Consider the following 144,179-nt stretch of genomic DNA (forward strand, 5'->3'; position numbering starts at 1 on the left):
TGTAACATCACCTAGAATAAAGTTTTGAGTTGAAAACTGTTTGATTTCAGTTTCTAACAACCTGCTAATGCTTATAATTTCAAAAATGACCATTTTTTTGGTCTTTATTAAAATGAAAAGGTTGATCGAAAAGTTTGGGGGATCTAAGAGTGTGGCAACCCAGTAGTCATGATTACTTCGAATTCTGACAATATGAGGGTCATGCTGCAGGTAGTGCAGCAAGAAGGCACTTATGTGTCTTGCGCATCTCGGAGCCCCAAAATTATTTTCCGGGCTAGATGCAGCTAAAAATTATTTTTAATTTTAAATCTGGTGAAGCTTATTATAGATGGCCTAATAGGATCAGTGCTGCACACTGCTACAAAGCCCAAATTATTTTCCAGTCAAGATACAGATAAACATGATTAGTAATTTGAAAGCTTAAAACGGTTGGTAGGGTGATTTTAACCAATCATCAAGCTTTTACTCTCCCCAGGATGACACAGGGGTAGAAAAGTCGTTTCGGATCCATGATTTGTTCATCTTTATGAACGTGAGTCTGTCTACATTATCAGTGGAGAGCCGCGTGCGCTTATCTGTCAGCACACCACCAGCAGCGCTGAACACACGTTCAGACAGAACGCTGGCTGCGGGGCATGACAAGATCTCCAAGGCGTAAGTGGCTAGCTCCGGCCATTTATCCAGATTGGAAGCCCAAAAAGAGCAAGGGTCCAGTGACACAGTCGTGGCTTCAATGTTTACTTGGAGATACTCCTGTACCATCGTCTCTAGGCGTTGACTATGTGTCAGACTTCTTGTCTCCTGTGGCCTTGCAAAGGATGGGCTAAAAAAGTGGTGAAATGATTCCGCAAAATTGATGTTACCAGCAGATACTGTGGTTCTGTTACGGTTTGAGTGCTGAACACTTGACGGTCCCACGGTTGGCAAGTTGCAACTGTGAGATTCACTACGTGCACCACTGGTATTTTGTGGAAAAGCACATGTAAGATTCTGCAACAGTCTCTGCTGATACTCCTGCATGCGTGCATCCCTTTCTATGGCAGGAATAATTTCTGCAAATTTACTTTTGTACCGGGGATCTAACAGTGTGGCAACCCAGTAGTCAGGATTATTTCTAATTCTCACAATTCGAGGGTCATGTTGCAGGTAGTGCAGCAAGAAGGCACTCATGTGTGTTGCGCATCCAGGAGCACCAAGTCCCTGTTGTGTTGGTGGCGAGGTAGCAATCATGCTTCCTTCCTCTGTCCTCTCCCCCCAACCTCGCACAACAGAAATGTGATCAAGGTCTCCCTCATCTGATGAGTCTTCCATCAGTTCGTCCTCCACTTCTTCCTGGGCTCCTGCACCTTCCTCACTAGTTTGGCTGCTACCATGCGCCCTGGTAAAATCATCTCCCCCACCCTCACATGCCTGCCGCCTTGGTGCTGCCGACCGTCTGGACCTTGCAGATGTTAGCCCTTCCGCATACAACTCCTCCTCCTCTACTTCCTCCACCTCCTCTTGTGCCACCACCTGACTCCGAATTCTGTTTAACATGTGCTCCAGCATGTAAATCACCGGAATAGTCATGCTGATAATGGCATCGTCAGCACTAAACATCTTCGTCGCCATTTCAAAACTGTGCAGAAGGGTGCATAGGTCCCTGATCTGAGACCACTCCTCCAGCGTGATTTGCCCCACCTCTGAATCTCGTTGGCCCAGGCTATACGTCAGAACGTATTGCACCAGGGCTTGTCGGTGCTGCCACAGTCGCTGCAACATGTGCAGAGTTGAATTCCACCGGGTAGGCACATCGCATTTTAGCCGGTGAAGTGGCAGGCCCAACGACTTCTGTAGAGATGTAAGTCGCTGAGCTGCGGGATGCGAACGGCGGAAGTGAGCACACAGCGACCGTGCCCTCTGCAGAAGGCCATCTAGTCTGGGATAGTGGGCTAAAAATTGCTGGACAACCAGGTTCAACACGTGAGCCATACAAGGCACGTGTGTGACATTGCCCCGGCGAAGGGCCGCACCCAGGTTTGCAGCATTGTCGCACACGGCCTTCCCTGGTTTCAGGTCCAGTGGAGACAACCATTCATGAAATTGGTTCTCCAGAGCTGACCACAACTGCTCAGCTGTGTGACTCACATTTCCCAGACATTTCAATGTAAAAACCGCCTGATGACGTTGAGCCCTACTGCCAGCATAGTAAGGAGGTGTGCAGGATCCCTTCTGCGCAGTTAGAAAGCTTGTGGCATGACCAGACAGCCTTTGGGTGCAGGTGGAAGACCGAGAGGAGGTTGAGGAGGCAGAAGCAGTGGAGGAAAAATGACATAAAGAGGATTGACGCACAACTCGTGGGGACGGCAAGACTTGGACAGCAGCCCCTTGTCCTGCTGTCACCATAGTTACCCAGTGCCCAGTCAGCGACATGTAACGCCCCTGTCCATGCCTACTCGTCCAAGTGTCTGTGGTGAAATGCACCCTGTCACACACAGAGTTTCTCAAAGAAGCGGTGATGTTGTGTGCGACATGCTGGTGGAGCGCAGGCACACCTTTCTTTGAGAAGTAGTGCCGACTGGGCATCTGGTACTGGGGCACTGCGACGGACATAAGGTCTCGAAAATCCTCTGTGTCCACCAGGCGGAAAGGCAGCATTTCTGTAGCCAAGAGCTTGCAGATGGTGAAATTCAACCTCTTAGCTTTCTCATGGCTAGGAGGAAATGGTCTTTTACTTGTCCACATCTGAGGGACCGAGGGCTGGCTATTGTGCTTAGACGGGGTTGATAAGGGTGTCCCCGGCAAACTGCCGGTCTGTGAGGAAGATGCAGGCGGACATGTTAGGTTGCCTTGATCCAAAGGTGGTGCTATCGATGTCGGACAGCGCTCAAGACCAGCTGGTGTTACCACCTCCAAAGAAAATGATGACCTGCCAATCACGCTGGCTGTTGCGGGTAAAGAGGTGGCAGGTCTGCGCCCCAAAACAGGTGTGACTGCTGTCCCCCCAGTCACAGAGGATGAAGAGGCCGCGGATGCACAAGATATGGCAGACGGTGGTTGGCCCGGCCGGCTAGACCGCATTGTAGCACACTGAGCTTCCCACTGCAACTTATGCTTCATGTCCATGTGCCGGTTCATGCATGAAGTACTCAAACTATGTATTTTTTGGCCTCTACTTAGCTTTTGCTGACAAATGTTACAGATAACACGAGTTGGGTCATCTTTATCGATCTGAAAAAATTCCCAGGCTATGCAAGGCTTAGCACCCATGCGACCTGAAGAGCCACCACGACTTGTGGTGAGAGGCAGAGTTGTGTTTGAGGATGCAGTTGTTGACGTGCTTCCAGTACTACGTCTCTGTCCAGGAAGGCGCAACCTGACCTCGTCGTCACTAGCATCTTCCTCCACCTCCTCTGCTGACCTCATCTCTTGGCTGACTGTGGGTTGACAGTAAGTGGGATCTCCGACCTCATCATCATCACCCTGTGCGTTATCACACCCGTCGTCCTCAGAGCCAACCTGTTCCTGCCCTGACAAAAAACTAAAGTTGTCGCTCCAATCAGGTATTTGAGTCTTATCATCGTCTTCCTCATTGTCTCCACCAACAGGAGTTACAGTTTGGGAATGAGGGTCTACATTATGGTCAGAACCTTCTGCGTCTGGTCCTGGATCCGACTCATAAAGATTCTGGGCATCAGTGCAGATCATTTCCTCGTCTGGATTCACAGAAGCGCTGGAGTCGACCTCTGATTCCCAGGCTATAGTATGAGTAAACAGCTCTGCAGACTCAACCATCTGTTCTACCTCATACTCAGACGGGCAGCTGGAGATTTGGGAGCTGTGAGGAAGCAAGTGCGATTTGGGTGACACCTTTGAGGACTGGAGTATTTGTGATGTTGAAGTTGATGTGGAGGAGAGCCCACTTAAAGGAGCACTTGATATCCGTTGAAGCACCTGCTGTTTTTGTGCCTCATCTGGAATTTGTAGCGATTGGCGTGGCCGTAAGAAAGGGATCTTAACACATTGTCCGCTAAAAGAAGTAGACATTTTAGTTTGGCTGGAAGATGGTCTTTCTTCTGCACCTACCCCACGGACACAACCTTTTTTCCCCTTCCCAACACGCCTATTCCCCTTTCCACCAGCAGCAGGCCTTTTTCCACTCATTTTGGTGGTTAACTAATTCACAACTCTGGAGTTGTTTGCACAAAAAAACAATGGATGGTAACCGAGCAGAGCTGAGTGGCCAAACTGTGGTATTAGGCCAAAACTATTGGCTGGGTTAGATGCAGAAAAAAATTATTTTTAATTTGCAACCTGATGGAGGTCAGTATAGATGGACTAATAGACCAAGTCCCACACACCGCTAGAAGCCCAAATATTTTTTCAGAGCTAGATGCAGAAATTTTTTTTATTCAATTTGCAACCTGATGGAGGTCAGTATAGATGGACTAATAGACCAAGTCCCACACACTGCTAGAAGCCCAAATATTTTTTCAGAGCTAGATGCAGAAAAAAATTATTTTTAATTTGCAACCTGATGGAGGTCAGTATAGATGGACTAATAGACCAAGTCCCACACACCGCTAGAAGCCCAAATATTTTTTCAGAGCTAGATGCAGAAAAAAATTATTTTTAATTTGCAACCTGATGGAGGTCAGTATAGATGGACTAATAGACCAAGTCCCACACACCGCTAGAAGCCCAAATATTTTTTCAGAGCTAGATGCAGAAAATTTTTTTATTCAATTTGCAACCTGATGGAGGTCAGTATAGATGGACTAATAGACCAAGTCCCACACACTGCTAGAAGCCCAAATATTTTTTCAGAGCTAGATGCAGAAAAAAATTATTTTTAATTTGCAACCTGATGGAGGTCAGTATAGATGGACTAATAGACCAAGTCCCACACACCGCTAGAAGCCCAAATATTTTTTCAGAGCTAGATGCAGAAAAAAAATATTTTTAATTTGCAACCTGATGGAGGTCAGTATAGATGGACTAATAGACCAAGTCCCACACACCGCTAGAAGCCCAAATATTTTTTCAGAGCTAGATGCAGAAAAAAATTATATTCAATTTGCAACCTGCTGGAGGTCAGTATAGAAGGACTAATAGAACAAGTCCCAAACACTGCTAGAAGCCCAAATATTTTTTCAGAGCTAAATGAAGAAAAAAATTATTTTTAATTTGCAACCTGATGGAGGTCAGTATAGATGGACTAATAGACCAAGTCCCACACACTGCTAGAAGCCCAAATATTTTTTCAGAGCTAGATGCAGAAAAAAATTATTTTTAATTTGCAACCTGATGGAGGTCAGTATAGATGGACTAATAGACCAAGTCCCACACACTGCTAGAAGCCCAAATATTTTTTCAGAGCTAGATGCAGAAAAAAATTATTTTTAATTTGCAACCTGATGGAGGTTAGTATAGATGGACTAATAGACCAAGTCCCACACACCGCTAGAAGCCCAAATATTTTTTCAGAGCTAGATGCAGAAAAAAATTATATTCAATTTGCAACCTGCTGGACGTCAGTATAGAAGGACTAATAGAACAAGTCCCACACACTGCTAGAAGCCCAAATATTTTTTCAGAGCTAGATGCAGATAAAAATTATATTCAATTTGCAACCTGATGGAGGTCAGTATAGATGGACTAATAGAGAAAGTCCCACACACTGCTAGAAGCCCAAATATTTTTTCAGAGCTAGATGCAGAAAAAAATTATTTTTAATTTGCAACCTGATGGAGGTCAGTATAGATGGGCTAATAGACCAAGTCCCACACACCGCTAGAAGCCCAAATATTTTTTCAGAGCTAGATGCAGAAAATTTTTTTATTCAATTTGCAACCTGATGAAGGTCAGTATAGATGGACTAATAGACCAAGTCCCACACACCGCTAGAAGCCCAAATATTTTTTCAGAGCTAGATGCAGAAAAAAATTATTTTTAATTTGCAACCTGATGGAGGTCAGTATAGATGGACTAATAGACCAAGTCCCACACACCGCTAGAAGCCCAAATATTTTTTCAGAGCTAGATGCAGAAAATTTTTTTATTCAATTTGCAACCTGATGGAGGTCAGTATAGATGGACTAATAGACCAAGTCCCACACACTGCTAGAAGCCCAAATATTTTTTCAGAGCTAGATGCAGAAAAAAATTATTTTTAATTTGCAACCTGATGGAGGTCAGTATAGATGGACTAATAGACCAAGTCCCACACACCGCTAGAAGCCCAAATATTTTTTCAGAGCTAGATGCAGAAAAAAAATATTTTTAATTTGCAACCTGATGGAGGTCAGTATAGATGGACTAATAGACCAAGTCCCACACACCGCTAGAAGCCCAAATATTTTTTCAGAGCTAGATGCAGAAAAAAATTATATTCAATTTGCAACCTGCTGGAGGTCAGTATAGAAGGACTAATAGAACAAGTCCCAAACACTGCTAGAAGCCCAAATATTTTTTCAGAGCTAAATGAAGAAAAAAATTATTTTTAATTTGCAACCTGATGGAGGTCAGTATAGATGGACTAATAGACCAAGTCCCACACACTGCTAGAAGCCCAAATATTTTTTCAGAGCTAGATGCAGAAAAAAATTATTTTTAATTTGCAACCTGATGGAGGTCAGTATAGATGGACTAATAGACCAAGTCCCACACACTGCTAGAAGCCCAAATATTTTTTCAGAGCTAGATGCAGAAAAAAATTATTTTTAATTTGCAACCTGATGGAGGTTAGTATAGATGGACTAATAGACCAAGTCCCACACACCGCTAGAAGCCCAAATATTTTTTCAGAGCTAGATGCAGAAAAAAATTATATTCAATTTGCAACCTGCTGGACGTCAGTATAGAAGGACTAATAGAACAAGTCCCACACACTGCTAGAAGCCCAAATATTTTTTCAGAGCTAGATGCAGATAAAAATTATATTCAATTTGCAACCTGATGGAGGTCAGTATAGATGGACTAATAGAGAAAGTCCCACACACTGCTAGAAGCCCAAATATTTTTTCAGAGCTAGATGCAGAAAAAAATTATTTTTAATTTGCAACCTGATGGAGGTCAGTATAGATGGGCTAATAGACCAAGTCCCACACACCGCTAGAAGCCCAAATATTTTTTCAGAGCTAGATGCAGAAAATTTTTTTATTCAATTTGCAACCTGATGAAGGTCAGTATAGATGGACTAATAGACCAAGTCCCACACACTGCTAGAAGCCCAAATATTTTTTCAGAGCTAGATGCAGAAAAAAATTATTTTTAATTTGCAACCTGATGGAGGTCAGTATAGATGGACTAATAGACCAAGTCCCACACACTGCTAGAAGCCCAAATATTTTTTCAGAGCTAGATGCAGAAAAAAATTATATTCAGTTTGCAACCTGATGGAGGTCAGTATAGATGGACTAATAGAATGATGCTATGCCCAAAAGATTTTACTTCACTAGGTGCAGTAAAAAAATTGGTATTCTATACACAGGTGGTATATCTTGCAACACAGATAGGCTACTCCACTGACTAACACACTCTGCAATAGGCCAAAAAGGATTAGCTTTGCTAGATTCAGCCAAATGCTGTGAAAAAAACTTCCACTGCACTGGCACAGACCTGCCTGGCAAAAACTGATAGGAACTGATGTAACCTAGTCCTGAAAAGGACTGCAATTACAATTAGTCTTTACTCCCACAATCTATCTATTTAAGAGCACAGACCTGCCTGATAAAAGTCGTAGGAAATGCTGTAACCTAGTCCTTAAAAGGACTGCAATCACAACTATTCCCTACTCCCAAGCTATCTGTATATTTGTGCGAAAATTGGCTTGAAATTAACAAGGTATAGCGCACACAGCAACAGCGGTGCCGTCTAACACGCAGCTGCAGCAGTGAGAAAATGGTGGCGATGGGGAAAATGGCTTGGTCTTATAGGGCAAGGACATGTGACATACACTGCCAATCACACATGCCCTTGCTTGTGTGAAAAAAAGCACTTCGCTCCGTGTGTGCGCTGCTGATAGGCTGACAGATTGCACCTCCCCACTGCAAATGCGGGAAAGAGAAAAAAAAATGGAGATCTTCATTGTTCCTGCAGAGATCCATCCCCTGCCCCTCCCCTCGCCCCGCTGTACACTCAAACTGCGTATTAACATTAATTTTCATCATTACTGAGAAAAAATCCAGTTATGATTTTGGTGCACGAACAGTTATCGAACATAACCTCGAACAGCCGAATTTTTCTCAAATTGTTCTTGTTCGCCGACCGGCTCGAACACCGCCCAAAACAGCTCGAATTTGAGATTGGCGAACAGTTGGAGTAGAACAACGCTCATCTCTAATTCCTAGCTGACTTTATGTTACGCTGCCTTAACCGTGACCCTCGCGTTGTGAAAATGTTGGGTGACAGTCATTACTGGTTGGTGACACTTTTAGACCCCCACTACAAGGAGAACTTTCGCTCTCTTATTCCTGAGGTGGAAAGGTCTACAAAAAAGTGGCAGTACCAGAAGGCCCTTGCTGCAGAACTGTTAAAAAAATTCCCATATGAACACGCTAGCAGCAGAGGTCACAGTTCGTTGACCAACCAAGGCGTACAGGCGAGAGAGACGCAACTCCAATCCAGCAGAGGCAGGGGAACACTGTCAACATTCTGGAATTGTTTTCTGAGACCCGCCCAGCTTACAGGCCCTGAGGCACGGGGTAATCTCACAAGGAGTGGAAAGTTTCAAAAGCTGGTGAGGGAGTACTTTGCCGACCGTACCAGCTTCCTCCGTGATTCCTCTGTGCCTTTTAATTATTGGGTATCCAAGCTGGACACTTGGAATGAACTCGCTCTGTACGCCTTGGAGGACCTGGCCTGCCCTGCCACTAGCGTGTTATCGGAGCGTGTTTTTAGTGCCGCAGGGGAAATTATAACTGACAATGCTGACAAGCTGACCCTTATCAAAATGAACTAGGGCTGGATTGGGCCAGACTTCTCATCATCACCAAAAGACAGCAGAGTAACATAAAGTTAAATCCACTGTGATATTTCGGGAGGTGTATTCCCATGCACCGCTTCACACCCACACATGGGTATACGCTTCCTCATTTCGGCTGTATTTTGCTCTTCTCCTTATCCTCAGCCTCCACCACCACTATACCACCAGGGTGACCGCGGTCCGTGTTGCCAGCATTGCAAGTTCCTCCGTCCTAATTTTTGGCAGCTTTTGCTTGGAAGGCGTAGGCAAAGACTATGGGAGACCCACTCCCCAATAACGGTAATAATGTTTTGAATATGTGTACTGCATGGCTCTTGTTTGCCAGCATTGCAAGTTCCTCCGTCCTAATTTTGGGCAGCTTTTGCTTTGAAGGCATAGGCAACGACTATGGGAGACCCACTCCCCAATAATGGGAATAATGTTTTGAATATGCTGTACTGCATGGCTCTTGTTTGCCAGCATTGCAAGTTCCTCCGTCCTAATTTTTGGCAGCTTTTGCTTGGAAGGCACAGGCAAAGAGTATGGGAGACCCACTCCTCAATAATGGGAATAATGTTTTGAATATGCTGTACTGCATGGCTCTTGTAAGGGGCATTAAAATAGTCTTGTTAAGCTACAGCGACCTCCACCACTCTTCCAAGGGGCATTGATATTGTCTTTTTATTCCACTGTGACCTCCACGTCTTTTCCAAGGGGCATTAAAACCGTCTTGTTAAGCTACTCTGACCTCCACGTCTCTTCCAAGGGGCATTAAAACCGTCTTGTTAAGCTACTGCGACCTCCACCCCTTTACCAAGGGGCATTAAAACTGTCTCATTAAGCTACTGCGACCTCCACAACTCTTCCAAGGGGCATTAAAACCGTCTCGTTAAGCTACTGCGACCTCCACCACTCTTCCAAGGGGCATTAAAACCATCTCGTTAAGCAACTGCGACCTACACCACTCATCCAAGGGGCATTAAAACCATCTTGTTAAGCTACTGCAACATCCACTACTCTTCCAAGGGGCATTAAAACCGTCTTGTTAAGCTACTGCGACCTCCACTAATCTTCCAAGTGGCATTAAAACCATCTTGTTAAGCTACTGCGACCACCACCACTCCTCCAAGGGGCATTGATATTGTCCTTATATTACACTGTGACCTCCACGTCTCATCCAAGGGACATTAAAACCGTCTTGTTAAGCTACTGCGACCTCCACCACTCTTCCAAGGGCCATTAAAACCGTCTTGTTAAGCTACTGTGACCTCCACGTCTCTTCCAAGGGGCATTAAAACCGTCTTGTTAAACCACTCTGACCTCCACGTCTATTCCAAGGGGCATTAAAACCGTCTTGTCAAACCACTCTGACCTCCACGTCTCTTCCAAGGGGCATTAAAACCGTCTTGTTAAGCTGCTGCGACCTCCACAACTCTTCCAAGGGGCATTGATATTGTCTTTTTATTACACTGTGACCTCCACGTCTTTTCCAAAGGGCATTAAACATTAAAACCGTCTTGTTAAACCACTCTGACCTCCACATTTCTTCCAAGTGGCATTAAAACACTCTTGTTAAGCTACTGCGACCTCCACCTCTCTTACAAGGGGCATTGAAATTGTCTTTTTATTCCATTGTGACCTCCACGTCTCTTCCAACGGGCATTAAAACCGTCTTGTTAAGCTACTGCGACCTCCACCACTCTTACAAGGGGCATTAAAACCATCTTTTTAAACTACTGTGACATCCATGTCTCTTCCAATGGGCATTAAAACCGTCTTGTTAAACCACTCTTAACTCTACGTCTCTTCCAAGGGGCATTAAAACAGTATTGTTAAGCTACAGTGACTTCCACGTCTCTTCCAAGGGGCATTAAAACCGTCTTGTTATACCACTCTGACCTCCACATCCTTACCAAGGGGCATTAAACCGTCTTGTTAAACCACTCTGACCTCCACGTCTCTTCCAAGGTGCATTAAAACCGTCTTGTTAAGCTCCTGTGATCTCCACGTCTCTTCCAAGGGGCATTAAAACCGTTTTGTTAAGCTACTGCGACCTACTCCACTATTCCAAGGGGCATTAAAACAGTCTTGTTAAGCTACTGCGACCTCCACCACTCTTCCAAGGGGCATTGATATTGTCTTTTTATTCCACTGTGACCTCCATGTCTCTTACAAGGGGCATTAAAACCATCTTGTTAAACCACTCTGAACTCCACGTCTCTTCCAAGGGGCAGTAAAACCGTCTTGTTAAGCTACTGCAACCTCCACCACTCTTTCAAGAGTCATGAAAACCATCTTGTTAAGCAGAGGCGACCTCCACCACTCTTCCAAGGGGCATTAAAACCGTCTTGTTAAGCTACTGCGACCTCCACCACTCTTCCAAGGGGCAATAAAACTGTCTTGCTAAGCTTCTGCGACCTCCACCACTTTTCCAAGGGGCATTGATATTGTCTTTTACTACACTGTGGCCTCCACGTCTCTGCCAAGGTGCATTAAAACTGTCTTGTTATGCTACTGCGACCTCCACCACTCTTCCAAGAGGCATTAAAACCATCTTGTTAAGCTACTGCGACCTCCACCACTCTTCCAAGGGGCAATAAAACCGTCTTATTAAGCTACTGCGACCTCCAACACTCTTCCAAGAGGCATTAAAACCGTCTTGTTAAACTACTGCGACCTCCACAACTCTTCCAAGAGGCATTAAAACCATCTTGTTAAGCTACTGCGACCTTCACCACTTTTCCAAGGGGCATTGATATTGTCATTTTATTACACTGTGACCTTCACGTCTCTTCCAATGGGCATTAAAACCGTCTTGATAAGCTACTGCGACCTCCAACACTCTTACAAGGGGCATTAAAACTGTCTTGTTAAGCTATTGTGACCTCCACGTCTCTTCCAAGTGGCATTAAAACCGTCTTGTTAAACCACTCTGCTCTCCACGTCTCTTCCAAGGGGCATTAAATCCGTATTGTTAAGCTACTGTGACCTCCACATCTCTTCCAAGGGGCATTAAAACCGTCTTGTTAAACCACTCTGACCTCCACGTCCTTACCAAGGGGCATTAAAACCATCTTGTTAAACCACTCTGACCTCCACTTCTCTTCCAAGTGGCATTAAAACCGTCTTGTTAAGCTACTGTGACCTCCACGTCTTTTCCAAGGGGCATTAAAACCGTCTTGTTAAGCTACTGCGACCTCCACCACTCTTCCAAGGGGCATTAAAACCATCTTGTTAAGCTTCTGTGACCTCCACCACTCTTCCAAGTGGCATTGATATTGTCTTTTTATTCCACTGTGACCTCCACCACTCTTCCAAGGGGCACGAAAACCGTCTTGTTAAGCTACTGTGACCTCCACCACTCTTCCAAGGGGCATTAAAACTGTCTTGTTAAGCTACTGTGACCTCCACCACTCTTCCAAGGGGCATTAAAACCGTCTTGTTAAACTACTGTGACCTCCACCACTCTTACAAGGGGCATTAACAGCATCTTGTTAAACCACTCTGAACTCCACAGCTCTTCCAAGGGGCATTGAAATGTTGTTTTTAATTAACTCTAACCTCCATGACTCTGACAATGGGCATTGCATTTCCTCCTAATTTTAGTCAGCTTTTGCTTTTCAATGCGTAGGCGAACACTAAGGGAGACCCACTCACCAATAATGGGTAGAAGGTTTTTAGTATGCTGTAATCCACGTCTGTTTCAAGGGGCATTGCAGTTCCTCATAATTTTAGGAAAGCCTTCCATTCACTGCTTAGGCCAACAGTGTACGGGAGACCCAGTTACTATAAATGGAAAAAAAACGGTTTAGTTAAGGCCCTCTGACCTCCATGTCACTTCCAAGGGGCATTGGAGTGCCTCAAAATTTTTGGTAGGCATTGCACTCACTGTATGCCCTATAACTGTGTAGCCGAACAGCTCCTTTTGGTACAGAAACATATCCTACAAGACATGTGTGGTTGACTGGCCTGATATTGATGTGAATGGTCCCTGTTCCTCCTGCTTTTTCTCCTTTGCCACCACCTCATCCATCACTCATCACCTGAAGCTTTGTTTTAACGGGAGTCATAGAACTGGGATAGTAGCAGAAAAACATCCAGCAATCCTCGGAGGAGGTAGGATATGTGCCAAAACGCTGATCACCTCAGGCCTAGCCGCTACTACTTACATGCGCTTGTATTCCAAGTAACAGAAAGCTAAGGAGATGGATGGCCTCATGATCATGAATAATTTACTCATTGTGTAGGAGGCCGACCACTGCTGCTGTCTACCTTCTGAACTTTGTGTTGAAGCCTGATTGACCCAGGACCCGCAATCCTCTATGTCTGGAGGACGTGTTGCATCCCAGTGTCCAACTGTGTCCCGGCTTAAACAATATTAACCCAGTGTGACGACGTCAGTCAGATGGACCATCCCTGGCCACATTCACTTGTCCACGTGTTTGTGGTTAGGCTGTCCTTTAAATAGGGGCAGCTGGGGACCGTTTATGGACACCCGGCTGCCCCCAGGTGGCTGGGGACCGTGTATGGGCACCTGGCCGCGGGGCGGCTTGGGACAGAGTATGGACACCCGGCCGCCACCTGGTGGCTGGGGACCAAGCGTGGACACCCGGCCGCCGGGCGGCTGGGGACTGAGTATGGATACCAGGGCGCCAACGCAGCCATGACGTGGTGGCCAGATTCCGCCTCCACATGCCTAAAAGGCCCAATTTCAAGTGCAAGCAAGCAGTATGGTATTGCAGCCTGGGGGTGGGTGGCAGGCTGCATACTTGCGCTTGCATTGCAAGGAATGGGGGAGGTAAAATTGAACACTGCCCTGGGAAAAGGACTTGCACAGGGGGATAGTTGCAAGTCTGCGTCTTCTGATGCGGCAAGGATCACTTCTGATGGGCACACTTTTTGGAAGTGACCTGGGTGTCAGAGATGCTTCCAGGGGTCTTCCCCATGCTCTTCCCATGTCTTTTCAGCACTGTATGCATGTGTCACACAGCACATGGCCAGATAAGGTTGTAAAATGTTAAAATTACATTTCCCAGTGAATGCATTTGTCATGGTTGAAAACAATAAAAAAGTGCAAAAACGCATAAAAAATGCTACTTGTGAACATAGCCCAAGGTGTGGAGGAGTATTTTTGTTTTTGATTAATTATTTTACTTAATACAGAAGTCTTTACCATGGAAAGGATGTTTCTTAACGTATTTCACAGGAAAGCAGATTCAGTTTCGTTTTTGAACGTTTTATTGTGAGCCCGTAAAAAAGTGGCTTAATACCTCTGACCACGTTGTTGACAGCAGTGACCTGGAGGTCAGAAATGCTTCTTGGGGTGATCCCCATGCTGTCCCTATGTCATTTGAGCACTGTCACTATCGTTTTGGGCACTTTTTAGGCTTTCAACAGACTGCCGGGGGTGCCGCCGCAAAAATTCTCGGGTCTCCCATAGACTAACATTGGGCTCATTGCTCGGTTAGAGCACCCGAGTATCACGGTGAGCACGGCCCGAGCTAAGAGCATCAGAGCATTTTAGTGCTCGATCAACACTAATCAAATGTAATCCAAAAGGAACACGAAAAATCGGGAAATACTCGTCGATAATAACCAACTTCTTTCATCAGCAGATGTAATCTAAAGGGAAAACAAAAAAGCGGAAAATGCTCGTCGATTAAAAACCATCTTCTTTCTTCATCAGTTGTAATCCAAAGGGAACATGAAAAAGTTATGAATATTCATCGATAAAACCCATCTTCTTTCTTCGTCAGATGTAATCCCAAGGGAACATGAAAAAGCTGAAAATACTCGTCGATAAAAACCATCTTCTTTCTTCATCAGATGTAATCCAAATGCAAAACGAAAAAGAGGAAAATAGTCTTCGATAAAAACCATCTTCTTTCTTCATCAGATGTAATCCAAAGGGAACACGAAAAATCTGAAAATACTCATCAATAAAAACCATGTTCTTTCTTCATCAGATGTAATCAAAAGGGAAAACGAAAAAGCGGAAAATACTCGTCAATAAAAACCATCTTCTTTCTTCATCAGATGCAATCCAAAGGGAAAACGAAAAAGCGGAAAATACTCGTCGATAAAAACCATCTTTTTTCTTCATCAGATGTAATCCAAAGGGAAAACGAAAAAGCGGACAATTCTCATCGATTAAAAACCTTCTTTTCTTTTCAACAGTTGTAATCCAAAGGGAACATTAAAAAGTGATGAATATCCATCGATACAACCCATCTTCTTCTTCATCAGATGTAATCCAAATGGAACACGAAAAAGCTGAAAATACTCATCGATAAAAAACATCTTCTTTCTTCATCAGATGTAATCCAAAGGGAACACAAAAAAGCGGAAAATACTCGTCGATACAAGCCATCTTCTTTCTTCATCAGATGCAATCCAAAGGAAAACGAAAAAGCGGAAAATAATCGTAGATAAAAAACATCTTCTTTCTTCATCAAATGTAATCCAAAGGGAACACGAAAAAGCAGAAAATACTCGTCGATAAAAACCAACTTATTTCTTCATCACATGTAATCCAAAGGAAAAACGAAAAAGCGGAAAATAATCATCGATAAAAACCATCTTCTTTCTTCATTCGATGTAATCCAAAGGGAAAACGAAAAAGCGGAAATTGCTCATCGATAAAAACCATCTTCTTTCTTCATCAGATGTAATCCAAAGGGAAAACAAAAAAGCGGAAAATAGTCGTCGATAAAAACCATCTTCTTTCTTCATCAGATGTAATCCAAATGGAACACGAAAAAGCAGAAAATACTCGTCGATAAAAACCATCTTCTTTCTTCATCAGATGTAATCCAAAGAGAACATGAAAAAGAGGAAAATACTGGTCGATAAAAAACATCTTCTTTCTTCATCAGTTGTAATCCAAAGGGAACATGAAAAAGTGATGAATATCCATCGATAAAACCCATCTTCTTTCTTCATCAGATGTAATCCAAAGGGAACAGGAAAAAGCTGAAAATACTCATCGATAAAAACCATCTTCTTTTTTCATCAGATGTAATCCAAAGGGAAATCGAAAAAGCGGAAAATAGTCGTCGATAAAAACCATCTTCTTTCTTCATCATATATAATCCAAAGGGAAAATGAAAAAGCGATAAATACTCATTGATAAAAGCCATCTTCTTTCTTCATCAGAAGTAATCCAAAGGGAACATGAAAAAGCGGAAAATACTCGTCGATAAAAACCATCTATTTTCATCATCAGATGTAATTGAAAAGGGAAAACAAAAAGGTGGAAAATACTCATTCATTAAAAACTATCTTCTTTCATCATCAGTTGTAATCCAAAGGGAACATGAAAAAGTGATAAATATCCATCGAGAAAAACCCATCTTTTTTCTTCATCAGATGTAATCCAAAGGGAACACGAAAAAGCTGAAAATGCTTATCGATAAAAACCATCTTCTTTCTTCATCAGACGTAATCCAAAAGGAAAACGGAAAAGCGGAAAATACTCGTCGATAAAATCCATCTTCTTTCTTCATCAGATGTAATCCAAAGGGAAAACGAAAAAGCAGAAAATACTTGTCGATAAAAACCATCTTCTTTCTTCATCAGATGTAATCCAAATGGAAAACAAAAAAGCGGAAATCTCATCGATTTAAAACCATCTTCTCTCTTCATCAGTTGTAATCCAAAGCGAACATGAAAAAGTGATGAATATCCATAGATACAACCCATCTTCTTTCTTCATCAGATGTAAACCAAATGGAACATGAAAAAGCTGCAAATACTCATCGATAAAAACCATCTTCTTTCTTCATCAGATGTAATCCAAAGGGAAAACAAAAAAGCGTAAAATACTCGTCGATTCAAACCATCTTCTTTCTTCATCAGATGTAATCCAAAGGGACAACGAAAAAGCGGAAAGTAATCGTAGATAAAAACCATATTCTTTCTTCATCAGATGTAATCCAAAGGGAAAATGAAAAAGCGGAAAATGCTCGTCGATAAAAACCATCTTCTTTCTTCATCAGATATAATCCAAATGTAAACAAAAAAGCGGAAAATACTCGTAAATTAAAAACCATCTTCTTTCTTCATCAGATGTAATCCAAAGGGAACACGAAAAAGAGGAAAATACTTGTCGATAAAAAACATCTTCTTTCTTCATCAGTTGTAATCCAAAGGGAACATGAAAAAGTGATGAATATCCATCGATAAAACCCATCTTCTTTCTTCATCAGATGTAATCCAAAGGGAACAGGAAAAAGATGAAAATACTCATCGATAAAAACCATCTTCTTTCTTCATCAGATGTAATCCAAAGGGAAAATGAAAAAGCAGAAAATGCTCGTCGATAAAAACCAACTTCTTTCTTCATCAGATGTAATCCAAAGTGAAAACGAAAAAGCGGAAAATAGTCGTTGATAAAAACCATCTTCTTTCTCCATCATATGTAATCCAAAGGGAACATGAAAAAGCGATAAATACTCGTTGATAAAAGCCATCTTCTTTCTTCATCACAAGTAATCCAAAGGGAACATGAAAAAGCGGAAAATACTCGTCGATAAAAATCATCTACTTTCTTCATCAGATGTAACCCAAAGGGAACACGAAAAAGCGGAAAATCCTCGTCGATAAAAACCATCTACTTTCATCATCAGATGTAATCCAAAGGGAAAACAAAAAAGTGGAAAATACTCATTGATTAAAAACCATCTTCTTTCTTCATCAGTTGTAATCCAAAGGGACCATGAAAAAGTGATGAATATCCATCGATAAAACCCATCTTTTTTCTTCATCAGATGTAATCCAAAGGGAACACGAAAAAGCTGAAAATACTCATCGATTAAAACCTGTAGCGCTGGCGTCCCTGCCCTCTGCTAGGCAGGGACGCTGCTCCCCTCACCGCTCTGCTCCGTGCCCGGCGTCCTCTCCCCGCTCTGCTGTCAGCGCGCGCTCCTTCTCGGCGTCCTCCTCCCGCTCTGCTCTCAGCGCGCGCTCCTTCCCGGCCCTTGTGCTTAGGGCGCGCGCGCGCGCGCTCCCCTCCTCTTAAAGGGGCCGCGCGCACCGTCCTAAGGAGTCCCCGGCCAATGGCCGGAGGACTTCATCATATATAAGGCACCTCCTCCAAAATGGAGGTGCCCGAGCAATGTTGTTTGCACCTGTGTCTCACCTGTGCTTCAGCCCTCAGGTCCCGTTGCCAGTTTCCTGTCAGTTACCTGCCAGTTTCCTGCCAGTTACCTGCCTGATTCCTGCCTGAATACTTGTTACCTGTCTGCCAGTCTGAGGTCCGACGGTCTGCCTTACTACTCCTGTCAGTCTGTCTAAAGGACCAGCCTGCCCGCTCACCTGGGAGCGCACATCAGCTACCTGCCTACTTTCCTGAGGTCCGACGGTCTGCCTTACAACTCCGGTCAGTCTGTCTATGGACCAGCTTGCCCGCTCACCTGGGAGCGCTTCTCCGTTACCTGCCTGCTTGCCAGCCCGGAGGCTCCGTTGTCACGTGCTGTGACCATCAGCTACTTCAGACTCTTGTCCGCTCACCTGGGAGCGCTTCTCCGTTACCTGCCTGCTTGCCAGCCCGGAGGCTCCGTTGTCACGTGCTGTGACCATCAGCTACTTCAGAGACTCTCGCTTGCTCACCTGGGAGCACACATCTATCATCTGCCTGCTAGCCTACCCGGAGGCTCTGCCATCACAGGTCGTACCTACCCTTTACCCAGAGACTGCCCTGATCACTTGCCGTATCTCCCTGTCCGTTCATCCAGAGACTGCCACCCGCTCCCTTACAAGGGCTGCCCCCTTGTATAGTAGCTCAGAGGTTCCGCCTCCCAGACCCGTTACAGTTTGCTCGGGCCATGGAACCCGGTGGCACCCAAGCTCCCTCGCTCTCGGACCTCTGTCTTGAACTGTCCCGTCAGAGGTCCCAACAGGAGGCCATCCTGGGTCACCTGCGGAATGTTAATACTCGCCTGAATACTCTGTCTGATCCACCAACAACCTCCGCCAGTGCCATATCTTGCAATCCGGCAGCTCCGCTGCCCACTAATACCATGGTATCCTACCCCGGACCCCGGCTTTCTGCACCTCCTCGCTTCGGAGGCGACTCCGTCCAGGCTCGGGGCTTCTTAAATCAGTGCACCCTGCATTTTGAACTTTTGTCCTACCAGTTTAACTCCGACCGGGCCAAAATTGCCTTCATCATGTCCCATCTCACCGGGGAGGCCCTGGCCTGGCTAAATCCTCTATGGGAGAGAGGAGACCCCCTGGTGTCCAACTTGCCTGCTTTTCTCACGGCTTTCCGGAAAGTCTTCGACGAACCCGGACGGAAGACCTCATCTGCATCATCGTTGCTACGCCTCCGTCAGGGGAGTCTCACCGTGGGCCAATATGCCATACGGTTCCGTACCCTTGCCTCGGAGCTGACCTGGGATAACGACGCTCTGGTTTCCGTCTTCTGGGAGGGTCTGTCCGGCCGTATTAAAGATGAACTTACCGGTCGGGACACTCCTACCACTCTCGATGACTTAATAACTCTTGCCACCCGGATTGACCTACGGTTCCAGGAGCGTGCCAGAGAGGTCACCCGTGAGAGGAGGTTACCACGTCTAGCTCCTACTTTTCAGAAACCCGTCACTCCTTCTGTCTCTAACCAGGTACACCCTCCTGAGCCTATGCAGGTCGACCAGACCAAGATGGTCAAGACCCGTCAGGACTTACGCCGTGCCGAGGGGACCTGCTTCTACTGTGGCAGTAAGGAGCACCAGATCCGTGCCTGCCCGGAAAGGTCGGGAAACGCCTGTGTCTAGGTTCGCTCAGAGAGGTCCACCTAGACAAGAATAAATCCTCTCCATCCCTGCTGTTGTCAGTTTCAATCATCTACGGGGAGAACCGTTATTTCGAACTAGCCCAACTGGACTCTGGAGCAGCCGGGAATCTTATTTCACAGTCCCTGGTAGAGAAATACCGCATCCCCACCAAACCTCTGGCTGTACCCTTGTCTGTGGCTGCCGTGGATGGGGGGCTCTTACCACGCCCCATCCAACTCATCACCGAATCCATTACTCTGCAGGTGGGAATGCTGCATTCTGAGAGTATCTCCTTTCATGTTCTGCCTGGACTCTCTCACGCCCTCTTGCTAGGTCTGCCTTGGCTCCAGAGACATGCACCCGTGCTTGACTGGCAAACCGGAGAAGTCCTTCGCTGGGGACAAGACTGTCATAAGACCTGCCTGGTTCCCGTCCATCCCGTCCGTCCCTCTCCTACCCCAGCTAATCTACCTGGACTTCCAATTCCTTATTGGTCTTATGCTGATGTCTTTAATAAAAAGGAGGCAGAGACATTACCCCCTCATAGACCATACGACTGTCCCATCGACCTGTTACCCGGTACTACTCCTCCCCGTGGGCGTATTTATCCTTTATCCGCTGCTGAGACCCGGTCGATGTCCGAATATATTGAGGAGAATCTGGCCAGGGGATTCATCCGGAAATCTACCTCCCCGGCGGGAGCAGGCTTCTTTTTCGTTAAAAAGAAGGACGGCTCTCTCCGTCCCTGTATAGACTATAGAGGCCTAAACCAGATCACGGTGAAGAATAAGTACCCCCTTCCGCTCATTCCAGAATTATTTGATCGTCTGAGGGGGGCTAGAATCTTCACCAAACTAGACCTCCGTGGGGCGTACAACCTGGTTCGTATCCGTCAAGGGGATGAATGGAAGACGGCATTCAACACCCGGGACGGCCACTATGAATACCTGGTAATGCCCTTTGGTCTCTGTAACGCTCCTGCCGTTTTTCAAGAGTTGGTCAATGACATCTTCCGGGACCTTCTCTACTCCTGCGTAGTGGTGTACCTGGACGACATCTTGGTCTTCTCTCCGGATCTCCAGACTCACCGGAGGGACGTTCGTCAGGTCCTGCTCAGGCTCAGGCAGAATCACCTCTTCGCTAAATACGAGAAGTGCCTCTTTGAGCAGACCTCGCTTCCGTTTTTGGGCTACATTATTTCTCAGACCGGCCTACGAATGGATCCAGAGAAACTGTCTGCCATCGAGAAATGGCCTCGACCGGAGGGGCTGAAGGCCATTCAGCGGTTCCTGGGCTTCGCCAACTACTACCGCCTCTTCATACCACACTTCTCTTCCCGGACTGCCCCAATTTCCGCGCTCACCCGTAAGGGTACTAATCCCAAAGAGTGGCCGCCCGAAGCAGAAGAAGCCTTTCTTTCCTTAAAACAGGCCTTCTCTTCCGCCCCGGTGCTGCATCGCCCGGACGGCAACAAGCAGTTCTTCCTGGAAGTGGACGCCTCCTCCACTGGAGCTGGAGCGGTACTTACTCAAAAATCTTCTTCCGGGAGGATGGTAACTTGCGGCTTCTTCTCTAAACTCTTCTCCTCCTCAGAGCGCAATTATTCCATAGGAGATCGAGAGTTATTGGCCATCAAACTGGCATTGGAGGAGTGGCGTTACCTGCTTGAGGGGGCTCTTCACCCGGTAATAATTTACACTGACCACAAGAACTTGGCTTATCTCCAGCATGCCCAGAGACTTAACCCGCGCCAAGCCCGGTGGTCCTTGTTTTTTGCTCGTTTTGATTTTGTCCTTCATTTTCGCCCGGCTGACAAAAACGTCAAGGCGGACGCCTTGTCTCGATCCTTTCTGGTATCTGATCTCGAGGAAGATCCGAAACACATCATCGATCCCGCCAGAGTAATGCAGGTGGCTCCCGTGAGTCTAAATCGTCTTCCTCCCGGAAAGACGTTCGTATCAGTACCTGATCGGGAGAAGATCCTTCACTGGGGTCACTCGTCTAAACTGGCTGGCCACGCTGGTCAGAAGAAGACCCTCCAGCTTATTTCCCGGCACTACTGGTGGCCTACCCTGCACAAGGATGTAATAGACTTTGTTTCTGCCTGTGTGTCCTGCGCCCGCAACAAGGTTCCGAGACATTTGCCAGCCGGTCGCCTCCTTCCGCTCCCAGTACCTGCTGCCCCCTGGCAGCATATTGCAATGGACTTCATAACTGACCTCCCACTCTCTGCCGGTTGTACGGTCATTTGGGTGGTCGCTGACCGCTTCTCCAAGATGGCTCATTTCGTTCCCCTGCCAGGCCTCCCGTCTGCACCCGAGCTAGCTAGAGACTTTATTCGTCACATCTTCCGTTTTCATGGCCTGCCCCTCCACATAGTGTCGGATCGTGGGGTACAGTTCACCTCACGCTTCTGGAGAGCCACTTGTAAACTACTAGACGTCTCCCTGGACTTCTCTTCCGCTTACCACCCACAGTCCAATGGTCAAGTGGAGCGGATCAATCAGAACCTGACCAGTTACCTCCGGCACTTCGTTAATGCCCACCATTCTGACTGGGTGGATCTCCTACCATGGGCCGAGTTCTCTTACAATAATCACGAGAGCGAATCCTCCTCCAAATCCCCGTTTTTTGTAGTCTTTGGTCAGCATCCTCGGATTCCTTTTCCTGTCTCCACCTCGGTGGACAACCCGGCTGCGGAATCTCTCGTTAGCAAATTTTCCTCCATTTGGGAGAGTACCCGATCCGCACTCCTTCAGTCTTCCGAGCGTATGAAAAGACACGCTGACAAAAAACGTCTGGACCCTCCTCAATTCCGTCCTGGGGATAAAGTCTGGCTCTCGTCCAAATATGTCCGGCTCAAAATCCCTTCCTATAAGTTAGGGCCTCGGTTCATCGGCCCACTGGAGGTCATCAGTCAGATCAACCCGGTGGCCTATAAATTGAAACTCCCGGCCAACTTACGGATCCCTAACTCCTTCCATGTATCTCTCCTCAAACCTGTGGTACTTAACTCTTTTTCCAAGTCTACAGGTACGCCTCCTGCTCCGGTTTCTGCTGTGGACGAGTTTGAGGTAGAGAACATTCTTGCCACCAAAAGGGTAAGAGGAAAGACCTTTTTTCTGGTAGATTGGAAGGGGTTTGGTCCTGAGGAGAGAACGTGGGAGCCCCGGGAGAACATCCATGCCCCTCTCATCCTAGCTAAATTTCTGTCTGGCCTAAAAAAAGGGGGGGCCTAAAGGGGGGAGGTACTGTAGCGCTGGCGTCCCTGCCCTCTGCTAGGCAGGGACGCTGCTCCCCTCACCGCTCTGCTCCGTGCCCGGCGTCCTCTCCCCGCTCTGCTGTCAGCGCGCGCTCCTTCCCGGCGTCCTCCTCCCGCTCTGCTCTCAGCGCGCACTCCTTCCCGGCCCCTGTGCTTAGGGCGCGCGCGCGCGCGCTCCCCTCCTCTTAAAGGGGCCGCGCGCACCGTCCTAAGGAGTCCCCGGCCAATGGCCGGAGGACTTCATCATATATAAGGCACCTCCTCCAAAATGGAGGTGCCCGAGCAATGTTGTTTGCACCTGTGTCTCACCTGTGCTTCAGCCCTCAGGTCCCGTTGCCAGTTTCCTGTCAGTTACCTGCCAGTTTCCTGCCAGTTACCTGCCTGATTCCTGCCTGAATACTTGTTACCTGTCTGCCAGTCTGAGGTCCGACGGTCTGCCTTACTACTCCTGTCAGTCTGTCTAAAGGACCAGCCTGCCCGCTCACCTGGGAGCGCACATCAGCTACCTGCCTACTTTCCTGAGGTCCGACGGTCTGCCTTACAACTCCGGTCAGTCTGTCTATGGACCAGCTTGCCCGCTCACCTGGGAGCGCTTCTCCGTTACCTGCCTGCTTGCCAGCCCGGAGGCTCCGTTGTCACGTGCTGTGACCATCAGCTACTTCAGACTCTTGTCCGCTCACCTGGGAGCGCTTCTCCGTTACCTGCCTGCTTGCCAGCCCGGAGGCTCCGTTGTCACGTGCTGTGACCATCAGCTACTTCAGAGACTCTCGCTTGCTCACCTGGGAGCACACATCTACCATCTGCTTGCTAGCCTACCCGGAGGCTCTGCCATCACAGGTCGTACCTACCCTTTACCCAGAGACTGCCCTGATCACTTGCCGTATCTCCCTGTCCGTTCATCCAGAGACTGCCACCCGCTCCCTTACAAGGGCTGCCCCCTTGTATAGTAGCTCAGAGGTTCCGCCTCCCAGACCCGTTACAAAACCATCTTCTTTCTTCATCAGATGTAATCCAAAAGGAAAATGAAAAAGCGGAAAATACTCGTTAATAAAAACCATCTTCTTTCTTCATCAGATGTAATCCAAAGGGAATACAAAAATGCGGAAAATACTCGTCGATACAAACCATCTTCTTTCTTCATCAGATGTAATCCAAAGGGAAATCGAAAAAGCGGAAAATACTCGTCGATAAAAACCATCTACTTTCATCATCAGATGTAATTGAAAAGGGAAAACAAAAAGGTGGAAAATACTCATTCATTAAAAACCATCTTCTTTCTTCATCAGTTGTAATCCAAAGGGAACATGAAAAAGTGATGAATATCCATCGATAAAACCCATCTTTTTTCTTCATCAGATGTAATCCAAAGGGAACACGAAAAAGCTGAAAATACTCATCGATAAAAACCAACTTCCAAAGGGAACATGAAAAAGTGATGAATATCCATCGATAAAACCCATCTTCTTTCTTCATCAGATGTAATCCAAATGGAACACGAAAAAGCGGAAAATAATCGTCGATAAAAACCATCTTCTTTCTTCATCACATGTAATTCAAACGGAGCAAGAAAAAGCAGAAAATTCTCGTCGATAAAAACCATCTTCTTTCTTCATCAGATGTAATCCAAAGGGAAAACGAATAAGCAGAAAATACTCGTCGATAAAAACCATCTTCTTTCTTCATCAGATGTAATCCAAAGGGAAAACGAAAAAGCAGAAAATACTCATCGAATAAAAACATCTTCTTTCTTCATCAGATGTAATCCAAAGGGAACATGAAAAAGCGGAAAATACTCGTCGAAAAAAAACATCTTCTTTCTTCATCAGATGTAATCCAAAGGGAAAACGAAAAAGCGGAAAATACTCGTCGATAAAAACCATCTTCTTTCTTCATCACATGTAATATAAAAGGAATACGAAAAAGCGGAAAATACTCATCGATAAAAACCATCTTCTTTCTTCATCAGTTGTAATCCAAAGGTAACATGAAAAAGTGATGAATATCCATCGATAAAAACCCATCTTCTTTCTTCATCAGATGTAATCCAAAGGGAAAACGAAAAAGCGGAAAATAATCGTCGATAAAAACCATCTTCTTTCTTCATCACATGTAATATAAAAGGAATACGAAAAAGTGGAAAATACTCATCGATAAAAATCATCTTCTTTCTTCATCAGATGTAATCCAAAGGGAACACGAAAAAGGAAAAAATACTCGTCGTTAAAAACCATCTTCTTTCTTCATCAGATGTAGTCCAAAGGGAAAACAAAAAATCGGAAAATACTCATCGATTAAAAACCATCTTCTTTCTTCATCAGATGTAATCCAAAGGGAACATGAAAAAGTGATGAATATCCATTGATAAAACCCATCTTCTTTCTTCATCAGATGTAATCCAAATGGAACGCGAAAAAGCGGAAAATAATCGTCGATAAAAACAATCTTCTTTCTTCATCACATGTAATCCAAAGGGAGCAAGAAAAAGCAGAAAATTCTCGTCGATAAAAACCATCTTCTTTCTTCATCAGATGTAATCCAAAGGGAAAATGAAAACTCGGAAAATACTCGTCGATAAAAACCATCTTCTTTCTTCATCACATGTAATATAAAAGAGATACGAAAAAGCGGAAAATATTCATCGATAAATACCATCTTCCTTCTTCATCAGTTGTAATCCAAAGAGAATATGAAAAAGTTATGAATATCCATCGATAAAACCCATCTTCTTTCTTCATCAGATGCAATCCAAAGGGAACAGGAAAAAGCGGAAAATACTCATCGATAAAAACCATCTTCTTTCTTCATCAGATGTAATCCAAAGGGAAAACAAAAAATCGGAAAATACTCATCGATTAAAAACCATCTTCTTTCTTCATCAGTTGTAATCCAAAGGGAACATGAAAAAGTGATGAATATCCATCGATAAAACCCATCTTCTTTCTTCATCAGATGTAATCCAAATGGAACGCGAAAAAGAGGAAAATAATCGTCGATAAAAACCATCTTCTTTCTTCATCACATGTAATCCAAAGGGAGCAAGAAAAAGCGGTAAATACTCGTCGATAAAAACCATCTTCTTTCTTCATCAGATGTAATCCAAAGGGAAAACGAAAAAGTGGAAAATACTCGTCGATAAAAACCATCTTCTTTCTTCATCAGATGTAATCCAAAGGGAAAACGAAAAAGTGGAAAATACTCGTCAATAAAAACCATCTTCTTTCTTCATCAGATGTAATCCAAAGGGAACATGAAAAAGCGGAAAATACTCCTCGGAAAAAAACATCTTCTTTCTTCATCAGATGTAATCCAAAGGGAAAACGAAAAAGCGGAAAATACTCGTCGATAAAAACCATCTTCTTTCTTCATCACATGTAATATAAAAGAGATACGAAAAAGCGGAAAATACTCATCGATAAAAACCATCTTCTTTCTTCATCACATGTAATATAAAAGGAATACGAAAAAGTGGAAAATACTCATCGATAAAAATCATCTTCTTTCTTCATCAGATGTAATCCAAAGGGAACACGAAAAAGCAGAAAATTGTCATAGTTTATCATATACTAGTCATATATTATTCTGTACACTGGAGGTAGTATATTGTGTGCACAGATATCTGATATATACAGGATAATATGCAGCTGCTATAATATCTGATGTCTGTAGTCATAGTATAATATATACCATGACATATTTCCTGTATATGACATTTCATGTCTGTAGTCACTGTATATCATATGTTAGAACCTTGCTGTTAGGTTTTTTTTCCTTTGCTGGTCACATGACCTTGTTGGCCTATTTAATCCTGCTCCGCCCTTCTGGCTTTGCTGGACTTCATTGTATATCTACTTTCTAGCTAGCCTGTGCTCTGTATCTTACTCTGTTAGTTTGCTTGGTCTACGGACCTCTATGTTCTATCTATTTTGTTTGTTCGTCTGTCTGCTACTATTTCTGTTAGGAGGTGTCCCATATTCCTCCCAGTCCTTAGTACTTGTAGGGATTCCCTCCTCACATCTATAGGTCTCCGTACAGACTAGATTAGGACTTTAGCAGGTCTGATCGCAGGATCAGGTTCCCTGTTACATCGTAGGGATTCAGCTGAGTCTTATAGTAGGGACAGATCTCCTCTCTTTCCTTAGCTTTGGTAGCAGAACATAACAGTAAGTCCAGCCTGCAAATTCTCTAAGGAAAGATTTTTTTTTTTTTTTTTTTTTTGTTCCATCATGGTGTCGGTTCAGGATTTGGCTAAACACCTGCAGGGACTCTCTCTGGAAGTGGCCGAGCTCCGTCAGCACGTGAGTAACTGTCCTGGAGCACATTTCTTGGAGCCTAAGGTATGTTTGCCGGATTTATTTTTTGGTGAACATCGAGAATTTTTTTCATTTAAAAATGCTTGCTTATTGTATTTTCGTTTGAGACCCAAGTCCTCTGGGGATGAATCCCAGCGCGTAGGGTTCATAATGTCACTTTTGCGCAAAGAGCCTCAGGAGTGGGCCTTTTCTTTGCAACCTAGTGATACATGCTTCAGATCAGTGGATAGTTTTTTTTCTGCTTTAGGACTATTATATGATGATCCTGACCGTGTGGCATCAGCTGAGACTGAGTTGAGACGTTTAAAACAAGGATCAGGTAATGTCGAAAAATATTGTACTCATTTTCGTCGTTGGTCCACTCAAACAGGGTGGAACGATTCTGCTCTGAAAAGTCTATTTCTTGCTGGGCTCAGTGAAAGGGTTAAAGACCTGCTAATTGCTTATCCTACACCTGAGGATTTGCAACAGGCTATGCAATTAGCTATACGGGTGGATAGAAGAATGCGTGCTAGGGTTAATGAGAGCAAATCCTCTGCTATGTCAGTTTCTGGTTATGATAATGTGTGTACTAACAGTGGTGAACCGATGGAGATTGGATCGGTGGCACCTCGCTCTCAAGAAAAAGACCGTCGTTTTTCAGAAGGCTTGTGTTTCTATTGCGGAAAATCTGGTCATTTGATTAAAGGCTGTGAGCTTCGTATGAAGAAAGAAAAAAAAATGGTCAGTCACGCCCGTATTGCCTGTTTAAATTCCAAGGGTATATTTTTAGCTGCTTCCACGATTGCTCAGGAAAAATTAATGGAATTTCGGGTGTTTGTTGATTGCGGGTCTACACTGAATGTAATTGATGGGGGATTCGTGGAAAAACTCAATTTAAAACCTGAACCTTTATCATCCCCCATTGCTGTGGTTTCTGTGGATGGCTCCCCTTTGAAGAATATTACTCTCAAGGTCTGTGAATTTCCTCTCACTATTAATGGTGTTCACCATGAGAAATTGGATTTGGTAGTGTTGAATAACTTGCCTTCTCCAGTAATATTGGGTTTGCCCTGGTTAAAATTTCACAATCCTGTACTGGATTGGTCTACCAGTGAAATTAAATCCTGGAGCCATAAATGTTATGACAAGTGTTGTAACGGGCGTATTGCAGCTTTGGATAGGGGAGAATTGCCTGTTCCTATTCAGGATTTTTGGAGAGTTTTTTCTGAGAAGGAATCGCAGGTTTTGCCTCCCCATAGAGACTATGATTGTTCTATTGAATTTGTCCCTGGAGCGACTCTTCCTAAAAGTCGTTTATTTAACCTTACTATTCCTGAGAGGAAGGCTTTGGAGGAATACATACAGACAAGTTTGGCCGCCGGTCACATTAGGCCCTCTAAGTCTCCTGTGGCGGTTGGATTTTTTTTTGTAAAAAAAATGGACGGCGGTTTACGTCCTTGTCTGGATTTTCGTGAGATTAACAAAATTACGGTACGCAATCCTTACCCACTGCCATTGATTCCTGATCTGTTTAACCAGTTATTGGGGGCCAAGTGGTTCTCTAAAATTGACCTTAAGGGGGCATACAATCTGTTGCGCATGAAGGAGGGTGATGAATGGAAGACTGCTTTTAACACTCCTGTGGGTCATTTTGAGAATCTGGTTATGCCTTTTGGTCTTACTAATGCTCCTGCATTTTTTCAGAATCTGATTAATGACATCCTTAGACCTTTGATCGGTAAAAATGTGGTTGTGTATTTGGATGACATTTTGATTTATTCGCCAGATCTGGAGTCTCATTGGCGGAGCGTGCGTGAGGTATTACAGTTATTAATGGACAATTCACTTTTTGCTAAGCTGGAGAAATGTGAGTTCGCTGTACAGAGAATTAGTTTTTTGGGCTACATTATCTCCAGCAAAGGTTTTGAGATGGATCCGGTTAAGGTTCAGGCTGTGCAGGAATGGCCTAGGCCTATTGGTTTGAAATCGATACAGAGGTTTTTGGGTTTCGCCAATTACTACAGAAAATTCATAAAAAATTTTTCTAGTATTGTCAAACCTCTGACTGATCTCACCAGGAAAGGTGCTGATGCGGTTCAGTGGTCTTCTGAGGCCATTGAAGCTTTTGTGTATCTCAAGGAGAGGTTCACCTCTGCTCCCATCCTTATGCAGCCTGATGTTACTAGGCCGTTTTTGGTTGAGGTTAATGCTTCCTCTGTGGGGGTTGGCGCAGTATTGTCTCAGGATAACGGGGATGGATTACATCCCTGTGCCTTTTTTTCAAAAAAATTTTCGGAGACTGAACTGAATTACGATATTGGTAATCGGGAATTATTGGCTATTAAACTCGCATTTGAACACTGGCGCCACTTCTTGGAAGGTGCGGAATTTCCCGTTCAGGTTCTTACGGATCATAAAAATCTGATATATCTTGATGCTGCCAAGCGCCTGAATGCCCGTCAGGCTAGGTGGGCACTGTTTTTCTCGCGGTTTAATTTCTCCGTTACTTACATCCCTGGTACTAAGAATGTTAAGGCGGATGCCTTGTCTCGCAGTTTTTCTCCCATAGTCGGTGCTGAGAAAGAGGAAAACATTTTACAAGAAGGTGTTGTGATAGCTGCTTTAGACTCCGTTTTGGAAGATGAGATTCTTAAAGCACAGGAGAATGCCCCATCTAACACTCCTCATGGGAGGTTGTTTGTGCCTGGGACCTTTAGGAGAGATTTGTTTGTTGAGTGTCACGAATCTCGGTTGGCAGGTCATCCCGGAATCTCTGAGACCAAGAGACTGGTGGGTCGCAGTTTTTGGTGGCCTGGATGGCAGAAGGAAGTCATTAAGTGGGTGCGCCAATGTACTATATGTGCTAGATCTAAGTCCTCACATACTCCTGCTGCGGGGTTGCTTTGTCCTTTGGAGGTCCCCAGTGCTCCTTGGACACATTTGGCTATGGACTTTATAACTGACCTTCCCTCCTCTGAGGGTTTTACTGTCATCTGGGTGGTCGTGGACCGTTTTAGCAAGATGTGTCACTTGGTTCCCTTCGTCAAACTGCCCTGCGCTAAAACTCTCGCTAAGGCCTTTGTCAAGGAAATTGTCAGACTTCATGGCGTTCCTACTGACATTGTTTCTGATAGGGGTCCTCAGTTCGTGGCTCGTTTTTGGCGTGCCTTTTGTGACAGGTTGGGAATTCATTTGTCGTTTTCGTCCGGATATCATCCTGAATCTAATGGCCAGACAGAAAGGAAAAACCAGGATGTTGAGCAGTTCTTGCGTTGTTTTCTGGCAGACAATCAAGAGGGGTGGTCTGAGTTTCTGCCACTTGCCGAATTTGCTCTGAACAATCATACATCTTCTTCTGCTGGTTGTTCGCCTTTTTTTTGTTGTTCTGGGAGACATCCGTCGTTTGGGTCGTTCTCCAAGTTGGGATCTGCCGTGCCTGAGGAGGAGAATTTTTCCGGTGATTTGGAAAGAGTTTGGACGGATGTGCGTGGTAATCTTCAGGAGGCCAACAGAAAATCTAAAGACTACTTTGATAGGAAACGACAGGAGGTTTTGTTCGCTGTTGGTGACATGGTTTGGTTGTCCTCTAGGAATCTGCGGTTGAGGATTCCTTCTAAGAAATTGGGTCCCAAGTTTGTAGGGCCCTTTAAGGTGCTTCAGGTTGTCAACCAATCTGCTGTTAGGTTGGAGGTTCCTACCTCCTGGAGAATTAATCCGGTCTTTCATGTCTCTCTGTTAAAAAAAGCTGTTGTGTCGGATGGTGACGCCTCTGCCTCTGTTCCTCCGGTGGTGGAGGACGGGGAATATGAAATTTCTCGCATCCTTGACTCTAGACGGTATAGAGGTAGTTTGCAGTATCTTGTGGCCTGGAAAGGTTTCGGACCCGAGGATAACTCTTGGGTGAGGTCAGATGATGTTTCCGCGTCCAGACTTATCAGAGCGTTTCACAGGAGATTTCCTGATAAGCCTGGTCCTAGGGGATCCGGAGGATCCTCTTAGAAGGGGGGGTACTGTTAGAACCTTGCTGTTAGGTTTTTTTTCCTTTGCTGGTCACATGACCTTGTTGGCCTATTTAATCCTGCTCCGCCCTTCTGGCTTTGCTGGACTTCATTGTATATCTACTTTCTAGCTAGCCTGTGCTCTGTATCTTACTCTGTTAGTTTGCTTGGTCTATGGACCTCTATGTTCTATCTATTTTGTTTGTTCGTCTGTCTGCTACTATTTCTGTTAGGAGGTGTCCCATATTCCTCCCAGTCCTTAGTACTTGTAGGGATTCCCTCCTCACATCTATAGGTCTCCGTACAGACTAGATTAGGACTTTAGCAGGTCTGATCGCAGGATCAGGTTCCCTGTTACATCGTAGGGATTCAGCTGAGTCTTATAGTAGGGACAGATCTCCTCTCTTTCCTTAGCTTTGGTAGCAGAACATAACATCATATAGTAATCCATATACTATATGTGGTGTACCGTATACACAGACATCATATACAGGATAATATGTGACATTATAAATTATACTATGACTATAGATATCAGATTTTATACCAGTCATATATTATCTTGTATATAACATCAGATGTCTGTGTATATAATATATACAGTATTCAGGATAATATCTGGCTGGTATATGATAAAGAGTGACTACAGACTCTAGATATTATATAGAGGATAATATATGAAGGTATAATAAATGATGCAGTATAGTATAAATAATATACCTGTATATGACATCTGATGGCTGTGCACAATATACCACATCCAGTATACAGGATAATATATGACTGGTGTATGATATACTGTGGCTACAGACATCAGATGACATACATCGGTCATATATTATCCTGAATACTGAATGTGATATAATGTGTGTACAGACATCAGATGTTACATAGATGAAAATATGTGGCTGGTGTAATATCTGCTGTGTCTGTACTCATAGTATAATATATACCAGACACATATTCTTCTGTATATAACACATCTGATGTCTGTAGTTACAGAATATTATATATAAATCTGTACACTGGATATAGCATACTATGTACATAGACATCCAATGTTACATACAGGATAATATGCAGCTGATACTATCAGTACAGACATCAGATATTGTATAATACATACCATCACATATTATCTGACTGTATACTTGATGTAATATACTGTACTATGTTGTGCACAGACATCCACTGTTATATACAGGATAATACTCGACTGGTATAATATCTGATGTCTGTAGTCACAGTGTATCATATACCAGGCATATGTTCTCCTGTATAGTGGTAATGTGGGGCAGGGAGATAGCCGTGGGCAAGCTACTTGTGTTTCACACCCCGGCAAGCTACATGAAAATGGAGGTCCTGGCAGGTTGTGTGGACTTAACCTACAGGGACGCTTCGTCTTTGCAGGCAGCATGGTGCCGGGGACTTAGGCTGGCCACGACTGGATGTTATATACTTCAATGAGGGAGACCACCACCTCAAAATAAACTCTGTTTTACTGAACCATAACGTGAGGCGGCGTATGTACAGTGGATAGCGGGTGCAAATCTTCAAGGACGTTTCTGTTCACATAAGGAACATCTTTATACACATTCTCTCTTTACTTCCTAAACTCACACGGTTCTGCCTCAGTTAGTTCCTCTGCCTTCACTACAACTCAGAACAGTGTTTCGGGAGCTTCCCTTGTCCCCAATAATGGCACTACAGTTCAGTAAGCAAGAGTCTGCATCCTTTTCCCTTTAGAGGAGCTACTTCTGCCACTATGGCTTTAGGCTGTGTGCCCACGATGCGTTTTTAATGCATTTCTGCAGCGTTTTTGCAGCTGCGGAAACGCATTAAAAACGCATGGTAGAAGGGCGGCAATGTTCCCTAATGATAATCCGCATGTGCTGTGCACATGCTGCGGAAATTTCCGCTGTGGATTATCATTGCGGAAAAAAACGCAGCATTACCAATTATTTTGCGGAAGTGCTGCGTCTTCGCCGCCATTGACTTGCATTAGACCGCATGGATTACGCATCACTGTATATGTAGATACGTAATCCAAGCATTCTAATGTGCGGATGGTACCCGGGTGTAGAGGAGAGGAGAGTCTCATCCACACCCAGGTACCATTAAAAAATCTGTTAAAAAAAAGGATAAAATAAAAAATAAATGTATATTTACCTTTCGGCGACCCGCGCTGCGCTCCTCCTTGCTTCCCAGCACTTTGCAGTGGATTGAAGGACCTGCGCTGACGTCAGAGTCATGTGACGGGTCACGTGACGCTGACGTCGGCAGGTCTTTCAATCCACCGCTGTCGTCAAGGGAGAACGGAGTGTAAAGCAGGACACCGGGGGCCATCGGAGGGTAAGTATACATTTATTTTTTATTTTTAACCATTCTCTCGGGTCACACTATATAAATCCATGCCGTTTGCATGGATTTATATAGTGTGACCTAGTTGTCACAAGCACTTTCCAAGTGATGCTAATCGCTTGGAAAGCGCTTGTCAATCCGCATGCGGAAATCTCAGTGAATAACGCTCTATGTCCGCATGTCCCTGGCAGGAAAACGAATGTACAATCAGCATGTACAGTCCGCATGCGTTTTTTTCTGCCAGGGAGATGCAGAAACGCTCAGGAAAAAATTCTGAGCATTTCTGCATCGTGGGCACATAGCCTTGTTTAGCTTCTCTGTTTGCCGATGCCTCCGAACTACCACTCGGGGCATTCTCTTCATCTCGTTTCCTCTTTGGCTTAAGAAATAGGAACAGTTCCGCTAGGCTTCCTGCCCCAGATCCCGTCTTCGGAGAATCACTCACTCCTTCTATCGCTTTTCCTTGTCTCTACCCTGGATCACGATTCATTGCCTCGGTCTTCACTCACTTCAGGGACACCCACTTCATGTGGTTCTGCTCGCTAGTCAAACAATAGGTCTGTTTTTACTGCATTCTGGGTTCTATCTGACTTCCTAACAAGAAACCCACTCTGTCCCTTCACTTTTATCCCCTCACACTCTGGGCTAGTCCCGACTATTAACCCTGACTTCCCCTGTTAATGCCCTGCTTCTGGGCAGAACACAATCAATCACTAATAACGTAGATTACTAAACACATTACGCATCAAAATACACTGCAATAATACACGTCTTCAAGGGGAAACTTCCATACTGTATGAGCTATAATATGTGCACAGACTTTTGATGGTATATGTGGTACAGCATAATACAATAATAATAATGTTTATTTTTATATAGCGCCAACATATTCCGCAGCGCTTTGCATACATAATATGTCACTGATATATAATTTACCAGTCACATATTCTCCTGTATTCATATTCCTAAATATAACCACGTCCACTACAAAAAAAGGATATAACTGTATGTCACTAATATTTTGCTTTAAAAAAGCACTTTAATCAACCTTTTTCTCCTAACACCTAATCCTGTGTAACTGTTAGCGTAGTGTCAGTGTGTTAATATACTCACTGATCACCGTATTCTCCAGTATCCAGCAGGGTTCTCCTTCTCTTCTGAGTGACGTCACCGCTCTGCAGACTGGGGTCACACTGCTCTGTATGTGACCTGGAAGTCTATATTACAATGTAAGCCTATGGAGCCTCGCTCTGAGCCTCGTTCTGATGCTCCATAGACTTACATTGTAAGGCCACGGCCCCAATATCAGTATTTGGCCAGTATTTGGTCAGTATTTTTTCTCAGTAGTGGGAGTCAAAACCAGGAGTGGGTGATAAATGCAGAATTGGTGACTTTTTTCTATTATACCTTTTCTCTGATTGTTCCTCTCCTGGTTTTGGCTCCCACTTCTGAGAAAAAATACTAACCGAATACTGACCAAATACTGATAGTGGGGCCGTGGCCATAAAGTCACTTCTGGATCACACAGAGCACAGTGTGACCCAGATAGTCTGAATAGCCATCCGGTGACTCGGAAGAGGAGCACATCGGCCCTGGATGCCTGAGAAGACGGCGATCGGTGAGTATATTAACACACTGACACTACAGTACACTAATATTTACACAGGTTTGGAGAAAAACGTTAATGTCAGCACTTCTTTAGGAGGACTGTTTTGTCTATTTTACAAATGGAGGCGAGTATATATGAATCAATTCTATGAGGACAACATGCAATTTCCAAGCCACACACTTTTATTTGCAACACTGAGTTCTAGACAAATTTCTTGAGTCACTCTTTGTGATTGCAGACTGCTGAATCGTGACAGAGTGCTATGCACACATGGTCACAATGACCAAAAGAAAAAATACTGGCACTATCACCAGACCCGGTTACAAGGAAAAATAGGATTAACCAAAATAGGAGGAGCAGCACTCACCACTGGCAATTTCAGTAAAATGCACTTTATTTCAGTCACAGGGTTAGCTGTTTGGCATGAGTACACGCTTCTTCCCTTCTCACACCTGTGACAGTTCCAAGACTCAGATGGCTACAATCATAATGTGATGGAATATCATTGCAATATGCTTTCACCTAATAAGGTGGGAATTATCCTTTAATGCCATAAAATATATCTATAGGTGTTCAGAGAGAAATCATAGTGCCCCATAGCAAACTTTAGTATGGACCCTTATGATGGCATAATATGGGTTGCCAGTGTCTGGAAAAGTATTTTGAGCACCCTCACCCGTGGACTATTAGCATTCCTTAAGTCCTTTCCACCAGTCCATTATTGAACCACTTATCCCCAAAGCACATGTATTGTATTTAAAAAAAATAATGTTATTATAGTCTGCTTAATGGCCGTCTAATTTTTTCTGCTTTGTGATGAAATTTGACATAAAATAAAAAGTTATACATATTATTTTTTTTTACTTGTTATTACATTTTTGGTGTTTTTATGTGTATATATTAATTCCTTAATTCTAACCCTAACTTTAATTAGGGAAAGAAAAAGCAGGCACCTTTAGCACAAGCTGCTCTAGTGGTCTCTGTCAGGACAAAGTATTCTTCAGTGTGCGCTAAGATTGGCTGCAGATATCAGGTGATAGGAACAGTAAATCATACCTTCCTGTCCCGCCAGAGACCACTATAGCACCTTGCACTGAAGCCATGGGTGTTGGAGAGGGTAAGTATACAATCTTTTATTTTGTTTTTATCCCTTCCTTTTGTATATTTTTCATATGTTCAAGAAAACCTTGAAGGGTATGTGCACACAGCGTTTTTAGACACTGGTGTAACCGCATCATTTTTGAAGCAGGAGATTCTTCAGGAAAAAAACAGCCTTATTTTTTCTGTGTGTATATATATATTGTCAATATGCCTGTTACATGGTAATGTGTTAAATGCAAGATGTCTGTGAGTTATGTGTACATATGTATACTGTGTATATATATAATAAAAGTCTGGATGTACGTATATATACAGTACAGACCAAAAGTTTGGACACACCTTCTCATTTAAAGATTTTTCTGTATTTTCATGGCTATGAAAATTGTACATTCACACTGAAGGTATCAAAACTATGAATTACCACATGTGGAATTATATACTTAACAAAAAAGTGTGAAACAACTGAAAATATGTCTTATATTCTAGGGTCTTCACAGAAGCCACCTTTTGCTTTGATGACTGCTTTGCACACTCTTGGCATTCTCTTGATGAGCTTCAAGAGGTAGTCATCGGAAATGGTCTTCCAACAATCTTGAAGGAGTTCCCAGAGATGCTTAGCACTTGTTGGCCCTTTTGCCTTCACTCTGCGGTCCAGCTCACCCCAAACCATCTTGATTGGGTTCAGGTCTGGTGACTGTGGAGGCCAGGTCATCTGGCGTAGCCCCCCATCACTCTCCTTCTTGGTCAAATAGCCCTTACACAGCCTGGAGGTGTTTGGGGTCATTGTCCTGTTCAAAAGTAAATGATGGTTCAACTAAACGCAAACCGGATGGAATAGCATGCCGCTGCAAGATGCTGTGGTAGCCATGCTGGTTCAGTATGCCTTCAATTTTAAATAAATCCCCAACAGTGTCACCAGCAAAGCCCCCCCACACCATCACACCTCCTCCTCCATGCTTCACGGTGGGAACCAGGCATGTAGAGTCCATCCGTTCACCTTTTCTGCGTCGCACAAAGACACAGTGGTTGGAACCAAAGATCTCAAATTTGGACTCATCAGACCAAAGCCCAGATTTCCACTGGTCTAATGTCCATTCCTTGTGTTCTTTAGCCCAAACAAGTCTCTTCTGCTTGTTGCCTGTCCTTAGCAGTGGTTTCCTAGCAGCTATTTTACCATGAAGGCCTGCTGCACAAAGTCTCCTCTTAACAGTTGTTGTAGAGATGTGTCTGCTGCTAGAACTCTGTGTGGCATTGACCTGGTCTCTAATCTGAGCTCCTATTAACCTGCGATTTCTGAGGCTGGTGACTCGGATAAACTTATCCTCAGAAGCAGAGGTGACTCTTGGTCTTCCTTTCCTGGGGCGGTCCTCATGTGAGCCAGTTTCTTTGTAGCGCTTGATGATTTTTGCAACTGCACTTGGGGACACTTTCAAAGTTTTCCCAATTTTTCACACTGACTGACCTTCATTTCTTTAAGTAATGATGGCCACTCGTTTTTCTTTACTTAGCTGCTTTTTTCTTGCCATAATACAAATTCTAACAGTCTATTCAGTAGGACTATCAGCTGTGTATCCACCTGATTCTGCACAACACAACTGATGGTCCCCACCCCATTTATAAGGCAAGAAATCCCACTTATTAAACCTGACAGGGCCCACCTGTGAAGTGAAGACCATTTCCGGTGACTACCTCTTGAAGCTCATGAAGAGAATGCCAAGAGTGTGCAAAGCAGGCATCAAAGCAAAAGGTGGCTACTTTGAAGAACCTAGAATATAAGACATATTTTCAGTTGTTTCACACTTTTTTGTTAAGTATATAATTCCACATGTGGTAATTCATAGTTTTGATGCCTTCAGTGTGAATGTACAATTTTCATAGTCAAGAAAATACAGAAAAATCTTTAAATGAGAAGGTGTGTCCAAACTTTTGGTCTGTACTGTATATATATATATATATATATATATATATATATATGGCTATAGTGCGGGTGGTAGGCCATTCACCATATCTCCACTCCAGCATGTGGTCTGGGCTGTAAATAGACAGCTTTGTGACTCAGGTGTGGTTCAGTATCTGGAGTGGCTTGCTCCAGAGAGGAGCTTGCATGTGTTGTGCTAAAACTAAACTGTGTGTGGTTAACCCTGAGTGGCCAGACCACGGCCGATATACAGACTGTGCTGTATCTTTTTATTTTGCTTTGCCGTTATGCCAAATGGGCTGTGTTTACTTTATGAACTCTAGGTTGGTTTATGATGTTTTTAATAAACCAACCCGAAAATTAAAGAGACAGTGTTCCGTGTCTACCTCCGTGTACAGCCGAGCAAGCCGCTTTACCACAGTAGGTATTTAATATATGTAAAAATTTGGGGTGTTAGTATATTGGAGTCTTAAAGGGTTATATGAAATCAGGCACAGTTAAATGGTGCTGTACATCATCCACCAGGTATTGTATAACTTACTTATTATATTAGGATACACGACGATACCTGCTTTACCTTGCATCAGGCAGTCGCCTCTGCCAATATCCAAGCCCATGTGCAGCAATATTTCTCTGTGCTTGTGGTCATATTGTGTGAATGATAGAGATGCTAATTAAACTATCTTAAGGCCTATTTACAGCCTTTTATGCCTACCAATACTGTGCATATATCCTTCAATTTTCATATATGGACTTTGATTGTTAATTTTGTCACTTCAGGTTCAGTGTATAGATTTTCTATTGTAGACGGGGGATCACATTACTTATATATTTATTACCCTATCCATGTTTTTTGCATACCTTCTATACCTTTTGGATGCATATATCATTATTGTATTGGCCACAGTGGTTTCCCTATAGGACATTCTGCTTTTTGTTATTGTTGTTTTTACAGTGTCTCAGTAAAAATATATTTTTAACCTATGGATCTCTTCAGTACTCGGCTTTAGCACTTTAAGTCTGAGTTGATGTTTTGAATTCTATTATTAGGAAGTGCCATATATGTATCCATGTGGATATTTGTGAAAAGTTTTCCCTGATATTTGTAACAATTTTAACAACCATCAGTGGTTTTACGAACTCGCAATACTAGCACCTAAAAATGATAGCGTCAGCTCCATAAATCTACAAATACAGGGCAGAGTGCCGGGTCCAGCAACCACTTACATGTCCATTGATTCAGTCATGGATAGTGAACAAGCCGTAATGTACCCATTGGAGTTCCTGAATTCTTTGGAGCCTCCTGAAATGCCACTGCATAGGCTCACTTTAAAAATACAAGCTCCGATAATGTTGCTCAGGAACTTTGACCAACCAAAATTGTGTAACGGCACAAGGATGTGAGTTAAGAGTCTCATGCCCAATGTTATTGTAGCCACTATTCTTATGGAAAACCTTAAGGGAGAAAATGTTTACATTCCGCGTATCTCCTTTCTAGCAAGCGACATGCCTTTCCATTTTAAGCATGTGCAGTTCCCAATTCAATGTGCATTTGCTATGATTATAAACAAAGCACAAGGTCAATCACTTAAAGTAGTCGGCATTAATTTGGAGAGCCCTTGTTTTTCACATGGTCAACTCTACATTGCTTGCTCTAGGGTGGGTAACCCCAAAAATCTTTTCATATATGCACCTGAAGGTAAAATGTAAAATGTTGTTTACCAAAAATCACTACAATAGAGAGCTATGTATCTGTAAATCAATCTTACTCCTTTGTCCGTTAACCATTGATAGGTTAACGGACAAAGAGAGGGGTGAAGGGTTGCACTATGCTGTCCCCCTCTTATGGATGGCATGTGGCACTAACTGCATGCCCTTCCCCCCTTTTGGGATGCTTTATGATTTCTCCCTCCCCACCCCTCTATTATCTGGATGAGTGGTATGTTCCCTCTAATGTGGACAATGAGAACAGGAATGGCTAGTAAATGTTCCCTCAGAGTCAGTCTCCTCTTCTTCTCAATTTGGAACCCGGAGTTGCTCGTTCTGTAGTGCTGTCTGGCAAGAGAGATGTCTCACCCCCTCATCCAAGCAGTATGTGCCCGGACAGCACAGTAAGGTGAGCACTGGCTACAAGCCCTTATTTCTGGGCTCAACAGTCTTCTCCCTGCTCCTGCTGCACCAATGTCCGGAGGCCAGTGGTCCACAAGGTGTTCCTGCCCTCCAGCATGGCTAAGCCCCAGCTCTCCTGCTCCAGTAACTGCCTGCCGCTTTGACGCATGCTGGGCTGACAGTTTAGCCCCACCCACTCTTTCCCCACATCCTTCTCATAGCGTGGCACCATTAGCTAACCGCCATTGTTACCACCCTGCCCCTCAACTGTCGCCTTTTCAATTCCTCCATCAGTCTCTGCACCAATCGCCCACACACATCCATACAGCCACCTTGCACCAGCCTGTGTCTCTGCACCCGACAAATTTTCCCAAGGGTGCCAGAAGTAGTAGTTCTGCATCTGCAGAAGAAACTCCCCCCCCCCAATGAAATTAACCCCCAGCAGCCCATCAGCACATTGGTTACTCCAACAGCTGCTGAGCACAGCTTTGTGAGGTGAACAGAGATTCTTTAACCCCTGTACTTCCATGCATTGGTGCCCACTGGTTAACGCTCTAGTGGCAGTTTCCCTATGGCCCCTTCCCACAGAGTCAGATGTGGCAGGTGTAAACGCTATGGGTCCAGCTCCTCATCTTCTGGTTCATCATATCACCACCATGGTCACCATTATTCAGGTCAGCACACCATTGCTTCACGCATTTGTGTCCGAGGTGCAAATCCTACAGGAGATGTATGTAACTTATTGAGAAAGGGGCAAAGTGATTATTCCAGTTCTTTATCTGCCCTGAAGGCTTTGTGGGAACAGTTTTCTCCGCCGACTAGTACTGTAATCCCTGAAGGTAAAGTTGTATGTCCCTTAGTTAGCGTAAAGATTCCTTTTCTGTGGGATTAGTCCCCTAGGGTCTCATCTAGATGACAAGATTAGGAAAAAAAATTGGAAAAATAGCTATAGTGACACCTGGTCATTAGTATTGGTGGATCAACACACAGTTGATAAGGATAGGAGACCAGTTGATAGACCTTTTGATAGAAGCAAGTAAAAGTCTTCAAAAGTCATGATTAATTGGTTACAGGCTTTCAATGTTTTATGTGCGTTATAGGACAGAAGCGCTTGGAACGAAGTTCTGAGTTATTTTTATATCAAGATATGATATATAATTCTTAGAAAGCACATGGCAGTACCGCTTGGTGGCGTTATGATGATGAGTTCCGGACGTGGCAGGCCTTGCAACTTAAAATGGGTTGGGGGGGGTCAAAGCAACTGATGTTTGGCTCAGGTTCATGTTTTCTTAAAAAAAGTCCTCCTTTTCAGCAGCGGCCACTGGTCATTTCTCAGGAGCAGGACCCCGCGCAGTGGTTGTCTATAGACCTGGAGTATTCTGGTTATTTAATGAGGGACACAGACATTTTTTGAGCTATGTAAAGAAAAACTTGAGTAGTTCTGTTCCTACGGGGGAGCTCATTCAGCACCGCATTGTCCCCACCCGTCAAGTAAATTACCAGCTAAATCCTCTCTCGGTGACCACTAGGAACAAATCCGCGATGGGCCCTTGGTTAGACCAATATACTAACAAAGATCCTATGTAAATTTAGTAGGACCCCATATTTCACTCGTAATTTAAAATCAACCAGAGAACACCCCTAGATATCAGCCCGAAAACAAAACAAGATCCTCCTTAATACAATCAATAAAGAGGTTGCATTAGGAATGATTGTTGGACCTCTAAAAGAGAGTTTAGAGTTTCGTCATTGGGAATAGTTAAAAAAAAAATGGGCACATTCCGAATTATACACCATCAGTGATTCTGTTGATGATGGGGTCTTGTTGGAAGATGCGTTGGGCTCCTTTGTCTACTTGGCTGAAGCCTGGGCTCTTTTAGCAAAATCCAATATCAAATCTGTCCCAATGGGTTGTTCCATTTCATGTCATTATTTTGAACTTTTTAGTTGCTTCCTGGATTGGGTTGTTGGATTTCAGGCTGATAACAGGTCTGCTACCCATTATTTGGATAATTTCTATTCATGGGTTCAAAAGATTCAGAATCATGTCAACGGTTATTAGAGCATTTTAAAATTATCACTCATTGTCCCTTAATCACCAAGAAAAAAAAAATACACTCCAACAAATGCAATCATTACTGAGACGGCTGATCTTAGGGTTTTGGTACAATCTTTGGTGTTCAGTGGAGTGCAGATGTGTGGCACAATTCACGGATGGACCAAGGATTTTCAAAAACCTTACTTTGCTTGAACTTTTTCCTATTGTTGTAGCGGTTGAAATATGGGGTGACCATTTTGCCAATAAAAAGTTTGTTTTTGCAGTGACAACCTTAGTGTGGTTCATTGCATAAATTGTTCATCTACATCCTCTCTCCTGGTACTTAGCTTTCTTCACCACCAAAATATCTAGTTTAAGGCCCTCCAAATCCCAGGAATCGCTAATAGTATTGCTGATGCATTATCGCGTTTTAATTGAAAGGCTGTCAGAGAGTGGCAAACAGCTGATGCCTTTAGTTTGATCTCCCATTACACCTACAACATGGCAATCTTATGGTAAGGCTTGGGAAGGGTGGTGCCTCTTCATTAAGGGAAGACCATTACTGCCAGTCCTTGCTGAAGTAAAAATCGAGTTTAATTTGCAGCTTCATAAGACGGGGGAATTTGGGTTGGTTTGGATTTTTATTTTCAATTAATAGGATGGCATTATTAAGGCCTTTTTTTGTTAGACAGGTTGTTTAAGGTGGAAGAGGTCTCAACCAAGTACAGAATGAACACGCCCGATTTCTCCCTCTTGCTGGGTCATGTGATCTCTCTTACGCCTTTGGTTTGTTGTTGTTTCCACATTGAGTCATCTCTTCTTTGTCAGCTGCATTTGCGATTCCAATTTTGGCGCCTTGCGCATTAGTGAATTGATTCTAACTTCAAAAACAGATCCGTGGGTGTCGTACTATTTGACGCCGTTGCTGTTGGGGATAATACCCAGTGGTAGGGGCATTTGAGTTCCCTTACACTTGGTTTTGGGTTCGGTTTGCCCAGTTAAATTAGTTTACAATTATTTAGGTTGTAGAGGGTAAATTTTACTTGTGATATACGGATGGATCTCCCTAAACAAATTTCAAATGCAGGCAATTTTTTGTAGGTGTTTAGAGGCTGCGGGAGTTCAGCCAGGGGATTACGGGACACATTCTTGTCAAATTGGGGTTGCTACTGAGGCCGCCAGTGTGGATTTATCCGAAGCAGAGGTTCAAAGGATTTGGAGGTGGCATTCGGCTTGTTTGGTATCAGACTTGATTGATCAATTAAATTTTTCTTCATTTTGGATTTTTAGGCTCTGTCAGGCCATTTGTGTGGTTGTTAGGTTATCATTGCATATTTTGGGCAGCACAGTGGGGTGAAAGGCATTGAAGTAAAATAGTGAATCATCAGAGGTTTGGAATGATCTTAAGTCTAGCCTGAAGTCGTCGATATTGGGAGAGATGTTACTGGTCCAGTGATATTGATTTTACATGTGGGTGGTAACGACCTTTGTTCCAACAAAGTGACCGAATTGATAACGATGATGAGATCGGACCTGGATCTTTTCCTCAGTTTCTTCTCTGAACTTCTTCTGGTTTGGTCCGAGATAGTTCTCTGAGCTGTATGGCAGGAGGCTCAGGATGGTATGGCGGTGGATTGAATCCAGTGTACTATATATGCTCATATGTCCAAGTTGGTTTGTGATAAATTTGGTGTCGTAGTAAGACATCTGCAGCTTGAAAGAGACAATTCATCCCTCCTAAGGTCAGACGGCTTGCATCTTAAAGACATTGACCTTGATATTTTCTTATCTGGCATTCAAGACGGTGTTGAGAAAGCATTGTTTCTGATGGGGGAGGGTCGGAGTCCTGTTTAGGATTACACAGGACCCTCCTTGGCTGTTTAATTAAAGAAAGGAAGCACCTGAATGTTTTGATTATGCAGGCTGACTTGCCTGTTAAAGTGCTGCTGGGCATTTGGCTACTAGTCCAGTTCTTCAAAAGTTTTAAATGCCTTCCTTGTTATTATTATACCATAAAAAATATTTATTAATAAGTACAGCTGTGACCGACCTTCACCACCAATTCATCTGAGGGCCTTTATTTGTTCCACAGGGTATTGGTGGGGAGGGAAGCACCCGGTGTTTTGCTTTGGGGTCTCTGCAGTCATTTTTTTACGTGTTTGTGAAAGGAGAGTAGATTTTAATATTTAATAAAAATTTGTTCAAAAAGTAGCTGCTGTTCGCTTCAGTGTTACAACAAATTAGTAAAAATAAACAACTGTTAATTCCAAACTAACAAAAAAAGAGTTGAAAAAACAAATTTTAAACTATGAACATGTCAAATTCAGGGTGAAAGTGAAAATTTAACTTTAGCAAGCGTAACAACAATTTAACATATCAATTTCTGTGAGCAAAGCCGCAGGTATTTTGATAGTCATAAATACAAAGAATATATTATTCTTGGCTCTGAAGGCATCCGATTGGCACAGAAGGGAGAGGGGCAAAAACATTTTCTGCACATCGGAGGCACTCCTTGCCCTCTACTCCTACCAGTTAACAAAAATAGCTTCTTGCCATCAGAGTGAGAATTATGTGGGGCAGCTGGGATGGAAGAGTTCTGCCACTATTTCTGACTACTGAAGGGGTGGAGTAGGTTTGAGTTGATTGATCTGACTGATGGGGATGGAGGGGAGAGTGCGATGTGAAAACTTTTATTACTGGTGGGGCACGCGGGTAATTGCAGTCAAAATATAAATGTATGCAGTGCTTTGTCCTTAGGGGAGCAGTAAAATGAACCCCCATTAAGAATAATCATAAAATATTGCCTCCACAGAGTACAATCATAAATTAGCGGCCCTTGGATTATTATTATAAAATAACCCCCCCATAGAGTATAATCATAAAATAATGCTCCCATAGAGTATAATCATAAAATAGTGCTCCCATAAAGTATAATCAGAACATCCCCATAGGGTATAATCATAAAATAGAGCCCCCATAGAGTACAATCATAAAATAATCGCACCCCTGGATTGTAAATATAAAATAACACCACAATATGGGATAATCATAAGATAACAACCCCATAGTGTATATTCATAAAATAACACCCCCATAGAGTATAATCATGAAATGATGCCCACTGGAGTATATTCATATAACTTCAGCAAGGCATAATTTTACAACAAGGGGTGTATAAGATTATACTCCAGGTGTGCTTTATTTTATGACATGGGGTGTAAGTAATTCATATATACCTTTTGCAATAAAATGACACTTCCCTAGAATATATGAGTACATTCACATGTTGCATTTTTGCCATGAAAAGTGCAGCCTTTTACTTTCTCAGCAAAGTGAGAGTTCTGAGATTTCATGCACATATCTCTGCTTATTTTTTCCTTGCAGATTCATAGAAGTATAAAATCTGCAGCATTTCAATTCTTTCAGAGTTTTTGCAGCCTTTTTCACCCATTGAAATGAAAGGGGGGAAAAAAATGAATAAAAAATGTGTGCTTTTCATGCCTTTTTTCCTGCCAAGAAACACGTTTTTGATGCAGAAATGTCTGCAGCGAATACTTAATATGTGCACATACCCTAAAGATAAAATCTCACATCTTGGGAGTATAATTATGTACACATTTTGCAATAAAATTTACACTTACTAGAGTATTATAATATACTAGCTATTGAACCCGTTCTACGCCCGGGTGGCGAGCATTTTTATTGGTATATGGTCTCCTATGGTGGTATGTGATGCCCCCCTCCTGGTATTTGTGCTGCCCCCATCCTGTTCCCACCATCCTATCCTGGTATGCATGGCACCCATCATCCCTATCCGGGTATGCATGGCACCCCTTATTCCCATCCTGGTATGCATGGCACCCCTCATCCCCAATCCTGGTATGCATGGCACCCTTCACCCCCAATCCTGGTATGCATGGCACCCCTCACCACCAATCCTGGTATGCATGGCACCCCTCACCCCCAATCCTGGTATGCATGGCACCCCTCACCCCCAATCCTGGTATGCATGGTACCCCATCCCTTATCCCTATCGTGGTATGGATGGTACTCCTCATCCTGGTATGGATGGTACCCCTCATCCTGGTATGGTTGGTACCCATCATCCTTGTATGGATGGTACCCTTCAGCCCTATCCTGGTATGCATGGCACCCCATCCCTCACCCTGGTATGCATGATCCCCCTCATCCCTATCCTGGTATACATGGTACCCCTCATCCCTATCCTGGTATGCATGGCCCCTCATCCGAACCCTGGTATGCATGGCCCCCCCACATCCCTATCCTGGTATGCATGGTACCCCTCATCCCTATCTTGGTATGCATGGCCCCCTCATCCCCAATCTTGGTATGCAAGACACCCCTCATCCCCAATCCTGGTATGTATGGCACCCCTCATCCCCAATCCTGGTATGCATGGCACCCCTCATCCCCAATCCTGGTATGCGTGACCCCCTCATCCCCCAATCCTGGTATGTGTGGCCCCCTCACCCCCCAATCCTGATATGTATGGCACCCCTCATCCCTTTAACGCTGGACACATACAAAAAAATAAACGCTTATACTCCCCTTTCTTCCCTGTGCTCCAGTGCTGCTGTGTCCTGTCCTGCTGGACGCCAGGGGAGGAGTGCGACGCCGGAGCACGCGTGTGCCATACCATGCTGTCCGGCGCCATTTTACTGAAGACACACTGCAAATGTGTCTTCAGTAAAATGGCGCCGGATAGCTCTATGCGCATGCGCGTATTCTGACGCCTCACTCCTGCCCCGGTGTCCGGCGAAGAGAGGCGCCGCAGCAACACTCCTCCCAGTCAGGTAAGTATGTAAAGCATGGATCGCGGCATGTGTTCAGTGTCTACGTATACCGTGATCTCCAGCGCCATACACTCCTCTTACCTGTAACGGCTCCATGCGTGCTTCTGTCTGGAGCCAGACTGTGCAGGTGTGTCACGCTTGCGCAGTCTATAAAGGCTTCAGACAGAGACACGCATCCTCGGTTATATTATAGATTATGTTTATACTCGAGTGGGAAATCATCACTTAACTGCAAGGGGTCAGCATAAAAGTGCAGCTGTGTGTGTTAATGTATGTGTGTGTCATTATGTATCCTTGTTTCGCTGCGTGTGTTAAGTAAAAGGGTACGTGTTTATATGTGTTTAAATACATAAAACAGTATCCTCTTCCCACTGTAACAGTCTATCATTGTTTATTTGTTACTGTAAGTGATATCTGTATTTTGTATGTAACCTCTTCACATGTACAGCACCATGGAATCAATGGTGCTATATAAATAAATAATAATAAATAATAATATTACATATTCAGATATTTAGGACATATTTTATAAATCTGTAAGGCTCTGTTCATACTGCATTTCTGCAGTGTCCATCTGTAGAGACAGAAACAGAGGCTTTGCAGACCACATTTCTATGCCCATGTGAACAAACGGACACATTCAGGAAAAAAAACCTCATTTCCACAAATGTCACCCAGTGTGGACACAGGTGCAGCAGTTCTGCTTTCCAGGTAGCCGGAGATTTCATCCTCCTCATAGAATCACTACAGCTCTCATTGTCCATGGAACTGCTCAGGCGCCTGATAAATGGTGGTCAGCTGATGCAGAGGGGGTTCACAGATCACGTGCTCTGTAACGTCCAGTGACGGGCAGGATGGGGGGCGCAGTCACTCTCTGGGGACGGAGCTTCGCTCTTCTGGTGAACATGTTACCGGCTGCTCCATTCCTGGCGCTGAGGAAGATGACGGGCAGGCGAGCGAAATATGCAAATTCCTAACATGTCAGCACCAACTTGGAGAAGTGACATTGAAGACCCCCTACTGACTAATGACCCGCACTACAACCTCCATCATGCTATATTACTAAAACTGCTACTATGACATAGTAATGGGGCAGATGATGTCACAATGTTGACTCGGTGCCGCTTATTTCCAGTGTCCTCCTGCAGCCAGGAAGAAATGATGTGTAGCCGGTGCTACAGAGAACAGTGTATCTGTTATTTCTGGTGTCCCGGTGGCTGCACCATTATATTGGCCTTGCACATGGGATCTGTGCTAGCCCAGGTATTGAGGCCTTGTGGTTGGCCATGTTCTGGGGGCTCTGGCACTGAAGGCCCACAAGTTCATATTATGGTAACACTGTACCAGGCACTATTGTGGGGATGCTGCAACTGGAGCATTTAATCAGTTTCCATAAAAGTATTCATTGTAATGTGGCGGTTTGCAGTCTGTTGCCATGGAGACAGTGAGAAGCCACGGACCACACTGCCACATCCGTCAGACAGACTGTACACAGGAGCAGCACTTCTGCTTTCCAGGTAGCCGGAGATTATATCCTGTATAATATAACCCAGGCTGTATCATACATGTCAGCCACACCACAAGGAACACCAGGCACTGCTGCTTATCATGCTGTGGCTTCTCCCCCATGACAGGTTACAGTATGGCCACATATTACTATTATTATAACTACTACCACTATCATTACTATATACTATTACTATCAGTACTACCTCACATCTGTATGCACTGTACACACCGGCGGCTCCTCCTCACAGAATCACGACAGCTCTCTTCCTCCATGGAACCTCTTAGGCGTCCGATAAATGGTCAGGTGGAGCAGAGGGCATATCTTACAGATCACGAGCGCTGTAATGTCCAGAGATGAGCAGGAGAGAGATCTTCAAATCCATGACAAGTCAGCACCGACCTGGAGAAGTGACATCGATGACCTCCTACTGACTAATCACCCACACTACAACCTCCATCATGCTATATTAAAACAACTGCTACTGTGACATAGGTGATGGAGCAGATGATGTCACAATGATGACACAGTTCCGCTAATCTCCGGTGTCCTCCTGCAGCCAGGAAGAAAGGACGTGTAGCCAGTACTACAGACACTATGTCCATGTGTCAGTTTGATCTCCACTCTCAGATTGCATTTTTCAGCAGAACATTGGTAAAAAATAAGTTTATACAGTGTATAATCTCACTTTCAAGACCAAAACTATATTCTTTGGATTGCACTACAAATAAAGAGTTATATTGGTGGGTTATGTTATATCTTCGGACTGTGGATTCTTTTTCAATTCCTTGGATTTAAGGAGTGGTATCCTATCCGGAAACCCAAAGACTAGGAGTGACTTATGTCTTGTTCCCACACCCTATAAGTAGTGGCAATTATATTCCCAAAATTTTGAACTAAGACCATTATATCCACATCCACCTGGCAGAGGTGCACATAGAAATCATTGGGGCCCCATAGCAGAAGTTTAAAAAAAAGCCCTCCATGCAATATAATGGACCTACATACAGTATAATGGCCCCACACCTCTCCACACTGTATAACTGCCCGTATTAGCCCTCCAAACAGTATAATGGCCCCATCACAGCCCTTCACACAGTATGATGGACCCCACACAAACCTTCACACTTTATAATTGCTGACATACAGTATAATGGCTCTCACATAGCCCTTCAAATATTATAATGGCCCCATATTGCCTTCCATATAGTATAATGGGCCCCATATAGTCCTCCATATAGTATAATGCGCCCCTCATAATCCTCCATATAGGATAATGCACTCCCATGGTCCTCCACAGAATATAATGCACCCTCATGCTCCTTGACACAATATAATGCACCCCCATTGTCCTCCACACAATATAATGCACCCCCATGGTCCTCCACACAATATAATGCACCCCCCATGGTCCTCCATACAATATAATGATTTACATTTTTATTACATTTTTTATGTATTTAATAGAGAAAAAATATCAATCACATCAATATTTACGCCATTTACCGATTCCCGTAAATAATCTGATCATTGTGCTATGTGGATCGTTACGATTACAGAGACACCAAATATGTCCATGTTATTTGCCGATTTGTGATGTTTATTATTTTTTTAAAAAGGGCAGTAAAATTTACATATATGTAATTGTTTTTCATTATTTTTTAGTAGTTTTATAGGAAGAAAAAATCTTTCTTTTATTCTCCCTCTTGAATACAGAGACATAAAAATACACTGCTTTATATACAGTGGGTACGGAAAGTATTCAGACCCCTTTCAATTTTTCACTCTTTGTTTCATTGCAGCCATTTGGTAAATTCTAAAAAGTTCTTTTGTTCTCATTAAAGTACTCTCTGCACCTCATCTTGACTGAAAAAAAACAGAAATGTAGAAATTTTTGCAAATTTATTAAAAAAGAAAAACTGAAATATTATTATTATTATTATTAATTTATATAGCGCCATTGATTCCATGGCGCTGTACATAAGGGGTTACATACCAAATACAGATATCACTTACAGTAAACAAACTAACAATGATAGAACGTTACAGAGGGAAGAGGGCCCTGCCCTTGTGGGCTTACATTCTACAGGAATGGGGGGAGGAGACAGTAGGTTGAGGGGTTGCAGTAGCTTCGGTGTTTGGGGTGGCAGAAAGCAAGGTCATGGAAGGCAATAAGCTTGTTTGAAGAGATGGGTTTTCAGGTTCCGTCTGAAGGATCCAGGTGTGGTGGATAATCGGACGTGTTGAGGCACAGAATTCCATAGGACTGGGGATATTCGGGAGAAATCTTGGAGGCGATTGCGTGAGGAACAATAAGTGTGGAGGAGAGAAGGAGGTCTTGGGAGGACCGGAGGTTACGTGAGGGAATATATATCGGGAGATTAGTTCAGAGATATACGGAGGAGAGAGGTTATGGATGGCTTTGTAGGTCAGTGTTAGTAGTTTGAACTGGATACGATGGGGAAATGGAAGCCAGTGAAGGGATTTGCAAAGGTGGGTAGCAGAGGAGTAGCGAGGCGAGAGATGAACAAGTTGTGCAGCAGAGCTGAGGAAGGACTGGAGGGGTGTGAGAGTGTTAGCAGGTAGGCCACAGAGGAGGAGGATGCAGTAGTCGAGGCGGGAGATGATGAGGGCATGCACAAGCAGTTTAGTAGATTGAGGGTTGAGGAAAGGACGGATTCTGGAAATATTTTTGAGCTGGAGGTGACAAGAGGTGGCGAGAGCTTGGATGTGGGGTTTGAAGGACAGGGCAGAGTCAAAGGTTACTCCGAGGCAGCGGATTGTCGGTACAGTGGAAAGAGTGATGTCATTTATTGTGATAGAAAGATCAGGTGGGAAAGATATGCGAGATGGGGGAAAGATAATGAGTTCTGTTTTGTCCACATTGATCTTCAGGTAGCGGGAGGAGAAGATAGTGGATATGTCTGCTAGACATGCTGGGATTCTGGACAGCAGAGTGGTGACATCTGGGCCAGAGAGGTAGATCTGGGTGTCATCAGCGTACAGATGGTACTGGAAGCCATGGGATTTTATGAGGTGTCCCACGCTAAGGTATAGATTGAGAAGAGTAGGGGTCCTAGGACAGAGCCTTGAGGGACTCCAACAGAGAGGGGCGGGGTGAGGAGGTAGTGTGGGAGTGGGAGACGCTAAATGTGCGGTTAGAAAGGTATGAGGAGATCCAAGATAGGGCAAGGTCTTTGACGCCAAAGGGAGAGAGGATCTGTAGTATGAGGCAGTAGTCAACTGTATCGAAAGCAGAAGACAGGTCAAGAAGAAGGAGTACAGAGAATTGTCTGTTAGCTTTGGCTGTAAGTAAGTCATTGGTGATTATGGTAAGGGCAATTTCGGTGGAATGGTGGGGGCGGAAGCCGGATTGTCGGTTGTCGAAGAGAGAGTTAGATGAAAAGTGGGAGGAATGTTCAGCGTGAGCGTGTTGCTCAAGGAGTTTGGAGGCAAATGGGAGCAGCAATATGGGGCGATAGCTGCTCAAGGCAGTTGAGTCGAGGGATGGCTTTTTGAGGATGGGCATGATTGTGGCATGTTTGAAGGCAGCGGGGAAAGTACCAGAAGATAGTGATAGGTTGAAGAGATGGGTTATTGATGGGATGAGTGTGGGGGTGAGGTTGGGGAGGAGGATGGGGTCGAGTGCACATGTGGTGAGGTGTGATTTGGAGAGGAGACGAGTAAGGTCTCTTTCCGTGATGTTGGGAAGAGAGGTTATGGGGGTAGGGAAATGGTGTGGAAAACAAAGGGGTTGTGGTGGTCGGACAGTAAAGACTTGCCGTGTTTGGTCAATCTTGTTTTTGAAGTGTGTGGCAAACTCCTCAGCAGAGATGACGGAGGTCGGAGGGGGCAGTGGAGGGCGGAGGAGAGAGTTAAAAGTGTTGAATAGGTGTTTGGGGTTGTAGGATAGGGAGGATATGAGGGTTGTGAAGTAGGCCTGTTTAGCAGAGGTGAGTGTTGATTTGAATGTGAGTGTTGATTGTTTGAATGCAGTGAAGTCATCTTGAGTATGTGTTTTATTCCAACGCCGCTCCGCAACCCTGGACGCTTGTCGAAGCTGTTTAGTGAGGTTGTTGTGCCAGGGTTGCCTGTTGACTCATCGCGCTCTGCCATGCACAAGAGGGCCGACCGAGTCAATGGCTGATGCGAGAGTGGCCTTGTAGAAAGCGGTGGCGCTGTCTGTGTCATGGAGTGAGGATATGGATGTCAGTGGTAGAACAAAGTCAGAGAGTGTGTGAGTGTCTATATGTGCAAGGTTTCTGCGGGGGTGTGCTAGTTGCCGGACATGGGTGACAGGTGAGGAGGACAGGGATGAGAATGTGAGTAGATGGTGGTCAGATAGGGGTAGGGGGGAGGTTGTGAGGTTAAATAGGGAGCAGAGTCGGGTGAAGATAAGGTCTAGTATGTGTCCGTCTGTGTGGGTGGCTGAGGAGTACCACTGAGTAAGTCCAAAGGATGAAGTGAGCGACAAGAGTTTGGATGCTGCTGACTGGCGACTGTCAGTGGGGATGTTGAAATCGCCCATGATGATTGTGGGAATGTCAGCAGAGAGAAAGTAAAGAAGCCAGGAGGATAATTGGTCTATAAAGGCAGTGATCGGGCCCGGAGGTCAGTATATGATAGCCATTTGGAGGTTGCATGGACAGTAAATGCGGACAGAATGGACTTCAAAAGAAGGGAGAATAAGGGAGGGAAGAGGAGGAGTAGGGCTAAAGGTGCAGTTGTTAGCGAGGAGAAGACCCACTCCTCCACCATGTCTGTTACCAGGGTGAGGAGAGTGGGTAAAGTGGAGGCCGCCGTAACACAGCGCAGCATGGGAGGCAGTGTCAGAGGGTGTCAGCCATGTCTCCGTGATGCCCAGGAAGGAGAGATGACGAGAGGTAAAGAGGTCGTGGACAAAATGGAGCTTGTTGCAGACAGTGTGCATTCCAGAGTGCTCCAGAGAGAGGGAGCAGCGGGGTGGGCATCAGGTTTTGCGTAAGAGAGATTACTGTAGTTTGCAGTTGTTTTGATGGAATAGGTGGGGGAATTGGTGGAAAGTGCAAGCTGTTGGGGTCCAGGATTGAGAGATATGTCGTCAGCAGTGAAGAGAAGCAGAGAGAGGGAGAGCAGGTGGGAGAAGGAGAGTGTCCGGCTTGTTTTATGTTTTGGTAGGATCGATCTGAGGTTGAGGAGCAGGTCTGTAGATGAGGTTAGGTGGGGAGGTAAGAGGGAAGGAGAGATGATGATTTGGTTAGAGGGTGCTGGGGTTTGGGGATAGCGAAGGAGAGTGAGGATTAGTGGGGCAAAGACAGCAAGGGCATATGTAAGCATAGTGAATGTTAGGTGTGAATCAGAAAGAGAATCTAATTAATAATGGTAGATAGTTATTAGTGATGAGCGAGCACTAAAATGCTCGGGTATTCATTGCTCGGGTCGAGAAAATTGGAATACTCGGGTGCCCAACCCGAGCAACGAGCCCCATGTAAGTCTATGGGAAACTCGAGCATTTTTCAAGCGGCTCCGCCCCGGCGGTCTGCAGAGGGCCTAAAAATTGCCCAAATCGATGGGAACAGTGCTCAAATGACATGGGAACAGCATGGAGAAGACTGCTGGAAGCATTTCTGACTCCCAGGTCACTTCTGTCAACAACGTTGTCAGAATATTACGCCACTTTTACGGACTCACAATAAAACATACAAAAACAAAACCGAAATGGATTTTCCTGGGAAATATATTAAGGAACATCCTTTCCAGGGTAATGACTTGTATATAAGGCAAAATAAATAACCAAAGCTAAAAATACTCCTCTACACCTTGAGCTATGTTCACGCGTATCGTTTTTGATGCGTTTTTGCACTTTTGCATGGCTTTCAACAAAGACAAATGCATTCACTGGGAAATGTCATTTTAACATTTTACAACCTTATCTGGCCATATGGTGTATGACACATCATCAGACACATGCAAACAGTGCTGAAAAGACATGGGAACAGCATGGGGAAGACCTCTGGAAGCATTTCTGACTCCCAGGTCACTGCCTAAAAGTGTGCCCATTTTAAGTGATCCTTGTGATCCTTGGCGCATGGGAAGATGCCTCCCGCCATGCACCTGTCATTGCAGACTTGCAACAATCACCGTCCACGTCCTTGTCCCAGTGCAGCGTTCAGTTGTCCCTACCCCATTCCTTGGAATGCAAGCGCAAGTATGCAGCCAGTCACCCACCCACAGGCTGCAATACTATACTGCCAAATTTTTGACAGCAGCTTACACTTGAAATGTGGCCTTTTAGGCTCGTGGAGGCGGAAGCTTTTCATGCCAGCGGAGGCCTGGTGTCCATACTCGGTCCCCAGCCACCACTGTTTCTCCAGGTGTCGTCTCCGCCTTCCACAAGCACGGGTCCCACAACATTACCCATGCCCTCCCCAGTGCACTTACCGGGAAGGACTGCCTAACCACAAACACTTGGACAGGTGAATGTGGCCAGGGACGGTACGGAGCCAGTCCACAACTTTTTTTGCTGAGAGTTGTATTTAGCTCGGTGAAAGGGCTGGCATAGAGGGAAACCGTATCTACTCCGGCTGTCATTTCTCCGTCACCTGGTTCCGCCCATTGTCACGCACGACAATGCCTGACTGTATGTTCAGCGGAGAGAGCCACAGATCAGGCAGCTGTGTTACAGCTTTTAACATCTCTGCAGCGCTGGGCGGTTTGTCAATTAAGCACTAAGCATGTTATCTTCAGCACAGCCTGTTGCCGCTTGGCAAGGCAGTGCTGCAGTGCTGTCAGCTTGTGACTGATGTGGTCATTTCGGAGATGGAGGAGGAGGTGCAGGAGCTGAACAATGAGATTACATTGAGGTTAAATTGGTGACGCTGTTTTTTATACTAAAGAAATATCCTATTGTTTTGTTTTTTTTACGTTATTTTTTAAGACAAATGCATTCACCCGGAAATGTAATTTTAACATTTTACAACCTTATCTGGCAATGTGTGTTACACATCATCAGACACATCCTTTTTTATTTATGATGGAGGGACTCTGAAACTCATAAAGCCTATTTTTATAAGGACATCAGACAGCCCTTACTATTCTTAAAAGGCCAGCAGTCGGCCCTCGCTATTGTTAAAGAGCCATCAGCCGGCTATGCTTTGCTGTTCCCATTATTAACACGTGGGTCTTCTATACTGTTATTGCATATCGAGTGACTGCAAGGGCTGCCAAAAATTTGGAAGCAACCCAATACCCCTTTGAAGAGACACAGAGGAGGGTCTCAGTAAAAAAAATGTTCCCATTATAAAAGAGCGGGTCTCCTGTAGTAGTAATATCAATACCCATGCTGTGACTGCAAGGGCTGCCAAAATTTGGGAAAAACCCCACTAAGAATTTAAAGGCACATAGAGCAAGGCCACAGAAACAAGGTACGACATGTTCCCATTAGAAAGGAGAGGGTCTGCTATACAGTTATAGGGTATGCAGTGAGTCCAACGGCTGACCAATTTTAGGAAAAACCTCACTAAGAATTTAAAGACGCACAGAGCAAGGCCACAGTAAGTAGTACGACATGTTCCCTTTAGAAAGGAGAAAGTATGCTATACAGTTATAGGGTATGCAGTGAGTCCAACGGCTGACCAATTTTAGGAAAAACCCCACTAAGAATTTAAAGACACATAGAGCAGGTCCACAGTAACAAGGTGCGACATGTTCCCATTAGAAAGGAGAGGGTCTGCTATACAGTTATAGGGTATGTAGTGAGTCCAACGGCTGACCAATTTTATGAAAAACCCCACTAAGAATTTAGAGACACATAGAGCAGGGCCACAGTAACAAGGTACGACATGTTCCCATTAGAAAGGAAAGGGTCTGCTATACAGTTATAGGATATGCAGTGAGTCCACCGGCTGACCAATTTTAGGAAAAACCCCACTAAGAATTTAAAGGCAAACAGAGCAGGGCCACAGTAACAAGTACTACATGTTCCCATTAGAAAGGAAAGGGTCTGCTATACAGTTATAGGGTATGCAGTGAGTCCACCAGGTGACCAATTTTAGGAAAAACCCCACTAAGAATTTAAAGACACATAGCACAGGGCCACAGTAACAAGGTGCGGTATGTTCCCATTAGAAAGGAGAGGGTCTGCTATACAGTTATAGGGTATGCAGTGAGTCCACCGGCTGACCAATTTTAGGAAAAACCCCACTAAGTATTTAAAGACACATAGCTCAAGGCCACAGTAACAAGGTGCGATATCTTCCCATTAGAAAGGAGAGAGTATGCTATGCAGTTATATGGTGTGCAGTGAGTCCACCGGCTGACCAATTTTAGGAAAAACCCCACTAAGAATTTAAAGACACATAGAGCAGGGCCACAGTAGCAAGGTGCGACATGTTCCCATTAGAAAGGAAAGGGTCTGCTATACAGTTTTAGGGTATGCAGTGAGTCCACCGGCTGACCAATTTTAGGAAAAACCCCACTAAGAATTTAAAGACACATAGAGCAGGGCCACATTAACAAGGTACAACATGTTTCCATTAGAAAGGAGAGGGTCTGCTATACAGTTATAGGGTATGCAGTGAGTCCAACGGCTGACCAGTTTTAGGAAAAACCCCACTAAGAATTTAAAGACACATAGAGCAGGGCCACATTAACAAGGTACAACATGTTCCCCTTAGAAAGGAGAGGGTCTGCTATACAGTTATAGGGTATGCAGTGAGTCCAACGGCTGACCAATTTTAGGAAAAACCCCACTAAGAATTTATAGACACATAGAGCAGAGCCACAGTAACAAGGTGCGACATGTTCCCATTAGAAAGGAGAGGGTCTGCTATACAGTTATAGGGTATGCAGTGAGTCCAACGACTGACCAATTTTAGGAAAAACCCCATTAAGAATTTAAAGACACACAGAGCAGGGCCACAGTAACAAGTATGACATGTTTCCATTAGAAAGGAGAGAGTATGCTATACAGTTATAGGGTATGCAGTGAGTCCAACGGCTGACCAATTTTAGGAAAAACCCCACTAAGAATTTAAAGCCACATAGAGCAGGGCCACAGTAACAAGGTACGACATGTTCCCATTAGAAAGGAAAGGGTCTGCTATACAGTTATAGGGTATGCAGTGAGTCCACCGGCTGACCAATTTTAGGAAAAACCCCACTAAGAATTTAAAGACACATAGCCAGGGCCACAGTAACAAGGTGCCATATGCTCTCATTTGAAAGGAGAGAGTATGCTATACAGTTATAGGGTATGCGGTGAGTCCAACGGCTGACCAATTTTAGGAAAACCCCCACTAAGAATTTAAAGACACATATAGCAGGGCCACAGTATCAAGTTACGACATGTTCCCATTAGAAATGAGAGGGTTTGCTACACAGTTATAGAGTATGCAGTGAGTTCAACGACTGATCAATTTTAGGAAAAACTCCACTAAGAATTTAAAGACACATAGAGCAGGGGCACAGTAACAAGGTATGACATGTTCCCCTTAGAAAGGAGAGGGTGTGCTATACAGTTATAGGGTATGCAGTGAGTCCAACGGCTGACCAATTTTAGGAAAAACCCCACTAAGAATTTAAAGACACATAGAGCAGGGCCACAGTAACAAGGTACGACATGTTCCCATTAGAAAGGAAAGGGTCTGCTATACAGTTATATGGTATGCGGTGAGTCCAACGGCTGACCAATTTTAGGAAAACCTCCACTAATAATTTAAGGACACATAGAGCAGGGCCACAGTATCAAGGTACGACATGTTTCCATTAGAAAGGAGAGGGTCTGCTATACAGTTATAGGGTATGCAGTGAGTCCAACGGCTGACCAGTTTTAGGAAAAACCCCACTAAGAATTTAAAGACACATAGAGCAGGGCCACAGTAACAAGGTACAACATGTTCCCCTTAGAAAGGAGAGGGTCTGCTATACAGTTATAGGGTATGCAGTGAGTCCAACGTCTGACCAATTTTAGGAAAAACCCCACTAAGAATTTATAGACACATAGAGCAGGGCCACAGTAACAAGGTGCGACATGTTCCCATTAGAAAGGAGAGGGTCTGCTATACAGTTATAGGGTATGCAGTGAGTCCAACGACTGACCAATTTTAGGAAAAACCCCATTAAGAATTTAAAGACACACAGAGCAGGGCCACAGTAACAAGTACGACATGTTTCCATTAGAAAGGAGAGAGTATGCTATACAGTTATAGGGTATGCAGTGAGTCCAACGGCTGACCAATTTTAGGAAAAACCCCACTAAGAATTTAAAGCCACATAGAGCAGGGCCACAGTAACAAGGTACGACATGTTCCCATTAGAAAGGAAAGGGTCTGCTATACAGTTATAGCATATGCAGTGAGTCCACCGGCTGACCAATTTTAGGAAAAACCCCACTAAGAATTTAAAGACACATAGCCAGGGCCACAGTAACAAGGTGCGATATGCTCTCATTTGAAAGGAGAGAGTATGCTATACAGTTATAGGGTATGCGGTGAGTCCAACGGCTGACCAATTTTAGGAAAACCCCCACTAAGAATTTAAAGACACATATAGCAGGGCCACAGTATCAAGTTACGACATGTTCCCATTAGAAATGAGAGGGTCTGCTACACAGTTATAGGGTATGCAGTGAGTTCAACGACTGATCAATTTTAGGAAAAACCCCACTAAGAATTTAAAGACACATAGAGCAGGGGCACAGTAACAAGGTATGACATGTTCCCCTTAGAAAGGAGAGGGTCTGCTATACAGTTATAGGGTATGCAGTGAGTCCAACGGCTGACCAATTTTAGGAAAAACTCCACTAAGAATTTAAAGACACATAGAGAAGGTCCACAGTAACGACAAATTCCCATTAGAAAGGAGAGAGTCTGCTATACTGTTATAGGGTAAGCAGTGAGTCCAACGGCTGACCAAATTTAGGAAAAACCCCACTAAAAATTTTAAGAGACATAGAGCAGGGCCACAGTAACAACAAATTCCCATTAGAAAGGAGAAAGTCTTCCATAGTGTTGGCCTATGCAGTTCATGCAAGGGCTGCCAAAAATTAGGAGGCACTACAATGCCCCTTGGAAGAGACGTGGAGGAGGGCCTCATAACAAAATGTTCCCATTAGAAAGGAGCGGGCCTCCTATACTTGTAATGCCCTTGCACAAGTGTATAGGCTGACAAACATTTACCCCTCAGGGGTTTACAAGAACATATTGTATAAAAAAAAATTTTTTACGGGCATCATAAATACCCTTTAAAAAAATTATGTGGGTGTTGCATCACGGACCACGATCACACTGGTGATATGGTGGTGGAGGATGAGGAGAAGGAGGAGGACAAGAGCAAATAGCCAAAATCAGGAAGCGTATACTCATGTGTGGGTGTGAAAAGATGCATGGGAATATACCTCCCAAGAAAAGACACTGGATTTGAGTTTATGTTACGGCTGCTATCATTTAGTGATGTTGAGAAGTCTGGCCAAATCCAGCCCTTGTTCATTTTTATAAGAGTCAGCCTGTCAGCATTTTCAGTTGACAGGCGGATGCGCTTATCAGTGCAGGCCAGGACCTCCAAGGCATAGAGAGCCAGTTCATTCCACGTATCCAGCTTGGATACCCAATAATTATAAGGCACAAAGGAATCATGGAGGACGTTAGTACGGTCAGCAAGGTACTCCCTCAGCATCTTCCAAAACTTTGCACTTCTTGTGAGAGTACCCCGCGCCTCAGGGCCTGTGCGATGGGAGAGTCTGAGAAGACTCTCCCAGAACTTTGACAGTGTTCCCCTGCCTCTGCTGGATTGAAGTTGCGTCTCTCTCGCCTGTACTCCTTGGTTGTCCAACAAAGTGTGCCCTCTGCCGCCGGCGTTTTCAGATGGGAATTTTTTTAATAGTTCCTCACCAAGGGCCTTCTGGTACAGCCCCATTTTTGTAGACCTGTCCGCCTCAGGAATAAGAGATATAAAGTTCTCCTTGTAGCGTGGGTCTAGAAGTGTCACCAACCAGTAATGACTGTCATCCAAAGTTTTGAGAACGCGAGGGTTATGGGAAAGGCAGCATAACATAAACTCAGCCATGCATGCCAGACTGCTAATAGGCAAGACTTCCGTGTCCTCACCAAGAGGATCACTAACCATGCTCTCCTCCTCCTCCTCTCTGTCCTCTGGCCATCAACGCTGAACAGACGGTATGATTGCTGTGCAGGTAGCTGCAAACGTTGCTGAAAAACGGCAAGGGCAGCGGAAGCTGTAGCTGACTTTCTAAAATGGGCACACAGACGGCGTACTTTAACAAGCAGATCCGGCAGCTCCGAGTAGGTTTTGAGAAACTGCTGAACCACGAGGTTAAGCACATGGGCCAGGCATGGTATGTGTGTGAGCTCGCCTCGCCTCAGAGCTGCCACCAGGCTCCGGCCATTGTCACAAACGACCGTGCCTGGCTGTAGGTTCAGCCGTGTGAGCCACAGATCTGCCTGCTCTTTCAGAGCTATCCACAACTTTTCAGCATTGTGCGGTTTGTCACCTAAGCATATTAGCTTCAGCACAGCCTGTTGCCGCTTGGCCGAGGCAGTGCTGCAGTGCTTCCAGCTTGTGACTGATGTGGTCATTTCGTAGATGGAGGCTGAAGAGGAGGAGGAGGCTGAGGAGGATGAGGTGCAGGAGCTGTAGACCGTGGGGGCAACACTGATTGACCTAGGGCCCGCAATCCTTGGCGTCGGAAGGACGTGTTTCGTCCCAAGGTCCGACTGGGTCCCGGCTTCCACTATGTTAACCCAGTGTGCCATCAGCGAGATGAACCATCCCTGCCCACAAGCACTTGTCCACGTGTCCGTGGTTAGGTGGACTTTCCCGGTAACTGCGTTGTTGTAATGTGGGGACGGCACACCGGGAGAAATAGTGGCGGCTGGGGAATGAGTACCGAGGGACGGCTGCCACCATCAGATTGCGGAATGCTTCCGTCTCCACGAGCCTAAAAGACAACATTTCGAGCTCAAGCAGTCGTGAAACGTGAGAATTTAGTAGTGTGGCCTGTGGGGCGTTGGCTGCATATTTGCGCTTGCGTTCCAAGGACTGGGGTTTGGACAACTGAACGCTGCGAGTGTGCAACGACACCTGCAGGGCAGGAGGCATCTTCGCATGTACCATGGACAGGGGATTTGCTTGCATGCACAACAGTGGAAGAAGCAATGGTGCCACCTGCAGACACTGTTCCTGGACCCTGGGGTTCGGCCCACAAAGTCGGGTGCTTTGCTGCCATGTGCCTGATCATGCTGGTGGTGGTCAGACTGGTCGTTTTGCCAACACTGCTGATGCTGGCCTGGCAGGTGGTGCAAATGGCCTTTTTGGGGTTGTCAGCAGAGTCTTTAACACCTTTAAAGCCCAAGACGTACTAATACGCGTCTGTGTCCTGGGCTTTAAGAGCCTGACCCGCATTAGCACGTCATGGCGATCGCGTGCGCACACAGGCTGTGCGGGCGCGATCGCCGCCGGGTGTCAACTGATTGTGACAGCTGACACCCGGTACTATGTGGAGGGAGTGGTCTCGCACCACTCCCGGCACATTAACCCCCGCAATGCTGCGATCGAAGTCGATCGCAGCATTGCTGTGAGTAAGGGAAGGTGATCGGTATACTCACCTCCTCTTCCGGCCTCCAGCGCTGTCTGCCGCGGCTTCCCGGATTATGCCATGGCGACCCAATCTCGTCATGACAACATCCGGGTCACCAGACAGCAAGAAGATTTTTTGGTCATGCGCAGTACATGACCAAACTATATTCTCACTGTGCAGCGCTGACAGTCTGCATGGCAGAGGGATGTTGCTCCATCCCTATGCTATGCAGGCGATCAGAATAAAAAAAGTGAAAGTCCCATAGTGGGACAAAGTATACAAATAAAAAAACTGTCAGAAAGTGAAAAAAAATAAAAATTGCAAAAATATTTAAAAAAATAAAATAAAAATAATCCACCAAAAATAAAAATATAATGTACCCATCAATAAATATTATTATTAAAAAAAAAAAAAAACAATAAAAGTACACATATTTGGTATCACCGCATCCGGAACAACCTGACCTATAAAATTGTCCTACTAGTTAACCCCTTCAGTTAACACGGTAAAAAAAACCAAAAAACTTGAAGCAAAAAACAATGCTTTATCATCATACCGCCAAACAAAAAATGGAATAACACGCGATCAAAAAGACAAATATAAATAAAAATGGTACCGCTGAAAACGTCATATTGTCCTGCAAAAAATAAGCCGCCATACCGCTCCATCAGCTGAAAAGTATAAAAGTTATAGCTTTCAGAATAAAGCGGTGCAAAAAATAATTTTTTCCATAAAATAGCTTTTATTGTGTAAAAGCGCCAAAACAAAGAAAAATGATATAAATGTGGTACCGCTGTAAACGTACTGACCTGAAGAATAAAGCTATCTTATCAATTTTACCACACGTGGAGCAGAATAAAAAAAATAAAAAAAAAACAATTCCTGAATTGTTTGTTTTTGTTTATTCTGCCTCCCAAAAACCGAAATAGAAAGCGATCAAAAAATGTCACATGCCTGAAAATGGCACCAATAAAAAAACTCATCCCGCAAAAAACAAGCCGTCACATGACTCTGTCAGCCAAACTATAGAAAAATTATAGCTCTCAAAATATGGCGATGCAAAAACTAGATTTTACAAACATGTGTCTTTTAGTGCGTGACAGCTGTCAATCATGAAAACCCGATATGATTCCGGTATCTCTGTAATCGCACCGACCCGAAGAATAAAGTCGTGTAATCACTTATACTGCACGAGGAGTGGCGTAAAAAATAAACGCTAGGGCTGGGGTTGGTGTTAGGGTTGGGGTTAGGGTTGTTTGTTTTTTTCAAAAAAAAAAAAAAAAAAGATGACGATATGGCAACTAGTGTTGAGCGCAAGTGCTCGCTACTTGAGTTTGCATCGGGTGCTCTTGTATGCATTGGGTATCGCGGGTGCTCGAGTGACATGCTCGAGTCTCCGCCCCATATACTTCGCGGCCAAAAAAACTCGTGGGGATTGCCTGCCATGCACGAGCGATCCCCGCATGTTTTTTTTGGGTGTCTAATAAAAGTGAAACATGCGGGCGGGGACTCGAGCACCCGCGATACATGGTGCATACCTGAGTACCCGATGCAAACTCAAGTAGTGAGTAGAGATGAGCGTTGTTCTACTCGAACTGTTCGCCAATCTCAAATTCGAGCTGTTTTGGGCGGTGTTCGAGCCGTTCGGCGAACACGAACAATTTGAGAAAAATTCGGCTGTTCGAGGTTATGTTCGATAACTGTTCGTGCACCAAAATCATAACTGGATTTTTTCTCAGTAATGATGAAAATTAATGTTAATACGCAGTTTGAGTGTACAGCGGGGTGGGGGGAGGGGCAGGGGATGGATCTCTGCAGGAACAATGAAGATCTCCATTTTTTTTTCTCTTTCCCGCATTTACAGTTGGGAGGTGCAATCTGTCAGCCTATCAGCAGCGCACACACGGAGCGAAGTGCTTTTTTTCACACAAGCAAGGGCATGTGTCATTGGCAGTGTATGTCACATGTCCTTGCCCTATAAGACCAAGCCATTTTCCCCGTCGCCACCATTTTCTCACTGCTGCAGCTGCGTGTTAGACGGCACCGCTGTTGCTGTGTGCGCTATACCTTGTTAATTTCAAGCCAATTTTCGCACAAATCTACAGATAGCTTGGGAGTAGGTAATAGTTGTGATTGCAGTCCTTTTAAGGACTAGGTTACAGCATTTCCTACGACTTTTATCAGGCAGGTCTGTGCTCTTAAATAGATAGATTGTGGGAGTAAAGACTAATTGTAATTGGAGTCCTTTTCAGGACTAGGTTACATCAGTTCCTATCAGTTTTTGCCAGGCAGGTCTGTGCCAGTGCTGTGCAAGTTTTTTTCACAGCATTTGGCTGAATCTAGCAAAGCTAATCCTTTTTGGCCTATTGCAGAGTGTGTTAGTCAGTGGAGTAGCCTATCTGTGTTGCAAGATATACCACCTGTGTATAGAATACCAATTTTTTTACTGCACCTAGTGAAGTAAAATCTTTTGGGCATAGCATCATTCTATTAGTCCATCTATACTGACCTCCATCAGGTTGCAAACTGAATCTAATTTTTTTCTGCATCTAGCTCTGAAAAAATATTGGGCTTCTAGCTGTGTGTGGGTCTTGTTCTATTAATCCATCTATACTGACCTCCATCAGGTTGCAAACTGAATATAATTTTTTTCTGCATCTAGCTCTGAAAAAATATTGGGCTTCTAGCTGTGTGTGGGTCTTGTTCTATTAATCCATCTATACTGACCTCCATCAGGTTGCAAACTGAATATAATTTTTTTCTGCATCTAGCTCTGAAAAAATATTGGGCTTCTAGCTGTGTGTGGGTCTTGTTCTATTAATCCATCTATACTGACCTCCATCAGGTTGCAAACTGAATATAATTTTTTTCTGCATCTAGCTCTGAAAAAATATTGGGCTTCTAGCTGTGTGTGGGTCTTGTTCTATTAATCCATCTATACTGACCTCCATCAGGTTGCAAACTGAATCTAATTTTTTTCTGCATCTAGCTCTTAAAAAAATATTTGGCCTTCTAGCAGTGTGTGGGACTTGTTCTATTAGTCCACCTATACTGACCTCCATCAGGTTGCAAACTGAATATATTTTTTTCTGCATCTACCTCTGAAAAAATGTTGGGCTTCTAGCTGTGTGTGGGTCTTGTTCTATTAATCCATCTATACAGACCTCCATCAGGTTGCAAACTGAATATAATTTTTTTCTGCATCTAGCTCTGAAAAAATATTTGGCCTTCTAGTAGTGTGTGGGACTTTCTCTGTTAGTCCATCTATACTGACCTCCATCAGGTTGCAAACTGAATATATTTTTTTCTGCATCTACCTCTGAAAAAATATTGGGCTTCTAGCTGTGTGTGGGTCTTGTTCTATTAATCCATCTATACTGACCTCCATCAGGTTGCAAACTGAATATAATTTTTTTCTGCATCTAGCTCTGAAAAAATATTTGGCCTTCTAGTAGTGTGTCGGACTTTCTCTATTAGTCCATCTATACTGACCTCCATCAGGTTGCAAATTAAAAATAATTTTTATCTGCATCTACAGTACCTCTGAAAAAATATTTGGGCTTCTAGCTGTGTGTGGGACTTGTTGTATTAGTCCATCTATACTGACCTCCATCAGGTTGCAAACTGAATATAATTTTTTTCTGCATCTAGCTCTGAAAAAATATTTGGCCTTCTAGTAGTGTGTGGGACTTTCTCTGTTAGTCCATCTATACTGACCTCCATCAGGTTGCAAACTGAATATATTTTTTTCTGCATCTACCTCTGAAAAAATATTGGGCTTCTAGCTGTGTGTGGGTCTTGTTCTATTAATCCATCTATACTGACCTCCATCAGGTTGCAAACTGAATTTAATTTTTTTCTGCATCTAGCTCTGAAAAAATATTTGGCCTTCTAGTAGTGTGTCGGACTTTCTCTATTAGTCCATCTATACTGACCTCCATCAGGTTGCAAATTAAAAATAATTTTTATCTGCATCTACAGTACCTCTGAAAAAATATTTGGGCTTCTAGCTGTGTGTGGGACTTGTTGTATTAGTCCATCTATACTGACCTCCATCAGGTTGCAAACTGAATATATTTTTTTCTGCATCTACAGTACCTCTGAAAAAATATTGGGCTTCTAGCTGTGTGTGGGACTTGTTGTATTAGTCCATCTATACTGACCTCCATCAGGTTGCAAACTGAATATATTTTTTTCTGCATCTACCTCTGAAAAAATATTGGGCTTCTAGCTGTGTGTGGGTCTTGTTCTATTAATCCATCTATACAGACCTCCATCAGGTTGCAAACTGAATATAATTTTTTTCTGAATCTAGCTCTGAAAAAATATTTGGCCTTCTAGCAGTGTGTGGGACTTGTTCTATTAGTCCACCTATACTGACCTCCATCAGGTTGCAAATTCAAAATAATTTTTTGTATGCATCTAGCTCTGAAAAAATATTTGGCCTTCTAGCAGTGTGTGGGACTTTCTCTGTTAGTCCATCTATACTGACCTCCATCAGGTTGCAAACTGAATCTAATTTTTTTCTGCATCTAGCTCTGAAAAAATATTTGGCCTTCTAGCAGTGTGTCGGACTTTCTCTATTAATCCATCTATACTGACCTCCATCAGGTTGCAAATTAAAAATAATTTTTATCTGCATCTACAGTACCTCTGAAAAAATATTTGGGCTTCTAGCTGTGTGTGGGACTTGTTGTATTAGTCCATCTATACTGACCTCCATCAGGTTGCAAACTGAATATATTTTTTTCTGCATCTACCTCTGAAAAAATATTGGGCTTCTAGCTGTGTGTGGGTCTTGTTCTATTAATCCATCTATACAGACCTCCATCAGGTTGCAAAGTGAATATAATTTTTTTCTGCATCTACCTCTGAAAAAATATTGGGCTTCTAGCTGTGTGTGGGACTTGTTGTATTAGTCCATCTATACTGACCTCCATCAGGTTGCAAACTGAATATATTTTTTTCTGCATCTACCTCTGAAAAAATATTGGGCTTCTAGCTGTGTGTGGGACTTGTTCTATTAATCCATATATACAGACCTCCATCAGGTTGCAAACTGAATATATTTTTTTCTGCATCTACTTCTGAAAAAATATTGGGCTTCTAGCTGTGTGTGGGACTTGTTGTATTAGTCCATCTATACTGACCTCCATCAGGTTGCAAACTAAATATATTTTTTTCTGCATCTACCTCTGAAAAAATATTGGGCTTCTAGCTGTGTGTGGGACTTGTTGTATTAGTCCATCTATACTGACCTCCATCAGGTTGCAAATTGAATATAATTTTTTTCTGCATCTAACCCAGCCAATAGTTTTGGCCTAATACCACAGTTTGGCCACTCAGCTCTGCTCGGTTACCATCCATTGTTTTTTTGTGCAAACAACTCCAGAGTTGTGAATTAGTTAACCACCAAAATGAGTGGAAAAAGGCCTGCTGCTGGTGGAAAGGGGAATAGGCGTGTTGGGAAGGGGAAAAAAGGTTGTGTCCGTGGGGTAGGTGTTAAAGCAACAGTAACATCTGCAGAAGAAAGACCATCTTCCAGCCAAACTAAAATGTCTACTTCTTTTAGCGGACAATGTGATAAGATCCCTTTCTTACGGCCACGCCAATCGCTACAAATTCCAGATGAGGCACAAAAACAGCAGGTGCTTCAACGGATATCAAGTGCTCCTTTAAGTGGGCTCTCCTCCACATCAACTTCAACATCACAAATACTCCAGTCCTCAAAGGTGTCACCCAAATCGCACTTGCTTCCTCACAGCTCCCAAATCTCCAGCTGCCCGTCTGAGTATGAGGTAGAACAGATGGTTGAGTCTGCACAGCTGTTTACTCATACTATAGCCTGGGAATCAGAGGTCGACTCCAGCGCTTCTGTGAATCCAGACGAGGAAATGATCTGCACTGATGCCCAGAATCTTTATGAGTCGGATCCAGGACCAGACGCAGAAGGTTCTGACCATAATGTAGACCCTCATTCCCAAACTGTAACTCCTGTTGGTGGAGACAATGAGGAAGACGATGATAAGACTCAAATACCTGATTGGAGCGACAACTTTAGTTTTTTGTCAGGGCAGGAACAGGTTGGCTCTGAGGACGAAGGGTGTGATAACACACAGGGTGATGATGATGAGGTTGGAGATCCCACTTACTGTCAACCCACAGTCAGCCAAGAGATGAGGTCAGCAGAGGAGGTGGAGGAAGATGCTAGTGACGACGAGGTCAGGTTGCGCCTTCCTGGACAGAGACGTAGTACTGGAAGCACGTCAACAACTGCATCCTCAAACACAACTTTGCCTCTCACCACAAGTCGTGGTGGCTCTTCAGGTCGCATGGGTGCTAAGCCTTGCATAGCCTGGGCATTTTTTCAGATCGATAAAGATGACCCAACTCGTGTTATCTGTAACATTTGTCAGCAAAAGCTAAGTAGAGGCCAAAAAATACATAGTTTGAGTACTTCATGCATGAACCGGCACATGGACATGAAGCATAAGTTGCAGTGGGAAGCTCAGTGTGCTACAATGCGGCCTAGCCGGCCGGGCCAACCACCGTCTGCCATATCTTGTGCATCCGCGGCCTCTTCATCCTCTGTGACTGGGGGGACAGCAGTCACACCTGTTTTGGGGCGCAGACCTGCCACCTCTTTACCCGCAACAGCCAGCGTGATTGGCAGGTCATCATTTTCTTTGGAGGTGGTAACACCAGCTGGTGTTGAGCGCTGTCCGACATCGATAGCACCACCTTTGGATCAAGGCAACCTAACATGTCCGCCTGCATCTTCCTCACAGACCGGCAGTTTGCCTGGGACACCCTTATCAACCCCGTCTAAGCACAGTAGCCAGCCCTCGGTCCCTCAGATGTGGACAAGTAAAAGACCATTTCCTCCTAGCCATGAGAAAGCTAAGAGGTTGAATTTCACCATCTGCAAGCTCTTGGCTACAGAAATGCTGCCTTTCCGCCTGGTGGACACAGAGGATTTTCGAGACCTTATGTCCGTCGCAGTGCCCCAGTACCAGATGCCCAGTCGGCACTACTTCTCAAAGAAAGGTGTGCCTGCGCTCCACCAGCATGTCGCACACAACATCACCGCTTCTTTGAGAAACTCTGTGTGTGACAGGGTGCATTTCACCACAGACACTTGGACGAGTAGGCATGGACAGGGGCGTTACATGTCGCTGACTGGGCACTGGGTAACTATGGTGACAGCAGGACAAGGGGCTGCTGTCCAAGTCTTGCCGTCCCCACGAGTTGTGCGTCAATCCTCTTTATGTCAAAGTTCCTCCACTGCTTCTGCCTCCTCAACCTCCTCTCGGTCTTCCACCTGCACCCAAAGCCTGTCTGGTCATGCCACAAGCTTTCTAACTGCGCAGAAGGGATCCTGCACACCTCCTTACTATGCTGGCAGTAGGGCTCAACGTCATCAGGCGGTTTTTACTTTGAAATGTCTGGGAAATGTGAGTCACACAGCTGAGGAGTTGTGGTCAGCTCTGGAGAACCAATTTCATGAATGGCTGTCTCCACTGGACCTGAAACCAGGGAAGGCCGTGTGCGACAATGCTGCAAACCTGGGTGCGGCCCTTCGCCGGGGCAATGTCACACACGTGCCTTGTATGGCTCACGTGTTGAACCTGGTTGTCCAGCAATTTTTAGCCCACTATCCCAGACTAGATGGCCTTCTGCAGAGGGCACGGTCGCTGTGTGCTCACTTCCGCCATTCGCATCCCGCAGCTCAGCGACTTACATCTCTACAGAAGTCGTTGGGCCTGCCACTTCACCGGCTAAAATGCGATGTGCCTACCCGGTGGAATTCAACTCTGCACATGTTGCAGCGACTGTGGCAGCACCGATAAGCCCTGGTGCAATACGTTCTGACGTATAGCCTGGGCCAACGAGATCCAGAGGTGGGGCAAATCACGCTGGAGGAGTGGTCTCAGATCAGGGACCTATGCACCCTTCTGCACAGTTTTGAAATGGCGACGAAGATGTTTAGTGCTGATGATGCCATTATCAGCATGACTATTCCGGTGATTTACATGCTGGAGCACATGTTAAACAGAATTCGGAGTCAGGTGGTGGCACAAGAGGAGGTGGAGGAAGTAGAGGAGGAGTGTTAGAACCTTGCTGTTAGGTTTTTTTTCCTTTGCTGGTCACATGACCTTGTTGGCCTATTTAATCCTGCTCCGCCCTTCTGGCTTTGCTGGACTTCATTGTATATCTACTTTCTAGCTAGCCTGTGCTCTGTATCTAACTCTGTTAGTTTGCTTGGTCTACGGACCTCTATGTTCTATCTATTTTGTTTGTTCGTCTGTCTGCTACTATTTCTGTTAGGAGGTGTCCCATATTCCTCCCAGTCCTTAGTACTTGTAGGGATTCCCTCCTCACATCTATAGGTCTCCGTACAGACTAGATTAGGACTTTAGCAGGTCTGACCGCAGGATCAGGTTCCCTGTTACATCGTAGGGATTCAGCTGAGTCTTATAGTAGGGACAGATCTCCTCTCTTTCCTTAGCTTTGGTAGCAGAACATAACAGTAAGTCCAGCCTGCAAATTCTCTAAGGAAAGATTTTTTTTTTTTTTTTTTTTTTGTTCCATCATGGTGTCGGTTCAGGATTTGGCTAAACACCTGCAGGGACTCTCTCTGGAAGTGGCCGAGCTCCGTCAGCACGTGAGTAACTGTCCTGGAGCATATTTCTTGGAGCCTAAGGTATGTTTGCCGGATTTATTTTTTGGTGAACATCGAGAATTTTTTTCATTTAAAAATGCTTGCTTATTGTATTTTCGTTTGAGACCCAAGTCCTCTGGGGATGAATCCCAGCGTGTAGGGTTCATAATGTCACTTTTGCGCAAAGAGCCTCAGGAGTGGGCCTTTTCTTTGCAACCTAGTGATACATGCTTCAGATCAGTGGATAGTTTTTTTTCTGCTTTAGGACTATTATATGATGATCCTGACCGTGTGGCATCAGCTGAGACTGAGTTGAGACGTTTAAAACAAGGATCAGGTAATGTCGAAAAATATTGTACTCATTTTCGTCGTTGGTCCACTCAAACAGGGTGGAACGATTCTGCTCTGAAAAGTCTATTTCTTGCTGGGCTCAGTGAAAGGGTTAAAGACCTGCTAATTGCTTATCCTACACCTGAGGATTTGCAACAGGCTATGCAATTAGCTATACGGGTGGATAGAAGACTGCGTGCTAGGGTTAATGAGAGCAAATCCTCTGCTATGTCAGTTTCTGGTTATGATAATGTGTGTACTAACAGTGGTGAACCGATGGAGATTGGATCGGTGGCACCTCGCTCTCAAGAAAAAGACCGTCGTTTTTCAGAAGGCTTGTGTTTCTATTGCGGAAAATCTGGTCATTTGATTAAAGGCTGTGAGCTTCGTATGAAGAAAGAAAAAAAAATGGTCAGTCACGCCCGTATTGCCTGTTTAAATTCCAAGGGTATATTTTTAGCTGCTTCCACGATTGCTCAGGAAAAATTAATGGAATTTCGGGTGTTTGTTGATTGCGGGTCTACACTGAATGTAATTGATGGGGGATTCGTGGAAAAACTCAATTTAAAACCTGAACCTTTATCATCCCCCATTGCTGTGGTTTCTGTGGATGGCTCCCCTTTGAAGAATATTACTCTCAAGGTCAGTGAATTTCCTCTCACTATTAATGGTGTTCACCATGAGAAATTGGATTTGGTAGTGTTGAATAACTTGCCTTCTCCAGTAATATTGGGTTTGCCCTGGTTAAAATTTCACAATCCTGTACTGGATTGGTCTACCAGTGAAATTAAATCCTGGAGCCATAAATGTTATGACAAGTGTTGTAACGGGCGTATTGCAGCTTTGGATAGGGGAGAATTGCCTGTTCCTATTCAGGATTTTTGGAGAGTTTTTTCTGAGAAGGAATCGCAGGTTTTGCCTCCCCATAGAGACTATGATTGTTCTATTGAATTTGTCCCTGGAGTGACTCTTCCTAAAAGTCGTTTATTTAACCTTACCATTCCTGAGAGGAAGGCTTTGGAGGAATACATACAGACAAGTTTGGCCGCCGGTCACATTAGGCCCTCTAAGTCTCCTGTGGCGGTTGGATTTTTTTTTGTAAAAAAAAAGGACGGCGGTTTACGTCCTTGTCTGGATTTTCGTGAGATTAACAAAATTACGGTACGCAATCCTTACCCACTGCCATTGATTCCTGATCTGTTTAACCAGTTATTGGGGGCCAAGTGGTTCTCTAAAATTGACCTTAAGGGGGCATACAATCTGTTGCGCATGAAGGAGGGTGATGAATGGAAGACTGCTTTTAACACTCCTGTGGGTCATTTTGAGAATCTGGTTATGCCTTTTGGTCTTACTAATGCTCCTGCATTTTTTCAGAATCTGATTAATGACATCCTTAGACCTTTGATCGGTAAAAATGTGGTTGTGTATTTGGATGACATTTTGATTTATTCGCCAGATCTGGAGTCTCATTGGCGGAGCGTGCGTGAGGTATTACAGTTATTAATGGACAATTCGCTTTTTGCTAAGCTGGAGAAATGTGAGTTCGCTGTACAGAGAATTAGTTTTTTGGGCTACATTATCTCCAGCAAAGGTTTTGAGATGGATCCGGTTAAGGTTCAGGCTGTGCAGGAATGGCCTAGGCCTATTGGTTTGAAATCAATACAGAGGTTTTTGGATTTCGCCAATTACTACAGAAAATTCATAAAAAATTTTTCTAGTATTGTCAAACCTCTGACTGATCTCACCAGGAAAGGTGCTGATGCGGTTCAGTGGTCTTCTGAGGCCATTGAAGCTTTTGTGTATCTCAAGGAGAGGTTCACCTCTGCTCCCATCCTTATGCAGCCTGATGTTACTAGGCCGTTTTTGGTTGAGGTTGATGCTTCCTCTGTGGGGGTTGGCGCAGTATTGTCTCAGGATAACGGGGATGGATTACATCCCTGTGCCTTTTTTTCAAAAAAATTTTCGGAGACTGAACTGAATTACGATATTGGTAATCAGGAATTATTGGCTATTAAACTCGCATTTGAACACTGGCGCCACTTCTTGGAAGGTGCGGAATTTCCCGTTCAGGTTCTTACGGATCATAAAAATCTGATATATCTTGATGCTGCCAAGCGCCTGAATGCCCGTCAGGCTAGGTGGGCACTGTTTTTCTCGCGGTTTAATTTCTCCGTTACTTACATCCCTGGTACTAAGAATGTTAAGGCGGATGCCTTGTCTCGCAGTTTTTCTCCCATAGTCGGTGCTGAGAAAGAGGAAAACATTTTACAAGAAGGTGTTGTGATAGCTGCTTTAGACTCCGTTTTGGAAGATGAGATTCTTAAAGCTCAGGAGAATGCCCCATCTAACACTCCTCATGGGAGGTTGTTTGTGCCTGGGACCTTTAGGAGAGATTTGTTTGTTGAGTGTCACGAATCTCGGTTGGCAGGTCATCCCGGAATCTCTGAGACCAAGAGACTGGTGGGTCGCAGTTTTTGGTGGCCTGGATGGCAGAAGGAAGTCATTAAGTGGGTGCGCCAATGTACTATATGTGCTAGATCTAAGTCCTCACATACTCCTGCTGCGGGGTTGCTTTGTCCTTTGGAGGTCCCCAGTGCTCCTTGGACACATTTGGCTATGGACTTTATAACTGATCTTCCCTCCTCTGAGGGTTTTACTGTCATCTGGGTGGTCGTGGACCGTTTTAGCAAGATGTGTCACTTGGTTCCCTTCGTCAAACTGCCCTGCGCTAAAACTCTCGCTAAGGCCTTTGTCAAGGAAATTGTCAGACTTCATGGCGTTCCTACTGACATTGTTTCTGATAGGGGTCCTCAGTTCGTGGCTCGTTTTTGGCGTGCCTTTTGTGACAGGTTGGGAATTCATTTGTCGTTTTCGTCCGGATATCATCCTGAATCTAATGGCCAGACAGAAAGGAAAAACCAGGATGTTGAGCAGTTCTTGCGTTGTTTTGTGGCAGACAATCAAGAGGGGTGGTCTGAGTTTCTGCCACTTGCCGAATTTGCTCTGAACAATCATACATCTTCTTCTGCTGGTTGTTCGCCTTTTTTTTGTTGTTCTGGGAGACATCCGTCGTTTGGGTCGTTCTCCAAGTTGGGATCTGCCGTGCCTGAGGAGGAGAATTTTTCCGGTGATTTGGAAAGAGTTTGGACGGATGTGCGTGGTAATCTTCAGGAGGCCAACAGAAAATCTAAAGACTACTTTGATAGGAAACGACAGGAGGTTTTGTTCGCTGTTGGTGACATGGTTTGGTTGTCCTCTAGGAATCTGCGGTTGAGGATTCCTTCTAAGAAATTGGGTCCCAAGTTTGTAGGGTCCTTTAAGGTGCTTCAGGTTGTCAACCAATCTGCTGTTAGGTTGGAGGTTCCTACCTCCTGGAGAATTAATCCGGTCTTTCATGTCTCTCTGTTAAAAAAAGCTGTTGTGTCGGATGGTGACGCCTCTGCCTCTGTTCCTCCGGTGGTGGAGGACGGGGAATATGAAATTTCTCGCATCCTTGACTCTAGACGGTATAGAGGTAGTTTGCAGTATCTTGTGGCCTGGAAAGGTTTCGGACCCGAGGATAACTCTTGGGTGAGGTCAGATGATGTTTCCGCGTCCAGACTTATCAGAGCGTTTCACAGGAGATTTCCTGATAAGCCTGGTCCTAGGGGATCCGGAGGATCCTCTTAGAAGGGGGGGTACTGTTAGAACCTTGCTGTTAGGTTTTTTTTCCTTTGCTGGTCACATGACCTTGTTGGCCTATTTAATCCTGCTCCGCCCTTCTGGCTTTGCTGGACTTCATTGTATATCTACTTTCTAGCTAGCCTGTGCTCTGTATCTAACTCTGTTAGTTTGCTTGGTCTACGGACCTCTATGTTCTATCTATTTTGTTTGTTCGTCTGTCTGCTACTATTTCTGTTAGGAGGTGTCCCATATTCCTCCCAGTCCTTAGTACTTGTAGGGATTCCCTCCTCACATCTATAGGTCTCCGTACAGACTAGATTAGGACTTTAGCAGGTCTGATCGCAGGATCAGGTTCCCTGTTACATCGTAGGGATTCAGCTGAGTCTTATAGTAGGGACAGATCTCCTCTCTTTCCTTAGCTTTGGTAGCAGAACATAACAAGGAGGAGTTGTATGCGGAAGGGCTAACATCTGCAAGGTCCAGACGGTCGGCAGCACCAAGGCGGCAGGCATGTGAGGGTGGGGGAGATGGTTTTACCAGGGCGCATGGTAGCAGCCAAACTAGTGAGGAAGGTGCAGGAGCCCAGGAAGAAGTGGAGGACGAACTGATGGAAGACTCATCAGATGAGGGAGACCTTGATCACATTTCTGTTGTGCGAGGTTGGGGGGAGAGGACAGAGGAAGGAAGCATGATTGTTACCTCGCCACCAACACAACAGGGACTTGGTGCTCCTGGATGCGCAACACACATGAGTGCCTTCTTGCTGCACTACCTGCAACATGACCCTCGAATTGTGAGAATTAGAAATAATCCTGACTACTGGGTTGCCACACTGTTAGATCCCCGGTACAAAAGTAAATTTGCCGAAATTATTCCTGCCATAGAAAGGGATGCACTCATGCAGGAGTATCAGCAGAGACTGTTGCAGAATCTTACATGTGCTTTTCCACAAAACACCAGTGGTGCACGTAGTGAATCTCACAGTTCCAACTTGCCAACCGTGGGACCGTCAAGTGTTCAGCACTCAAACCGTAACAGAACCACAGTATCTGCTGGTAACATCAATTTTGCGGAATCATTTCACCACTTTTTTAGCCCATCCTTTGCAAGGCCACAGGAGACAAGAAGTCTGACACATAGTCAACGCCTAGAGACGATGGTACAGGAGTATCTCCAAGTAAACATTGAAGCCACGACTGTGTCACTGGACCCTTGCTCTTTTTGGGCTTCCAATCTGGATAAATGGCCGGAGCTAGCCACTTACGCCTTGGAGATCTTGTCATGCCCCGCAGCCAGCGTTCTGTCTGAACGTGTGTTCAGCGCTGCTGGTGGTGTGCTGACAGATAAGCGCACGCGGCTCTCCACTGATAATGTAGACAGACTCACATTCATAAAGATGAACAAATCATGGATCCGAAACGACTTTTCTACCCCTGTGTCATCCTGGGGAGAGTAAAAGCTTGATGATTGGTTAAAATCACCCTACCAACCGTTTTAAGCTTTCAAATTACTAATCATGTTTATCTGTATCTTGACTGGAAAATAATTTGGGCTTTGTAGCAGTGTGCAGCACTGATCCTATTAGGCCATCTATAATAAGCTCCACCAGATTTAAAATTAAAAATAATTTTTAGCTGCATCTAGCCCGGAAAATAATTTTGGGGCTCCGAGATGCGCAAGACACATAAGTGCCTTCTTGCTGCACTACCTGCAGCATGACCCTCATATTGTCAGAATTCGAAGTAATCATGACTACTGGGTTGCCACACTCTTAGATCCCCCAAACTTTTTGATCAACCTTTTCATTTTAATAAAGAACAAAAAAATGGTCATTTTTGAAATTATAAGCATTAGCAGGTTGTTAGAAACTGAAATCAAACAGTTTTCAACTCAAAACTTTATTCTAGGTGATGTTACATTTTCACATAGGACCCCTTGTTCGAAAGGAGCTTCTGAACTCTCTCGTCCATTGAATTTGTCAGGTTTTGGATGGTTTCTGCTTCAATTGTTTTGCATGAGGACAGAATACCCTCCCAGAGCTGTTGCTTAGATGTGAACTGCCTCCCGCCATCATAGACACTCCTTTTAATGATGCTCCAAAGGTTCTGAATGGGGTAGAGGTCAGGGGAGCATGGGGGTCACACCATAAGTTTGTCCCCTTTTATGCCCATATCAGCCAGAGATGCAGATGTTTTATGTGCAGCATGAGATGGTGAATTATCATGCAGAAAAATGATCTTGCTGTGAAATACACGGTTCTTCTTCTTGAACCATGGCAGGAAGTGCTGTTTGAGAAAATCCACATACATTATGGAGTTCATCTTTAGCGCCTTCAGGGATCCTAAAGGGGCCGACAATCTCTCTCCCCATGATTCCAGCCCAAAACATTACTCCACCTCCTCCTTGTTGGCGCTGTAGCCGTGTTTGCGTGGGGTGTCCATCAACCAGCCATCCTCCACTCCATCCATCTGGACCATCGAGCGCTGCACGGCACTCATCCGTGAACAAAACAGTTTTGAAATCAGTCTTCATGTAATGTTTGGCCCACTGGAGCCGTTTCTGCTTGTGTGAAGTGGATAGAGGAGGTCGACAGGATGGCGTATGCACAGCTGCAAACCTCTGAAGGACCCTGCATCTTGTTGTTCGGGGGACGTTGGAGGCACAAGCAGCTTCAAAAACTTGTCTGCTGCTATGACAAGGCTTTTTTGCCGCTGCTCTTTCAACCTGACGTAATTGCCTGTAGGAAAGAGTCCTCAATTTGCCCTTATCAGCACGCACACGTGTGTACTGTGAATCAGCTACATACTTCTTGATTGCCAAGACACTTCATCCTGATCATCGCACAATGTTGATTGTAGTCATGCCTTGACCTAAACACTCCACAATTTGTTGCTTCTCAGCAGCCGACACATCCTTTTTCTTTCCCATTTTGGCAGAAAATGTAGGCTGCTTAATAATGTGAGAGAGCCTTCTTAAGTAGTCTTGCCTTTCATTGGACACACCTGCCAAACTAATTAGCACAGGTGTCTGCAATTGCTTACAGTGATATAAAGAGCCCTGACACACATCACCATCAATGAGTTTAACTGACAAACAAACAAATTCTTCCCTTATCACTCCTAAACACTTTTTGCATAATAATTTGGAACGCAGTGTACATGTGCTTTTCCACAAAACACCAGTGGTTCACGTAGTGAATCTTACAGTTCTAACTTGCCAACCGTGGTCTGTATGGAATTGTTCAATAAAGGGCCCAAAATTAAGATAACATAGATGGGAGAGGTCTCTATGAATAGGAATTCCTAAGTATTTGATACCCTGTGAGGGCCAGGCAAAGGGAAAGTTGGACTGGATGGAATCCTATATGGATTTGGGGAGGGAGACATCGAGGGCCTCAGACTTCGCTGCATTGATTTTAAAATTTTACCATGGAACAAAGTGATCTATTTCAGCCATAACAGCAGGGATGGATATATGTGATTGAGTGATATATACTAGGACATCATCAGCAAATAGAGAGCACTTGTACTCGGTGCCTCCCACCTCAATCCACCTAATATTGGGGTTATGGCGAATTGATGAGAGCAGGTGCTCCGTCACTAGGATGTATAAGAGAGGGGACAGAGGACATCCCTGCCTTGTCCCATTGGTGATTGTGAAAGGTGATGAAAATGTTCTGACGCACCCCCTGGGCCTTGGGACACCCGGAGCCGGACCCTTTTTGGTGGATGCTGGTGGTTGTAGTCTTCGTGGCGGCGACCCGGTTCCGTGGCTCAGGGCGGTCAAACCAGTGGCGGAACTATTTATGTGGTTTTGATGTTTAAATGTCCGACTACGCCACCCGTGGATTGCGGTCAGAGTGAACCGCCGCTACAGGGCAGACCGCTGAGGATGGTGTTGTGGGTGCAGCAGAGCGTAGCATAACTCCCCACGGGAGGAGTATAGCCTCAGGGCAGTGTATGCAGAGGATGGGGGTGATGGTGCAGGGCAGCAGCAGTAACGACACAGAGTCAGTGATGCAGTCCAGGGCCTTTACTCACAATTCTTATTATCCAGACCACGTCTGCAGGTAACGGCTGCCCACGTCGTACTGTGCTCACCAGGTGAGGGGCTCAGACAACTCCCAGATAACTTTGGAGCACTTCACAGGACCCCCTTTGTGTGTCCTTTGTCTGGCCTTTCTTACCAACACTTCTGTCCGGCTGCCTCGGGCCTCCTCTTGGTAAACTTGGCGCCAGTTTCCCTGACCCTATGTGGTGCCTTCCTAGCGGGTGTAGCGAGGGGCTGCGCCACATAAAATGTCAGAGCCTCCGGTTTCTAGCTGAGGGTCGTTTCCTGCCTCCACTAGTTCGGGGACCGGTCTCCCCCTTTGGCCTGACCCCTCCACGCAGGTGGATTCGGGCGTGCGGTGGCGACTCGCCCGTCCGCACCCCTGGGATCCCTTCATTCCTCGTTCCTGGAGCCTTCTCCGCTCCTCTTTCTTCCTTCTCCCTCTTCCAGGCCTGGGCCTCTGTTACTAGGCCCGCCTCCGGAGCAGAGCTCATGCAGAGCCCCTGCTCCCTGCCACTTCTGCTCAGACTTCTCTGCACTGAACTAAGATGGTGCCCACCTTTTATACTCCCTTCTCAATGCACCCAGGAACTGCTTCCTCCCTGCTCCTGCACTACAGGGTTCCCCTTCCTCAGTGTTCCCTCCCCCCACTCCAGCCAGGGACAGGGACTGTCGTGCCCATCTCAGGGGCATATTGGTCGCCCTGCCCCACGGCAATGTGGTGTAATGCATGCAGGTGTCGGGTCCTGATCCACACTCCATCCTTACCTGAGAGTGAGATATCACACCTCTGGGTGAGGTGCAATACGTCTGTAGCAACCGAGCCCTCAGGGTGCTACAGTTCCATTTATCTTCAGCCTAGGTGACGTATTGCGATACAGGGCCGTGATTTTGGCTATAAAAGGGTCCCCTAGACCCCTACCCCAAGCTTTTTAAGAGAATCATATATGGCGTGCCAGGAGACTCTATGGAATGCTTTCTCAGCATCCAACGAGAGTATCTAATTACAAATTTTTAACTGCATCTAGCCCATGAAATACTTTGTGCCTAGTAGCAGTGTCTGCTAGTCAGCGGATTATCCCGGCTGTTAAGCAAGCTACACCACCTGTAGTTTAGACACTTAATTTTTTCAAAGGAAATGCTTCGGGACCATGGTATACTTAGTGAAGAGCATCAGGAGGCACCCCAAGGCATAGGGGCTGGGACTGGCAGTAGGATGCCTTGCGGTGGACAGCCGAGCTCGATCCTTATAAAAGCTTTTTAACTGCAGCAGCTTTAGTGGACGCTACTGGAGCTGGAATTACCGCGGCTGCTGGCATGAGACTTGCCCTCCAATAGATCCTTGTAAATGGATTTAAAGTGTATTCATTCAAATTAGAGAGACAATTTAAATTAAAAAGCTTAGAGCTGCCTCCACCACAGGGGGGCTCGCTCGACCCACCAGCGGACAGGCACCAGTATTGGGAGAGGGGGGCTGGCCGTCAGGGTTCACCGCGGCTATGGCACAAACCCGGCGACACGGAGGTGGCACGGGCAGGAGCGGACTGGCCGTGTCGGCTTCTCACTTTTTGGATTTTAGAAGGGCATGACATGCCTATATCTGTGTCTCCCCCTCCTTTTACTCCTCCACCTCTTTTATTTTCGCATGACTATATGTACTTGTCACTTTTCCATGTGTTAGTTATGTCTTCTGAGCAGTTTGTCAGCTTTTGGACACCTTTGAAGGTGTTTTCTATGTGTTTCTATGTGTTTTTGTTTGCCTGCCTTTGGTTTTAACGGTGTTCGAAGGTGTTCGACGAACAGTTCGACGAACAGTTCGGCGAACACACGGGTGTTCGACGAACCGAACCGAACTCGAACACTACGGGGGTGGCTCAACACTAGTAGTGAGCACTTGCGCTTAAGACTAATGATAGCTTATTCAATATGATGACCTAATGTTATCAAATTCTGTGTCGTACCCCTGGGTTCAAAATGTTCACTATACCCTTTGATAAAATCCTTGAGGGGTCTAGTTACCAAAATGGGGTCACTTTTGGGGGGTTTCCACTATTTAGGTACATCAGGGGCTCTCCAAACGCGACATGGCGTCCGCTCTCGATTCCAGCCGATTTTGCATTCAAAAAGTCACGCAGTGCTCCTTCCCTTCTGAACTCTGCCGTGCGCCCAAACACTGTATTTTCCCCACATATGGGGTATTGGCGTACTCAGGAGAAATTGCACAAAAGTTTTTGGGGTCCATTTTCTCCTCTTACCCTTGTGAAAATAAAAAATATGGGGCTAAAACATCATTTTTGTGGAAAAAGTTAGATTTTTTTATTTTCATGGCTCCATGTTATAAACTTCTGTAAAGGACTTGGGTGTTCAAGGTGCTCACCACACATCTAGATAAGTTCCCTGAGGGGTCTAGTTTCAAAAATGGTGTCACTTGTGGGGGATTTCCACTGTTTAGGCACATCAGGGGCACATCTGCTCATTATTCAAGTAAATTTTACATTCAAAAAGTCAAATGGCTCTCCTTCCCCTCCGAACCCTGCCGTGCGCCCAAACAGTGGTTTTCCCACACATATGGGGTATCTGCTTACTCATGAGATATTGTACAACAAACTTCATGGTGCAATTTCTCCTGTTACCCTTATAAAAATGCAAAAGTGGGGGCTGAAAAACATTTTTGCGGGAAAAATGTGAAAATTTTATTTTTACGGCTCAATGTTAAAAAACTTCTGTGAAGCACCTGGGGGTTCAAGGTGCTCACCACACATCTAGATAATTTCCCTGAGGGGTCTAGTTTCCAAAATGGTGTCACTTGTGGGGGATTTCCACTGTTTAGGCACATCAGGGGCTCCCCAAATGCAACATGGCGTCCGCTAATTATTCAAGAAAATTTTACAATCAAAAAGTCAAATGGCTCTCCTTCCCTTCTGAACCCTGCCGTGCGCCCAAACAGTGGTTTTACCACACATATGGGGTATCTGCTTACTCAGGAGAAATTGCACAACAAACAGCATGGCGCAATTTCTTTTGTTACCCTTATGAAAATGCAAAAGTGGGGGCTGAAAAACATTTTTGTGGGAAAAATGTGAAAATTTTATTTTTACGGCTCAATGTTATAAACTTCTGTTGAGCACCTGGGGGTTTAAGGTGCTCACCACACATCTAGATAAGTTCCCTAAGGGGTATAGTTTCCAAAAGGTGTCACTTGTGGGGGGTTTCCACTGTGTAGGCACATCAGGGGCTCCCCAAATGCAACATGGCGTCCGCTAATTATTCAAGAAAATTTTACAATCAAAAAGTCAAATGGCTCTCCTTCCCTTCTGAACCCTGCCGTGCGCCCAAACAGTGGTTTTACCACACATATGGGGTATCTGCTTACTCAGGAGAAATTGCACAACAAACAGCATGGCGCAATTTCTTCTGTTACCCTTATGAAAATGCAAAAGTGGGGGCTGAAAAACATTTTTGTGGGAAAAATGTGAAAATTTTATTCTTACGGCTCAATGTTATAAACTTCTGTTGAGCACCTGGGGGTTTAAGGTGCTCACCACACATCTAGATAAGTTCCCTAAGGGGTATAGTTTCCAAAAGGTGTCACTTGTGGGGGGTTTCCACTGTGTAGGCACATCAGGGGCTCCCCAAATGCAACATGGCGTCCGCTAATTATTCAAGCAGATTTTACATTCAAAAAGTCAAATGGCGCTCCTTCTCTTCCGAACCCTGCCGTGCGCCCAAACAGTGTTTTTTACCCACATATGGGGTATCTGCGTGCCCAGAGGAAATTGCACAACAAATGTTGGGGTCCATTTTTTCCTGTTACCCCTGCAAAAATAAAAAAACTGGGGTCTAAAGTAACCTTTTTGTGAAAAAAGTTAAATGTCAATTTTTTTCTTCCACATTCCAAAAATTCCTGTGAAGCACCTGAAGGGTTAATAAAGTACTTGAATGTGGTTTTGAGTACCTTGAGGGGTGCAGTTTTTAGAATGGTGTCACTTTGGGGTATTTTCTGTCATAAAGACCCCTCAAAGTGACTTCAAATATGATGTGGTCCCTAAAAAAATGGTTTTGTAAATTTTGTTGGAAAAATGAGAAATCGCTGGTCAACTTTTAACCATTATAGCTCCCTAATAAAAAAAAATTTGGTTCCAAAATTGTGCTGATGTAAAGTAGTCATGTAGGAAATGTTGTTTATTAACTATTTTGTGTGACATATCTCTCTGATTTAAGGGGATAAAAATTCTAATTTTTTAAATTGCAAAATTTTCAAAATTTTTGGCAAATTTCCATTTTTTTCACAAATAAACGCAAGTAATATCGAAGAAATTTTACCACAATCATGAAGTACAATATGTCATGAAAAAACAATCTCAGAATCAGGGGGATCCGTTGAAGTGTTACAGAGTAATTACCTCATAAAGTGACAGTCAGAATTGTAAAAATTGGCCTTGTCATGAACGAGCAAACCACCTTGGGTTGTAAAGGGGTTAAAAAACAACCAGACTCGGGAAGACCTAACAGTTGTACTGGCAACTTCCTTCGTGTTGGTGTTACGCGGAACGGTTACCTGCCTTTTGTCTGCGGCCACCACACTGCTTCTTCATGCCTGTTGGGGTGCTCTGCCTCCCTCTCCCTGTGTGCTGCTGTCCTCGCTCTGCAAGTCCTCCTGCCAGGTTGGGTCAGTTACTATATCATACACCACCTCGTCTTCCACTTCCGCACCCTGGTCCTCTTCCTGACTTTCTGGCAATTGTGTCTCATCATCGTCCACCTCTTGTTACACGTTCCCAAAATTGCCTTCGTGTGACCGTGGCTGCTCAAATATTTGGGCATCGCTGCACGCGATCTCCTCTTGCCCCGTTTCAAGTGGACCGGGCGAGAGGCCCGAATCTATAAATGGAAAAGTGAACAGCTCTTCAGAGTGTCCAAGTGTGGAATCAGTTGTCTCTGGGTACTCGGCATGGTGGGAGGAAGAAGGATCAGGGTGAGGAATATGCGGTCCAGACTCATGGCTACTGAGACTTGACCATGTGGAAGACAGGGTGGTGGTGGTGAGTAAGTGACTGGAAGCATTATCCGCTATCCAGCCAACAACCTTTTGACACTGCTCTGGGTTCAATAGTGGAGTGCTGCGGTCCCCTAGAAATTGGGACAGGAAGGTCAGGCGAGAAGATGTGGGTGTTTGTTGTGCCACAATTTCAGCTTGCCCACTGCCTCGGCCTCTGCATGCACCATTACCAGCACGTCCAGTTCCCTATCCCTTGCCACGTGCCTTGCCCATTTTAAATAGAGGACAGTATCTTCCACGCTCACTACAAATGACTGAGTTTGGAGCTCCGTGTGACGGAGAAAATAGAGTTTCAAATAGCTGGCCTGTAGGTAAGTATTTGAACAGCAAACTGCTGTGAATTGCTTCACTGACACACTAAAGGAAATTTTTAATGGAGGCCAGAAATGGCAGTATTTTCTGACAACATATATGTGATCCGTCTGACTGAGAAAACAGAGTTTTAAATACCTGGCCTGTAGGTAAGTAGTTTGAACAGCAAACTGCTGTGAATTGCTTCACTGACACACTAAAGGAAATTTTTAATGGAGGTCAGAAATGGCAGTATTTTCTGCCAACGTACAGTACACACCAAAAGTTTGGATACACCTTCTCATTTAAAGATTTTTCTGTATTTTCATGACTATGAAAATTGTTCATTCACACTGAAGGCATCAATACTATGAATTAACACATGTGGAATTATATACTTAACAAAAAAGTGTGAAACAACTGAAAATATGTCTTATATTCTAGGTTCTTCAAAGTAGCCAGCTTTTGCTTTGATGACTGCTTTGCGCACTCTTGGCATTCTCTTGATGAGATTCAAGAGGTAGTCACCGGAAATGGTTTTCACTTCACAGGTGTATCCTGTCAGGTTTAATAAGTGGGATTTCTTGCCTTATAAATCAGGTTGGGACCATCAGTTCTGTTGTGCAGTAGTGTGGTGGATACACAGCTGATAGTCCTACTGAATAGACTGTTAGAATTTGTATTATGGCAAGAAAAGAGCAGCTAAGTAAAGAAAAATGAGTGGCCGTCATTACTTTAAGAAATGTAGGTCAGTCAGTGCGAAAAATTGGGAAAACTTTGAAAGTGTCCCCAAGTGCAGTTACAAAAACCATCAAGCGCTACAAAGAAACTGGCTCACATGAGGACCGCCCCAGGAAAGGAAGACCAAGAGTCACCTCTGCTTCTGAGGATAAGTTTATCTGAGTCACCAGCCTCAGAAATCGCAGGTTAACAGCAGCTCAGATTAGAGACCAGGTCAATGCCACACAGAATTCTAGCAGCAGACACATCTCTTCAACAACTGTTAAGAGGAGACTTTGTGCAGAAGGCCTTCATGGTAAAATAGCTGCTAGGAAACCACTGCTAAGGACAGACAACAAGCAGAAGAGACTTGTTTGGGCTAAAGAACACAAGGAATGGACATTAGACCAGTGGAAATCTGTGCTTTGGTCTGATGAGTCAAAGAGATCTTTAGTTCCAACCACCGTGTCTTTGTGCGACGCAGAAAAGGTGACCGGATGGACTCTACATGCCTGGTTCCCACCGTGAAGCATGGAGGAGGAGGTATGATGGTGTGGGGGTGCTTTGCTGGTGACACTGTTGGGGATTTATTCAAAATTGAAGGCATACTGAACCAGCATGGCTACCACAGCATCTTGCAGCGGCATGCTTTTCCATCCGGTTTGCGTTTAGTTGGACCATCATTTATTTTTCATCAGGACAATGACCCCAAACACACCTCCAGGCCGTGTAAGGGCTATTTGACCAAGAAGGAGAGTGATGGGGTGCTACGCCAGATGACCTGGCCTCAATAGTCACCAGACCTGAACCCAATCGAGATGGTTTGGGGTGAGCTGGACGGCAGAGTGAAGGCAAAAGGGCCAACAAGTGCTAAGCATCTCTGGGAACTCCTTCAAGACTGTTGGAAGACCATTTCCAGTGACTACCTCTTGAAGCTCATCAAGAGAATGCCAAGAGTGTGCAAAGCAGTTATCAAAGCAAAAGATGGCTACTTTGAAGAACCTAGAATATAAGACATATTTTCAGTTGTTTCACACTTTTTTGTTAACTATATAATTCCACAAATGTTAATTCATAGTATTGATGCCTTCAGTGTGAATGTACAATTTTCATAGTTATGAAAATACAGAAAAATCTTTAAATGAGAAGGTGTGTCCAAACTTTTGGTCTGTACTGTATATGTGGTCCGTTTGACGGAGAAAACTCAGTTTTAAATAGCTGAATTTCTAGCTCTGTAATATGGAAAGGACCTGGCTGTATTCTGCAGTGTCAACCAGCAAATGGCGCAGAAAAACTGTGTTCTCTGGATTGCTTTTTAAGCAAATAATGAGGATTAAGATCCAAAGAAAAGTATTCCTGGCCCCTGAGACCTGGGCCCTTCTATAGAAATATCTAACAGCAGCAGAAGGCAGAATTGGAATGGAGCCTCTTGTACTATATGCACTGCAGTCTGCTATATACCCTGCCTGTCTGCCTGCCTATATACACCGCCTGCCTGATATCTCTGCAGATGGATTAGTTAGTCCTCAAAAGGACTGTTTGTTAAGATGGATATGTGTAATGTACGATTTTTCTCCCTACACTACCTAATACATAAGCAACTCTCTCCCTGACGCAGCAGCACCCACTACACTGTCTGATTCCGGAGTGACTGTGATGAGCATGGCGGCGCCAAGTGGAAAATACTTGACGATAAAAACATCTTCTTTCTTCATCAGATGTAATCCAAAGGGAACACGAAAAAGCGGAAAATAGTTGTCAATAAAAACAATCTTCTCTCTTCATCAGATGTAATCCAAAGGGAAAACGAAAAAGCAGAAAATTCTCATCGATTAAAAACCATCTTCTTTCTTCATTTGTAATCCAAAGGGAACATGAAAAAGTGATGAATACTCATCGATAAAAACCATCTTCTTTCTTCATCAGATGTAATCCAAAGGGAAAACTAAAAAGCGGAAAACAGTCGTCGATAAAAACAATTTTCTTTATTCATCAGATGTATCCAAAAGGAACATGAAAAAGCGGAAAATAATCGTAGATAAAAGCCATCTTCTTTCTATATCAGATGTAATCCAAAGGGAAAACGAAAAGTGGAAAATAGTCGTCGATTAAAAACCATCTTCTTTCTTCATCAGTTGTAATCCAAAGGGAACATGAAAAAGTGATGAATATTCATCGATAAAAACCATCTTCTTTCTTCATCACATGTAATCCACAGGGAAAACGAAAAAGCGGAAAATACTCGTCGATAAAAACCATCTTCTTTCTTCATCAGATGTAATCCAAAGGGAAAGCGAAAAAGCAGAAAATAATCGTCGATAAAAATCATCTTCTTTCTTCATCAAATGTAATCCAAAGGGAAAACGAAAAAGCGGAAAATGTTCGTCGATAAAAGCCATCTTCTTTATTCATCAGATGTAATTAATCCAAAAGGAACACGAAAAAGCGGATAATACTCGTCGATAAAAACCATCTTCTTTATTCATCAAATGTAATCAATCCAAAAGGAACACGAAAAAGCGGATAATACTCGTCGATAAAAATCATCTTCTTTCTTCATCAGAAGTAATCTTAAGGTAACATGAAAAAGCGGAAAATACTCGTCGATAAAAATCATCTTCCTTCTTCATCAGATGTAGTGTTGAGCGAGCATGCTCGATACTGCTCGGTACTCGCCCGAGCATCTCACTGCTCAGGATGTTCGGTGAGCACCGAGCATTTCCGGGTTACTGGGGCGGAAGCTTTGGTCTCCGCCCTGCACGTTTTGCGCTCTTTACAGAGCCAATGAACATGCAGGGATTGCCAGTCAGTCACTGTAATGCCGCAGCCATGTTGTTTGTGGTCATTACAGTGATTGGCTGGCTGCACAGCGTCACCTCAAGTATTTAAAACCGGGCGCCACCATCTTGGACACAGTCGCCCAGGATCAGACAGTGTAGGGTTAGTGCTGCTGAGATAGGGAGAGATATATAGTGCGAAAAAGGTAGTGTAGGATCTCTAAAGCCTGCCAAAACAAACAGTCCTTCTCAGGACTAATATCCATCCCAGATATCAGGCAGGCAGGCAGGCTGTATAGGAGATGCAGTGGTTATACCAACAAACATTGCATTACAGTCCTGTGTGCTCCTTTTGGTCAAATTGCTAGACTTATCCCCAGGTCTCAGGGGCCAGGAAAAATCCTTTTTCTTTTCATCTAAATCCTGTATTTTTTTCCCTCAGTCAGACTGTACAAATATACGTCTTATTAACCTTTTGGTATTTTTTCCCCCAAAAAAAAAAATTGAATGTGTCTGTGACAGTTCAGACACCAATATATCTGTTTAAAAGAGTCTGGTGTAGGCCAGATAACTTGAACTATGGTTTTGCATTTCTACGGTTCAAATCTCTGTATTATCCAGCTTTTGGCCGTTTTTCCCTAAAAAAAAGCAATGATAGTGTCTCGCTGACTACTCAGACACAAATATATCTGTTTAAAAGATTCTGGTGTAGGCCAGATAACTAGAACTGTGGTTTTGCAGTTCCACGGTTCAAATCTCTGTATTATCCTGCTTTTGGCATTTTTTCCGTAAAAAAAACAGTAATAGTGTCTCCCTGACTGTTCAGACACAAATATATCTTTATAAAAGATTCTGGTGTAGGCCACATAACTATAACGGTGGTTTTACAGTTCCGCGGTTCAAATCTCTGTATTATCCAGCTTTTGGCATTTTTTCCCTAAAAAAAACAGTAATAGTGTCTCGCTGACTGTTCAGACACAAATATATCTGTTTAAAAGATTCTGGTGTAGGCCAGATAACTAGAACTGTGGTTTTGCAGTTCCACGGTTCAAATATCTGTATTATCCTGCTTTTGGCATTTTTTCGGTTAAAAAAAACAGTAATAGTGTCTCCCTGACTGTTCAGACACAAATATATCTGTTTAAAAGATTCTGGTTTAGGCCACATAACTATAACTGTGGTTTTGCAGTTCCACGGTTCAAATATCTGTATTATCCTGCTTTAGGCATTTTTTCCGTGAAAAAAAACAATAATAGTGTCTCCCTGACTGTTCAGACACAAATATATCTGTTTAAAAGATTCTGGTGTAGGCCAGATAACTAGAACTGTGGTTTGGCAGTTCCACGGTTCAAATCTCTGTATTATCCTGCTTTTGGCATTTTTTCGGTAAAAAAAACAGTAATAGTGTCTCCCTGACTGTTCAGACACAAATATATATTTAATTTTCTCAATTTAACCACAGGGGATATGTCGCCCTTGACATTACATATATCACACGTCACCCACTACACATATAGGTAGAGGGAAAATAGAGTATAGACAATTTATATTTTAAAAAAAGTTCTTTATTTAAACCATTAAAAAGACAGATATATTTAAAATTAAGCAGGAGGAAAATTATTCAGCACCAGGGTTTATGCGTAGGTCTCAATCCTATAGGATCAATTAACACCAATAGATTTATGTTATTACTGAATTTAAAGAATATATTCAATGAATCATAGGATCTAGGTTCTTTACTCATAAAGTGCAACTATTAATAAAGTGTCCAGTGCCATCAGCTGAAATAGGCTTTACAAAATTCAGAATTATTGTTAGACCTTCAGATCTCAAGTCATATTCATAGAGTACAACAGGCAAAAAAAGTGTCTAGTGCTAGCAGCTATAATGATATTTCCTTGTGTGAGCTATAACAAATCTGTAAAGTACAACTCGTAGATAACAATTAATAAACAAAGCCATATAAAAGCTGATGATATCCCACTATCTATTGTAACACAAACTAGAAGGTTCACATATCTCAAAGTATAGTACCCGAATGTGTGGTTCTAGCCATGGCAGAAATTGCTATCAGGTAAAAAGTTGCAATTCAAGTCCTTTCTAAATCGTGTCATTAACTTGCAGGAGAGAGTAGTGTCCTACGCTTCTTCCTGGGGGCGGTGACTACCATGAAAACAGCTGGGACCTTAAATACTACTTGCTACCAATGATTTAACACTGGAGCACCCACGTGATGTTCGACGTAGCGGGCGCATGCGTGCCGTACGGCTTCTCATAAATGAAAAGGCGGACTTCCGGTTCAGGTGCTTGGAACGCAAGCGTGGAACGCTTGACGTTCCTCAGTGCAACCCACCGGAAGTCCATGAGCGCTGACAGCCGCGCATGCGCACCCATCGAGAATAACGGAGAAAATTGCAGGAGATGCTCCATAGATGAATACAAGAAAAAAAGAGAAAGTGACAAGAGGTAAGGAGAGAAGAGGTGATGAACACCACTAGAAATAGAGTTAGAGATGGCAATCAAGATGGGGACTTTGTATACATTGAATACAGTTTAAAAATTAAGTTAGAGATGGCATTTATAATAAAAGATTTATATGTGCTAGGTACAGTTTGAGGTGATCAGTATATGCTATTCAAACTGTATCTATGTTTAGAATCCTGCATTTTTCAAGCCATAGTTATCCCCTCTTAATGCTGATAAATATCAATCACCGACAAAATGCCAAAAGGTCTGCCAAATGATGTAGGGATTTATCCCCCTAATAAACCTCAATCCTATTCCCCTTACCCATTGTTCTACTAGTGACATTATTGGATCCTATAAAGATAAATATCAAGAACAGCATGAACATTAATCATCATTGTGAGCTAAATCAGATAAAAATATATTGCACATAGAAATTAAACCTCACATCCCTATGCATGAGAATATTATACATATAGTCTTAGATAACTCCACAGCCGGGATGTAGTCGGGAATAAGACCTCAATTTTCTTGATGATCTTGCTGAATATACAAAAATGGAGCGTATTGTCATCACAGACAGCGTTATCTTTTCGACAGGAATCCAAACATCGTATTCTGTCAGATTCGGAATGGTACAGATCTGACATAAAGTCCCAAATAATAGCCGTTGTTAAACTAGAACACAAAATTAAAAGCAATCAATACATGGTAAAACCGACAAAATAGAATAAAACCAAGAAACATATGCTGTTCAAAGAGGCTAATATACATGAGGTCTATAAGAAAGATGTAAAACCCAAACTTTCATTTAAGCCTTGGGGAGACATCGTGCCCAATCTATATATCCACCTGCTTTCCACTTGTGCCAAAATCCTACCCAAGTCACCCCCTCTAACACCTAATGTGACCTGATCAATGGCTTTAATTATAAGCCCGTCTGTTTTACATTTGTGGTATTCCCTAAAATGTCTCGGTAAGGTTTTTAAAGTTTTAACATCAACCACTGACCCAGCCTTCTCTATGTCACGGACATGTTCTCTTACACGTACCTTTAGCTCTCTTGATGTTAGTCCTATATAAATTTTGTGACAGGGGCATTCAGCATGATAAATCACCCCTTTTGACCCACAGGTTAGATGTTTCCTAATTTGAAAAGTCCTGGATGCATCATAATTCGTGAAGGTTTTACTTTTTCTCAGATTCTGACAGGCTTTACAAAAACTGCATGGAAAAAAGCCAGGTGACATGGTTGTATCCATTTTCTCAGGGGAGGTCCTGGGATCATAGTGGCTGTGAACCAAGACATCTTTTAAATTTTTGGCTCTCCTTGCTACTATAGAAGGGATCTGTGGGAGAAATTTTTTCAAAGTAGGATCCATTAGGAGTATTTTCCAATGCTTGTGGATTATATCTGACATCTCTCTCCATTGTTTGTTATAGGTGGTGATTAATCTTATTGGCTGATCCATTTTCTGATTTCTTTTGGAAGTGTTTCCAAATAGTAATTGTTTCCTGGGGGTCTGATATGCCTGTTGAAAACCTCTTCGTATGCAGCGTCTGCTATAGCCACGTTCCTCGAATCTCTGTGCCAAATCTTGGGCCTGGTCTAGAAAAACTTCCTCATCTGAGCAAATTTTTTTTGATCGTATGAATTGGCCAATTGGTATTCCTTTGATAGTAGAAGGAACATGAGATGACGAGGCATGCAGAAGTGTATTAGTGGCAGTGGATTTGCGAAATACCTCGGTGACGATCAGTCCATCCGGGAGGGCTGCGATACGAAGGTCCAAAAAATCAAGTTGTCTGCCATAATTATAGGTTAATTTGATATTAAGTAGGTTGTTGTTCAAATGGTCCATTAGGTTACTTAATCTATCGATCGGGCCCTCCCAGATGAACCAAACGTCATCAATGTAGCGCATCCACCCATGTACATTCTCAATACCTGTCACGGGTTCCACTAGGAAAATTTGACACTCCCAGGCTCCTAAAAACAGGTTTGCATAGGAGGGGGCACATGCCGCCCCCATAGCAGTCCCTTGTAACTGTAGATAGATTTTATTCTTGAATGTAAAGATGTTATGTTCTAACACAAATGTGAGAAGTGTAATCAGTAGATCAGCCAAATAGGGGTCTAGTCCGCTAGACCCCAAAAACCACTCTGCAGCCTTAATACCGTCCCTGTGTCTAATCGAGGAGTAGAGTGCTTCTACGTCTACCGTCACCATTGTCATATTCTCCTCTAACTGTAATTCATTCAACCGCTGTAAAGCTGCGGTAGTATCTTTGATGTATGAAGGTAAGGTGCAGACTATGGGTTTCAAATAATGGTCGATAACAGCACACACCACTTTGCACAGAGCCCCATTGCCAGATACTATGGGTCTCTCCGGTGGATCAAGTTGGTCCTTATGTAGCTTAGGCAACAAGTAGAAAGTAGGCAGTTTTGGATGCAAGTTCATTATAATGTCCAAATATTTTTTTGGTATAGTACCCTGTTCGAATGCTCTCCTCAAAATGTTAATCAATTGATCATGGACATCTCCGGTCGGATTCCATGATAGTTTTTTGTAACAATTGGGTGCGTCTAGGATCCTGTTGGCCTGTTTTTCATATAGATTATTAGGCCACAATACCAGATTACCACCCTTGTTGGCCGGCTTAATCGTTACATCTTGTAAATCTTGCAATTCCTGGAGAGCTATCCTTTCTTCTCTAGATAGATTTGATATCCATTTAGGGCTGGAGGGTAGTACCTCAATATCTGCAACCACCATCTTTGTAAAGACATCAATAGGAGCACATGAACCTAAAGGGGGAAAAGATTTAGATTTTGTAATTAAATTCATTGGAAACTTACCATTCCCATCATTTGGTTGTTCTTCCGATAACTCCTCTAATGTCTGTAAAGCTTCCTGTTCTTGAGTAGTAGGGAATAATTCGTCCTTGTCCTTATCCGTTTTGTGATTACATTTTTTCAAGAGTACCTTTCTAGCGAAGAGGTGCACATCCTTCACCACCTCGAATTTATCTAAATGACAGGTCGGAGAGAATGTTAAACCTCTTTCCAGTACCCGACGTTGGGGGTCTGTGAGGACATGGTCAGAAAGGTTAACTACCTTCATATGGTCGTTCCTTTTCTTGCTTCCCTTTCTAGAGAATATTTCAGGGTATTTCCTGGTCCCATTTGTACCGGCCTTGGTTCTTGGATATGGATCTCCTGTACTCTCTGTCTCACTACATGATGCACTGTCCTCCGATCGGGACATTTGATGGTCGCGTGATGTGTTGGTAACGGACCCAAGCGATGATTTTTTGGGGTTTTGCCACCTAAAGACTCTGTCATTCTCGTAATCTTTTACATCCCTTTGATATTTCTTGTGTTTAATAGCACGAATCTCACTCTCCCATTTGTCGAGGTCTTTTTCAAAATTTTTTAAATATTCCTCGAATTTATCTCTAGGGATATCCTTGAGCAAGGATTTGTTAAGTTCTTCAATTTCTTTGTCCAAAGTCTTCAGAGACTGCGTATTCTTTTCAATTATAATGTTAATGAACTCCAGAGAGCAGGTTTGTGCCGCCAGTTTCCATCTTTTAACCAATTCTACATCCTCTAATTCAAAGGACGGATAGACCTGCACTCGTAGGCCCCTGGGTATAATTTTTTGCTCCAAGTAGTTTTCCAGCGACACCTTATTCCACCATAGCTTGGTTTTTTTCTGCAATGTGTTCTTATAAATGGCAATATTATCTTTGCCCTCTTGTGAAACCTCTTGAGACACATATGTGTTCCCATGCTTAAATAAATCCGTAGCTTTGGACCGCCACGAGGTCTCTTTAGCTTTGAGATCCATAGACAAATTGTGGTACTCTGCTAGCAAACAGAAAAATTATTCAATTTTCTCAAATTAACCACAGGGGATATGTCACTCTTGACATTACATATATCACACGTCACCCACTACACATATAGGTAGAGTGGTTCTAGCCATGGCAGAAATTGCTATCAGGTAAAAAGTTGCAATTCAAGTCCTTTCTAAATCGTGTCATTAACTTACAGGAGAGAGTAAGAAAGGACTTGAATTGCAACTTTTTACCTGATAGCAATTTCTGCCATGGCTAGAACCACACATTCGGGTAATATACTTTGAGATATGTGAACCTTCTAGTTTGTGTTACAATAGATAGTGGGATATCATCAGCTTTTATATGGCTTTGTTTATTAATTGTTATCTACGAGTTGTACTTTACAGATTTGTTATAGCTCACACAAGGAAATATCATTATAGCTGCTAGCACTAGACACTTTTTTTGCCTGTTGTACTCTATGAATATGACTTGAGATCTGAAGGTCTAACAATAATTCTGAATTTTGTAAAGCCTATTTCAGCTGATGGCACTGGACACTTTATTAATAGTTGCACTTTATGAGTAAAGAACCTAGATCCTATGATTGATTGAATATATTCTTTAAATTCAGTAATAACATAAATCTATTGGTGTTAATTGATCCTATATTATTGAGACCTATACATAAACCCTGGTGCTGAATAATTTTCCTCCTGCTTAATTTTAAATATATCTGTCTTTTTAATGGTTTAAATAAAGAACTTTTTTTAAAATATAAATTGTCTATACTCTATATTCCCTCTACCTATATGTGTAGTGGGTGACGTGTGATACAAATATATATTTTTAAAAGATTCTGGTGTAGGCCACATAACTATGACTCTGGTTTTGCAGTTCCACGGTTCAAATCTCTGTATTATCCAGCTTTTGGCCGTTTTCCGTAGAAAAAAACAGTAATAGTGTCTCGCTGACTGTTCAGACACAAATATATCTGTTTAAAAGATTCTGGTGTAGGCCACATAACTATAACTGTGGTTTTGCATTTCCACGGTTCAAATCTCTGTATTATCCAGCATTTGACATTTTTTCCGTTAAAAAATCAGTAATAGTGTCTCCCTGGCTTTTCAGACACAAATATACCCGTTTAAAAGATTCTGGTTTAGGCCACATAACTATAACTGTGGTTTTGCAGTTCCACGGTTCAAATCTCTGTATTATCCAGCTTTTGGCATTTTTTCCGTAAAAAAAAACAGTATTAGTGTCTCCCTGACTGTTCAGACACAAATATATCTGTTTAAAAGATTCTGGTGTAGGCCAGATAACTAGAACTGTGGTTTTGCAGTTCCGCAGTTCAAATCTCTGTATTATCCTGCTTTTGGCATTTTTTCGGTAAAAAAAATACAGTAATAGTGTCTCCCTGACTGTTCACACACAAATATATCTGTTTAAAAGATTCTGGTGTAGGCCACATAACTATATCTGTGGTTTTGCAGTTCCACGGTTCAAATCTCTGTATTATCCTGCTTTTGCCATTTTTTCTGTAAAAAAAACAGTAATAGTGTCTCCCTGACTGTTCAGACACAAATATATCTGTTTAAAAGATTCTGGTGTCAGCCACATAACTATCACTGTAGTTTTGCAGTTCCACGGTTCAAATCTCTGTGCTATCCACCTTTTTGCCTTTTTTGCATAAAAAATAAAAAATTGAGTGTCTTGCTCAGCTTTCAGACACAAATATATCTGTTTAAAAGATTCTGGTGTAGGCCAGAGAAATAGAACTGTGGTTTTCCTCTTCCACGGTTCTAATCTCCTTTTTGTTACCCTTTTTCCATTGATAGTGCGAGTGTAAGCTATTTTACTTCATTTACAATGGGTAAGGCGCGTTGCAAGGGACATGGAACTGGACGTTCTCGTGATGGTGCGTGTAGAGGACGGGGCCGTGGCCAAGGTGAAAATGTGCCACAACCAACAGCCACATCTTCTCAATCCCACTTCTTGACCGAATTACTAGGGAAGCACACTACAACACCAGTATTGCGAACTGATCAGTGTGAACAGGTTATTAATTGAATAGCAGATAATACTTCCAGTTACCTGGGCACCACCACCTCCGGTCTGTCTTCCACATGGTCAAGTTTTAGTAGCCGTGAGTCTCGACTGCATACTCCTCCTCACCATGATGCTCCTTCCTCCCACCAATACGAGTGTCGTCAGACAGCAACTGATCCCACACTTGGACACTCTGAAGAGCTGTTCACTGGTCCATTTCCATATTTGTGCCCCTCGCCTGCTCTGCTTGAAGTGGTGGAAGAGGAGATCCATGTAGTGATGCCCAAATATTTGAACAGCCACGGCCAGAGGAAGTCGACGCTGGCAATTTGTCAAAAGAGGTGGACGATGACGAGACACAATTGCCACGAAGTGAGGAGGAGGATCGTGGTGAGCAAGTGGAAGAGGGGGAGGTGGTGGATGATCTAGTAACTGACCCAACGTGGCAGGAGGACACGCAGAGCGAGGCCAGCAGCACACAGGGTGAGGGAGGCAGAGTACCCCAACAGGTGGCCGCACACAGAAGGCGGGCAACAGTTCCCCGTAACACCAACACGAGGGACTTTGCCAGTACAACCGGTAGGTCTTCCAGAGTCTAGAATTTTTTTAAAGACTCTGTTGATAACCCCAAAAAGGCCATTTGTGCCACCTGCCATGCCAGCATCAGCAGGGGTGACAAAACTACCAGCCTGACCACCAGCAGCATGATCAGGCACATGTCAGCAAAGCACCCGACTTTATGGGGCGAACCACAGGGTCCACGACCAGTGTCAGCGGGTGTCACCACTGCTTCTTCCGCTGTTGTGCGTGTAAGAGAACCCCCTGTTGTGCTTGCAAGGCAATCCTCTGGTCATACTGCATGCAAAGATGCCGCCTCCTCTCAGTCTTCACTTGTTATGGCAGTTTCTCAAGAAACAGCATCAACGTCCACGTCCACGTCCCACCGCAGCGTTCAATTGTCCATATCCCAGACCTTTGAACGAAAGCGCAAATTCGCAGCCATCGCCCCACAGGCCACAGTCCTAAATTCGCACATTTCACCACTGCTTGCGTTGGAAATGCTGCCTTTTAGGCTGGTGGAGACAGAATCTTTCCACAACCTTATGGCGGTGGCCATCCCTCAGTACTTGGTCTTTAGCCGACACTATTTTGCCCGGTTTGCCATCCCCGCACTACACAAGCACGTGTCCCAAAACATCTGCCGTGCCCTCAACAACGCAGTTACTTGGAAAGTCCACCTGACAACGGACACGTGGACAAGTGATTGGGCCAGGGACGGTACATCTCCCTGACGGCACACTGGGTAAACATAGTGGAAGCCGGGACCCAGTCGGACCTTGGGACGGAACACATCCTCCCCACACTGAGGATTATGGGACCTATGTCAATCAGAGTTGCCCCCGCAGTGTACAGCTCCTGCGCATCCTCCTCCTCCTCATCATGTTCAGCCTCCATCTCAGATATCACCACGTCAGTTACAAGCGGGAAGCACTGCAGTACAGCCTCAGCCAAGCGGTAACAGGCTGTGCTGAAACTCATAAGCTTGGGTGATAAACCTCACACTGCTTGTGAGTTGTGGACAGCTGTGAAAGAGCAGGCAGATCTGTGGCTGAGACCGCTGAACCTACATCCAGGCATGGTCGTGTGTGTTAATGGCCGTAACCTGGTGGCGGCTCTGAGGCGAGGCGAGATCACACACGTACCATGCCTGGCTCATGTGCTTAACCTCGTGGTTGAGCAGTTTCTTAAATCGTACCGCGAGTTGCCAGATCGGCTCGTCAAAGTATGCCGCCTGTCAGCTCATTTTCGGAAATCGGCTACAGCCTCCGCCGCCCTTGCTGTGCTGCAGCAGCGTTTGCAGCTTCCGGCACACCGACTGGTGTGCTATTTCCCCACACGTTGGAACTCTACCCTCCACATGTTGCAAAGGATTTGTGATCAGAAGAGAGCAGTTGTGGAGTACCAGCTGCAACAAGGCCGTCGATATTCAGGTCAGACTCCACACATAAGACCTCAGTAGGTGGATGTCTGACATATGTACCATCCTGACAAACTTTGAGGAGTCCACCAAGATGGTGACTGGCGATGACGCCATCATTAGCATCAGCATCCCATTTGACTGTCTTCTGCAACGCTCTCTGCAGAGAATTAAATAGGAGACAATGCAGCCAGAGTATGATGAGATGGATCAAGAAGCCATAACGGACGATTACACACAGCCCAGCCTCATCTCATCCCAACGTGCATTGGGGGACAATGAGGGAGAGGAGGAGGAGGAGGAAGTGGAAGAACAGGAGCTGGTATCATGCACTGTAGACGGTAGTACCTGTACAACTGTCATACCGTCGGTTCAGCGTGGGTGGCCTGAGGACAGGGGGGAGGAGGAGGAGGAGGAGAGCATGGTCAGTCATCATCTTGGTGAGGACACGGAAGTCTTGCCCTTTACCAGTCTGGCATTCATGGCTGACTTTATGTTACGCTGCCTTAACCGTGGCCCTCGCGTTGTGAAAATGTTGGGTGACAGTCATTACTGGTTGGTGACACTTTTAGACCCCCGCTACAAGGAGAACTTTCACTCTCTTATTCCTGAGGTGGAAAGGTCTACAAAAATGTGGCAGTACCAGAAGGCCCTTGCTGCAGAACTGTTAAAAAAATTCCCATCTGAACACGCTAGCAGCAGAGGTCACAGTTCGTTGACCAACCAAGGCATACAGGCGAGAGACATACGCAACTCCAATCCAGAAGAGGCAGCGGAACACTGTCAACATTCTGGAATAGTTTTCTGAGACCCGCCCAGCGTACAGGCCCTGAGGCGCGGGGTACTCTCACAAGGAGTGGAAAGTTTCAAAAGATGGTGAGGGAGTACCTTGCCGACCGTACCAGCTTCCTCTGTGATTCCTCTGTGTCTTTTAATTATTGGGTATCCAAGCTGGACACTTGGAATGAACACGCGATTTACGCCTTGGAGGTCCTTGCCTGCCCTGCCACTAGTGTGTTATCGGAGCGTGTTTTTAGTGCCGCTGGGGGAATTATAACTAATAAGCGCACTCACCTGTCAACTGACAATGCTGACAAGTTGACCCTTATCAAAATGAACTAGGGCTGGATTGGGCCAGACTTCTCATCACCACCAAAAGACTGCAAAGTAACATAAAGTTAAATCCACTGTGTTATTTCGGGAGGTGTATACCCATGCACCGCTTCACACCCACACATGGGTATACGCTTCCTCATTTCGGCTGTATTTTGCTCTTCTCCTTATCCTCAGCCTCCACCACCACTATACCACCAGGGTGACAGCGGTCCGTGTTGCCAGCATTGCAAGTTCCTCCATCCTAATTTTTGGCAGCTTTTGCTTGGAAGGCGTAGGCAAAGACTATGGGCGACCCACTCCCCAATAATGGGAATAATGTTTTGAATATGCTGTACTGCATGGCTCTTGTAAGGGCCATTAAAATAGTCTTGTTAAGCTACTGCGAACTCCACAACTCTTCCAATGGGCATTGATATTGTCTTTTAATTCCACTGTGACCTCCAAGTCTCTTCCAAGGGGCTTTAAAAGCGTCTTGTTAAGCTACTGCGTCCTCCACCATTCTTACAAGGGGCATTAAAACCATCTTGTTAAGCTACTGCGACCTCCACTACTTTTCCAAGGGGCATTAAAACAGTCTTGCTAAGCTACTGCGACCTCCACCACTCCTCCAAGGGGCATTGATATTGTCCTTTTATTACACTGTGACCTCCACGTCTCATCCAAGGGGCCTTAATACCATCTTGTTAAGCTACTGCGACCTCCACCACTCCTCCAAGGGGCATTGATATTGTCCTTTTATTACACTGAGACCTCCACGTCTCTTCCAAGGGGCATTAAAACCGTCTTGTTAAGCTACTGTGACCTCCACGTCTCTTCCAAGGGGCATTAAAACCGTCTTGTTAAACCACTCTAACCTCCACGTCTCTTCCAAGGGGCATTAAAACCGTCTTGTTAAGCTACTCTGTCCTCCACATCTCTTCCAAGGGGCATTAAAACTGTCTTGTTAAGCAGCTGCGACCTCCACAACTCTTCCAAGCGGCATTGATATTGTCTTTTTATTACACTGTGACCTCCACGTCTCTTCCAAGGGGCATTAAAACTGTCTTTTTAAACCACTCTGAACTCCACGTCTCTTCCATGTTTCATTAAAACCATCTTGTTAAGCTACTGTGACCTCCACGTCTCTTCCAAGGGGCATTAAATCCGTCTAGTTAAACCACTCTGACCTCCACATTTCTTCCAAGGGGCATTAAAAATGTCTTGTTAAGCTACTGCGACCTCCACCACTCTTCCAAGGGGCATTGATATTGTCTTTTTATTCCTCTGTGACCTCCACGTCTCTTAGAAGGGGCTTTAAAAGCATCTTGTTTAGCTACTCCGGCCTCCACCACTCTTCCAAGGGGCATTAAAACCATCTTATTAAGCTACTGTGACCTCCACGTCTCTTCGAAGGGGCATTAAATCCGTCTTGTTAAACCATTCTGAACTCCACGTCTCTTCCAAGGGGCATTAAAACCGTCTTGTTAAGCTACTGTGACCTCCACCACTCTTCCAAGGGGCCTTAAAACAGTCTTGTTAAGCTACTGCGACCTCCATCACTCTTCCAAGGGGCATTGAAATTGTCTTTTTATTCCATTTGACCTCCACATCTCTTCCAACAGGCAATAAAACTGTCTTGTTAAGCTACTGCGACCTCCACCACTCTTACAAGGGGCATTAAAACAGTATTGTTAAGCTACAGTGACTTCCACGTCTCTTCCAAGGGGCATTAAAACCATCTTGTTATACCACTCTGACCTCCACATCCTTACCAAGGGGCATTAAACTGTCTTGTTAAACCACTCTGACCTCCACGTCTCTTCCAAGGTGCATTAAAACCGTCTTGTTAAGCTACTGAGACCTCCACGTTTCTTCCAAGGGGCTTTAAAACCATTTTGTTAAGCTACTGCGACCTCCTCCACTCTTCCAAGGGCCATTAAAACAGTTTTGTTAAGCTACTGCGACCTCCACCACTCTTCCAAGGGGCATTGATATTGTCTTTTTATTCCACTGTGACCTCCACGTCTCTTACAAGGGGCATTAAAACCGTTTTGTTAAACCACTCTGAACTCCACGTCTCTTTCAAGGGGCAGTAAAACTGTCTTGTTAAGCTACTGCAACCTCCACCACTCTTCCAAGGGGCATTAAAGCAATCTTGTTAAGCTACTGAGACCTCCACCACTCTTCCAAGGAGCAATAAAACCATCTTGATAAGCTTCTGCGACCTCCACCACTTTTCCAAGGGGCATTGATATTGTCTTTTTATTACACTGTGACCTCCAAGTCTCTTCCAAGGGGTATTGAAACCGTCTTGTTAAGCTACTGCGACCTCCACCACTCTTCCAAGAGGCATTAAAACTGTCTTGTTAAGCTACTGCGACCTCCACCACTCTTCCAAGGGGCATTAAAACCGCCTTGTTAAGCTAATGCGACCTCCACCACTCTTCCAAGAGGCATTAAAACCGTCTTGTTAAGCTACTGCGACCTCCACCACTCTTCCAAGAGGCATTAAAACCGTCTTGTTAAGCTACTACGAACTCCACAACTCTTCCAATGGGCATTGATATTGTCATTTTATTACACTGTGACCTCCACGTCTCTTCCAAGGGGTATTGAATCCGTCTTGTTAAACCTCCACCACTCTTATAAGGGGCATTACAACAATCTTATTAAGCTACTGTGTCCTCCACGTCTCTTCCAAGGCGCATTAAAACCATCTTGTTAAGCTACTGCGACCTCCACCACTCTTCCAAGGGGCATTAAAACCATCTTGTTAAGCTTCTATGACCTCCACCACTCTTCCAAGTGGCATTGATATTGTCTTTTTATTCCACTGTGACCTCCACCACTCTTCCAAGGGGCATTAAAACCGTCTTGTTAAGCTACTGTGACCTCCACCACTCTTCCAAGGTGCATTAAAACTGTCTTGTTAAGCTACAGTGACTTCCACGTCTCTTCCAAGGGGCATTAAAACCGTCTTGTTATACAACTCTGACCTTCACATCCTTACCAAGATAAACCAAAGACAAGAAAAATACCCAAATGATTAAAAGTAAATATATAAATCGCACAGTGCAAAAATAATAAATAATAAAGGGTATTTAGTTAACATAATTTTGATCAAAATAATGTAAAAGCTGTCCCGCCACGTCACGACATCCCTTGTGGGACAGTCCTAACTCTAATATTAAAAACCTTACCATTTGTCAAGTGACATACATATGGACAAGGACAGAGAGACTGGATCCCTGGTGCAAGCATAAAACCGAGGCAGGATCAGCGTCTCAGCCCAGACAAAGGGCGGCCACACCCTTTTATATGCACTCAAGGATACTAACTGCAAAGAAAAAACCTGAAGGTGTGAACTGGAACATAAATTGATGTGCATGTAAAATGTAAATGCATGTTCACACAAGGCCATTAAACAAAGAGAAACCAAAGACAAGAAAAATACCCAAATGATTAAAAGTAAATATATAAATCGCACAGTGCAAAAATAATAAATAATAAAGGGTATTTAGTTAACATAATTTTGATCAAAATAATGTTAAAGCTGTCCCGCCGCGTCAGGGCATCCCTTGTGGGACAGTCCTAGCTCTAATATTAAAAACCTTACCATTTGTCAAGTGACATACATATGGACAAGGACAGAGAGACTGGATCCCTGGTGCAAGCATAAAACCGAGGCAGGATCAGCGTCCCAGCCCAGACAAAGGGCGGCCACACCCTTTTATATGCACTCAAGCATACTAACTGCAAAGAAAAAACCTGAAGGTGTGAACTGGAACATAAATTGATGTGCATGCAAAATGTAAATGCATGTTCACACCAGGCCATTAAACAAAGAGAAACCAAAGACAAGAAAAATACCCAAATGATTAAAAGTAAATATATAAATCGCACAGTGCAAAAATAATAAATAATAAAGGGTATTTAGTTAACATAATTTTGATCAAAATAATGTAAAAGCTGTCCCGCCACGTCACGGCATCCCTTGTGGGACAGTCCTAACTCTAATATTAAAAACCTTACCATTTGTCAGGTAACATACATATGGACAAGGACAGAGAGACTGGATCCCTGGTGCAAGCATAAAACCGAGGCAGGATCAGCGTCCCAGCCCAGACAAAGGGCGGCCACACCCTTTTATATGCACTCAAGCATACTAACTGCAAAGAAAAAACCTGAAGGTGTGAACTGGAACATAAATTGATGTGCATGCAAAATGTAAATGCATGTTCACACAAGGCCTTTAAACAAAGAGAAACCAAAGACAAGAAAAATACCCAAATGATTAAAAGTAAATATATAAATCGCACAGTGCAAAAATAATAAATAATAAAGGGTATTTAGTTAACATAATTTTGATCAAAATAATGTAAAAGCTGTCCCGCCACGTCACGGCATCCTTACCAAGGGGCATTAAACCGTCTTGTTAAACCACTCTGACTTCCACGTCTCTTCCAAGGTGCATTAAAACCGTCTTGTTAAGATACTGTGACCTCCACGTTTCTTCCAAGGGACATTAAAACCGTCTTGTTAAGCTACAGCAACCTCCTCCACGCTTCCAAGGGGCATTGATATTGTCTTTTTATTCCACTGTGACCTCCACGTCTCTTACAAGGGGCATTAAAACCGTCATGTTAAACCACTCTGAACTCCACGTCTCTTTCAAGGGGCAGTAAAACCGTCTTGTTAAGCTACTGCAACCTCCACCACTCTTCCAAGAGGCATTAAAACCATCTTGTTAAGCTACTACGACCTCCACCACTCTTCCAAGGGGCATTGATATTGTCATTTTATTACACTGTGACCTCCACGTCTCTTCCAAGGGGCATTAAAACCATCTTGTTAAACCGCTCTGAACTCCACGTCTCTTCCAAGGGACATTAAAACCGTATTGTTAAGCTACTGTGTCCTCCACGTCTCTTCCAAGGCGCATTAAAACCATCTTGTTAAGCTACTGCGACCTCCATCACTCTTCCAAGGGGCATTAAAACCATCTTGTTAAGCTTCTATGACCTCCACCACTCTTCCAAGTGGCATTGATATTGTCTTTTTATTCCACTGTGACCTCCATCACTCTTCCAAGGGGCATTAAAACCGTCTTGTTAAGCTACTGTGTCCTCCAACACTCTTCCAAGGGGCATTAAAACCATTTTGTTAATCTACTGTGACCTCCACCACTCTTCCAAGGGGCATTAACAGCATCTTGTTAAACCACTCTGAACTCCACAGCTCTTCCATGGGGCATTGAAATGTTGTTTTTAATTAACTCTAACCTCCACGACTCTTCCAACGGGCATTGCATTTCCTCCTAATTTTAGTCAGCTTTTGCTTTTCAATGCGTAGGCGAACACTAAGGGAGACCCACTCCCCAATAATGGGTAGAAGGTTTTTAGTATGCTGTAATCCACGTCTGTGTCAAGGGGCATTGCAGTTCCTCATAATTTTTGGAAAGCCTTCCATTCACTGCTTAGGATAACAGTGTACGGGAGACCCAGTTGCTATAAATGGAAAAAACGGTTTAGTTAAGGCCCTCTGACCTCCATGTCACTTCCAAGGGGCATTGGAGTGCCTCAAAATTTTTGGTAGGCATTGCACTCACTGTATGCCCTATAACTGTGTAGCCAAACAGCTCCTTTTGGTACAGAAACATATCCTACAAGACATGTGTGGTTGACTGGCCTGATATTGATGTGAATGGTCCCTGTTCCTCCTGCTCTTTCTCCTTTGCCACCACCTCATCCATCATTCATCACTAGTGTTGAGCCACCCCCGTAGTGTTCGAGTTCGGTTCGGTTCGTCGAACACCCGTGTGTTCGCCGAACTGTTCGTCGAACTGTTCGTCGAACACCTTCGAACACCGTTAAAACCAATGGCAGGCAAACAAAAACACATAGAAACACATAGAAAACACCTTCAAAGGTGTCCAAAAGCTGACAAACTGCTCAGAAGACATAACTAACACATGGAAAAGTGACAAGTACATATAGTCATGCGAAAATAAAAGAGGTGGAGGAGTAAAAGGAGGGGGAGACACAGATATAGGTATGTCATGCCCTTCTAAAATCCAAAAAGTGAGAAGCCGACACGGCCAGTCCGTTCCTGCCCGTGCCACCTCCGTGTCGCCGGGTTTGTGCCAGAGCCGCGGTGGACCCTGACGGCCAGCCCCCCTCTCCTAATACTGGTGCCTGTCCGCTGGTGGGTCGAGCCCCCCTCGGTAGGGGGGGAGTAACATCTGCAGAAGAAAGACCATCTTCCAGCCAAACTAACATGTCGACTTCTTTTCGTGGACAATGTGATACGATCCCTTTGTTACGGACACACCCATCGCTACAAATTCCAGATAAGGCACAAAAACAGCAGGTGCTTCAGCGGATATCAAGTGCTCCTTCAAGTGGGCTCTCCTCCACCTCAACTTCAACATCACAAATACTCCAGTCCTCAGAGGTGTCACCCCAATCGCACTTGCTTCCTCACAGCTCCCAAGTCTCCAGCTGCCCGTCTGAGTATGGGGTAACTCAGATGGTTGAGTCTGCACAGCTGTTTACTCATACTATAGCCTGGGAAACGGAGGTCTGCTCCAGAGCTTCTGTTAATCCAGACGAGGAAATGATCTGCACTGATGCCCAAAATCTTTATAAGTCGGATCCAGGACCAGATGAAGAAGGTTCTGAGCATAATGTAGACCCTCGTTCCCAAACTGTAACTCCTGTTGGTGGAGACAATGATGAAGACGATGATGAGACTCAAATACCTGATTGGAGCGACAACTTGACTTTTCGGTCAGGGCAGGAAGAGGTTGGCTTTGAGGACGACGGGTGTGATAACACACAGGGTGATGATGACAAGGTTGGAGATCCCACTTACTGTCAACCCACAGTCAGCCAGTCGATGAGGTCACCTGGGCCTTTGCCTGGCCTTTGGGATGTCGCGGTGGTCGGCTCCCTGGCCCGTACCCTGGGGTCACTCTTTAAAAGGGTGGATAATTGTTAATTTTATAAGAGTTTGTGACACCACCTGTGGTATCTGGTGAGAAGCACCAGCGCTGCAGCAGTCCACTGAGGCCCGTGATAAGGCAGCTCGATGGTATAGCTCCCCACAGGTGGAGCTAGGTCTCAGGGCAGCGTATGCAGGGGGAATGCAGGACAGGCGAGACCCAGCTGGGTCAGAGCAAGAACGGAAACGGACACGGTAGTCACTTCAGTACCTTTTACTGGAGGAAATTCAGGCACATCCTGGAGCACTGTAGGGTGAAGGGTGCATATCAGGATCCTCCCCAATGAGCGGGTGTAGGGCCTCCTGTTTCTTGCCTCTGCGCAGTAAGTTTCTGACCTGCCTGGAGCTAGGCCTAACTTTGTCTCTGTCCTGCGCTGGCTGACCTTGTGGTAGGGCCTTCTCTTGAAGTTCACGCTCCCAGTATGCGGGGCGTAAGCGTCTCCTGGCTCTGTTACGTATCAGCACCTTAGCGATCCTGGGACTTGTAGTTCTCCAGGGATTCCGGTTATGCCTTACTGGGTCATAGAGATCCCGGTAAGCTCGGATCCGGTGTCCGGTAAATGCTTCGGGGTGAGCTGGTTAAGCTCCTCTGCCCCTTATGTACTAACTCGCCACTCGCCTTCGGCCTACTCGGGCCCTCAATAGGCTATACACACTAACGGCAGCTTGCCGCGCTTCACCGATTTTATGACGCCGGCACACCTTAAGCTCTATCTGGGCTCCCTGAATCTAGCTAGCAGGAGCCTCGTGCTCCACTGCTGAACTATTAACTGAGTTCTCTAGACTAGACTGAGCTCCACTGCAGACTGACCTCTCTTAGGCTTCTCTACTGCAGGAACTCTTCAGAGGAACTGAACTGCCTAGCTCCACCTTCCCTATTTATATCCCTAACGGGCTCCCTCTGCTGGTCTGAGGTGGAAGGTGGAGATGTGTGAATGTTTATGGGGGCCTCTTGTGGAGGATTCCATCAATACACTCTTCTAGGATCTGTGATACCAAGCGCAGCGGGGGCGTCACAGATGCTATTGACGACGAGGTTAGGTTGCGCCTTCCTGGACAGAGACGGAGTACTGGAAGCACGTCAACAACTGCATCCTCAACCACAACTCCGCCTCTGACCACAAGTCGTAGTGGCTCTTCAGGTCGCATGGGCTCTAAGCCTTGCATAGCCTGGGCATTTATTCAGATCGATAAGGATGACCCAACTCGTGTTATCTGTAATATTTGTCACCAAAAGCTAAGTAGAGGCCAAAAAATCCATAGTTTGAGTACTTCATGCATGTACCGTCACATGGATATGAAGCATAAGTTACAGTGGGAAGCTCACTGTGCTACAATGCGGCCTAGCAGGCTGGGCCAACCACCGTCTGCCCCATCTTGTGCATCCACGGCCTCTTCATCCTCTGTCACTGGGGGGACAGCAGTCACACATGTTTTTGGATGCAGACCTGCCACCTCTTTACCTGCAACAGCCAGTGTGATTGGCAGGTCGTCAGTTCATTGGGAAGTGGAAACACCTGCTGGTGTTGAGAGCTCTCTGACATCGAGAGCACCACCTTTGGATCAAGGCAACCTAACATGTCCGCCTGCATCTTCCTCACAGACCGGCAGTTTGCCAGGGACACCCTACTCAACCCCGTCAAAGCACAACAGCCAGCCCTCGGTCCCTCAGATGTGGACAAGTAAAAGACCATTTCCTCCTAGCCATGAGAAAGCTAAGAGGTTGAATTTCACCATCTGCAAGCTGTTGGCTACAGAAATGCTGCCTTTCCGCCTGGAGGACACAGTGGATTTTTGAGACCTTATGTCCGTCGCAGTGCCCCAGTACCAGATGCCCAGTCGGCACTACTTCTCAAAGAAAGGTGTGCCTGCGCTCCACCAGCATGTCGCACACAACATCACCGCTTCTTTGAGAAACTCTGTGTGTGACAGGGTGCATTTCACCACAGACACTTGGACGAGTAGGCATGGACAGGGGCGTTACATGTCGCTGACAGGGCACTGGGTAACTATGGTGACAGCAGGACAAGGGGCTGCTATCCAAGTCTTGCCGTCCCCGCGAGTTGTACGTCAATCCTCTTTATCTAGAAGTTCCTCCACTGCTTCTGCCTCCTCAACCTCCTCTCGGTCCTCCACCTGCACCCAAAGCCTGTCTGGTAATGCCACCTGCTTTCTAACTGCGCACCTCCTTACTATGCTGGCAGCACGGCTCAACGGCATCAGTGTTTACTTTGAAATGTCTGGGAAATGTGAGTCACACAGCTGAGGACTTGTGGTCAGCTCTGGATACCCAGTTTCATGAATGGCTGTCTCCACTGGACCTGCAACCAGGGAAGGCCGTGTGCGACAATGCTGCAAACCTGGGTGCGGCCCTTCGCCGGGGCAATGTTACACACGTGCCTTGTATGGCTCACGTGTTGAACCTGGTTGTCCATAAATTTTTAGCCCACTATCCCGGACTAGATGGCCTTCTGCAGAGGGCACAGTCGCTGTGTGCTCACTTCTTATGTATCTTGCCAAACACGTGGATCACCATCTCTCTATCCTCTGAACTTCCGTTTCTGACAGTCCTGCTCTTGCTGCTTCTGTGGCCGCGCCTATGCGGAATGAGTGTGTCCCGTAATCTTTGGGGTGGTTCCCTGCCGATGTTATGCATTTATTAAATATAGCTTGGAACTGGTATCTTGATAATGGCGTCCCATCAATGTGTGATAGTAACAAATTATTTTGTGATCTGATGGTTAGATATGGTTTTACTATTGTTACCCGACTCAGTGTACCGTTTGTGGGTTGTAGAAGTACCCAAGTGCCCCTGCCCGCTGGAACCATTTTCGATTTGTGTATGCGTAGACGTATTGCATTATTGCCTATGACTACGTCCTGGTGTAATAAGCCTCCACTGGTGCTAATTTTGGATTGAGGGACTAATTCGCTTATGAATAGCGCCCCGAAGAAGGCGATCACAAATGCAGTAGACAGTAGTGTTGCTTCAAATTGTGAGTGTCATGTTAATGGTGTTAGGGATATGATGTGAGAAATCAGTTTTAGTGACACGGGACGGGACGGGACGTCTACACTCCTGACTTGGCTGACCCCTTTTCCACCCTTTTATGGATTGTCTGATGATGAATCTTTGTCACATCTTCCCAAATCAGTAGTTGGAAGTGAAATGCTACTCCGGTCAGACACCGCTGCGCTGACGCCCCTGATATGCCCCTCATCATTAGCTGGTGGAGAAATTCTATGGTGACTTGTGATCTGGCTTGTTCACATTGGTCAACCCGTCTGCCTGCTACTAGTCGTGTCCACTCTTCCCATGCCTTACCGTATGCTTGCCACGTCGACGGGGCAACTGACGCTCTGATTAATGGCATCAACTATTCGCCACTAGATCCCATAGGGAAGGTGGGCAACTGTTGTCTCGATGGGTGGGCATTGTGGAAGAGCTCTGTGAAAATCTGCCAATTGAATTGTTATAAAGCGTTAGACCCCTCAGCATAGTGGCTAGCGCGGACCCATACATTGTGTTTTAGGCACAGGAATGCTAACCTGGGTAGTAGGCCTAGCACTGGGAGAGACGATGATGCCATCTTATTAATGCAGTGCGCTAAGCTGGTGTTTTTTGTTATGAAGCGTATATTTTTGTAAGCCAGGAGCGTGCCCCATATTTCTATTGCTATCACTATTGGGAAGAAAAATTATTTTCAGGGCTAGATGCAGCGAAAAATTATTATTAATTGAAAAGCTGGTGGAGCTTGGTATAGATGACTAATAGAACAAGTCCCACACACAGCTAGAAGCCCAATTATTTTTTCAGAGGTAGATGCAGAAAAAAAAATTATATTCAGTTTGCAACCTGATGGAGGTCTGTATAGATGGATTAATAGAACAAGTCCCACACACAGCTAGAAGCCCAATATTTTTTCAGAGGTAGATGCAGAAAAAAATATATTCAGTTTGCAACCTGATGGAGGTCTGTATAGATGGATTAATAGAACAAGTCCCACACACAGCTAGAAGCCCAATATTTTTTCAGAGGTAGATGCAGAAAAAAAATTATATTCAGTTTGCAACCTGATGGAGGTCTGTATAGATGGATTAATAGAACAAGTCCCACACACAGCTAGAAGCCCAATAATTTTTCAGAGGTAGATGCAGAAAAAAATATATTCAGTTTGCAACCTGATGGAGGTCTGTATAGATGGATTAATAGAACAAGTCCCACACACAGCTAGAAGCCCAATATTTTTTCAGAGGTAGATGCAGAAAAAAATATATTCAGTTTGCAACCTGATGGAGGTCTGTATAGATGGATTAATAGAACAAGTCCCACACACAGCTAGAAGCCCAATATTTTTTCAGAGGTAGATGCAGAAAAAAATATATTCAGTTTGCAACCTGATGGAGGTCAGTATAGATGGACTAATAGAACAAGTACCACACACTGCTAGAAGGCCAAACATTTTTTCAGAGCTAGATGCAGAAAAATATTATATTCAATTTGCAACCTTATGGAGGTCAGTATAGATGGACTAATAGAACAAGTCCCACACACAGCTAGAAGCCCAAATATTTTTTCAGAGGTAGATGCAGAAAAAAATTATATTCATTTTGCAACCTGATGGAGGTCTGTATAGATGGATTAATAGAACAAGTCCCACACACAGCTAGAAGCCCAATATTTTTCCAGAGGTAGATGCAGAAAAAAATATATTCAGTTTGCAACCTGATGGAGGTCTGTATAGATGGATTAATAGAACAAGTCCCACACACAGCTAGAAGCCCAATATTTTTTCAGAGGTAGATGCAGAAAAAAAATTATATTCAGTTTGCAACCTGATGGAGGTCTGTATAGATGGATTAATAGAACAAGTCCCACACACAGCTAGAAGCCCAATAATTTTTCAGAGGTAGATGCAGAAAAAAATATATTCAGTTTGCAACCTGATGGAGGTCTGTATAGATGGATTAATAGAACAAGTCCCACACACAGCTAGAAGCCCAATATTTTTTCAGAGGTAGATGCAGAAAAAAATATATTCAGTTTGCAACCTGATGGAGGTCTGTATAGATGGATTAATAGAACAAGTCCCACACACAGCTAGAAGCCCAATATTTTTTCAGAGGTAGATGCAGAAAAAAATATATTCAGTTTGCAACCTGATGGAGGTCAGTATAGATGGACTAATAGAACAAGTACCACACAATGCTAGAAGGCCAAACATTTTTTCAGAGCTAGATGCAGAAAAATATTATATTCAATTTGCAACCTGATGGAGGTCGGTATAGATGGACTAATAGAACAAGTCCCACACACAGCTAGAAGGCCAAATATTTTTTCAGAGGTAGATGCAGAAAAAAATTATATTCAGTTTGCAACCTTATGGAGGTCAGTATAGATGGACTAATAGAACAAGTCCCACACACAGCTAGAAGCCCAAATATTTTTTCAGAGGTAGATGCAGAAAAAAATTATATTCATTTTGCAACCTGATGGAGGTCTGTATAGATGGATTAATAGAACAAGTCCCACACACAGCTAGAAGCCCAATATTTTTTCAGAGGTAGATGCAGAAAAAAATATATTCAGTTTGCAACCTGATGGAGGTCAGTAGAGATGGACTAATAGAACAAGTCCCACACACTGCTAGAAGGCCAAACATTTTTTCAGAGCTAGATGCAGAAAAATATTATATTCAATTTGCAACCTGATGGAGGTCAGTATAGATGGACTAATAGAACAAGTCCCACACACAGCTAGAAGGCCAAATATTTTTTCAGAGGTAGATGCAGAAAAAAATATATTCAGCTTGCAACCTGATGGAGGTCTGTATAGATGGATTAATAGAACAAGTCCCACACACAGCTAGAAGCCCAATATTTTTTCAGAGGTAGATGCAGAAAAAAATATATTCAGTTTGCAACCTGATGGAGGTCAGTATAGATGGACTAATACAACAAGTCCCACACACAGCTAGAAGCCCAACATTTTTTCAGAGGTAGATGCAGAAACAAATATATTCAGTTTGCAACCTGATGGAGGTCTGTATAGATGGATTAATAGAACAAGTCCCACACACAGCTAGAAGCCCAATATTTTTTCAGAGGTAGATGCAGAAAAAAATATATTCAGTTTGCAACCTGATGGAGGTCTGTATAGATGGATTAATAGAACAAGTCCCACACAAAGCTAGAAGCCCAATATTTTTTCAGAGGTAGATGCAGAAAAAAATATATTCAGTTTGCAACCTGATGGAGGTCTGTATAGATGGATTAATAGAACAAGTCCCACACACAGCTAGAAGCCCAATATTTTTTCAGAGGTAGATGCAGAAAAAAATATATTCAGTTTGCAACCTGATGGAGGTCTGTATAGATGGATTAATAGAACAAGTCCCACACACAGCTAGAAGCCCAATATTTTTTCAGAGGTAGATGCAGAAAAAAATATATTCAGTTTGCAACCTGATGGAGGTCAGTATAGATGGACTAATACAACAAGTCCCACACACAGCTAGAAGCCCAATATTTTTTCAGAGGTAGATGCAGAAAAAAATATATTCAGTTTGCAACCTGATGGAGGTCTGTATAGATGGATTAATAGAACAAGTCCCACACACAGCTAGAAGCCCAATATTTTTTCAGAGGTAGATGCAGAAAAAAATATATTCAGTTTGCAACCTGATGGAGGTCTGTATAGATGGATTAATAGAACAAGTCCCACACACAGCTAGAAGCCCAATATTTTTTCAGAGGTAGATGCAGAAAAAAATATATTCAGTTTGCAACCTGATGGAGGTCTGTATAGATGGATTAATAGAACAAGTCCCACACACAGCTAGAAGCCCAATATTTTTTCAGAGGTAGATGCAGAAAAAAATATATTCAGTTTGCAACCTGATGGAGGTCTGTATAGATGGATTAATAGAACAAGTCCCACACACAGCTAGAAGCCCAATATTTTTTCAGAGGTAGATGCAGAAAAAAATATATTCAGTTTGCAACCTGATGGAGGTCTGTATAGATGGATTAATAGAACAAGTCCCACACACAGCTAGAAGCCCAATATTTTTTCAGAGCTAGATGCAGAAAAAAATTATATTCAATTTGCAACCTGATGGAGGTCAGTATAGATGGACTAATAGAATGATGCTATGCCCAAAAGATTTTACTTCACTAGGTGCAGTAAAAAAATTGGTATTCTATACACAGGTGGTATATCTTGCAACACAGATAGGCTACTCCACTGACTAACACACTCTGCAATAGGCCAAAAAGGATTAGCTTTGCTAGATTCAGCCAAATGCTGTGAAAAAAACTTGCACAGCACTGGCACAGACCTGCCTGGCAAAAACTGATAGGAACTGATGTAACCTAGTCCTGAAAAGGACTCCAATTACAATTAGTCTTTACTCCCACAATCTATCTATTTAAGAGCACAGACCTGCCTGATAAAAGTCGTAGGAAATGCTGTAACCTAGTCCTTAAAAGGACTGCAATCACAACTATTACCTACTCCCAAGCTATCTGTAGATTTGTGCGAAAATTGGCTTGAAATTAACAAGGTATAGCGCACACAGCAACAGCGGTGCCGTCTAACACGCAGCTGCAGCAGTGAGAAAATGGTGGCGACGGGGAAAATGGCTTGGTCTTATAGGGCAAGGAGATGTGACATACACTGCCAATGACACATGCCCTTGCTTGTGTGAAAAAAAGCACTTCGCTCCGTGTGTGCGCTGCTGATAGGCTGACAGATTGCACCTCCCCACTGCAAATGCGGGAAAGAGAAAAAAAAATGGAGATCTTCATTGTTCCTGCAGAGATCCATCCCCTGCCCCTCCCCCCACCCCGCTGTACACTCAAACTGCGTATTAACATTAATTTTCATCATTACTGAGAAAAAATCCAGTTATGATTTTGGTGCACGAACAGTTATCGAACATAACCTCGAACAGCCGAATTTTTCTCAAATTGTTCGTGTTCGCCGAACGGCTCGAACACCGCCCAAAACAGCTCGAATTTGAGATTGGCGAACAGTTCGAGTAGAACAACGCTCATCTCTATTCATCACCTGAAGCTTTGTTTTAATGGGAGTCATAGAACTGGGATAGTAGCAGAAAAACATCCAGCAATCCTCAGAGGAGGTAGGATATGTGCCAAAACGCTGACCACCTCAGGCCTAGCCGCTACTACATCCATGCGCTTGCATTCTAAGTAACAGAAAGCTAAGGAGATGGATGGCCTCATGATCATGAATAATTTACTCATTGTGTAGGAGGCCGACCACTGCTGCTGTCTACCTTCTGAACTTTGTGTTGAAGCCTGATTGACCCAGGACCCTCAATCCTCTATGTCTGGAGGACGTGTTGCATCCCAGTGTCCAACTGTGTCCCGGCTTCCACAATATTAACCCAGTGTGACGGCGTCAGTCAGATGGAACATCCCTGGCCACATTCACTTGTCCACGTGTTTGTGGTTAGGCTGTCCTTAAAATAGGGGCGGCTGGGGTCCGTTTATGGACACCCGGCTGCCCCCAGGCGGCTGGGGACCGTGCATGGGCACCCGGCCGCGGGGCGGCTGGGGACCGAGTATGGACACCCGGCCGCCCCCTGGCGGCTGGAGACCAAATGTGGACACCCGGCCGCCTGGCGGCTGGCGACTGAGTATGGATACCAGGCCGCCAACGCAGCCATGACGTAGTGGCCAGATTCCGCCTCCACATGCAAAAAAGGCCCAATTTCAAGTGCAAGCAAGCAGTATGATATTGCAGCCTTGCAGGCTGCCTACTTGCGCTTGCATTGCAAGGAATGGGGGAGGTACAATTGAACACTGTCCTGGGACAAGGACTTGCACTAGGGGATAGTTGCAAGTCTGCATCTTCTGATGTGGCAAGGATCACTTCTGATGGGCACAGACCTGACCTGGGTGTCAGAGATGCTTCCAGGGGTCTTCCCCATGCTGTTCCCATGTCTTTTCAGCACTGTATGCATGTTTCACACAGCACATGGCCAGATAAGGTTGTAAAATGTTAAAATTACATTTCCCAGTGAATGCATTTGTCACGGTTGAAAGCAATACAAAAGTGCAAAAACGCATAAAAAATGCTACTTGTGAACATTGCCCAAGGTGTGGAGGAGTATTTTTGTTTTTGATTATTTATTTTACCTTATACAGATGTCTTTACCCTGGAAAGGATGTTGCTTAACGTATTTCACAGGAAAACAGATTAAGTTTCATTTTTGAACGTTTTATTGTGAGCCCGTAAAAGTGGCTTAATACCTCTGACCACGTTGTTGACAGCAGTGACCTGGAGGTCAGAAATGCTTCCTGGGGTGATCTCCATGCTGTCCCTATGTCATTTGAGCACTGTAACTATCGTTTTCGGCACTTTTTAGGCTTTCTACAGACTGCCGGGGGTGCCGCTGCAAAAATGCTCGGGTCGCCCATAGACTAATATTGGGCTCGTTGCTCGGGTCGAGCACCCGAGTATCACGGTGAGCTCGGTCAGAGCTTCGAGCATCCGAGCATTTTAGTGCTCCATCAACACTAATCAAAAGTAATCCAAAGGGAACACGAAAAATCGGAAAACACTCGTCAATAATAACCAACTTCTTTCATCAACAGATGTAATCCAAAGGGAAAAAAAAAAGCGGAAAATGCTCGCCGATTAAAAACCATCTTCTTTCTTCATCAGTTGTAATCCAAAGGGAACATGAAAAAGTTATGAATATCCATCGATAAAACCCATCTTCTTTCTTCATCAGATGTAATCCAAAGGGAACAAGAAAAAGCTGAAAATACTCGTCGATAAAAACCATCTTCTTTCTTCTTCAGATGTAATCCAAAGGGAAAACGAAAAAGCGGAAAATACTCGTCGATAAAAACCATCTTCTTTCTTCATCAGATGTAATCCAAATGGAAAACGAAAAAGCTGAAAATAGTCATCGATAAAAACCATCTTCTTTCTGCATCAGATGAAATCCAAAGAGAACACGAAAAAGGTGAAAATACTCATCGATAAAAACCATCTTCTTTCTTCATCAGATGTAATCGAAAGGGAAAACGAAAAAGCGGAAAATACTCGTCGATAAAAACCATCTTCTTTCTTCATCGGATATAATCGTAAGGGAAAACGAAAAAGCAGAAAATGCTCGTCCATAAAAACCATCTTCTTTCTTCATCAGATGTAATCCAAACGGAAAACAAAAAAAATGGAAAATACTCGTCGATAAAAACCATGTTCTTTCTTCATCAGATGTAATCCAAAGGGAAAACGAAAAAGCAGAAAATGCTCGTCCATACAAACCTTCTTCTTTCTTCATCAGATGTAATCCAAAGGGAAAACAAAAAAGCGGAAAATACTCATCGATAAAAACCATCTTCTTTCTTCATCAGATGTAATCCAAAGGGAACACGAAAAAGCAGAAAATACTCATCGATAAAAACCATCTTCTTTCTTCATCAGATGTAATCCAAAGAGAACATGAAAAAGCAGAAAATACTGGTCGATATAAAACATCTTCTTTCTTCATCAGTTGTAATCCAAAGGGTGCACGGAAAAGTGATGAATATCCATCGATAATCCCATCTTCTTTTTTCATCAGATGTAATCCAAAGGGAACAGGAAAAAGCTGAAAATACTCATCAATAAAAACCATCTTCTTTCTTCATCAGATGTAATCCAATCGGAAAAAGAAAAACCGGAAAATGCTCGTCAATAAAAATCATCTTCTTTCTTCATCAGATGTAATCCAAAGGGAAATGTATAAGCGGAAAATAGTCGTCGATAAAAATCATCTTCTTTTTTCATCATATGTAACCCAAAGGGAACACGAAAAAGCGGAAAATACTCGTCGATAAAAACCATCTACTTTCTTCATCAGATGTAATCCAAAGGGAAAACAAAAAAGTGGAAAATACTCTTTCATTAAAAACCATCTTCTTCATCAGTTGTAATCCAAAGGGAACATGAAAAAGTGATGAATATCCATTGATAAAACCCATCTTTTTTCTTCCTCAGATGTAATCCAATGGGAACAGGAAAAAGTTGAAAATACTCAGCGATAAAAACCATCTTCTTTCTTCATCAGATGTAATCCAAAGGGAAAATGAAAAAGCGGAAAATACTCGTCGATAAAAAACAATTTCTTTCTTTATCAGATGTAATCCAAAGGGAAAACGAAAAAGCGGAAAATAGTCGTCGATAAAAACCATCTTCTTTCTTCATCATATGTAATCCAAAGGGAACATGAAAAAGCGATAAATACTCGTTGATAAAAGCCATCTTCTTTCTTCATCAGAAGTAATCCAAAGGGAACATGAAAAAGAGGAAAATACTCGTCGATAAAAATCATTTCTTACTTCATCAGATGTAATCCAAAGGGAAAACGATAAAGTGGAAAATAGTCGTCGATAAAAACCATCTTCTTTCTTCATCAGATGTAATCCAAAGGGAAAACGAAAAAGTGGAAAATTCTCGTAGATAAAAACCATCTTCTTTCTTCATCAGATGTAATCCAAAGAGAACATGAAAAAGCAGAAAATACTGGTCGATAAAAAACATCTTCTTTCTTCATCAGTTGTAATCCAAAGGGAACACGAAAAAGTGATGAATATCTATCGATAAAACCCATCTTCTTTTTTCATCAGATGTAATCCAAAGGGAACAGGAAAAAGCTGAAAATACTCGTCGATAAAAATCATCTTCTTTCTTCATCAGATGTAATCCAAAGGGAAAACAAAAAAGTGGAAAATACTCATTGATTAAAAACCATCTTCTTTCTTCGTCAGTTGTAATCCAAAGGGAACATGAAAAAGTGATGAATATCCATTGATAAAATCCATCTTCTTTCTTCATCAGATGTAATCCAATGGGAACAGGAAAAAGTTGAAAATACTCAGCGATAAAAACCATCTTCTTTTTTCATCAGATGTAATCCAAAGGGAACACGAAAAAGCAGAAAATGCTCGTCGATAAAAAACATCTTCTTTCTTCATCAGATGTAATCCAAAGAGAACATGAAAAAGCAGAAAATACTGGTCGATAAAAAACATCTTCTTTCTTCATCAGATGTAATCCAAAGGGAAAATGAAAAAGCGGAAAATACTCGTCGATAAAAACCAACTTCTTTGTTTATCAGATGTAATCCAAAGGGAAAATGAAAAAGCGGAAAATAGTCGTCGATAAAAACCATCTTCTTTCTTCATCATATGTAATCCAAAGGGAACATGAAAAAGCGATAAATACTCGTTGATAAAAGCCACCTTCTTTCTTCATCGGAAGTAATCCAAAGGGAACATGAAAAAGAGGAAAATATTCGTCGATAAAAATCATCTTCTTGCTTCATCAGATGTAATCCAAAGGGAAAACGATAAAGTGGAAAATAATCGTCGATAAAAACCATCTTCTTTCTTCATCAGATGTCATCCAAAGGGAAAACGAAAAAGTGGAAAATACTCGTCGATAAAAGCCATCTTCTTTCTTCATCAGATGTAATCCAAAGGGAAAACGAAAAATCAGAAAATGCTCGTCCATAAAAACCTTCTTCTTTCTTCATCAGATGTAATCCAAAGGGAACACGAAAAAGCAGAAAATACTCGTCGATAAAAACCATCTTCTTTTGTTCATCAGATGTAATCCAAAGAGATCATGAAAAAGCAGAAAATACTGGTCGATAAAAAACATCTTCTTTCTTCATCAGTTGTAATCCAAAGTGAACACGAAAAAGTGATGAATATCCATCGATAAAACCCATCTTCTTTTTTCATCAGATGTAATCCAAAGGGAAGAGGAAAAAGCTGAAAATACTCATCGATAAAAACCATCTTCTTTCTTCTTCAGATGTAATCCAAAGGGAAAACAAAAATGCGGAAAATACTCGTCTATACAAACCATCTTCTTTCTTCATCAGATGTGATCCAAAGGGAAATCGAAAAAGCGGAAAATACTCGTCGATAAAAACCATCTTCTTTCTTCATCAGATGTAATCCAAAGGGAAAACGAAAAAGTGGAAAATACTCGTCGATAAAAACCATCTTCTTTCTTCATCAGATGTAATCCAAAGGGAAAACGAAAAAGCAGAAAATGCTCGTCCATAAAAACCATCTTCTTTCTTCATCAGATGTAATTCAAACGGAAAACAAAAAAGCGGAAAATACTCGTCGATAAAAACCATCTTCTTTCTTCATCAGATGTAATCCAAAGAGAACATGAAAAAGCAGAAAATACTGGTCGATAAAAAACATCTTCTTTCTTCATCAGTTGTAATCCAAAGGGAACACGAAAAAGTGATGAATATCTATCGATAAAACCCATCTTTTTTTTTCATCAGATGTAATCCAAAGGGAACAGGAAAAAGCTGAAAATACTCGTCGATAAAAATCATCTTCTTTCTTCATCAGATGTAATCCGAAGGGAAAACAAAAAAGTGGAAAATACTCATTGATTAAAAACCATCTTCTTTCTTCGTCAGTTGTAATCCAAAGGGAACATGAAAAAGTGATGAATATCCATTGATAAAACCCATCTTCTTTCTTCATCAGATGTAATCCAATGGGAACAGGAAAAAGTTGAAAATACTCAGCGATAAAAACCATCTTCTTTCTTCATCAGATGTAATCCAAAGGGAAAATGAAAAAGCGGAAAATACTCGTCGATAAAAACCAACTTCTTTGTTTATCAGATGTAATCCAAAGGGAAAACGATAAAGTGGAAAATAATCGTCGATAAAAACCATCTTCTTTCTTCATCAGATGTAATCCAAAGGGAAAACGAAAAAGTGGAAAATACTCGTCGATAAAAGCCATCTTCTTTCTTCATCAGATGTAATCCAAAGGGAAAACGAAAAAGCAGAAAATGCTCGTCCATAAAAACCTTCTTCTTTCTTCATCAGATGTAATCCAAAGGGAAAACAAAAAAGGGGAAAATACTCGTCGATAAAAATCATCTTCTTGCTTCATCAGATGTAATCCAAAGGGAAAACGATAAAGTGGAAAATAATCGTCGATAAAAACCATCTTCTTTCTTCATCAGATGTAATCCAAAGGGAAAACGAAAAAGTGGAAAATACTCGTCGATAAAAGCCATCTTCTTTCTTCATCAGATGTAATCCAAAGGGAAAACGAAAAAGCAGAAAATGCTCGTCCATAAAAACCTTCTTCTTTCTTCATCAGATGTAATCCAAAGGGAAAACAAAAAAGCGGAAAATACTCGTCGATAAAAACCATCTTCTTTCTTCATCAGATGTAATCCAAAGGGAACACGAAAAAGCAGAAAATACTCGTCGATAAAAACCATCTTCTTTTGTTCATCAGATGTAATCCAAAGAGATCATGAAAAAGCAGAAAATACTGGTCGATAAAAAACATCTTCTTTCTTCATCAGTTGTAATCCAAAGGGAACACGAAAAAGTGATGAATATCCATCGATAAAACCCATCTTCTTTTTTCATCAGATGTAATCCAAAGGGAAGAGGAAAAAGCTGAAAATACTCATCGATAAAAACCATCTTCTTTCTTCTTCAGATGTAATCCAAAGGGAAAACAAAAATGCGGAAAATACTCGTCTATACAAACCATCTTCTTTCTTCATCAGATGTGATCCAAAGGGAAATCGAAAAAGCGGAAAATTCTCGTAGATAAAAACCATCTTCTTTCTTCATCAGATGTAATCCAAAGGGAACAGGAAAAAGCTGAAAATACTCGTCGATAAAAATCATCTTCTTTCTTCATCAGATGTAATCCGAAGGGAAAACAAAAAAGTGGAAAATACTCATTGATTAAAAACCATCTTCTTTCTTCGTCAGTTGTAATCCAAAGGGAACATGAAAAAGTGATGAATATCCATTGATAAAACCCATCTTCTTTCTTCATCAGATGTAATCCAATGGGAACAGGAAAAAGTTGAAAATACTCAGCGATAAAAACCATCTTCTTTCTTCATCAGATGTAATCCAAAGGGAAAATGAAAAAGCGGAAAATACTCGTCGATAAAAACCAACTTCTTTGTTTATCAGATGTAATCCAAAGGGAAAACGATAAAGTGGAAAATAATCGTCGATAAAAACCATCTTCTTTCTTCATCAGATGTAATCCAAAGGGAAAACGAAAAAGTGGAAAATACTCGTCGATAAAAGCCATCTTCTTTCTTCATCAGATGTAATCCAAAGGGAAAACGAAAAAGCAGAAAATGCTCGTCCATAAAAACCTTCTTCTTTCTTCATCAGATGTAATCCAAAGGGAAAACAAAAAAGGGGAAAATACTCGTCGATAAAAATCATCTTCTTGCTTCATCAGATGTAATCCAAAGGGAAAACGATAAAGTGGAAAATAATCGTCGATAAAAACCATCTTCTTTCTTCATCAGATGTAATCCAAAGGGAAAACGAAAAAGTGGAAAATACTCGTCGATAAAAGCCATCTTCTTTCTTCATCAGATGTAATCCAAAGGGAAAACGAAAAAGCAGAAAATGCTCGTCCATAAAAACCTTCTTCTTTCTTCATCAGATGTAATCCAAAGGGAAAACAAAAAAGCGGAAAATACTCGTCGATAAAAACCATCTTCTTTCTTCATCAGATGTAATCCAAAGGGAACACGAAAAAGCAGAAAATACTCGTCGATAAAAACCATCTTCTTTTGTTCATCAGATGTAATCCAAAGAGATCATGAAAAAGCAGAAAATACTGGTCGATAAAAAACATCTTCTTTCTTCATCAGTTGTAATCCAAAGGGAACACGAAAAAGTGATGAATATCCATCGATAAAACCCATCTTCTTTTTTCATCAGATGTAATCCAAAGGGAAGAGGAAAAAGCTGAAAATACTCATCGATAAAAACCATCTTCTTTCTTCTTCAGATGTAATCCAAAGGGAAAACAAAAATGCGGAAAATACTCGTCTATACAAACCATCTTCTTTCTTCATCAGATGTGATCCAAAGGGAAATCGAAAAAGCGGAAAATTCTCGTAGATAAAAACCATCTTCTTTCTTCATCAGATGTAATCCAAAGGTAACACGAAAAAGCAGAAAATGCTCGTCGATAAAAAACATCTTCTTTCTTCATCAGATGTAATCCAAAGAGAACATGAAAAAGCAGAAAATACTGGTCGATAAAAACCATCTTCTTTCTTCATCAGATGTAATCCAAAGGGAACACGAAAAAGCGGAAAATACTCGTCAATAAAAATCATCTACTTTCTTCATCATATGTAATCCAAAGTGAAAACAAAAAAGTGGAAAATACTCTTTGATTAAAAACCATCTTCTTCATCAGTTGTAATCCAAAGGGAACATGAAAAAGTGATGAATATCCATCGATAAAACCCATCTTTTTTCTTCCTCAGATGTAATCCAATGGGAACAGGAAAAAGTTTAAAATACTCAGCGATAAAAACCATCTTCTTTCTTCATCAGATGTAATCCAAAGGGAAAATGAAAAAGCGATAAATACTCGTTGATAAAAGCCATCTTCTTTCTTCATCAGAAGTAATCCAAAGGGAACATGAAAAAGAGGAAAATACTCGTCGATAAAAGTCATCTTCTTACTTCATCAGATGTAATCCAAAGGGAAAACGATAAAGTGGAAAATAGTCGTCGATAAAAACCATCTTCTTTCTTCATCAGATGTAATCCAAAGGTAACACGAAAAAGCAGAAAATGCTCGTGGTTAAAAAACATTTTCTTTCTTCATCAGATGTAATCCAAAGAGAACATGAAAAAGCAGAAAATACTGGTCGATAAAAAACATCTTCTTTCTTCATCAGTTGTAATCCAAAGGGAACACGAAAAAGTGATGAATATCTATCGATAAAACCCATCTTCTTTTTTCATCAGATGTAATCCAAAGGGAACACTAAAAAGCTGAAAATACTCGTCGATAAAAATCATCTTCTTTCTTCATCAGATGTAATCCAAAGGGAAAACAAAAAAGTGGAAAATACTCATTGATTAAAAACCATCTTTTTTCTTCGTCAGTTGTAATCCAAAGGGAACATGAAAAAGTGATGAATATCCATTGATAAAACCCATCTTCTTTCTTCATCAGATGTAATCCAATGGGAACAGGAAAAAGTTGAAAATACTCAGCGATAAAAACCATCTTCTTTCTTCATCAGATGTAATCCAAAGGGAAAATGAAAAAGCGGAAAATACTCGTCGATAAAAACCAACTTCTTTCTTTATCAGATGTAATCCAAAGGGAAAACGAAAAAGCGGAAAATAGTCGTCGATAAAAACCATCTTCTTTCTTCATCATATGTAATCCAAAGGGAACATGAAAAAGCGATAAATACTCGTTGATAAAAGCCACCTTCTTTCTTCATCAGAAGTAATCCAAAGAGAACATGAAAAAGAGGAAAATACTCGTCGATAAAAATCATCTTCTTACTTCATCAGATGTAATCCAAAGGGAAAACGATAAAGTGGAAAATAATCGTCGATAAAAACCATCTTCTTTCTTCATCAGATGTAATCCAAAGGGAAAACGAAAAAGTGGAAAATACTCGTCGATAAAAACCATCTTCTTTCTTCATCAGATGTAATCCAAAGGTAACACGAAAAAGCAGAAAATGCTCGTCGATAAAAAACATCTTCTTTCTTTATCAGATGTAATCCAAAGGGAAAATGAAAAAGTGGAAAATACTCGTCGATAAAAACCATCTTCTTTCTTCATCAGATGTAATCCAAAGGTAACACGAAAAAGCAGAAAATGCTCGTCGATAAAAAACATCATCTTTCTTCATCAGATGTAATCCAAAGAGAACATGAAAAAGCAGAAAATACTGGTCGATAAAAAACATCTTCTTTCTTCATCAGTTGTAATCCTAAGGGAACACGAAAAATTGATGAATATCTATCGATAAAACCCATCTTCTTTTTTCATCAGATGTAACCCAAAGGGAGCAGGAAAAAGCTGAAAATACTCGTCGATAAAAACCATCTTCTTTCTTCATCAGATGTAATCCAAAGGGAAAACGAAAAAGCAGAAAATGCTCGTCCATAAAAACCTTCTTCTTTCTTCATCAGATGTAATCCAAAGGGAAAACGAAAAAGTGGAAAATACTCGTCGATAAAAACCATCTTCTTTCTTCTTCAGATGTAATCCAAAGGTAACACGAAAAAGCAGAAAATGCTCGTCGATAAAAAACATCTTTCTTCATCAGATGTAATCCAAAGAGAACATGAAAAAGCAGAAAATACTGGTCGATAAAAAACATCTTCTTTCTTCATCAGTTGTAATCCAAAGGGAACACGAAAAAGTGATGAATATCTATCAAAAAAACCCATCTTCTTTTTTCATCAGATGTAATCCATAGGGAACAGGAAAAAGCTGAAAATACTCGTCGATAAAAACCATCTTCTTTCTTCATCAGATGTAATCCAAAGGGAAAACGAAAAAGCAGAAAATGCTCGTCCATAAAAAAATTCTTCTTTCTTCATCAGATGTAATCCAAAGGGAAAACAAAAAAGCGGAAAATACTCGTCGATAAAAACCATCTTCTTTCTTCATCAGATGTAATCCAAAGGGAACACGAAAAAGCAGAAAATACTCGTCGATAAAAACCATCTTCTTTTGTTCATCAGATGTAATCCAAAGAGATCATGAAAAAGCAGAAAATACTGGTCGATAAAAAACATCTTCTTTCTTCATCAGTTGTAATCCAAAGGGAACACGAAAAAGTGATGAATATCCATCGATAAAACCCATCTTCTTTTTTCATGAGATGTAATCCAAAGGGAACAGGAAAAAGCTGAAAATACTCATCGATAAAAACCATCTTCTTTCTTCTTCAGATGCAATCCAAAGGGAAAACAAAAATGCGGAAAATACTCGTCTATACAAACCATCTTCTTTCTTCATCAGATGTAATCCAAATGGAAAACGAAAAAGTGGAAAATACTCGTCGATAAAAAACATCTTCTTTCTTCATCAGATGTAATCCAAAGGGAACAAGAAAAAGCAGAAAATTCTCGTTGATAAAAACCATCTTCTTTCTTCATCAGATGTAATCCAAAGAGAACATGAAAAAGCGGAAAATACTGGTCGATAAAAAACATCTTCTTTCTTCATCAGTTATAATCCAAAGGGAACATGAAAAAGTGATGAATATCCATCGATAAAACGCATCTTCTTTCTTCATCAGATGTAATCCAAAGGGAACAGGAAAAAGCTGAAAATACTCGTCGATAAAAACCATATTCTATCTTCATCAGATGTAATCCAATCGGAAAACGAAAAAGGGGAAATTACTCGTCGATAAAAACCATCTTCTTTCTTCATCAGATGTAATCCAAAGGGAAGCGAATAAGCGGGAAATAGTCGTCGATAAAAACCATCTTATATCTTCATCATATGTAACCCAAAGGGAACATGAAAAAGCGGAAAATACTTGTCAATAAAAACCATCTACTTTCATCATCAGATGTGATCCAAAGGGAAATCGAAAAAGCGGAAAATACTCGTCGATAAAAACCATCTTCTTTCTTCATCAGATGTAATCCAAAGGGAACACGAAAAAGCAGAAAATACTCGTCGATAAAAACCATCTTCTTTCTTCATCAGATGTAATCCAAAGGAAAAACAAAAAAGCGGAAAATACTCGTCGATAAAAACCATCTTCTTTCTTCATCAGATGTAATCCAAAGGGAACTCGAAAAAGCAGAAAATGCTCGTCGATAAAAACCATCTTCTTTCTTCATCAGATGTAATCCAAAGGGAAAACAAAAAAGCGGAAAATACTCGTCGATAAAAACCATCTTCTTTCTTCATCAGATGTAATCCAAAGGGAACACGAAAAAGCAGAAAATACTCGTCGATAAAAACCATCTTCTTTCTTCATCAGATGTAATCCAAAGAGAACATGAAAAAGCAGAAAATACTGGTCGATAAAAAACACCTTCTTCATCAGTTGTAATTAGTGTTGAGCCACCCCCGTAGTGTTCGAGTTCGGTTCGGTTCGTCGAACACCCGTGTGTTCGCCGAACTGTTCGTCGAACTGTTCGTCGAACACCTTCGAACACCGTTAAAACCAATGGCAGGCAAACAAAAACACATAGAAACACATAGAAAACACCTTCAAAGGTGTCCAAAAGCTGACAAACTGCTCAGAAGACATAACTAACACATGGAAAAGTGACAAGTACATATAGTCATGCGAAAATAAAAGAGGTGGAGGAGTAAAAGGAGGGGGAGACACAGATATAGGCATGTCATGCCCTTCTAAAATCCAAAAAGTGAGAAGCCGACACGGCCAGTCCGCTCCTGCCCATGCCACCTCCGTGTCGCCGGGTTTGTGCCAGAGCCGCGGTGAACCCTGACGGCCAGCCCCCCTCTCCCAATACTGGTGCCTGTCCGCTGGTGGGTCGAGCGAGCCCCCCTGTGGTGGAGGCAGCTCTAAGCTTTTTAATTTAAATTGTCTCTCTAATTTGAATGAATACATTTAAATCCATTTACAAGGATCTATTGGAGGGCAAGTCTCATGCCAGCAGCCGCGGTAATTCCAGCTCCAGTAGCGTCCACTAAAGCTGCTGCAGATAAAAAGCTTTTATAAGGATCGAGCTCGACTGAAGAGCATCAGGAGGCACCCCAAGGCATAGGGGCTGGGACTGGCAGTAGGATGCCTTGGGGTGCCTCCTGATGCTCTTCACTAAGTATCCCATGGTCCCGAAGCATTTCCTTTGAAAAAATTAAGTGTCTAAACTACAGGTGGTGCAGCTTGCTTAACAGCCGGGATAATCCGCTGACTAGCAGACACTGCTACTAGGCACAAAGTATTTCCTGGGCTAGATGCAGTTAAAAATTTGTAATTAGATACTCTCGTTGGATGCTGAGAAAGCATTCCATAGAGTCTCCTGGCACGCCATATATGATTCTCTTAAAAAGTTTGGGGTAGGGGTCTAGGGGACCCTTTTATAGCCAAAATCACGGCCCTGTATCGCAATACGTCACCTAGGCTGAAGATAAATGGAACTGTAGCACCCTGAGGGCTCGGTTGCTACAGACGTATTGCACCTCACCCAGAGGTGTGATATCTCACTCTCAGGTAAGGATGGAGTGTGGATCAGGACCCGACACCTGCATGCATTACACCACATTGCCGTGGGGCAGGGCGACCAATATGCCCCTGAGATGGGCACGACAGTCCCTGTCCCTGGCTGGAGTGGGGGGAGGGAACACTGAGGAAGTGGAACCCTGTAGTGCAGGAGCAGGGAGGAAGCAGTTCCTGGGTGCATTGAGAAGGGAGTATAAAAGGTGGGCACCATCTTAGTTCAGTGCAGAGAAGTCTGAGCAAAAGTGGCAGGGAGCAGGGGCTCTGCATGAGCTCTGCTCCGGAGGCGGGCCTAGTAACAGAGGCCCAGGCCTGGAAGAGGGAGAAGGAAGGAAGAGGAGCGGAGAAGGCTCCAGGAACGAGGAATGAAGGGATCCCAGGGGTGCGGACGGGCGAGTCGCCACCGCACGCCCGAATCCACCTGCGTGGAGGGGTCAGGCCAAAGGGGGAGACCGGTCCCCGAACTAGTGGAGGCAGGAAACGACCCTCAGCTAGAAACCGGAGGCTCTGACATTTTATGTGGCGCAGCCCCTCGCTACACCCGCTAGGAAGGCACCACATAGGGTCAGGGAAACTGGCGCCAAGTTTACCAAGAGGAGGCCCGAGGCAGCCGGACAGAAGTGTTGGTAAGAAAGGCCAGACAAAGGACACACAAAGGGGGTCCTGTGAAGTGCTCCAAAGTTATCTGGGAGTTGTCTGAGCCCCTCACCTGGTGAGCACAGTACGACGTGGGCAGCCGTTACCTGCAGACGTGGTCTGGATAATAAGAACTGTGAGTAAAGGCCCTGGACTGCATCACTGACTCCGTGTCGTTACTGCTGCTGCCCTGCACCATCACCCCCATCCTCCGCATACACTGCCCTGAGGCTATACTCCTCCCGTGGGGAGTTATGCTACGCTCTGCTGCACCCACAACACCAGCCTCAGCGGTCTGCCCTGTAGCGGTGGTTCACTCTGACCGCAATCCACGGGTGGCGTAGTCGGACATTTAAACATCAAAACCACATAAATAGTTCCGCCACTGGTTTGACCGCCCTGAGCCACGGAACCGGGTCGCCGCCACGAAGACTACAACCACCAGCATCCACCAAAAAGGGTCCGGCTCCGGGTGTCCCAAGGCCCAGGGGGTGCGTCAGAACATTTTCATCACCTTTCACAATCACCAATGGGACAAGGCAGGGATGTCCTCTGTCCCCTCTCTTATACATCCTAGTGACGGAGCACCTGCTCTCATCAATTCGCCATAACCCCAATATTAGGTGGATTGAGGTGGGAGGCACCGAGTACAAGTGCTCTCTATTTGCTGATGATGTCCTAGTATATATCACTCAATCACATATATCCATCCCTGCTGTTATGGCTGAAATAGATCACTTTGTTACATGGTAAAATTTTAAAATCAATGCAGCGAAGTCTGAGGCCCTCGATGTCTCCCTCCCCAAATCCATATAGGATTCCATCCAGTCCAACTTTCCCTTTGCCTGGCCCTCACAGGGTATCAAATACTTAGGAATTCCTATTCATAGAGACCTCTCCCATCTATGTTATCTTAATTTTGGGCCCTTTATTGAACAACTCCATACAGACCACGGTTGGCAAGTTAGAACTGTAAGATTCACTACGTGAACCGCTGGTGTTTTGTGGAAAAGCACATGTACACTGCGTTCCAAATTATTATGCAAAAAGTGTTTAGGAGTGATAAGGGAAGAATTTGTTTGTTTGTCAGTTAAACTCATTGATGGTGATGTGTGTCAGGGCTCTTTATATCACTGTAAGCAATTGCAGACACCTGTGCTAATTAGTTTGGCAGGTGTGTCCAATGAAAGGCAAGACTACTTAAGAAGGCTCTCTCACATTATTAAGCAGCCTACATTTTCTGCCAAAATGGGAAAGAAAAAGGATGTGTCGGCTGCTGAGAAGCAACAAATTGTGGAGTGTTTAGGTCAAGGCATGACTACAATCAACATTGTGCGATGATCAGGATGAAGTGTCTTGGCAATCAAGAAGTATGTAGCTGATTCACAGTACACACGTGTGCGTGCTGATAAGGGCAAATTGAGGACTCTTTCCTACAGGCAATTACGTCAGGTTGAAAGAGCAGCGGCCAAAAAGCCTTGTCATAGCAGCAGACAAGTTTTTGAAGCTGCTTGTGCCTCCAACGTCCCCCGAACAACAAGATGCAGGGTCCTTCAGAGGTTTGCAGCTGTGCATACGCCATCCTGTCGACCTCCTCTATCCACTTCACACAAGCAGAAACGGCTCCAGTGGGCCAAACATTACATGAAGACTGATTTCAAAACAGTTTTGTTCACGGATGAGTGCCGTGCAGCGCTCGATGGTCCAGATGGATGGAGTGGAGGATGGCTGGTTGATGGACACCCCACGCAAACACGGCTACAGCGCCAACAAGGAGGAGGTGGAGTAATGTTTTAGGCTGGAATCATGGGGAGAGAGATTGTCGGCCCCTTTAGGATCCCTGAAGGCGCTAAAGATGAACTCCATAATGTATGTGGATTTTCTCAAACAGCACTTCCTGCCATGGTTCAAGAAGAAGAACCGTGTATTTCACAGCAAGATCATTTTTCTGCATGATAATGCACCATCTCATGCTGCACATAAAACATCTGCATCTCTGGCTGATATGGGCATAAAAGGGGACAAACTTATGGTGTGACCCCCATGCTCCCCTGACCTCTACCCCATTCAGAACCTTTGGAGCATCATTAAAAGGAGTGTCTATGATGGCGGGAGGCAGTTCACATCTAAGCAACAGCTCTGGGAGGGTATTCTGTCCTCATGCAAAACAATTGAAGCAGAAACCATCCAAAACCTGACAAATTCAATGGACGAGAGAGTTCAGAAGCTCCTTTCGAACAAGGGGTCCTATGTGAAAATGTAACATCACCTAGAATAAAGTTTTGAGTTGAAAACTGTTTGATTTCAGTTTCTAACAACCTGCTAATGCTTATAATTTCAAAAATGACCATTTTTTTGGTCTTTATTAAAATGAAAAGGTTGATCGAAAAGTTTGGGGGATCTAAGAGTGTGGCAACCCAGTAGTCATGATTACTTCGAATTCTGACAATATGAGGGTCATGCTGCAGGTAGTGCAGCAAGAAGGCACTTATGTGTCTTGCGCATCTCGGAGCCCCAAAATTATTTTCCGGGCTAGATGCAGCTAAAAATTATTTTTAATTTTAAATCTGGTGAAGCTTTAGTATAGATGGCCTAATAGGATCAGTGCTGCACACTGCTACAAAGCCCAAATTATTTTCCAGTCAAGATACAGATAAACATGATTAGTAATTTGAAAGCTTAAAACGGTTGGTAGGGTGATTTTAACCAATCATCAAGCTTTTACTCTCCCCAGGATGACACAGGGGTAGAAAAGTCGTTTCGGATCCATGATTTGTTCATCTTTATGAACGTGAGTCTGTCTACATTATCAGTGGAGAGCCGCGTGCGCTTATCTGTCAGCACACCACCAGCAGCGCTGAACACACGTTCAGACAGAACGCTGGCTGCGGGGCATGACAAGATCTCCAAGGCGTAAGTGGCTAGCTCTGGCCATTTATCCAGATTGGAAGCCCAAAAAGAGCAAGGGTCCAGTGACACATTCGTGGCTTCAATGTTTACTTGGAGATACTCCTGTACCATCGTCTCTAGGCGTTGACTATGTGTCAGACTTCTTGTCTCCTGTGGCCTTGCAAAGGATGGGCTAAAAAAGTGGTGAAATGATTCCGCAAAATTGATGTTACCAGCAGATACTGTGGTTCTGTTACGGTTTGAGTGCTGAACACTTGACGGTCCCACGGTTGGCAAGTTGGAACTGTGAGATTCACTACGTGCACCACTGGTATTTTGTGGAAAAGCACATGTAAGATTCTGCAACAGTCTCTGCTGATACTCCTGCATGCGTGCATCCCTTTCTATGGCAGGAATAATTTCTGCAAATTTACTTTTGTACCGGGGATCTAACAGTGTGGCAACCCAGTAGTCAGGATTATTTCTAATTCTCACAATTCGAGGGTCATGTTGCAGGTAGTGCAGCAAGAAGGCACTCATGTGTGTTGCGCATCCAGGAGCACCAAGTCCCTGTTGTGTTGGTGGCGAGGTAACAATCATGCTTCCTTCCTCTGTCCTCTCCCCCCAACCTCGCACAACAGAAATGTGATCAAGGTCTCCCTCATCTGATGAGTCTTCCATCAGTTCGTCCTCCACTTCTTCCTGGGCTCCTGCACCTTCCTCACTAGTTTGGCTGCTACCATGCGCCCTGGTAAAACCATCTCCCCCACCCTCACATGCCTGCCGCCTTGGTGCTGCCGACCGTCTGGACCTTGCAGATGTTAGCCCTTCCGCATACAACTCCTCCTCCTCTACTTCCTCCACCTCCTCTTGTGCCACCACCTGACTCCGAATTCTGTTTAACATGTGCTCCAGCATGTAAATCACCGGAATAGTCATGCTGATAATGGCATCGTCAGCACTAAACATCTTCGTCGCCATTTCAAAACTGTGCAGAAGGGTGCATAGGTCCCTGATCTGAGACCACTCCTCCAGCGTGATTTGCCCCACCTCTGAATCTCGTTGGCCCAGGCTATACGTCAGAACGTATTGCATCAGGGCTTGTCGGTGCTGCCACAGTCGCTGCAACATGTGCAGAGTTGAATTCCACCGGGTAGGCACATCGCATTTTAGCCGGTGAAGTGGCAGGCCCAACGACTTCTGTAGAGATGTAAGTCGCTGAGCTGCGGGATGCGAACGGCGGAAGTGAGCACACAGCGACCTTGCCCTCTGCAGAAGGCCATCTAGTCTGGGATAGTGGGCTAAAAATTGCTGGACAACCAGGTTCAACACGTGAGCCATACAAGGCACGTGTGTGACATTGCCCCGGCGAAGGGCCGCACCCAGGTTTGCAGCATTGTCGCACACGGCCTTCCCTGGTTTCAGGTCCAGTGGAGACAACCATTCATGAAATTGGTTCTCCAGAGCTGACCACAACTCCTCAGCTGTGTGACTCACATTTCCCAGACATTTCAATGTAAAAACCGCCTGATGACGTTGAGCCCTACTGCCAGCATAGTAAGGAGGTGTGCAGGATCCCTTCTGCGCAGTTAGAAAGCTTGTGGCATGACCAGACAGGCTTTGGGTGCAGGTGGAAGACCGAGAGGAGGTTGAGGAGGCAGAAGCAGTGGAGGAACTTTGACATAAAGAGGATTGACGCACAACTCGTGGGGACGGCAAGACTTGGACAGCAGCCCCTTGTCCTGCTGTCACCATAGTTACCCAGTGCCCAGTCAGCGACATGTAACGCCCCTGTCCATGCCTACTCGTCCAAGTGTCTGTGGTGAAATGCACCCTGTCACACACAGAGTTTCTCAAAGAAGCGGTGATGTTATGTGCGACATGCTGGTGGAGCGCAGGCACACCTTTCTTTGAGAAGTAGTGCCGACTGGGCATCTGGTACTGGGGCACTGCGACGGACATAAGGTCTCGAAAATCCTCTGTGTCCACCAGGCGGAAAGGCAGCATTTCTGTAGCCAAGAGCTTGCAGATGGTGAAATTCAACCTCTTAGCTTTCTCATGGCTAGGAGGAAATGGTCTTTTACTTGTCCACATCTGAGGGACCGAGGGCTGGCTATTGTGCTTAGACGGGGTTGATAAGGGTGTCCCCGGCAAACTGCCGGTCTGTGAGGAAGATGCAGGCGGACATGTTAGGTTGCCTTGATCCAAAGGTGGTGCTATCGATGTCGGACAGCGCTCAACACCAGCTGGTGTTACCACCTCCAAAGAAAATGATGACCTGCCAATCACGCTGGCTGTTGCGGGTAAAGAGGTGGCAGGTCTGCGCCCCAAAACAGGTGTGACTGCTGTCCCCCCAGTCACAGAGGATGAAGAGGCCGCGGATGCACAAGATATGGCAGACGGTGGTTGGCCCGGCCGGCTAGGCCGCATTGTAGCACACTGAGCTTCCCACTGCAACTTATGCTTCATGTCCATGTGCCGGTTCATGCATGAAGTACTCAAACTCTGTATTTTTTGGCCTCTACTTAGCTTTTGCTGACAAATGTTACAGATAACACGAGTTGGGTCATCTTTATCGATCTGAAAAAATGCCCAGGCTATGCAAGGCTTAGCACCCATGCGACCTGAAGAGCCACCACGACTTGTGGTGAGAGGCAGAGTTGTGTTTGAGGATGCAGTTGTTGACGTGCTTCCAGTACTACGTCTCTGTCCAGGAAGGCGCAACCTGACCTCGTCGTCACTAGCATCTTCCTCCACCTCCTCTGCTGACCTCATCTCTTGGCTGACTGTGGGTTGACAGTAAGTGGGATCTCCAACCTCATCATCATCACCCTGTTATCACACCCGTCGTCCTCAGAGCCAACCTGTTCCTGCCCTGACAAAAAACTAAAGTTGTCGCTCCAATCAGGTATTTGAGTCTTATCATCGTCTTCCTCATTGTCTCCACCAACAGGAGTTACAGTTTGGGAATGAGGGTCTACATTATGGTCAGAACCTTCTGCGTCTGGTCCTGGATCCGACTCATAAAGATTCTGGGCATCAGTGCAGATCATTTCCTCGTCTGGATTCACAGAAGCGCTGGAGTCGACCTCTGATTCCCAGGCTATAGTATGAGTAAACAGCTCTGCAGACTCAACCATCTGTTCTACCTCATACTCAGACGGGCAGCTGGAGATTTGGGAGCTGTGAGGAAGCAAGTGCGATTTGGGTGACACCTTTGAGGACTGGAGTATTTGTGATGTTGAAGTTGATGTGGAGGAGAGCCCACTTAAAGGAGCACTTGATATCCGTTGAAGCACCTGCTGTTTTTGTGCCTCATCTGGAATTTGTAGCGATTGGCGTGGCCGTAAGAAAGGGATCTTATCACATTGTCCGCTAAAAGAAGTAGACATTTTAGTTTGGCTGGAAGATGGTCTTTCTTCTGCAGATGTTACTGTTGCTTTAACACCTACCCCACGGACACAACCTTTTTTCCCCTTCCCAACACGCCTATTCCCCTTTCCACCAGCAGCAGGCCTTTTTCCACTCATTTTGGTGGTTAACTAATTCACAACTCTGGAGTTGTTTGCACAAAAAAACAATGGATGGTAACCGAGCAGAGCTGAGTGGCCAAACTGTGGTATTAGGCCAAAACTATTGGCTGGGTTAGATGCAGAAAAAAATTATATTCAATTTGCAACCTGATGGAGGTCAGTATAGATGGACTAATACAACAAGTCCCACACACAGCTAGAAGCCCAATATTTTTTCAGAGGTAGATGCAGAAAAAATTATATTCAGTTTGCAACCTGATGGAGGTCAGTATAGATGGATTAATAGAACAAGACCCACACACAGCTAGAAGCCCAATATTTTTTCAGAGCTAGATGCAGAAAAAAATTATATTCAGTTTGCAACCTGATGGAGGTCAGTATAGATGGACTAATACAACAAGTCCCACACACAGCTAGAAGCCCAATATTTTTTCAGAGGTAGATGCAGAAAAAAATATATTCAGTTTGCAACCTGATGGAGGTCAGTATAGGTGGACTAATAGAACAAGTCCCACACACTGCTAGAAGGCCCAATATTTTTTCAGAGCTAGATGCAGAAAAAAATTATATTCAGTTTGCAACCTGATGGAGGTCAGTATAGATGGATTAATAGAACAAGACCCACACACAGCTAGAAGCCCAATATTTTTTCAGAGGTAGATGCAGAAAAAAATTAGATTCAGTTTGCAACCTGATGGAGGTCAGTATAGATGGATTAATAGAACAAGACCCACACACAGCTAGAAGCCCAATATTTTTTCAGAGCTAGATGCAGAAAAAAATTATATTCAGTTTGCAACCTGATGGAGGTCAGTATAGATGGATTAATAGAACAAGACCCACACACAGCTAGAAGCCCAATATTTTTTCAGAGGTAGATGCAGAAAAAAATTAGATTCAGTTTGCAACCTGATGGAGGTCAGTATAGATGGATTAATAGAACAAGACCCACACACAGCTAGAAGCCCAATATTTTTTCAGAGCTAGATGCAGAAAAAAATTATATTCAGTTTGCAACCTGATGGAGGTCAGTATAGATGGACTAATACAACAAGTCCCACACACAGCTAGAAGCCCAATATTTTTTCAGAGGTAGATGCAGAAAAAAATATATTCAGTTTGCAACCTGATGGAGGTCAGTATAGGTGGACTAATAGAACAAGTCCCACACACTGCTAGAAGGCCCAATATTTTTTCAGAGCTAGATGCAGAAAAAAATTATATTCAGTTTGCAACCTGATGGAGGTCAGTATAGATGGACTAATACAACAAGTCCCACACACAGCCAGAAGCCCAATATTTTTTCAGAGGTAGATGCAGAAAAAAATATATTCAGTTTGCAACCTGATGGAGGTCAGTATAGGTGGACTAATAGAACAAGTCCCACACACTGCTAGAAGGCCCAATATTTTTTCAGAGCTAGATGCAGAAAAAAATTATATTCAGTTTGCAACCTGATGGAGGTCAGTATAGATGGATTAATAGAACAAGACCCACACACAGCTAGAAGCCCAATATTTTTTCAGAGCTAGATGCAGAAAAAAATTATATTCAGTTTGCAACCTGATGGAGGTCAGTATAGATGGATTAATAGAACAAGACCCACACACAGCTAGAAGCCCAATATTTTTTCAGAGCTAGATGCAGAAAAAAATTATATTCAGTTTGCAACCTGATGGAGGTCAGTATAGATGGACTAATAGAATGATGCTATGCCCAAAAGATTTTACTTCACTAGATGCAGTAAAAAAATTGGTATTCTATACACAGGTGGTATATCTTGCAACACAGATAGGCTACTCCACTGACTAACACACTCTGCAATAGGCCAAATAGGATTAGCTTTGCTAGATTCAGCCAAATGCTGTGAAAAAAACTTGCACAGCACTGGCACAGACCTGCCTGGCAAAAACTGATAGGAACTGATGTAACCTAGTCCTGAAAAGGACTCCAATTACAATTAGTCTTTACTCCCACAACCTATCTATTTAAGAGCACAGACCTGCCTGATAAAAGTCGTAGGAAATGCTGTAACCTAGTCCTTAAAAGGACTGCAATCACAACTATTCCCTACTCCCAAGCTATCTGTACATTTGTGCGAAAATTGGCTTGAAATTAACAAGGTATAGCGCACACAGCAACAGCGGTGCCGTCTAACACGCAGCTGCAGCAGTGAGAAAATGGTGGCGACGGGGAAAATGGCTTGGTCTTATAGGGCAAGGACATGTGACATACACTGCCAATGACACATGCCCTTGCTTGTGTGAAAAAAAGCACTTCGCTCCGTGTGTGCACTGCTGATAGGCTGACAGATTGCACCTCCCCACTGTAAATGCGGGAAAGAGAAAAAAAAATGGAGATCTTCATTGTTCCTGCAGAGATCCATCCCCTGCCCCTCCCCCCACCCCGCTGTACACTCAAACTGCATATTAACATTAATTTTCATCATTACTGAGAAAAAATCCAGTTATGATTTTGGTGCACGAACAGTTATCGAACATAACCTCGAACTGCCGAATTTTTCTCAAATTGTTCGTGTTCGCCGAACGGCTCGAACACCGCCCAAAACAGCTCGAATTTGAGATTGGCGAACAGTTCGAGTAGAACAACGCTCATCTCTAGTTGTAATCCAAAGGGAACACGAAAAAGTGATGAATTTCCATCGATAAAACCCATCTTCTTTTTTCATCAGATGTAATCCAAAGGGAACACGAAAAAGTGATGAACATCCATCGATAAAACCCATCTTTTTTCTTCATCAGATGTAATCCAAAGAGAACATGAAAAAGCAGAAAATACTGGTCGATAAAAAACATCTTTCTGCATCAGTTGTAATCCAAAGGGAACACGAAAAAGTGATGAATATCCATCGATAAAACCCATCTTCTTTTTTCATCAGATGTAATCCAAAGGGAACAGGAAAAAGCTGAAAATACTCATCGATAAAAACCATCTTCTTTCTTCATCAGATGTAATCCAATCGGAAAACGAAAAAACGGAAAATTCTCGTCGATAAAAACCATCTTCTTTCTTCATCAGATGTAATCCAAAGGGAAATGTATATGTAGCACCCTGAGGATTCGGCTGCTACAGGGGTATTGCACCTCAACCCAGAGGTGTGATATTCCACTCCCGGGTAAGGATGGAGTGTGGACCTGAGCTCGGTAGGCTGCATGCACTACACACATCCCATTTCCGAGGGGCAGGCCGACGGTACTCCCACTTAGAAATGTGCAGGTACGACCGAGTCTGTTCCTGGCTGGAGTGGGAGGGGGGTGGTACATCCCAAGTAGTGTAGGGGCAGATAGGGGGAGCAGCCTGGGTAAAGATAGGAGCTCATTGGGTGCTGGTCGCCTGAGCTCACACATAGAGGGTGTATATAAGGTGGGCACCATCAGAGAACAGGGTCAGTCTGTCAGAGTCAGTAGGAAGCAGAGGTCCAGATGAGCCTGCAGAGAGAGAGTGGAGCAGAGAAGGAAAGACCCAGAGGAGACAAAGAGAGGACTCTGAGAACCCAAATTCAATCCCCGGGTGAAGAGTCGGCAATAGGGTACCGGATCCCAAACTGGTGGGGGCAAAAGCACACCCTAGCCAGAGACCGGAGGCCGTGGGCAGCGTCTGCCATGGCCACCCACCACATCCACCCCGAAGGCAAACCACGTGGAGGGTCAGGGAACCCAAGGCCAAGGGTCTCCCAACAGAAGGCCCGAGGGAGCTGGACCTAGGTGGATCACTAGTGGGGACGGCCAGAGGAAAGGACAGAAGGAGAGCTCAGGGTCACGCTCCGGACTTGTTTGGGGGTTTGCTGAATCCAGGACCTGGTGGACGCAGCACGGCTCGGGTGGTCACTTGAAGCTGGAGTGACCGGAACATCAGCAGTGAGTAAATACCCTAAACTGCACAACCCGACTCTGTCTTCATTTAACATCTATGCTGCACCACCACAACCCCCATCCTCTGCACCTGACCCCCTGAGGCTATACCCCACCCGTTGGGGGTTATACTATCAAAAGCTGCACCAACACCATCAGCCTCAGCGGACCCTGCTGCAGCGGCGGCCATAGTGACCGCAATACAACGGGTGGCGTAGTCGACATTAAGAACTTAATAACATCTGTAGGACTGCCACATACAACTGAGCTTGACACCCTGGGCACGGACCGGGTCACAGCCACTCGGCGACTACAACTCCCATCTGATCCGGCTCCGGATATTCCCCTAAAGAATATGGCCCAGGGGGCGCGTCAACTTTGGCGTAGTCGGCAGGATTACGTGCCCACAACAACCGGGTACTGCGTGCCTGAAGAAAAGAACAAGTTTACCTCAAAAAGAAGTCTCCCGCCGGTTCTGGAGGGTCCCCGCCATCGGACTCCGTCACAGATCGATTCCCGCCGGTTGTCCGCCATTAACAGCTTTTTCCCGCCATCTGCAGAGTTTCCCGCCACTGGGAGACGATTCCCGCCATTTCCGAAGGTTTCCCGCCTTGGAAGAGCGGACGCCATTATGGGCGTGCCAGAGGGTGGCGAGAGGCCACCTCCCATCGTGGGCCAGGACCGAAAATGGCGCCAAAAGTGGAAACCGCCCCCACCAACAGAGACTGTGATGCTAGAGGTGTCTGTCAGCGTGAAAGAACTGCCCCTGGAGCTGACAATCACCAAGTGGCCCCGGGACCGCCCTCGAAGTGGGAGGAGACGAAAGGAGAGAACAAAGATGGGTGTCGCTTGGAGCAGTCTGGAGCGAGCGCACCCGGAGGCAAGAAGCCTGGAGAAGAGTATCGGAGGAGCTTACCCGGAGATGGCGAGAAAGCAGAGCAGCACCGGCCCGTTGGTCAGGAGCCTGCTAGAAACAGAGGAGGGAGAGCAGAGCAGCACCGGCCCGCTGGCCAGGAGCCTGCTGGAGACAACGGAAGGAGAGCAGAGCAGCACCGACCCGTTGGTCAGGAGCCTGCTAGAAGCAACGACCCCACTAGGCCTAGTGGAGGTCCTAGCACAGCTCCCCCGAGACCGGGAGTGTGCGCAGACCGCTCTGGAGGGCCTCGCACGGAGAATGGCCCGGGTGCAGCGAGAGACGTTGGCGGAGTGGAGCCGAGAGATGGCCCAGCAGACCGAGACTCGTCAGCGGAGCACGCCACCCGAGACGAGGAGACAGACCGCCTCTGAGGATGGCGCAGGAGGACTGAAGGCCGGAGACGGCGCCGAGAAGGGAGCCGAACGAATGGAGGCAGGTAAAGGGGACGTCTATACCCCAAACCGGGAAACCGCGCACCTGCCCCAGCTCCCCGTCGCAGAGCCCGAAGTACCCCCTGCCGTGCCCGTAACCGCAACGTCACCGCCACAGACTAGGCCTCAACTGGAAGCCGCAGCCGCGACCCCTGTGACGTCACACGCCTCGACCCCGAGCGTGACCAAGCAGGAAGTATCACCAGCCTGGTCGCAAGGCCTAGTACCCCCGGGCGCCGCAATACCAACAGCGCCCCCTACCTCCGCGGAGCCCCCGGTCTGGTCGCAGGGCCAAGTAGCCCAGGGTGCCGCCGTCCTTACGGTGCCCTTCACCTTCCAGATACCCCAGGCCTGGCCGCAAGGCCCGGGCAACCCGGGCGCTAACACCACCGCGCCCATAAGACCAAGAGTGCCGCATCTGGGAGAGGACCTGTTTACCCAACACACGTGCCCGGATGGGCAGCCTTTCATCTGGCCCCAGGAATATCATGAACTGGAACGGCAGAGGAAGGCTGGGGCCATGTGTGCACCCCTGATCCCGGCTCCAAAGCCCGTAAAGAGGATCTCGCCCCCGCTAGAAGAGACCCAGTTTGAGTGGGACCCCACCGGAGAAGACCTCATGGGGTTCACTCAGGAGACTCGGGCAGCTGCAGCGGAGCGTGCTGAGTGCTGCCGCCAACAACTCGAGGTCTTCGAGAAGGAGCGGAGAGAGAGGCGGGTCCGGGAACAGCAAGCTCAAATAAGGAGCGCGGAGCAGAAGAGCCGGGCCAGGAGAGACCCCCGTGCAGCGCATAGTCCCCGCACCACCGGGACTGTGATCAAGTTTAACATGCAGCATGGGTGGGGCTTCATCCGAGACCACCGCACCCCAGGCGACGTCTTCGTGACCAGGAGAGACGTTGAGTCCCACCTACCGGAGGGACACAGAGGTCGTGACCTTTACATCGGGGACGAGGTCACCTTCACCCGGCACAAGTGTGCCAAAGGACCCTACGCCCTTCATGTGCATCGTCTGACGGAGGAAGAGCTGCAGTGTGAGGAGGAAGAACAAGAGGACCCGGACGGGTCTGAAGCTAAAGGAAACCATAAAGAAAGAGCAGGAGGACGTCGTCGTTAAGTACAGCGAAGCAGAAGCTGTATATAGTTGCCCGTCGGGGCACCGTGAACTGTTACTGCTGCTATCATAGTCCCCGTTGGGACCAGCAAGTGTGAACTGTTTACCCGTTTAACCCTTAAATCCCACTGACCGAGGACTGAGAGCGGTCATTCCTCCCTTATACCTGGCCGAGGACTGAGAGCGGCCATATCCACTTGTAAATAGTTGCGCGTCCTAAAGCGCCCCCTACCGGTTTTATAGGAAAACCATTTTTCTAGAGAGACTGTCGCACTTTACCCGGTCACACGTTGCACAGTGACCGGAGGAGGAGCCAGAGGCGACGAGAATGTTATATATATGAAAAGTTTTATGATGCTGCTAATGTATGTTATTTTATATGTTTTTACTATGTTGTTGATATGAAAAAAAAAAAAAATTTGTATGTTTTGTGGTGTTTATGTCTTACAGCCCGAGGACGTGCTGTGATTTACCAGGGGGGAATGTAGCACCCTGAGGATTCGGCTGCTACAGGGGTATTGCACCTCAACCCAGAGGTGTGATATTCCACTCCCGGGTAAGGATGGAGTGTGGACCTGAGCTCGGTAGGCTGCATGCACTACACACATCCCATTTCCGAGGGGCAGGCCGACGGTACTCCCACTTAGAAATGTGCAGGTACGACCGAGTCTGTTCCTGGCTGGAGTGGGAGGGGGGTGGTACATCCAAAGTAGTGTAGGGGCAGATAGGGGGAGCAGCCTGGGTAAAGATAGGAGCTCATTGGGTGCTGGTCGCCTGAGCTCACACATAGAGGGTGTATATAAGGTGGGCACCATCAGAGAACAGGGTCAGTCTGTCAGAGTCAGTAGGAAGCAGAGGTCCAGATGAGCCTGCAGAGAGAGAGTGGAGCAGAGAAGGAAAGACCCAGAGGAGACAAAGAGAGGACTCTGAGAACCCAAATTCAATCCCCGGGTGAAGAGTCGGCAATAGGGTACCGGATCCCAAACTGGTGGGGGCAAAAGCACACCCTAGCCAGAGACCGGAGGCCGTGGGCAGCGTCTGCCACGGCCACCCACCACATCCACCCCGAAGGCAAACCACGTGGAGGGTCAGGGAACCCAAGGCCAAGGGTCTCCCAACAGAAGGCCCGAGGGAGCTGGACCTGGGTGGATCACTAGTGGGGACGGCCAGAGGAAAGGACAGAAGGAGAGCTCAGGGTCACGCTCCGGAATTGTTTGGGGGTTTGCTGAATCCAGGACCTGGTGGACGCAGCACGGCTCGGGTGGTCACTTGAAGCTGGAGTGACCGGAACATCAGCAGTGAGTAAATACCCTAAACTGCACAACCCGACTCTGTCTTCATTTAACATCTATGCTGCACCACCACAACCCCCATCCTCTGCACCTGACCCCCTGAGGCTATACCCCACCCGTTGGGGGTTATACTATCAAAAGCTGCACCAACACCATCAGCCTCAGCGGACCCTGCTGCAGCGGCGGCCATAGTGACCGCAATACAACGGGTGGCGTAATCGACATTAAGAACTTAATAACATCTGTAGGACTGCCACATACAACTGAGCTTGACACCCTGGGCACGGACCGGGTCACAGCCACTCGGCGACTACAACTCCCATCTGATCCGGCTCCGGATATTCCCCTAAAGAATATGGCCCAGGGGGCGCGTCATATAAGCGGAAAATAGTCGTCGATAAAAACAATCTTCTTTTTTCATCATATGTAACCTAAAGGGAACATGAAAAAGCGGATAATACTCGTCGATAAAAACCATCTACTTTCTTCATCAGATGTAATCCAAAGGGAAAACAAAAAAGTGGAAAATACTCTTTGATTAAAAACCATCTTCTTCATCAGTTGTAATCCAAAGTGAACATGAAAAAGTGATGAATATCCATCGATAAAACCCATCTTTTTTCTTCCTCAGATGTAATCCAATGGGAATAGGAAAAAGTTGAAAATACTCAGCGATAAAAACCATCTTCTTTCTTCATCAGATGTAATCCAAAGGGAAAATGAAAAAGCGGAAAAAACTCGTCGATAAAAAACTATTTCTTTCTTTATCAGATGTAATCCAAAGGGAAAACAAAAAAGTAGAAAATAGTCGTCGATAAAAACCATCTTCTTTCTTCATCAGAAGTATCCCAAAGGGAACATGAAAAAGAGGAAAATACTCGTCGATAAAAATCATCTTCTTACTTCATCAGATGTAATCCAAAGGGAAAACGATAAAGTGGAAAATAGTCGTCGATAAAAACCATCTTCTTTCTTCATCAGATGTAATCCAAAGGGAAAACGAAAAAGTGGAAAATTCTCGTAGATAAAAACCATCTTCTTTCTTCATCAGATGTAATCCAAAGGTAACACGAAAAAGCAGAAAATGCTCGTCGATAAAAACCATCTTCTTTCTTCATCAGATGTAATCCAAAGAGAACATGAAAAAGCAGAAAATACTGGTCGATAAAAAACATCTTCTTTCTTCGTCATTTGTAATCCAAAGGGAACATGAAAAAGTGATGAATATCCATTGATAAAACCCATCTTCTTTCTTCATCAGATGTAATCCAATGGGAACAGGAAAAAGTTGAAAATACTCAGCGATAAAAACCATCTTCTTTCTTCATCAGATGTAATCCAAAGGGAAAATGAAAAAGCGGAAAATACTCGTCGATAAAAACCAACTTCTTTCTTTATCAGATGTAATCCAAAGGGAAAACAAAAAAGCGGAAAATAGTCGTCGATAAAAACCATCTCCTTTCTTCATGATATGTAATCCAAAGGGAACATGAAAAAGCGATAAATACTCGTTGATAAAAGCCACCTTCTTTCTTCATCAGATGTAATCCAAAGGGAACACGAAAAAGCAGAAAATACTCGTCGATAAAAACCATCTTCTTTCTTCATCAGATGTAATCCAAAGAGAACATGAAAAAGCAGAAAATACTGGTCGATAGAAAACATCTTTCTTCATCAGTTGTAATCCAAAGGGAACACGAAAAAGTGATGAATTTCCATCGATAAAACCCATCTTCTTTTTTCATCAGATGTAATCCAAAGGGAACACGAAAAAGTGATGAACATCCATCGATAAAACCCATCTTTTTTCTTCATCAGATGTAATCCAAAGGGAACACGAAAAAGCTGAAAATAGTCATCGATTAAAACCATCTTCTTACTTCATCAGAAGTAATCCAAAGGGAAAACGATAAAGTGGAAAATACTCGTCGATAAAAACCATCTTCTTTCTTCATCAGATGTAATCCAAAGGGAAAACGAAAAAGTGGAAAATACTCGTCGATAAAAACCCTCTTCTTTCTTCATCAGATGTAATCCAAAGGGAAAACGAAAAAGCAGAAAATGCTCGTCCATAAAAACCTTCTTCTTTCTTCATCAGATGTAATCCAAAGGGAAAACAAAAAAGCGGAAAATGCTCGTCGATAAAAAACATCTT

This window comes from Phyllobates terribilis, unplaced genomic scaffold, assembly GCF_046119375.1.
Source record: "Phyllobates terribilis strain yellow unplaced genomic scaffold, ASM4611937v1 Scaffold_2__4_contigs__length_985480577, whole genome shotgun sequence".
In the NCBI taxonomy this organism is placed as follows: Eukaryota; Metazoa; Chordata; class Amphibia; order Anura; family Dendrobatidae; genus Phyllobates; species Phyllobates terribilis.